Source organism: Oncorhynchus keta, unplaced genomic scaffold (assembly GCF_023373465.1).
Source record: "Oncorhynchus keta strain PuntledgeMale-10-30-2019 unplaced genomic scaffold, Oket_V2 Un_scaffold_30379_pilon_pilon, whole genome shotgun sequence".
In the NCBI taxonomy this organism is placed as follows: Eukaryota; Metazoa; Chordata; class Actinopteri; order Salmoniformes; family Salmonidae; genus Oncorhynchus; species Oncorhynchus keta.
Window position 1 is genome coordinate 46,571 of NW_026290910.1, and position 116,932 is coordinate 163,502.

The 116,932-nt window shown below is 43.9% G+C and overlaps 1 protein-coding gene across 4 annotated transcripts; it reads left to right on the forward strand.

The window, feature by feature from the left end:
- The first annotated feature begins 5,704 nt into the window (after window positions 1–5,704).
- Window positions 5,705–90,629, forward strand: LOC118385559 (pro-neuregulin-1, membrane-bound isoform-like). Of its 4 annotated transcripts, XM_035772787.2 has the most exons (8): window positions 5,705–7,183; window positions 58,195–58,333; window positions 62,459–62,517; window positions 76,679–76,781; window positions 77,017–77,143; window positions 82,005–82,102; window positions 85,030–85,230; window positions 86,957–90,629. In XM_035772787.2, the coding sequence occupies exons 1-8, from the start codon at window positions 6,457–6,459 to the stop codon at window positions 87,660–87,662; spliced, it is 2,160 nt and encodes a 719-aa protein (XP_035628680.1). In that variant the 5' UTR covers window positions 5,705–6,456; the 3' UTR covers window positions 87,663–90,629. The 4 variants fall into 4 exon arrangements, with proteins under 4 accessions (XP_035628680.1, XP_035628681.1, XP_035628682.1 ...); XM_035772788.2 differs by lacking the exons at window positions 62,459–62,517; window positions 76,679–76,781 and having other exon boundaries at window positions 5,706–7,183; XM_035772789.2 differs by lacking the exons at window positions 5,705–7,183; window positions 62,459–62,517.
- Window positions 90,630–116,932: the final 26,303 nt, after the last annotated feature.

Below are 116,932 nucleotides of genomic sequence, written 5' to 3' on the forward strand. Positions count from 1 at the left end.
GTGAACAAATTTGTGCAGAACATTTCAGAGAAGTACTATTTTTGTGCATATGAAAGAATATTTTATTTGAGCTCACACTTCACATGTTGCGTTTAAGATTTTTGTTCAGTGTACCTTTGGCCTTTGATCAAGTTCAGAAACAGCATTTTAATGTTTATTACTTTCTGATCAACAGCGGATTATTAAAACATTTGTTGCCCGTAACATTGTTGGATACGTCGACCAAACATTGCTGTACCCAATCATTTATACATACCCTAGATGACTGACAGGGGGTGCTGTTTTGAAGACACCACGCCTCCATCTTGGCCCTCCTCCACATTGTAAAAAAATATTTAGGAAACTATTTGAAGGCATTAATTAATGTCTACATTTGTTTTTGCCACGTCTATTCTATTACAGACACCTTAATGCACACTTTAACATTATATTATGTAAACTAAACATACAAATAATAAATAAATAAACATTTTTCTTAAAGTATCATTTTTTGAAAGTACTAATATTACACCCCCACTACAACTAAATACTTAAATACATGTAATTAAGTCCTTGAAACATTTAAATGAAGTATTGTAGAATTCTATTCATTCCTATGGAGGACCGCTTTCTGAGGAGGGCCAATATGGCTGACTGGGGGCTTTAAAGCGTCTCATTGGCCAAAACATAGCATCAGCAATCCAGGGTTTACAGCATATACAGTACACCATTGGTTGTACCTTAATAAGTGTAGTATCTGGCAATCCAAGCACATTTGGCAACACCCGTTTGGCTTCACCATTAGACGTTGACTAGGTTTAGGGTAACGTGACTCCATTTAATTCATTGATTTAAACTTACTGCAACTGCTGCCAGTCTGTTCTTGGGATTCAGTATGTCAAAGTCATTTCCTGGAATTTTCGTCACTTTAGATATTCCTGAAGTTTTACCATGTTCTCAATTTATGTGACTACAGTTCACTACTACCCTTGAAATTGTACTTGTTTGATGTCAGTTAAAAACAAAAGTATCCTCTCTGGCGTCTTTCATCTCGCACGCTTTAATGCTTGTTCAGTGTCACACACATTAGCTTCCCCCTTCCTTCCTCCATCGTAAGATCTGTATCATCTTGAAAGCTATTGAGCCCCTAGACAATTTGTGGTATTAGATGAGGTATCCCTGCCTGCCAAATGAAATGTATTTCATAACAGCACCTGTGATATGATCCCATAGACATCCATTGGTTTGCAGAGCGGTCTCCATACCAAATATCTCTCCATTACTTCAAATCAAATGAAATCAAAAAAATATTTGTCACATACACATGGTTAGCAGATGTTAGTGCGAGTGCAGCGAAATGCTTGTGCTTCTAGTTCCGACAATGCAGTAATAACCAACAAGTAATCTAGCTAACAATTCCAAAACTACTACCTTATAGACACAACTGTAAGGGGATAAAGAATATGTACATAAAGATATATGAATGAGTGATGGTACAGAGCAGCATAGGCAAGATACAGTAGATGGTATCGAGTACAGTATATACATATGAGATGAGTATGTAAACAAAGTGGCATAGTTAAAGTGGCTAGTGATACATGTATTACATTAGGATGCAGTAGATGATATAGAGTACAGTATATACGTATACATATGAGATGAATAATGTAGGGTATGTAAACATTATATTAGGTAGCATTGTTTAAAGTGGCTAGTGATATATTTTACATCATTTCCCATCAATTCCCATTATTAAAGTGGCTGGAGTTGAGTCAGTGTCAGTGTGTTGGCAGCAGCCACTCAATGTCAGTGGTGGCTGTTTAACAGTCTGATGGCCTTGAGATAGAAGATGTTTTTCAGTCTCTCGGTCCCAGCTTTGATGCACCTGTACTGACCTCGCCTTCTGGATGATAGCGGGGTGAACAGGCAGTGGCTCGGGTGGTTGTTGTCCTTGATGATCTTTATGGCCTTCCTGTAACATCGGGTGGTGTAGGTGTCCTGGAGGGCAGGTAGTTTGCACCCGGTGATGCGTTGTGCAGACCTCACTACCCTCTGGAGAGCCTTACGGTTGTGGGCGGAGCAGTTGCCGTACCAGGTGGTGATACAGCCCGACAGGATGCTCTCGATTGTGCATCTGTAGAAGTTTGTGAGTGCTTTTGGTGACAAGCCGAATTTCTTCAGCCTCCTGAGGTTGAAGAGGCGCTGCTGTGCCTTCTTCACGATGCTGTCTGTGTGGGTGGACCAATTCAGTTTGTCTGTGAAGTGTACGCCGAGGAACTTAAAACTTACTACCCTCTCCACTACTGTTCCATCGATGTGGATAGGGGGGTGTTCCCTCTGCTGTTTCCTGAAGTCCACAATCATCTCCTTAGTTTTGTTGACTTTGAGTGAGGTTATTTTCCTGACACCACACTCCGAGGGCCCTCACCTCCTCCCTGTAGGCCGTCTCGTCGTTGTTGGTAATCAAGCCTACCACTGTTGTGTCGTCCGCAAACTTGATGATTGAGTTGGAGGCGTGCGTGGCCACGCAGTCGTGGGTGAACAGGGAGTACAGGAGAGGTCTCAGAACGCACCCTTGTGGGGCCCCAGTGTTGAGGATCAGCGGGTGGAGATGTTGTTGCCTACCCTCACCACCTGGGGGGCGGCCCGTCAGGAAGTCCAGTACCCAGTTGCACAGGGCGGGGTCGAGACCCAGGGTCTCGAGCTTGATGACGAGCTTGGAGGGCACTATGGTGTTAAATGCCGAGCTGTAGTCAATGAACAGCATTCTCACATAGGTATTCCTCTTGTCCAGATGGGTTAGGGCAGTGTGCAGTGTGGCTGAGATTGCATCGTCTGTGGACCTATTTGGGCGGTAAGCAAATTGGAGTGGGTCTAGGGTGTCAGGTAGGGTGGAGGTGATATGGTCCTTGACTAGTCTCTCAAAGCACTTCATGATGACGGAAGAGAGTGCTACGGGGCGGTAGTCGCTTAGCTCAGTTACCTTAGCTTTCTTGGGAACAGGAACAATTGTGGCCCTCTTGAAGCATGTGGGAACAACAGACTGGGATAGGGATTGATTGAATATGTCCGTAAACACACCAGCCAGCTGGTCTGCGCATGCTCTGAGGGCGCGGCTGGGGATGCCGTCTGGGCCTGCAGCCTTGCGAGGGTTGACACGTTTAAATGTTTTCCTCACGTCGGCTGCAGTGAAGGAGAGTCCGCACGTTTTAGTTGCGGGCCGTGTCAGTGGCACTGTATTGTCCTCAAAGCGGGCAAAAAAGTTATTCAGTCTGCCTGGGAGCAAGCCATCCTGGTCCGTGACGGTGCTGGTTTTCTTTTTATAATCCGTGATTGACTGTAGACCCTGCGACATACCTCTTGTGTCTGAGCCGTTGAATTGAGATTCTACTTTGTACCAGCGTTGAACAGACCTCAGCGCGGGAGCTTCTTGTTTTAGTTTCTGTCTGTAGGCAGGGATCAACAAAATGGAGTCGTGGTCAGCTTTTCCGAATGAGGGCGGGGCAGGGCCTTATATGCGTCGCGGAAGTTGGAATAGCAATGATCCAGGGTTTTACCAGCCCTGGTTGCGCAATCGATATGCTGATAAAATTTAGGGAGTCTTGTTTTCAGATTAGCCTTGTTAAAATCCCCAGCTACAATGAATGCAGCCTCCGGATATATGGATTCCAGTTTGCAAAGAGTCAAATAAAGTTCGTTCAGAGCCATCGATGTGTCTGCTTGGGGGGAATATATACGGCTGTGATTATAATCGAAGAGAATTCCCTTGGTAGATAATGCGGTTTACATTTGATTGTGAGGAATTCTAAATCAGGTGAACAGAAGGACTTGAGTTCCTGTATCTTGCAGTGACTCATCATGTATAATTCAAATCACTGGGCCTTTATGCCAATGTGTTTGATCCTAGGCATGAGGTGCTATCAAATAAAGTATACCTCTTTTGATCAAACCTCTGTTTTAAATGGCATAAATGTACTGTAAAGTTTAATATACAGACACCCAGATCCAGAGGATGAGAACAGTCACTTGACAGGAGGCCACTGTACTGACCCAAAGATACCATTACCAGTATTAATTCCTCTTGATGATTGAAAAGAGTCATTTGTGTGTCAACGGGAAGTGTGGCATTGACTGGACCTTTCTGACTGTGGTCCTCCTCCTGGTTAAACTCCCCCTCGCTTGCTCACTCAGACCACAGTCTTTGGTTTGTCCTCCCAGCCTATTTGCACCGGGGGGAAGAGCTTAACAGCTCACCAGGGGGACATCTTTGTCGTGCTGCTCAGGATCGTTAGGATATTGTGCTTAAAACCAGCCATGAAAAAGTGTGGATTTTGTGACCAGTAATAATCCCGGATCCTCTTGCATTGTGGCAGATGGGATTTGAGGGCCAAAGCAAATACGCATGGGCTGTGTGACAAACAAGACGGGGATTTTCTACAGAGGTGTAGTAAATAGTAGTGGAGGCTACTGAGGGGAGCACAGCTCATAATCATTTCTGGAACTGAGAGAAAGGAATGTTGGCAAACCCATGGAAACCATTTGAAACCGTTTCACTGATTCCACTTGCCATTTCCACGAGCCAGTCCTCCCCAATTAAAGTGCCACCAACCTCCTGTGATAAATAGAGCATTCATGTTGCTGTGCATATCTGAGCTATGCTTCTGAATGATGAGAAGTTGAGCTGGTTCTGTGTCCCATGGATTAGCAAGAAATTGTACTCGCTATTACTATTCAGCCCGTCCAATACGGTTTCTTAACTTAAAGTAACATGCATGAAGATATGGCCTTTGAATAACTTGGTGTAGTAATACATGTATGAAGTAAAGTAGTTCCCTAAAGAATAGTATTATGGAAATGAGTTTTACCCATCTGAAGGTAAGGATTCCCTGTGGGAAGAGACTCTTTTAGTGCTAATACATTTTGATTTAAGATTTTAAGACAGATTTAGCTCATTTATGTCCCAATCCCTTTTTTGTTTTGACTGAATTGCCCAAATGTCAGATGTCTAAGCTTTTATTTCCACACAGACACGCTCAAAACATGCATATGTGTCACATTGAATTTTGAGAAAAGAAGAACATCATGCTAGCGCTGAAATTTGCCTCTTTAGTATGAACAATTAAGCATGGTAAACTATGACAAAATTGAATTGTGTTTTGATAATGAGAGACTCCCTATTGGGTTATTTTAATGGAAAGTTCCCTATTTGGTTATTTTAATGGAAAGTTCCCTATTGGGTTATTTTAATGGAAAGTTCCCTATTTGGTTATTTTAATGGAAAGTTCCCTATTTGGTTATTTTAATGGAAAGTTCCCTATTGGGTTATTTTAATGGAAAGTTCCCTATTGGGTTATTTTAATGGAAAGTTCCCTATTGGGTTATTTTAATGGAAAGTTCCCTATTGGGTTATTTTAATGGAAATATTACTTCACTGATTTTTCCTTTAATTGTCATTCACGCCAAATGAAGGACGATATCTGAGAAGAGCCATAAAACAATAGCTCAATCCCCTTGGGGCAGAACATATGTCTATTTCAATGGCTCCCACCCCTTGACAAAAAAAACATACCCATTTTAGTATTAGCATAATCAATGTTCTAGTCTGAGAGGTTGAGAGAGAGAGCGAGGAAGAGAGAGAGGCCTGAGCCGTCTGCTTGCCTGTGATTCGTTGCCATTCCTCATAATTGGATCAAGTACGAACTTGTTTAGCTGTATGCTTTGTATTCAGACTGGGAGCAGCCTGGGACGAGTGAGTGGACATATCAAACAGAGAGAGACCGAGTGAGTGGGAGAGAGAGAAAAAGAGAGAGAGTGGCTAAAGGGGAGAGGAGGGGTGTGGAGAGGAAGAAAACGGGAATATCCTGACTTGGCAATCCTTCCGCATTGTGCGTCTCTCTCTCTCCACTCATGATCTGTTTCTCTGGACCTGCTGAGATGATTCATCCCCTCTCGGCTGCTGCTTGAACACCACAGACAGACAGACAGCATGTCACTCCTGCCACCGCAGTGCCTGCTTGATCTGTCCCAGCCGCTAGAGCCGCATCCTGCCCCTAGCATTTACACAGCAGCTGTCCTCAGTTGAGTGAGCGTCTATTGATTCCACCCAGCAAAATGCACTGAACTCAACTGGATCATGTCTTCTGGGCTACTTTTGTTGTGCATCTAAGCTGAGCAGAATCTGATGCTTCTATTTCGGGACTTGTTTCGTGAATACATTTCCCATGAGAATGCTGAGAGAGTGAACCTGTGAAGATATCTTTCTCCCTGTCACGCAAGTCTTATCGGTTTATTTACCAGACGTTATAAAGGTAAACCCCGCACGGCTCTGAAAAGCATCCTCCTTCTTCATCTCCCACTCAACCCCCACCATGGCGATCTGATAATGGACAACACACTTTACAGTACCCGCCGCAGCCAGCTGCTGTGTGCTTTGAGTTGAGTCCAGAGATCATTCTGTCTAAGAGAGAGAGAGGGAGGATGGCGGAGAGTGTGGAGGCGGAGGACTCCTCCGCCGGGCTGGTTGTCCCTCTCGGATCAGCGTCCCTTACCCACTCCTGCACCGATCCTAGACGAGCCTCCGAGGAGGCGCTGGAGGGGGCTGCGGCAGGTGGAGAGTGCGGGGAAGAGGGCACCGAGGGAGGCGGGGACAATTGCGATGGCGGTCGAGCCGGGCCCCTGGGATTATTGGGCTTGGCAGGGACCTGCTGTGTGTGCATAGAGATGGAACAGGTGCGCAGTTGCCTGCGCTCTGAGAAGATCTGCATCCTCCCCATCCTGGCCTGCCTGCTCAGCCTGGCCCTCTGCACCGCCGGCCTCAAGTGGGTCTTTGTGGACAAAATCTTTGAGTATGAGCCGCCCACCCACCTGGACCCTGATCGCATGGAACAAAACCCCTTCATCATCATTTCTGACCCCACACGGGATCTGCCAGTGTCATTTCCATACCCCTCCCCTGTCCCCATGCCGACGACCACCACCACAGGACAACCTGAGGTCATAGTAGAGGGGAAACCCACCGGAGGACCCTTTATACCCCAGTCCCCCAGAGTGACTCAGTACAGCCCTACTTCTGCATTGATGTACCCCACAGACCCGCCCACGCAACCTGGACCCCCTAACACCCCAAAACCAGTGAAAAAGGGAACACCAACCCCCCACACCCAAACTACTGTGGAATCTAATGACGTTGTTCTCCCTAAATTCTGTAAGTACGCAACACTTTGTATTTCACCATGTGGTATTTTCATTTCCTCTCAGTTTTAGTTTACGCTCATCTTCAGTAAATATGTTCAGTTATATTAGCCTTGGAAGTTTAGACAAGAAAGGATTCTGAAGTTTAATGTCGGATAAAGACAAACTCACAAATATTCACTAGGGTAAGCATGTTTCTTTTAAGGGAACCAGATATTGTAGTCAGATGAAGGAAATCTACTGTCAGTTGATGTTGAAATCAACCATCAGCATACTGGGTACAGACAGAAAGGAGATATTCATGTGATGCCATTCAGAGAAATAGTTTGCATACAATCCTCCAGTGTACAATACGCAGCCTAAAAAGGCCATTACTTCTACATTTTTTTCCTATTATGCAACTCTATGCGGAGAATGATAATGCCTGTTGCTGAGCACTCTGTCTGAAAGCAGACATGCTGTGACTTGCTCTGTAGCGCAAGTGGCCATGACTAAGCCTCAGAAGAATTTCCAACCTACCTGGGTGTGCGCAAGAAACAAAATCCCAATCGAAACCACCACAGGCTATTAGTACTAAACAACCAACTATAAACTAAAAAACGATCTACTACTGCATAAACATGCCCCTTTACAGTCCCACACACCACATTCGATACAGTTAGTCACAAGCATTTTAATACTATGCTGTCATGTCAATTTCACCAAAACATGTGCTAGCCATGCTAGCACCCCCAATGCTAGCCACCCCCAATGCTAGCCACCCCCAATGCTAGCCATGCATTATTTCCATTTCATATGACAAATCATTAGGTGATGATGCACGACTTCCTAAAACTAAATGGTCCTTCTGTAGCTCAGTTGGTAGAGCATGGCGCTTGTAACGCCAGGGTAGTGGGTTCGATTCCCGGGACCACCCATACGTAGAATGTATGCACACATGACTGTAAGTCGCTTTGGATAAAAGCGTCTGCTAAATGGCATATATTATTATTATATTATATATATTATAAATGCTGTGGTGACGGAGAGACTTCCTCCTGCCAGGCCGATGCTCCATTTCAATGTCAGAGCCTGCTGGAGGCTAATTGATTCCCCCTCCACCTCTGAGCCACAGAGAAATACAATCCCAGTAATGCTATCTACCATGACTTTGAGAGCCGCCAGAGTTAGAACTGCTGGGAAGCTGCTGACTCTACCAGCACTTCTGTCCTCTTGCTGCGTTATTCCCCATTCCCTACGAGATTTCATATGTTTTTCTCACCTGTCCTCATCTTAATTTGACTAGTATTGTCTCAGCAAAATAATCTTGCAGCAACAGGATTTGAACTTTTAGTCCAAAATGTTCTTAGCAACAAAAGTGATCAAATCAAAATCCTACATCTGTATTTGACTCTTGTGGGTTTTTGTGGCTGCCTGCCCTTGATGCATTTCCTCATGCAAATGAGATTTTCAGTGTAATTAATTCACACTTGACAATTGCCTGTTGGAGATGTGATGAGTAGATTATAGATGGACATCTGTTCGAAAGGCAGGATATTTGGTTAATAACGCCTGCACTCTGATAGCTGACGTGTGTGCTTGGTTCAGTGAGCAGAGAGATGGGAAGGTTTCCTTGTGTTTTTGACACACCCCTGATGAAACAAAAGCATTGGCATTGAAATCTGCCAATCATCAGCACAGATGAAAGTTTAATACTGTATGTGCAGCTTCGCTCAGAAACTATGAATGCCTCGCATCGATTGAAGTTTTTCGTAATTCATGCATTGATGACGTTTATAGAATTTATTGGCGTGTTCCACCATAGCAGAGGCACATTTTAGAAATTGAAAGACACAGGCGGTGTGTCTGCATTCATTAGTCAAATTGAGGGCTGCTGTGAGGCAAGACACTCACCCCTTTTTTAAGATGCATGATCAATTTGGGGATTTAAATTGGAAATGTGATCTGCTGCTTTGGTAATCCCAGACCAAATCAATACCCAGAGAGCAGGTCAGCTGTCCAACCAGGAAGTGAACGTGTTAGTGATTTGTCACATTATTTGACATATTGAGCAAATTAGAAATTGTGAAGGAAGCTAACGAATAAGCCCGTATGGATGCCATATCAATCTGTGGAGAGGTGTATCAAAGTTGTGTCCGACATTCCTATGACTGCATGTGCGTATGAGACAGTTGGTGTTGTCGGCGACCTACAACACACCTGTAAATGTTCTGCAAAAAAATTAATATATACAACAATAACTCAATGTTGCAAGTACATGGCATGCTCGGGCTAGTTGACTGTAACATACATTAATACAATTGGTGCACCCTCTTTACTCACCCTCTAATGCGCTTCCTTTTCCCTAATTGGTATTTCCATAATAGTAGTCAAATTTGCATTTCATTACAGTTTGTGTTGAACTGAGAAATGTCGAATTCCATTGTCACAATTCCCTTGCCAATTTGGTTTACCCCACATGAAAAAATATTACAGTTTACTATAGAATATTATAGTACTTACTATACAATTCTGTAATAGACTGTAGTACACTGGGAGACCTCCGGTCGTTCGATCTAAGAAGACGTGTTTGAGAGAGGTCCCCATTTAAACTTTAATTTTACATGCCACTGTTTTTATGTAGATGTATCAGTTGGTTATATTCTTTAAAAAAAAAAGAACTGCTACAACCAACAAATTCTTGAAGGTCCAACCAACTACTCGAATGCCTAAAATGGCTGCCGTGGCCAATCCTGATGCAGAGTTGGAGGCCTTTACTATGACCACACTTGTAGCTGAGCTAGCTAAACAAAGAAGCCTCAAAGAGAATATGGCTTGTCTCCTCATCACTTCACTGGCACCTTTCCAAACTTCCATTGATGCCTTTCGAGAAACGGTCAACACGTTTGGGCGACGCCTCACTACACTAGAAGGTTTCTCCACTGACAACACCTAGCGGATTGCTGAGCTAGAAGCAGCTGTCTCTCATATGAAAACGGCCAACACAGCTCTACTTTCCAAGGTACATTCGTTGGAGAATTATGCCAAAGGGGAATACATCTGGATCATTGGCATCATGGAGGGAATTGAGCCTGGAGTCAATTTGTCTCTGACATGCTGGTGAGTAACAGGACAAACCGCCAGAGCTCGACCGAGAGCACAGATCCCTTACCCCCAAACCCAACTCAGGGGAGCGGCCTAGGGCGATCATAGCCTACTTTTATCATTACCAAAACAAGGAATGGGCAATGTGCTGGGCAAAGGAGCATCAACCAAAATTCTATGGCCAAGATATACGATTCTACCCGGACCTGAGTGCCAATATCATGAAGAAAAGAGCTGAATTCAAGAACCTAAAAACCTGTCTCTACACGAAGGGGATAAAGTTTCAGTTCCTACACCCTGCCCATCTTCATATCTTTTGCAAGGAAGAGACCCTAATTTTTGACACAGTGGCCGAGGCTAAAGCATTCTATGTCCGGAGCGAAGAGTATAGTTGATAGAAGAAGCGACCCAGCTGGCTAGACATGGCGGGAGGTATATGTGAATGGCTACTTTGTTAGCTGGCAATGGACTGATTTTCATGACATCCACTTGGATATTACTTTTCACGTGAAAACAATGTTTATTTTTCTTGTTCCGGGAGAAAACGATTTATTTAATTTTGTTTTATTTGACTGAGATTAATGGCAACGTTAGCTATAATACATCCCAATCAATTTGGCTGGCTAGCGGGAGCTGGCTGGACACACTTGACTGTTTACTATCTGACTAGCTAACGCCACATTTATATTGAAATGTATTTTTACAATGTAACAAGATGCTTAATTACCTCTTGCGACGAGCAAACGATTACGATGAGCGTAATCATAGCCTCAAACGCATTAGCATAACGCAGCGGACATAAATACGCAAAAAATCGCAAATGAAATTAAATAAATATATTCAAACACAAGCTTAGCCTTTTGTTAACAACACTGTCATCTCAGATTTTCAAAATAGGCGTTACAGCCAACGCTAGACAAGCATTTGTGTAAGTTTATCATGGCATAATGCTATGCTAGGCTCTGCTGGCAGCAGGCAACATTTTCACAAAAATAAGAAAAGCAACCAAATTAAATAATTTACCTTTGAAGAACTTCAGATGCTTTCACTCAGGAGACTCCCAGCTAGATAGCAAATGTTACTTTTTTCCAAAAATATTATTTTTGTAGGCGAAAAAGCTCCCGTTTCTTCATCATGCTTGGCTGAGAAATCAACCGGAAAATGCTGCAACTATAACGCCAAACTTTTAAAAAAAATTGCTCCATAATATCGACAGAAACACGACAAACATTGTTTAGGATCCATCCTCAAGGTGTTTTTAACATATATATTCGAAAATATATCCGTCGAGGCAAATGGTTTCTCATAAGAAGCGATTGGAAAAATGGCTACCTCAGTATTTTACGCAAGATTTTCTGCGGGAGACACCATGTGACCACATGCTATATATGGTCCCTTACAGCCATTCTTCAAGGGAAATGCCTGAAAAAGACGTCACAATGCTGTAGACACCTTGGGGAAAACATGGAAAACGTAAGCTCATTCGTAGCTCATTCAAAGCCATATAAGGAGTCATTGGCATGAGGCGGTTTCAAAAAATGCGGCACTTCCTGGTTGGATTTTTATCTCGGTTTCGCCTGTAACATCAGTTATGTGGCACTCACAGACAATATCTTTGCAGTTTTGGAAACGTCAGAGTGTTTTCTTTCCAAAGCTGTCAATTATATGCATAGTCGAGCATCTTGTCGTGACAAAATATCTTGTTTAAAACGGGAACGTTTTTCATCCAAAAATGTAATAGCACCCCCTAATGCATAACTGGAACACCCAGGGAAAACCAGGGAAAACTTTATACTTGGCTGAGAAGATTTCAGACAACAGGGATTTTGGCTGACTTGCTAGCATGCACACCAAAAACCGGAGTGCTCAAGCACTGACTGGGTTGTTTGAATGTGGCGATGGATTTATCTGAGCACTTCTTCTCTACCATTTCTAGTGGCTATCTAGCTGACATATGGAGACCTAGCTAGCTACATCTAGAATCAATTGCACAAAGACCTGTATCCGTGTAAGTAAAATTGGCTAGCTGACTAGTTTAGCTGGCACTAGTAACACATAAATAGCCAACGTGGGTTTGTTATGTTGGCATTAGCTAGTCTGTATAGACTATTTAGTAGTGCTACAATCTCAGGGTTTGACTTGTGTTTATTTCTTATTTGCATTTGCTTTCATGTGACTGTAATGCATTTGTTTGATTGAGTGGGTGTTTGGATATATTTAGCTTTCGCCTCAACCGAGACTCACTGATGTTGGAATATTTTGGCCTGCGTGTTTGTGGAGTGCGTTCCCTCTTTGTGGTCATGCTGTGCCTGAGTATCATATTTTACTGCCTGTAGTCGTGGACAGTGTGACTGTTGGAGCATGGCTCGAAAGTCTTGGCTAACAGAAGTATTTTATTTGGCTATTTTTGTTTATTAAAGCCAATGTGGGATGTAACTGATCGACTATTGAGTGCCACTGTTAAATATTTGAGTTCAAATGATTTAAACCTGGCGTTGTAAATCATTCTGTTAAAATCCGATCTGAATGGGAAAAGGAACTTGAATGGAGAGATCACTGGTGAAGTCTGGAATAGGGCCTTACTTAGTTTTAATGGAAGCTCCTCTTGTGCCCGGCTCAGCCTTATACAGTTTAAGGTAATATGTATGGTGTGACGTGACAGGTGTAAAAGCTTCTTGGTGGATTTGGCCCACATGTTCTGGTCCTTTCCTCATCTGGCAGACTATTGGTTCACTATATTTAAAAGCCTTTCTGAAGCATTTGATTGAAAGTTGCAGCCTAGTGCAGAAATGGCTATTTTTGGAGTAGCAAAAAACAATCCTTCTCTGACCTTTGCCTCCCTGTTAGCCAGCAGAAGGGTTTTAAAGGGTTGAAAATCTATCAGTCCTCCCTTAGCCTCTCTTTGGCTCAAAGATCTGATGCTGTTTCTAAAATGTGAAAAAATGATGTATGCCATTCGAGGGTCAACCACCTAATTGTATTCCACCTGGGACTTGATGATATCCTATTTTGAACAACTCCAAACACTTCCTCCAGATTAGTATTCTTGGCCCCACCCCCACCCCTTGAGGTTACTGCTATATAGGCCTATAAGATCACCTGATTGCTATTACATTTTGGCTTGTATTGAAGTAACATTGTTGTATACTTTTGTTTTGTTTTATAACATGTAACTCAATGACTTTCCCTTTTTAAATGTGTTTGGAGGCATTATGAGTGGGGGGGGAGGGGGGAGGAGGAGGTCAAAGGGGAACAAAAATGGGGGAAATGTACAGTCTCTTTTTGTCTTTAATTCATTGTGAATATAAAATTATATATACAAAAAAAGACTGCAGAATACTATACTACACACTGTAGTATCCCTCGAGCATGTGTTGTACCTACTGTAGAACGTTGTAGTAGACTGTAGAATACTATGTCTGCAAAACCACTACACATGTTTTTAACTATGGTAAATACTATAGTTTCAAATTTACATATACCCTGCCCATTCCCTCTTCCATATGGGTGGCACAAATTAATATAATAATATAATAATATATGCCATTTAGCAGACGCTTTTATCCAAAGCGACTTACAGTCATGTGTGCATACATTCTACGTATGGGTGGTCCCGGGATCGAACCCACTACCCTGGCGTTACAAGCGCCATGCTCTACCAACTGAGCTACAGAAGACCCCCCATATCTTTGACATAGAAGTGGAGGCTTTTTCTGGGATAAGTGAGAAACCTACATTCCAAGTTTGGACCATATTGTGTTCCATACAGGAAAACAGCAGAAGTTCTGAACTATCCGTTCAGACCCCAGTCCTACAGTACCTACAGGTTATGGAAAATGTGCTCTTTTAGTGTTTCTCCAGAAAAAGCCTCCACTTCTATGTCAAAGATACCGTAGTATCACCGTAGTATACTATAGCATTTTTTTCATGTGGGTAGCCGCATTAAGGTGATTTAAGTTCTTCACTCGAGTTCTGTATAATTTAGAGTTCGATATTCCTATTAAATATTACCTTGTCTCAGCAAAACTGGGCTTTGGAGTGTACAGAACAGGGGGGCCTCTGCCTCAGTTTGACAGATAACACACATACACACCCAATGGTCTTTCCCTGTTCTGTTTATAAAGCCATTACTTGGGTAAATAACCCCTTCAGCTATCTTCTCAACACATTCTCTTCAGGAAACAGAGCATTTACAGCAGCACAGTAGAACATTTATTTCAAGCCAAGCTAATGAGCTATTCCTCATAAAGGCCGGAACTCAATAGAGGCAGTAGGTATAGGAAGCCATCTTGTTGTGATAGAGTCATTTACATATATTAATCACAGTGGCTCATAAAAAATACCTGATATAGCACAATGCGCACCTCCATGATCACAATGCTTAGAGATTAACAGGCTTCTATAGTGTTCACCCACGATGTGGACTCAATGTGGGCTAAAATATTGGCCCCATGTAGGCTGCCCGCATTGGGCCAATGAACCTTTCCGTAGATTTGTATAATTTTTTCATTACAATGCATAAATTGTATCACTTTACGCTTGAAAGATATTCAGTGAATGCGTTATATTGTATCAGAAAGACAACCAAGTTGTTGCTATCATACATACAGTATATTTTTTGAAAATAAACTGTTCAGTTTTTCATATGTCACATGCACTTGTTTAAGACTTCCTCATTGGCAAGATTCAAGAGTCAAAAGAATTGGCATCACACAACAGAACACTTAGGGCTTGATTCAATCAGATCCGCTTTAGCCAACATCCGAGTAGTTGTTGTTTTGGCGGTGTCCAAAGTGGAACTGTGTTAGAGCTGTCAAATCCACAAGAGACTCCCGGCATAAAGCAGACATTGCCATTGGCAATGTGGGAGTTACATTAACAGAAATTCCACACAGCCTTGTTTACAAATTCGAACATTGGAATGTGAGATGCAATCTACACCTCAGTTAGGATTATAGAAATCCTCCTTATTTAGTTGAATTATTTTTCATTTTGAGCGTAATTATTTATATTTAGCCTACACTTTCTCGTTTTGAACTTATAACACTTCATGACAATGCTGCTCACCTTAGTTCCACCTCCGACACTGCCAAAATATCCGCTATGGGGGTGTCTGCTATCACAGGTGTCTGCTATCACAGGTTATGCTTGATTTTATTCAATCTATGCCTTAAATTGGCATGACACTTCTCAGTAACGGTTGCACAAAAGGGAGGTGGGAAAAGCCTAATTATTTTAATGAATTGCCGCCTCCTATATTATGTAATAGCTGGGCTTGGTGTGGGCTAGCCCGTGTTGGGCTGGTGTAGACTAGTCTGTGTTGGATTTATGTGGGCTAGCCTGTATTGCGCTCGTGTAGGCTAGCCCATGTTGGGTTCATGTGGGATTGGTGTGGGCTAGCCTGTGTTGGGCTGTTGTAGGCTAGCCAGTGTTGGGCTGATGTGGGCTTGGTGTGGGCTAGCCTTTGCTGTGCTCGCCCGTGTTGGGCCGGTGTGGGCTAGCCCCTGCCCCTCCTTGCCCACAGAATACTCACATGATGCCAAATGGGGTCATGATTGCTGGGCAGTTTGATATACACACTGTCCTTTGGGTTGTTGTATCCCACTGATGCTAAAAGGCATGATTACATTAACATTAATAATACAACATATTGTAATGACAAGAACTGGAAGAGGGAAGGCTGAGAATAAGTGGGTCTAATAAAATGACCACTGTGACATGGGATTTATTTTCCTTCAGTGAACTTTCCTTGACAATGCACCAGGGCATTAATTTGTTTCAACTGAGCTAGTTCATAAGTTGGCATAAGCCTAGCTCTATAACAAGAAAGAAGATTCATAATTTCACTTGAAAATTATTTTGACGGCATTGACATTTTTTACCTAGATCAAGTTTCTCTCGATTTAAAATGTAAAATAACTGTGTTCTCTATGACCCTTTGAAATTCTTGTTTGTCTTGAATTGGAAGTATCCTTCTTCCTTAATCTAGGCTGTGATTTAATTTGACCTTTCCATTGACTTAAAATTAGATATCAATAGTTGAATATTTTCTCTCACATTGTCTTGTAAAGATCAATGATAAACCAGTCAAGGTGACGTAGCTACCACCTGACAGCACCATAAATCAGTACACACATTTTTGCCTTTGTGGTTTCATTTTGCGTAAGTATACAGCTTCACCAAATAATGCAGCATTTCCCAAACTCGGTCCTTGGGAACCCAAGGGATGCACGTTTTGGTTTTTGCTTTAACAGGAGTATGATGATGGTGCCGCAGGGGATGGCTGCCGTTTTACAGCCTCTGAACCAACCGTGCTATTTTGTTTGTTTTTTCATATTGTTTGTAACTCATTTTGTACATAGTGCTGCTGCTACCGTCTCTTATGACCGAAAAGAGCTTCTGGACATCAGAACAGCGATTACTCATCTGGAACTGGATGAGTAATTTTTCTTTAATGAGACGGACGAGAGGGATTTACCCCAGACACCGGAATAGGCCCCCATCCCCGTCATTCGCAGGAGAAATAGACAGATGTTTCACGGAAGGACTTCGGGGTGCCTTGTGAGGATCCAGTGGCTAATCTGCCTTTGCCATCGGTACTATTGACCAATGTACAATCGCTCGATAATGAACTACAAGCACGTATATCCTACCAACGGAACATTAAAAACTGTAATATCTTATGTTTCAACGAGTTGTGGCTGAACGATGACATCAATAACATACAGCTGGTGAGTTATACAGTACACTGTACGGCAGGATAGAACAGCAGCCTCTGGTAAGACACGGGGTGGCGGTCTGTGTATATTTGTGAACAACCGCTGGTGCACGATATCTCAGGAAGTCTCAAGGTTTGCTCGCCTGAGGTGGAGTATCTTATGATAATCTGTAGACCACACTATCTACCTAGAGAGTTTATCTGTATCCTTCGTAGCTGTCTATTTACCACCACAAACCGATGCTGGCACTAAGACGCACTCAATGAGTGCGAGCACATCCAGAGGTGGCGCTCCTAGTGGCCAGGGACTTTAATGCAGGGAAGCTTAAATCCGTTTTACCTCATTTCTATCAACATGTTAAATGTGCAACCAGCGAAAAACAAAGCAGGAAGCACCCTTGACTCTGTCAATAAAAAAGAGGTCAGATGAAGCAGATGCTAAACTACAGGACTGTTTTGGTAGCACAGACTGGAATATGTTCCGGGATTCTTCCGATGGGATTGAGGAGTACACCACATCAGCCACTGACTTCATCAATAAATGCATCGATGATGTTGTCCCACAATGACAGTATGTAATACCCCAACCAGAAGCCATGGATTACAGGCAACATCCAAACTGAGCTAACGGGTAGAGCTGCCTCTTTCAAGAAGTGGGGCTCTCAACCAGAAGCTTATAAGAAGTACCGCTATGCCCTCCAACGAGCCATCAAACAGGCAAAGCATCAACACAGGACAAAGATCGAATCGTACTATAACGGCTCCGATGCTCGTCGGCTGTGGCAAGGCTTGCAAACTATTACAGACTACAAAGGAAAGCACAGTCGAGAGCTGCACAGTGACACGAGACTACCAGACCATCTAAATTACTTCTATGCTTGCTTTGAGGCAAGTAACAATGAAACATGATTTAGAGCATCAGCTGTTCCGGATGAATGTGTGATCACGCTCTCCGCAGCCGATGTGAGTAAGACCTTTAAACAGGTCAACGTTCACAAGGCCGCAGGGACAGACGGATTACCAGGATGTGTACTCCGAGTATGCGCTGACCAACTGGCAAGTGTCCTCACTGACATTTTCAATATCTCCCTGTCTGAGTCTGTAATATGAACATGTTTGAAGCAGACCACCATTGTCCCTGTGCCCAAGAACACTAAGGTAACCTAACTAAATGACGAACGGCCCATAGCACTCACGTCTGTAGCCATGAAGTGCTTTGAAATGCTGGTCATGGCTCAAATCAACACCATTATCTCAGAAACCCTAGACCCACTTCAATTTGCATACCACCCCAACAGATCCACAAATGATGCAATCGCTATTGCGCTCCACACGGCCCTTTCACAATTTGACAAAAGGAACACCTATGTGAGAATGCTATTCATTGACTACAGCTCAGTTTTCAACACCGTAGTGCCCTCAAAGCTCATCACTAAGCTAAGGACCTTGGGCCTAAACACCTCCCTCTGCAACATGATCCTGGACTTCCTGACGGGTTGCACCCAGGTGGTAACGATAGGTAACAACACGTCCGCCACACTGATCATCAACACGGGTCCCCTCATGGCTGCGTGCTCTGTCCCCTCCTCTACTCCCTGTTCACTCATGACTGCATGGCCAGGCACGACTCCAACACCATCATTAAGTTTGCAGATGACACAACAGTGGTAGACCTGATCACCAAAAACGATGAGACCAGAGATCAGAGACCTGATCGTGTGGTGCAAGGACAAACTCTCCCTGAACGTGATCAAAACAAAGGAGATGATTGTGGACTACAGGATAAGGAGGACTGAGAATGTGTCAAGGAAATTTTATAATTCCTATATTTGTTCATTAACCAATTCAATTAAAATCACTCTGTCAGTTTCTAAGAATTTGTAAGATCCTTATTTGCATAAAATAGACAGAGACCAGTCTATTAAAAATGTGTCAATTAGTCAATAGTATTTATTCTCTCTTATTCCTCTTTGCTTACTTCAGACACACACACATGCATTCCTCTCCAACCTAGTTGGAATGGTGTTTATTATGTTTTAATTACTCCTTGTTCATGCTACATAACCTCTTTCTTATGAACTAACATTATAAATCAGATATAGTAAAACAGGGTAGAATTCAATTAGATATAGTTCTAGTTAAATGTATACATTGTTTAACCATTATTCATCAAATCCATAACAGAGCGCCCCTATTCTCCTCAACGGGGCTTTTGTGGAGCAGGTTGAGAGTTTCAAGTTCCTTGGCGTCCACATCACCAACAAACTAACATGTTTCAAGCACACCAAGACAATGATCAAGAGGGCACGACAAAACCTATTCCCCCTCAGGAGACTGAAAAGATTTGGCATGGGTCCTTAGTTCCTCAAAAGGTTTTACAGCTGCACCATTGAGAGCATAGGGTTAGGGTTAGGATTAGGGTTAGGGTTAGTCGGGTTAGTGGGTTAGGGTTAGGGTTAGGGTTAGTCGCTTGGGGTATGTCTCTATCAGTTTTGCACATCGAGAGACTGAAATCTTTTCCCATTCCTCCTTGCAAAACAGCTAGAGCTCAGTGAGGTTGGATGGAGAGCATTTGTGAACAGCAGTTTTCAGTTCTTTCCACAGATTCTCGATTGGATTCAGGTCTGGACTTTGACTTGGCCATTCTAACACCTGGATATGTTTATTTTTGAACCATTCCATTGTAGATTTTGCTTTATGTTTTGGATCATTGTCTTGTTGGAAGACAAATCTCCGTCCCAGTCTCAGGTCTTTTGCAGACCCCATCAGGTTTTCTTCCAGAATGGTCCTGTATTTGGCTCCATCCATCTTCCCATCAATTTTAACCATATTCCCTGTCCCTGCTGAAGAAAAGCAGGCCCAAACCATGATGCTGCCACCACTATGTTTGACAGTGGGGATGGTGTGTTCAGGGTGATGAGCTGTGTTGCTTTTACGCCAAACATAACGTTTTGCAGTGTTGCCAAAAAGTTCAATTTTGGTTTCATCTGATCAGAGCACCTTCTTCCACATGTTTGGTGTGTCTCCCAGGTGGCTTGTGGCAAACTTTAAACAACACTTTTTATGGATATCTTTAAGAAATGGCTTTCTTCTTGCCACTCTTCCATAAAGGCCAGATTTGTTCAATATACGACTGATTGTTGTCCTATGGACAGAGTCTCCCACCTCAGCTGTAGATCTCTGCAGTTCATCCAGAGTGATTATGGGCCTCTTGGCTGCATCTCTGATCAGTCTTCTCCTTGTATGAGTTGAAAGTTTAGAGGGACGGCCAGGTCTTGGTAGATTTGCAGTGGTCTGATACTCCTTCCATTTCAATATTATCGCTTGCACAGTGCTCCTTGGGATGTTTAAAGCTTGGGAAATCTTTTTGTATCGAAATCCGGCTTTAAACTTCTTCACAACAGTATCTCGGACCTGCCTGGTGTGTTCCTTGTTCTTCATGATGCTCTCTGCGCTTTTAACTGACCTCTGAGACTATCACAGTGCAGGTGCTTTTATACGTAGACTTGATTACACACAGGTGGATTGTATTTATCATCATTAGTCATTTAGGTCAACATTGGATCATTCAGAGATCCTCACTGAACTTCTGGAGAGAGTTTGCTGCACTGAAAGTAAAGGGGCTGAATAATTTTGCACGCCCAATTTTTCAGTTTTTGATTTGTTAAAAAAGTTTGAAATATCCAATAAATGTCGTTCCATTTCATGATTGTGTCCCACTTGTTGTTGATTCTTCACAAAAAAATACAGTTTTATATCTTTATGTTTTAAGCCTGAAATGTGGCAAAAGGTCGCAAAGTTCAAGGGGGCCGAATACTTTCGCAAGGCACTGTATTTTGCTGATGGGAGGGCCATCCATTTTTATTTCAGAGAGGTCTGATTTTCTCCATGTAACCCTTATTATAAATAATGTTCACTTAATGGACAGTGTGGCCAACAGCCATCATTACTGTCTCATATGCCAATGTGAACATGTCCCTTCCCACATAGCCCCCTGCACATCCCATACCTTGATACAGTTCTTACATGACTGCTGGACTACTCCACACAATATTGAAGTGTTTTGGCAATCATAAAACAGACAGCTAGGGAATAAATAGACTTACATATTTTACTGTAACCATAAAGTCTCACCGAGCGCCAGTATGAAATGCCCTCTCTGACAAAAAGATGCCAAAATATTGATGCGTTGTCATCCGCTGCAGTGCCACAATAAAGAATAAGACATTAAAATGCCAATAAATGTGGTCGGCCATTAGGAGTAACATTATCAGTGATTATAGTGAGACAGTAAAAACCACTAGCGTAGTCGATTATGGAAACTCCATCAATTACAACATCTCTCTCACATGCTTCCTCCTCTCTCTCTCCCCCTATCAGAGAAGAGCTGAGTGGTTGAATTATTATTATTATTACGCCTTTATTTAACTAGGCAAGTAAGTTAAGAACAAATTCTTATTTAAAATGACAGCATATCCCGGCCAAACCCGGATGATGCTGGGCCAATTGTGCGACGCCCTATGGGACTCCAAATCACGGCTGGATGTGATTCAGCCTGGATTTGAACCAGGGACTGTAGTGACGCATCTTGCACTGAGATGCAGCGCCACCCGCGAGCCTGAATCACTCAGTCTGCTTGTTTGAAACGCAGATTCAAGGTTTATAATTGCGATAAAATTTAAACTATCATTAGATATGCTTGGTAGAACCTGTCGAGAAGTGACGTTTCTCCGGCAATTCTGCCACACCTGTAAGTGGCATTCAATAACAGGCCTCTTCTGTGTAATAGCTCCCTGCTCACCATAATGGTCGGTGTCCTCTTATTTGTCATTACAGGATAGCTGTGTAGACAGAGCAGGACAAACAATCAAGGTTAATATTGTGTGTGACGCCCAGTCTTCCTACTTCTACTGTGCTCTGCTAGGCTCTTTCCCACCTTGTTGATTAGCTCCTCGCTAATTCCCCATACGAGTCGCCTCTGTGCCCACAACACCTGTGGAGCAGACACTGCAATTAAAAAGTCTCCCCGATGCCATTAGTAGCCATCTGAACACTCCTCTGGAGGACACTCTATTTTCTTTGTTTACAGGCTTCCAGTTGGCTCATTCATCCCTCTCCTCTCCCCTGTAACTATTCCCCAGGTCATTACTGGAAATGTGTTCTCAGTTAACTTACCTGGTAAAATAAAATAAAATAAAGTCCTTGAAGTCCTTGTTTTGAAGTGTGGATGCCATTTCCACTGAGTGTACAAAACTAACATTCAGTTGCAACCCCCTTTGCCCTCAGAACAGCCTCAATTTGTCTGGGGGAAGGACTCTACAAGGTGTTGAACTGCGTTCCACAGGGATGCTGGCCCATGTAGAGTCCAATGCTTCCCACAGTTGTGTCAAGTTGGCTGGTAGTGTATCTTTTTTCTGACTAGCTCATTCCATCTCATTGCACAGATGCTCAATTGGATTGAGATCTGGTGACTAGGCAGGCCTCTGCAGTAAAATGAGTTTACTGTCATGCTTGTGGAATCATTCCTGGGCAATCCTAGCCTTGTGGCATGGGGAATTATCCTGTTGGAAAAATCAATTGGCAGATGAATACACTTTATCAAGGAGCCCAGTGTGTGCCATGTAAACACACCCCACATCATCACACCACCACAGCCAGCCTGCAATGTTGACAAGCGACATTACGGATTCTCCATACCCATCAGTGTGGAACCGGGATTCATCAGACCAGGCAATGTTTTACCAATTCTCCAGTGTCCAGTGTTTTGTTCCTTAGCCCACTGCAATCACAGTTTTTGAAGATGTGAATCTCTGCATGCAAAGCATGTACTTCTGTCATACCTTGTCCATAGACTGCTTACAGGGATTTGTAATTTGGGTGAACTATCCCTTTAACCAAGTCATTACACCGGGGTGCTGACTGGAATAGGATTCTCATTATTCTACATGAGGAAATAGCAAGAGCACTTGTTAAATTAGTATGGTTGTGTTTTTACAATTTATCCATATACTTCATTCAAATCAAATAATATCTCATTTTATTGGTCACATATTTAGCAGATGTTATTGCGGGTGTAGCGGAAAGAGTGCAGTAGTATCTAACAATTCACAACAGTAGTATCTAACAATTCACAACAGTAGTATGTAACAATTCACAACAGTAGTATCTAACAATTCACAACAGTAGAATTTAACAATTCACAACAGTAGTATTTAACATTTCACAACAGTAGTATCTAACAATTCACAACAGTAGTATCTAACAATTCACAACAGTAGTATCTAACAATTCACAACAGTAGTATCTAACAATTCACAACAGTAGTATCTAACAATTCACAACAGTAGTATCTAACAATTCACAACAGTAGTATCTAACAATTCACAACAGTACACAGAATCAAAAAGTTCAAAAATGGAAGTAAGAAATATTTAAGTATTAGAATGAGCAATGTCAGAGTGATCTTGACTAAAATACAGCAGAATATAATACAGGATATACATGATTCCGTGAAACAGTATGTTACAGTCCCTGATGTCTCTCTGGAAGGAAATCCTCGCCCTGAGCTCATCTACTTTATTGTCCAGAGACTGGTGATTGGCTAAGAGAAATTGATGATAAAATTATTATGGGGTCTGTGTTGTAGACTTCAGTGCAGCTTTTGACATTATCGATCATAGTCCGCTGCTGGAAAAAATGTATGTGTTATGGCTTTACACCCCCTGCTATAATGTGGACAAAGAGTTACTTTTCTAAAAGAACACAGAGGGTGTTTTAAATGGAAGCCTCTCAAACATAGAAGAGGCTTAGAAGCAGGAATTCCCCATGGTAGCTGTTTAGGCCCCTTGCTTTTTTCAATCTTTACTAACGACATGCTTTGATTAAGGCCACTGTGTCTATGTATGCGGATGACTCAACGCTATACACATCAGCTACTATAGCGACTGAAATGACACTTAACAAAGAGCTGCTGTTAGTTTCAGAATGGGTAGAAAGGAATAAGTTAGTCCTAAATATTTCTAAAACTAAAAGCATTGTATTTGTGACAAATCATTCACCTTTATTTAACCAGGTAAGCTAGTTGAGAACAAGTTCTCATCTACAACTGCGACCTGGCCAAGATAAAGCAATGCAGTGCGACACAAACAACAACACAGAGTTACACATGGAATAAACAAACATACAGTCAATAATACAATAGAAAAATAAGTTGATATACAGCGTGTGAAAATGGCTTTAGGAGGCAATAAATAGGCCATAGTAGCGAAGTAATTCAAATTTAGCAAATTAACACTGGAGTGTTAGATGTGCAGATGATGATGTGCAAGTTGAAATACTGGTGTGCAAATGAGCAAAAAAGTAAATAAAAACAATATGAGGATGAGGTAGGTAGATTGGATGGGCTATTTACAGATGGGCTGTGTACAGGTGCAGCAATCGGTTAGCTGCTCAGATAGCTGATGTTTAAAGTTAGTGAGGGAGATATAAGTCTCCAACTTCAGCAATTTTTGCAATTCATACCCAATCATTGGCAGCAGAGAACTGGAAGGAAAGGCGGCCAAAGTAAGTGTTGGCTTTGGGGATGACCAGTGAGATATACCTCCTGGAGCCCGTGCTACGGGTGGGTGTTGTTATCATGACCAGTGAGCTGAAATAAGGCAGAACTTTACTAGCAAAGACTCATAGATGACCTCGAGCCAGTGGGTCTGGCTACGAATATGTAGCGAGGGCCAGCCGACGAAAGCATACAGGTCGCAGTGGTGGGTGGTATACGGTGCTTTGGTGACAAAATGGATGGCCCTGTGATAGACTGCATCCAGTTTGCTGAGTAGAGTGTTGGAGGTTATTTTGTAAATGACATCGCCGAAGGCAATGGAAGGAGTGTTGTATGGCATTGGCTCATTTGGAGGTTTGTTAGCACAGTGTCCAAAGAAGGGCCAGATGTATACAGAATGGTGTCGTCTGCGTAGAGGTGGATCAGGGAATCACCTGCAGAAAGAGCGACATCGAGGGCCTCCCGGGTGGCGCAGTGGTTAAGGGCGCTGTACTGCAGCGCCAACTGTGCCACCAGTGAATCTGAGAAAAAAAGAAAGAGCGACATCGTTGATATATACAGAGAAAAGAGTTGGCCCGAGAATTGAACCCTGTGGCACCCTCATAGAGACTTCCAGAGGTCTGGACAACAGGCCCTCCGATTTGACACACTGAATTCTATCTGAATAGTAGTTGGTGAACCAGGCGAGGCAGTCTTTGAGAAACCAAGGTGGTGAGTGTGCCGATAAGAATGTGGTGATTTGATAGAGTCGAATGCCTTGGCCAGGTCGACGAAGACGGCTGCACAGTACTGTCTTTTATCGATGGCGGTTATGATATTGTTAAATACGTTGAGCGTGGCTGAGGTACACCCGTGACCAGCTCGGAAACCGGATTGCGCTGAGGAAAAGGTACAGTGGGATTCGAAATGGTCAGTGATCTGTTTATTAACTTGGCTTTCGAATACTTTAGAAAGGCAGGGCAGGATGGATATAGGTCTGTAACAGTTTGGGTCTAGAAGAGGAGGATGACCGCGGCAGCTTTCCAATCTTTAGGGAATTTCGGATGATAAGAAAGATAGATTGAACAGACTGGTAATAGGGGTTGCAACAATGGTGTCGGATAATTTTAGAAAGAGAGGGTCCAGATTGTCTAGCCCCGCTGATTTGTACGGGTCCAGGATTTGCAGCTCTTTCAGAACATCTGCTATCTGGTTTTGGGTGAAGTAGATGCTGGGGAGGCTTGGGCAAGTAGCTGCGGGGGGTGCGGATCTGTTGGCCGGGGTTGGGGTAGCCAGGAGGAAATCATGGCCAGCCGTAGAGAAATGCTTCTTGAAATTCTCGATTATCGTAAATTTATCGATGATGACAGTGTTTCCTAGCCTCAGTGCAGTGGGCAGCTGGGAGGAGGTGCTCTTATTCTCCATGGACTTTACAGAGTCCCAAAACCTTTTGGAGTTAGAGCTACAGGATGCACATTTCTGTTTGAAAAAGCTAACCTTTGCTTTCCTGACTGACTGCGTGTATTGGTTCCTGACTTCCCTGAAAAGTTGCATATCGCGGGGACTATTTGATGCTATTGCAGTCCACCACTGGATGTTTTTGTGCTGGTCAAGCGCAGTCAGGTCTGGAGTGAACCAGGGGCTATATCTGTTCTTAGTTCTACATTTTTTGAATGGGGCACGCTTATTTAAGATGGCGAGGAAATTGCTTTTGATCATAATGGTAGATGTACCCTTCAGTTTTGTGATATTAAAATATGTACCCTTTGAGAACCCTCAAGTTCTTGGTTGTTTGGATTTGAAGTGGGAGGTTTTTGAACAGATACCCTGAATGTTTTGTTTTATTGCTACATGGTCAAGCAGTCCATAAAAAGTTATATCCTAGGTGCACCTATTCAGGGAATGACAACAATCTTTATCTACAGTTTTGTCTTACTTTCTAACAATTTAATATGAACTGTATGCACATTTGTTTTTAATAGATGTTCTACAAATATATTATTAGTCATGTTCCCCCTCCAGTTTCCCCCTTATGCATCACTTACTTGATCAAGTCTGTAGGTGTCCAGAGACACACACGCAAAGAAGTACATTGCTACTGTCTGAATTGCTTTCATCAAACATGGCCTCTTAAATGATGTCCCGTCACTCCATTTCCGCAATCCCCTCATGGTTGTGCCCCGATTACCCTTGTGTTTTTCAAGTGAGAGTAAGTACTTGAAAAGTTCATTAAAATCAAAGCTCATTGAAACAATAGTGTTATAGTTCATATACTGTATTTCTTTTACACTTTGATGAACTTATTAGTGCATCCATCCTTGACTTCCGATTGGCTCATTCAGCCCCCCCCAATGCAAATATTCCCCAGGTCATTGCTATAAATAATAATGTGTTCTCAATCAGCTTACTTGGTCAAATAAGAGTAGATAATAATGATTAAAATGATGAAGAGCTAGGTCAACGACCATAGACCAGTAATTTCCGTGAAATCCTATTACTCTGGATTCTTTGTGAATTACAAATAACTTGAATTGAAAATCCTCTTAACTTTTTAACAGTGACCCTACATTTGGAGAATATAATGAGAGTGTCTCTGTTGCCACATGACCATTTGCTAGTGCCTCCTCAGCCTTGAAGGGATGGAAGAGATGGACAATGGGTGTCAGTCAGACTGAGGACGAGAGGCTCCTGGATGAGAACAATTCCAGTTTAGCAAGGCCCTTAGATCAGGCAGGATTTAAACATAATCCACGTATGGTGAAGAACGATGGGGCTTCCAAGGTTCCCATATCCACAGCATGTGTTCTCAAAATACTCCATTCTTGTCGATGTGCATGTCAATGCAAAGCTTGGAGTTGGAGAGTCCTGGTGCTTCATCGTTATGCAACAAGGGTTAACTGGACAACCTCCTTAGCCAGTGCATGATTCACAGGAATTTATTCAAACAGTCCCACAGGAAACCCAAAAGCAAGCTTAACATGGTCTTCGAAACCAATATATTATTTTGAGTTTACCTGATTCCTCTCATTTTCTACCTACAAGCAGATAGATTTAAAGATGTAAGTGGGCAGTGGAGATGCCCCAGCCATATTGTAAGATTTAACTTCAGCCCTAAGACATGGTTGCGCAGTGAAAATATGGATGACCATTTAAAGGCCCTTAAAGATCTTCCTGAAATAGGCATTTTTTTTAAATACTTTTGAGCCAGGGTTGATTTATCCCTACTGCAAAGTTGGCCAGTGGCATGAATATTTAAAGGAAAATTGATACCTCTCCAATCCTTTGCCTCTTCAAGGCTCAGCTAGTCCCTAATTATCATAAACGTATCTTCAGTGTCCCTCGCTCTCTCAGGGCTTTCGAAGTGACAACACATGCATTGCTTTAAGGATACACGGGAGAGCAAAGCTCTCCACTATCCACTGTTCGTCTTTGACAGTTTCATGTTGGATCTGAGAATGGTCCCATCCCATCTAGGGTGGCACAATCCCATCTAGGGTGGCACAATCCCATCTAGGGTGGCACAATCCCATCTAGGGTGGCACAATCCCATCTAGGGTGGCACAATTCTGGAAACTTTCCCAGTTGAATAACGCCCTTCCTGCTTATTCCTTAATGATTATGTGAATCGTCGAACTGGGATTTCGGGAAAAATGTGGAACTTGGTGAAAATGTTTGTCATCCTTCTCAGCCTTTCGTCTAGACGCAACAGTAAATACAAAACCCCCAAGTAGAGTAACCAGTGAAACTTGCTCCTCTTCCTAATTCCTCCCTATGGAGAGCTGACTCTCCATAGACTCCCATTGGTTTTTCAGCGCCATCCTCTTGTTCCAATCTGTCAAGTCAGGGAGGTCTCAGTATGTCTGAGTAGGAACCAGCACTGCTGGCGATCCCGGGGATAGAATAAATAGAGCAATCAGTTTGGCTGGTCTCACTAATGACTCAACAGCTTGCTGGGAGAAGGAAGGCCCTAAAAATGGTCAAAGATTCCAGCCACCCTAGTCATAGTCTGTTCTCCTTGCTACCGCACAGAAAGCAGTACAGGAGCGCCAAGTCCAGGTCCAAAAGGCTTCTCAACAGCTTGTACCCCCAAGCCATAAGACTCCTGAACAGCTGATCAAATGGCTACCCAGACTATTTGCATTGCCCACCTCCCTTTTATGCTGCTGCTATTCTCTGTTTATTATCTATGCATAGTCACGTTAACTCTGTCTACATGCACATATTACCTCAATTACCTTGACTAACCGGTACCCCCTGTATATAGCCTCGCTATTGTTATTTTACTGCTGCTCTTTAATTAATCATATTTTTTTCTCGTTTTTTACTTATTAACATGTATTTTTCTTAAAACTGCATTGTTGGTTAAGGGCTTGTAAGTTAGCGTTTCACTGTTCTATTTGTCGCATGTGACAAATAAAATTTGATTTGATTTGATCCATCCTTCCTCACTCAACCAGCACATTCGCAGCACATGCAGGGTTTATAGACCAGAGATAAGGTGACCCAACCTAGAATTCCTAACAATCAAATGCCGACCATTTTACCTACCAAGAGAATTCTCGTCAGTTATAGTGACAGCTGTGTGCATTCCCCCTCAAGCGAACACCAAGACGGCCCTCAAGGAACTTCACTGGACTCTTTGTAAACTGGGAACTATATATCCGGAGGCTGCATTCATTGTAACTGGGGATTTTAACAAAGAAAATTTGAGAACAAGGCTGCCTAAATTCTATCAGCATATTGATTGCATGACTCGTAGGGCTAACACTCTCGACCACTGCTACTCTAACTTCCGCGATGCAAACAACGCCCTCCCCCGCCCTCCCGTCGGCAAATCTGACCACAACGCCGTCTTGCTCGTTCCGTCTTATAGGCAGAATCTCAAATAGGATGTATCATTGACGAGAACCATTCAACGCTGGTCTGACCTATCGGAAGCCACGCGTCACGATTTTTTGTATCACAGCCTGGTACAGCAATTGCACTTCCCGCAACCGCAAGGCTCTCCAGAGGGTGGTGCGGTCTGCATAATGCATCACCGGGGGCAAAATACCTGCCCTCCATGACACCTACAGTACCCGATGTCACAGGAAGGCCAAAAATATCATCAAGGACAACAACCACCTGAACCATTGCCTGTTCACACCGCTATCATCCAGAAGGCGAGGTCAGTACAGGTGCATCAAAGCTGGGACTGAAAGATTGAAAAACAGCTTCTATCTCAGGGCCATCAGACTGCTAAACATCTGTTGCCTACATTGAGAACCAATCACTAACTCAGAGAGGCTGCTGCCTACATTGAGAACCAATCACTAACTCAGAGAGGCTGCTGCCTACATTGAGAACCAATCACTGGACATTTTAATAAATAGATCACTAGTCACTTTAAACAATGTCACTTTAAATAATGCCACTTTAATAATGTTTACGTATCTTACATTACTCATATCACATGGACTGTATATACTGTATTTTATACCATCTACTGCACCATGCCTATGCCGCTCGGCCATCGCTCATCCATGTACATATTCTCATTCACCCCTTTAGATTTGTGTGTATTAGGTAGTTGTTGGGGAATTGTTTGATTATTTGTTAGATTTGTGTGTATAAGGTAGTTGTTGGGAATTGTTAGATTTCTTGTTAGATATTACTGCACGGTGGGAACTAGAATCACAAGCATTCCGCTTCACTCGCATTAACATCTGCTAACCATGTGTATGTGACCGATCAAATTTGATTTGTTTCTAAGAGAAAACAAACTAATTTCTTGTCAACAGCTGTGATATAAGGCGCCTCATCTCTGTGCACAAAACCCTGACCTGAAAATTAACAGAAGACACCATGAGAGTAATTAGCTGATCATATGACACTGCTGACTAAAACAGATGCTCCCTATGTCTGGGAGCCCTCGGAACTGTTAACCTATAGCCTGGAGTAGCCTCGCACACACAGGAAGTGGTCGGCGACAATGGGCTTCCTCTCTACTCTTTAACAGATCATTTGGTGTTCAGACCCCCAAGGGATGTGGGTTGAGGATAGGATACTCTGTTTTTTAGGTGTTGTTGCGATGCTTGAGATGGAATAGTTATCACATAACCTCCTAGCTGCTGCTAGCCACACTTGTTTATTTATTCAAACCAGCGTTTTTGACTCTCGGGTCCCAGAAAAATGAACAGGCTATATTAACTCCTGAGCCTGCTAATGTTTTACAATTGAAGTGGGATACATGGTGTTTGTCTCTATAATGCCCAGTTATTAATCACTTACAAAATTGTTCTCTATAAAGCTATGCCGATAATTTTATCAGATAACAATGACATACACTTACCGTTACCTCTTCACATTATACCTGCCACTACCACTAGTGTGAAATATGGCACAGCAGTGTTTTATTACTCACATTGGCATGTGGTGTCAAACACAGTTCATATACTTGTCATACATTTACTATTTCTGAATTAAATCAAACAAACATATAGAGGAACTAATATGGCTGGCTGCTCTGCCCAAAAGGATAGCTCATTTAGCTGGTGAAAGTTGAAGAAAAGTCTGTAAACTCGTAAGTTATTCACTAAAATGTTTTACTCAAACTGTATTCTCCCCTCGTTAATTGGGCCCTCTGAAGAGGAGCCCTTGAAAGTCTTTATCGAATAGGAGGAGACGTCTGCTCAAAACAAAATTGTCCCAGACACGGCATCTCCATGGTGTGTCTATTAGATTATCCATCGGTTCAAGTTGTGGCCCTAGAAGCAGACAGTAAAGCCAACCAAAGGGGATGAGTGGGTTGGTTTTGATTATAACCTGCTCCATTGGTTGGAGATTGGGCTCTTGACGAAACAGATACCAGGTGGTCGGAAGCAGTCTGTCAACAACCATTGGTTGGAGATTGGGCTCTTGACGAAACAGATACCAGGTGGTCGGAAGCAGTCTGTCAACAACCATTGGTTGGAGATTGGGCTCTTGACGAAACAGATACCAGGTGGTCGGAAGCAGTCTGTCAACAACCATTGGTTGGAGATTGGGCTCTTGACGAAACAGATACCAGGTGGTCGGAAGCAGTCTGTCAACAACCATTGGTTGGAGATTGGGCTCTTGACGAAACAGATATCAGGTGGTCGGAAGCAGTCTGTCAACAACCATTGGTTGGAGATTGGGCTCTTAATGAAACAGATACCAGGTGGTCGGAAGCAGTCTGTCAACAACCATTGGTTGGAGATTGGGCTCTTGATGAAACAGATACCAGGTGGTCGGAAGCAGTCTGTCAACAACCATTGGTTGGAGATTGGGCTCTTGACGAAACAGATACCAGGTGGTCGGAAGCAGTCAGTCAACAACCATTGGTTGGAGATTGGGCTCTTGAAGAAACAGATACCAGGTGGTCGGAAGCAGTCTGTCAACAATGAAACAGATACCAGGTGGTCGGAAGCAGTCAGTCAACAACCATTGGTTGGAGATTGGGCTCTTGATGAAACAGATACCAGGTGGTCGGAAGCAGTCTGTCAACAACCATTGGTTGGAGACTGGGCTCTTGACGAAACAGATACCAGGTGGTCGGAAGCAGTCTGTCAACAACCATTGGTTGGAGATTGGGCTCTTGACGAAACAGATACCAGGTGGTCGGAAGCAGTCTGTCAACAACCATTGGTTGGAGATTGGGCTCTTGACGAAACAGATACCAGGTGGTCGGAAGCAGTCTGTCAACAACCATTGGTTGGAGATTGGGCTCTTGACGAAACAGATACCAGGTGGTCGGAAGCAGTCAGTCAACAACCATTGGTTGGAGATTGGGCTCTTGACGAAACAGATACCAGGTGGTCGGAAGCAGTCTGTCAACAACCATTGGTTGGAGATTGGGCTCTTGACGAAACAGATACCAGGTGGTCGGAAGCAGTCAGTCAACAACCATTGGTTGGAGATTGGGCTCTTGATGAAACAGATACCAGGTGGTCGGAAGCAGTCTGTCAACAACCATTGGTTGGAGACTGGGCTCATTGACGAAACAGATACCAGGTGGTCGGAAGCAGTCAGTCAACAACCATTGGTTGGAGATTGGGCTCTTGACGAAACAGATACCAGGTGGTCGGAAGCAGTCTGTCAACAACCATTGGTTGGAGATTGGGCTCTTGACGAAACAGATACCAGGTGGTCGGAAGCAGTCTGTCAACAACCATTGGTTGGAGATTGGGCTCTTGACGAAACAGATACCAGGTGGTCGGAAGCAGTCTGTCAACAACCATTGGTTGGAGATTGGGCTCTTGATGAAACAGATACCAGGTGGTCGGAAGCAGTCAGTCAACAACCATTGGTTGGAGATTGGGCTCTTGACAAAACAGATACCAGGTGGTCGGAAGCAGTCTGTCAACAACCATTGGTTGGAGATTGGGCTCTTGACGAAACAGATACCAGGTGGTCGGAAGCAGTCTGTCAACAACCATTGGTTGGAGATTGGGCTCTTGATGAAACAGATACCAGGTGGTCGGAAGATACCAGTCTGTCAACAACCATTGGTTGGAGATTGGGCTCTTGACGAAACAGATACCAGGTGGTCGGAAGCAGTCAGTCAACAACCATTGGTTGGAGATTGGGCTCATTGGTTGATGAAACAGATACCAGGTGGTCGGAAGCAGTCTGTCAACAACCATTGGTTGGAGATTGGGCTCTTGATGAAACAGATACCACGGAAGAGTCTGTCAACAACCATTGGTTGGAGATTGGGTCAAAACAGATACCAGGTGGTCGGAAGCAGTCAGTCAACAACCATTGGTTGGAGATTGGGCTCTTGATGAAACAGATACCAGGTGGTCGGAAGCAGTCTGTCAACAACCCAGTCAGTCAACAACCATTGGTTGGAGATTGGGCTCTTGATGAAACAGATACCAGGTGGGAAGCAGTCTGTCAACAACCATTGGTTGGAGATTGGGCTCTTGATGAAACAGATACCAGGTGGTCGGAAGCAGTCAGTCAACAACCATTGGTTGGAGATTGGGCTCTTGATGAAACAGATACCAGGTGGTCGGAAGCAGTCTGTCAACAACCATTGGTTGGAGATTGGGCTCTTGATGAAACAGATACCAGGTGGTCGGAAGCAGTCTGTCAACAACCATTGGTTGGAGATTGGGCTCTTGATGAAACAGATACCAGGTGGTCGGAAGCAGTCTGTCAACAACCATTGGTTGGAGATTGGTTGGAAACAGATACCAGGTGGTCGGAAGCAGTCTGTCAACAACCATTGGTTGAGATTGGGCTCTTGATGAAACAGATACCAGGTGGTCGGAAGCAGTCTGTCAACAACCATTGGTTGGAGATTGGGCTCTTGATGAAACAGATACCAGGTGGTCGGAAGCAGTCTGTCAACAACCATTGGTTGGAGATTGGGCTCTTGACTAAACAGATACCAGGTGGTCGGAAGCAGTCTGTCAACAACCATTGGTTGGAGATTGGGCTCTTGATGAAACAGATACCAGGTGGTCGGAAGCAGTCTGTCAACAACCATTGGTTGGAGATTGGGCTCTTGATGAAACAGATACCAGGTGGTCGGAAGCAGTCTGTCAACAACCATTGGTTGGAGATTGGGCTCTTGATGAAACAGATACCAGGTGGTCGGAAGCAGTCTGTCAACAACCATTGGTTGGAGATTGGGCTCTTGATGAAACAGATACCAGGTGGTCGGAAGCAGTCTGTCAACAACCATTGGTTGGAGATTGGGCTCTTGATGAAACAGATACCAGGTGGTCGGAAGCAGTCTGTCAACAACCATTGGTTGGAGATTGGGCTCTTGATGAAACAGATACCAGGTGGTCGGAAGCAGTCTGTCAACAACCATTGGTTGGAGATTGGGCTCTTGATGAAACAGATACCAGGTGGTCGGAAGCAGTCTGTCAACAACCATTGGTTGGAGATTGGGCTCTTGACGAAACAGATACCAGGTGGTCGGAAGCAGTCTGTCAACAACCATTGGTTGGAGATTGGGCTCTTGACGAAACAGATACCAGGTGGTCGGAAGCAGTCTGTCAACAACCATTGGTTGGAGATTGGGCTCTTGATGAAACAGATACCAGGTGGTCGGAAGCAGTCAACAACCATTGGTTGGAGATTCTCTTGATGAAACAGATACCAGGTGGTCGGAAGCAGTCAGTCAACAACCATTGGTTGGAGATTGGGCTCTTGATGAAACAGATACCAGGTGGTCGGAAGCAGTCAGTCAACAACCATTGGTTGGAGATTGGGCTCTTGATGAAACAGATACCAGGTGGTCGGAAGCAGTCTGTCAACAACCATTGGTTGGAGATTGGGCTCTTGATGAAACAGATACCAGGTGGTCGGAAGCAGTCTGTCAACAACCATTGGTTGGAGATTGGGTTGACAAAACAGATACCAGGTGGTCGGAAGGTCTGTCAACCATTGGTTGAGATTGGGCTCTTGATGAAACAGATACCAGGTGGTCGGAAGCAGTCTGTCAACAACCATTGGTTGGAGATTGGGCTCTTGATGAAACAGATACCAGGTGGTCGGAAGCAGTCTGTCAACAACCATTGGTTGGAGATTGGGCTCTTGACGAAACAGATACCAGGTGGTCGGAAGCAGTCAGTCAACAACCATTGGTTGAAACAGAGATTGGGCTCAACAACCTTGAGGTGGTGGGCTCATTGGTTGGAGACGAAACAGATACCAGGTGGTCGGAAGCAGTCAGTCAACAACCCTTGATGAAACAGATACCAGGTTGGAGTCTGTCAACAACCATTGGTTGGAGATTGGGCTCTTGATGAAACAGATACCAGGTGGTCGGAAGCAGTCTGTCAACAACCATTGGTTGGAGATTGGGCTCTTGATGAAACAGATACCAGGTGGTCGGAAGCAGTCAGTCAACAACCATTGGTTGGAGATTGGGCTCTTGTGAAACAGATACCAGGTGGTCGGAAGCAGTCAGTCAACAACCATTGGTTGGAGATTGGGCTCTTGATGAAACAGATACCAGGTGGTCGGAAGCAGTCTGTCAACAACCATTGGTTGGAGATTGGGCTGAAACAGATACCAGGTGGTCGGAAGCAGTCTGTCAACAACCAGATACCATTGGTTGGAGATTGGGCTCTTGATGAAACAGATACCAGGTGGTCGGAAGCAGTCTGTCAACAACCATTGGTTGGAGATTGGGCTCTTGACAGAAACAGATACCAGGTGGTCGGAAGCAGTCTGTCAACAACCATTGGTTGGAGATTGGGCTCTTGACGAAACAGATACCAGGTGGTCGGAAGCAGTCTGTCAACCATTGGTTGGACCATTACCAGGTGGTCGGAAGAGTCTGTCAACAACCATTGGTTGGAGATTGGGCTCTTGATGAAACAGATACCAGGTGGTCGGAAGCAGTCTGTCAACAACCATTGGTTGGAGATTGGGCTCTTGATGAAACAGATACCAGGTGGTCGGAAGCAGTCTGTCAACAACCATGATGAAACAGATACCAGGTGGTCGGAAGCAGGTTGGAGATTGGGCTCTTGATGAAACAGATACCAGGTGGTCGGAAGCAGTCTGTCAACAACCATTGGTTGGAGATTGGGCTCTTGATGAAACAGATACCAGGTGGTCGGAAGCAGTCTGTCAACAACCATTGGTTGGAGATTGGGCTCTTGACGAAACAGATACCAGGTGGTCGGAAGCAGTCTGTCAACAACCATTGGTTGGAGATTGGGCTCTTGATGAAACAGATACCAGGTGGTCGGAAGCAGTCTGTCAACAACCATTGGTTGGAAACAGATACCAGGTGGTGGGCTCAACAACCATTGGTTGGAGATTGGGCTCTTGATGAAACAGATACCAGGTGGTCGGAAGCAGTCTGTCAACAACCATTGGTTGGAGATTGGGCTCTTGATGAAACAGATACCAGGTGGTCGGAAACAGATACCAGTCTGTCAACAACCATTGGTTGGAGATTGGGCTCTTGATGAAACAGATACCAGGTGGTCGGAAGCAGTCTGTCAACAACCATTGGTTGGAGATTGGGCTCTTGACAAAACAGATACCAGGTGGTCGGAAGCAGTCTGTCAACAACCATTGGTTGGAGATTGGGCTCTTGATGAAACAGATACCAGGTGGTCGGAAGCAGTCTGTCAACAACCATTGGTTGGAGATTGGGCTCTTGACGAAACAGATACCAGGTGGTCGGAAGCAGTCTGTCAACAACCATTGGTTGGAGATTGGGCTCTTGATGAAACAGATACCAGGTGGTCGGAAGCAGTCTGTCAACAACCATTGGTTGGAGATTGGGCTCTTGATGAAACAGATACCAGGTGGTCGGAAGCAGTCAGTCAACAACCATTGGTTGGAGATTGGGCTCTTGACAAAACAGATACCAGGTGGTCGGAAGAGTCTGTCAACAACCATTGGTTGGAGATTGGGCTCTTGATGAAACAGATACCAGGTGGTCGGAAGCAGTCTGTCAACAACCATTGGGCTCTTGATGAAACAGATACCAGGTGGTCGGAAGCAGTCTGTCAACAACCATTGGTTGGAGATTGGGCTCTTGACAGAAACAGATACCAGGTGGTCGGAAGCAGTCAGTCAACAACCATTGGTTGGAGATTGGGCTCTTGATGAAACAGATACCAGGTGGTCGGAAGCAGTCTGTCAACAACCATTGGTTGGAGATTGGGCTCTTGATGAAACAGATACCAGGTGGTCGGAAGCAGTCTGTCAACAACCATTGGTTGGAGATTGGGCTCTTGACAAAACAGATACCAGGTGGTCGGAAGCAGTCTGTCAACAACCATTGGTTGGAGATTGGGCTCTTGATGAAACAGATACCAGGTGGTCGGAAGCAGTCAGTCAACAACCATTGGTTGGAGATTGGGCTCTTGATGAAACAGATACCAGGTGGTCGGAAGCAGTCAGTCAACAACCATTGGTTGGAGATTGGGCTCTTGAAACAGTACCAGGTGGTCGGAAGCAGTCTGTCAACAACCATTGGTTGGAGATTGGGCTCTTGATGAAACAGATACCAGGTGGTCGGAAGCAGTCTGTCAACAACCATTGGTTGGAGATTGGGCTCTTGATGAAACAGATACCAGGTGGTCGGAAGCAGTCAGTCAACAACCATTGGTTGGAGATTGGGCTCTTGATGAAACAGATACCAGGTGGTCGGAAGCAGTCTGTCAACAACCATTGGTTGGAGATTGGGCTCTTGATGAAACAGATACCAGGTGGTCGGAAGCAGTCTGTCAACAACCATTGGTTGGAGATTGGGCTCTTGACGAAACAGATACCAGGTGGTCGGAAGCAGTCTGTCAACAACCATTGGTTGGAGATTGGGCTCTTGATGAAACAGATACCAGGTGGTCGGAAGCAGTCTGTCAACAACCATTGGTTGGAGATTGGGCTCTTGATGAAACAGATACCAGGTGGTCGGAAGCAGTCTGTCAACAACCATTGGTTGGAGATTGGGCTCTTGATGAAACAGATACCAGGTGGTCGGAAGCAGTCTGTCAACAACCATTGGTTGGAGATTGGGCTCTTGGAAACAGATACCAGGTGGTCGGAAGCAGTCTGTCAACAACCATTGGTTGGAGATTGGGCTCTTGACGAAACAGATACCAGGTGGTCGGAAGCAGTCTGTCAACAACCATTGGTTGGAGATTGGGCTCTTGAAACAGATACCACGGAAGAGTCTGTCAACAACCATTGGTTGGAGATTGGGCTCTTGATGAAACAGATACCAGGTGGTCGGAAGCAGTCTGTCAACAACCATTGGTTGGAGATTGGGCTCTTGATGAAACAGATACCAGGTGGTCGGAAGCAGTCTGTCAACAACCATTGGTTGGAGATTGGGCTCTTGACGAAACAGATACCAGGTGGTCGGAAGCAGTCTGTCAACAACCATTGGTTGGAGATTGGGCTCTTGATGAAACAGATACCAGGTGGTCGGAAGCAGTCTGTCATTGGTTGGAGATTGGGTCAACAGATACCAGGTGGTCCAGTTGTCAACAACCATTGGTTGGAGATTGGGCTCTTGATGAAACAGATACCAGGTGGTCGGAAGCAGTCTGTCAACAACCATTGGTTGGAGATTGGGCTCTTGATGAAACAGATACCAGGTGGTCGGAAGCAGTCTGTCAACAACCATTGGTTGGAGATTGGGCTCTTGATGAAACAGATACCAGGTGGTCGGAAGCAGTCTGTCAACAACCATTGGTTGGAGATTGGGCTCTTGGAAACAGATACCAGGTGGTCGGAAGCAGTCTGTCAACAACCATTGGTTGGAGATTGGGCTCTTGATGAAACAGATACCAGGTGGTCGGAAGCAGTCTGTCAACAACCATTGGTTGGAGATTGGGCTCTTGACGAAACAGATACCAGGTGGTCGGAAGCAGTCTGTCAACAACCATTGGTTGGAAACAGATACCAGGTTGAAGCAGCTCTTGATTGGGCTCTTGATGAAACAGATACCAGGTGGTCGGAAGCAGTCAGTCAACAACCATTGGTTGGAGATTGGGCTCTTGACAAAACAGATACCAGGTGGTCGGAAGCAGGTCAACAACCATTGGTTGGAGATTGGGCTCTTGATGAAACAGATACCAGGTGTCAAGTCTGTCAACAACCATTGGTTGGAGATTGGGTCAACAACCTCTTGACGAAACAGATACCAGGTGGTCGGAAGCAGTCTGTCAACAACCATTGGTTGGAGATTGGGCTCTTGAAAACAGATACCAGGTGGTCGGAAGCAGTCTGTCAACAACCATTGGTTGGAGATTGGGCTCTTGATGAAACAGATACCAGGTGGTCGGAAGCAGTCTGTCAACAACCATTGGTTGGAGATTGGGCTCTTGACAAAACAGATACCAGGTGGTCGGAAGCAGTCTGTCAACAACCATTGGTTGGAGATTGGGCTCTTGATGAAACAGATACCAGGTGGTCGGAAGCAGTCTGTCAACAACCATTGGTTGGAGATTGGGCTCTTGACGAAACAGATACCAGGTGGTCGGAAGCAGTCAGTCAACAACCATTGGTTGGAGATTGGGCTCTTGATGAAACAGAAACAGATCAACAACCATTGGGTGAAACAGTCGGAAGCAGTCTGTCAACAACCATTGGTTGGAGATTGGGCTCTTGATGAAACAGATACCAGGTGGTCGGAAGCAGTCAGTCAACAACCATTGGTTGGAGATTGGGCTCTTGATGAAACAGATACCAGGTGGTCGGAAGCAGTCAGTCAACAACCATTGGTTGGAGATTGGGCTCTTGAGAAACAGATACCAGGTGGTCGGAAGCAGTCTGTCAACAACCATTGGTTGGAGATTGGGCTCTTGACGAAACAGATACCAGGTGGTCGGAAGCAGTCTGTCAACAACCATTGGTTGGAGATTGGGCTCTTGATGAAACAGATACCAGGTGGTCGGAAGCAGTCTGTCAACAACCATTGGTTGGAGATTGGGCTCTTGATGAAACAGATACCAGGTGGTCGGAAGCAGTCAGTCAACAACCATTGGTTGGAGATTGGGCTCTTGACTAAACAGATACCAGGTGGTCGGAAGCAGTCTGTCAACAACCATTGGTTGGAGATTGGGCTCTTGACGAAACAGATACCAGGTGGTCGGTCAACAAAGTTGGAGTCTTGTCACCACAACCATTGGTTGGAGATTGGGCTCTTGACGAAACAGATACCAGGTGGTCGGAAGCAGTCTGTCAACCAACCATTACCAGGTGGTGGAGTCAACAACCATTGGTTGGAGATTGGGCTCTTGATGAAACAGATACCAGGTGGTCGGAAGCAGTCAGTCAACAACCATTGGTTGGAGATTGGGCTCTTGACTAAACAGATACCAGGTGGTCGGAAGCAGTCTGTCAACAACCATTGGTTGGAGATTGGGCTCTTGATGAAACAGATACCACGGAAGCAGTCTGTCAACAACCATTGGTTGGAGATTGGGCTCTTGACGAAACAGATACCAGGTGGTCGGAAGCAGTCTGTCAACAACCATTGGTTGGAGATTGGGCTCTTGACGAAACAGATACCAGGAAACAGTCTGTCAACAACCATTGGTTGAGATTGGGCTCTTGGAAACAGATACCAGGTGGTCGGAAGCAGTCTGTCAACAACCATTGGTTGGAGATTGGGCTCTTGATGAAACAGATACCAGGTGGTCGGAAGCAGTCTGTCAACAACCATTGGTTGGAGATTGGGCTCTTGACGAAACAGATACCAGGTGGTCGGAAGCAGTCAGTCAACAACCATTGGTTGGAGATTGGGCTCTTGACAAAACAGATACCAGGTGGTCGGAAGTAGTCTGTCAACAACCATTGGTTGGAGATTGGGCTCTTGACGAAACAGATACCAGGTGGTCGGAAGCAGTCAGTCAACAACCATTGGTTGGAGATACCAGGTTGGGCTCAACAACCATTGGTTGATGAAACAGATACCAGGTGGTCGGAAGCAGTCTGTCAACAACCATTGGTTGGAGATTGGGCTCTTGACGAAACAGATACCAGGTGGTCGGAAGCAGTCTGTCAACAACCATTGGTTGGAGATTGGGCTCTTGACAAAACAGATACCACAGATACCAGGTGGTCTTGATGAAACAGATACCAGGTGGTCGGAAGCAGTCTGTCAACAACCATTGGTTGGAGATTGGGGAAACAGATACCAGGTGGTCGGAAGCAGTCAGTCAACAACCATTGGTTGGAGATTGGGCTCTTGACGAAACAGATACCAGGTCGGAAGCAGTCAGTCAACAACCATTGGTTGGGATTGGGCTCTTGACAAAACAGATACCAGGTGGTCGGAAGCAGTCAGTCAACAACCATTGGTTGGAGATTGGGCTCTTGACGAAACAGATACCAGGTGGTCGGAAGCAGTCTGTCAACAACCATTGGGTTGATGAGATTGGGTCAACAACCATTGGTTGATGAAACAGATACCAGGTGGTCGGAAGCAGTCTGTCAACAACCATTGGTTGGAGATTGGGCTCTTGATGAAACAGATACCAGGTGGTCGGAAGCAGTCTGTCAACAACCATTGGTTGGAGATTGGGCTCTTGATGAAACAGATACCAGGTGGTCGGAAGCAGTCTGTCAACAACCATTGGTTGGAGATTGGGCTCTTGATGAAACAGATACCAGGTGGTCGGAAGTATAGTCTGTCAACAACCATTGGTTGGAGATTGGGCTCTTGATGAAACAGATACCAGGTGGTCGGAAGCAGTCAGTCAACAACCATTGGTTGGAGATTGGGCTCTTGATGAAACAGATACCAAACAGATACCAGGAAACAGATACCAGGTGGTCGGAAGCAGTCTGTCAACAACCATTGGTTGGAGATTGGGCTCTTGACGAAACAGATACCAGGTGGTCGGAAGCAGTCTGTCAACAACCATTGGTTGGAGATTGGGCTCTTGATGAAACAGATACCAGGTGGTCGGAAGCAGTCTGTCAACAACCATTGGTTGGAGATTGGGCTCTTGATGAAACAGATACCAGGTGGTCGGAACAGTCAGTCAACAACCATTGGTTGGAGATTGGGCTCTTGACTAAACAGATACCAGGTGGTCGGAAGCAGTCTGTCAACAACCATTGGTTGGAGATTGGGCTCTTGACGAAACAGATACCAGGTGGTCGGAAGCAGTCTGTCAACAACCATTGGTTGGAGATTGGGCTCTTGACGAAACAGATACCAGGTGGTCGGAAGCAGTCTGTCAACAACCATTGGTTGGAGATTGGGCTCTTGACGAAACAGATACCAGGTGGTCGGAAGCAGTCTGTCAACAACCATTGGTTGGAGATTGGGCTCTTGATGACCAAAACAGATACCAGGTGGTCTTGATGAAACAGGAAGCAGTCTGTCAACAACCATTGGTTGGAGATTGGGCTCTTGACTAAACAGATACCAGGTGGTCGGAAGCAGTCTGTCAACAACCATTGGTTGGAGATTGGGCTCTTGAAACAGATACCACAGATACCAGGTGGTCGAAACAGATAAGCAGTCAGTCAACAACCATTGGTTGGAGATTGGGCTCTTGACTAAACAGATACCAGGTGGTCGGAAGCAGTCTGTCAACAACCATTGGTTGGAGATTGGGCTCTTGATGAAACAGATACCAGGTGGTCGGAAGCAGTCTGTCAACAACCATTGGTTGGAGATTGGGCTCTTGATGAAACAGATACCAGGTGGTCGGAAGCAGTCTGTCAACAACCATTGGTTGGAGATTGGGCTCTTGACAAAACAGATACCAGTCTGTCAACAACCATTGGTTGGAGATTGGGCTCTTGACGAAACAGATACCAGGTGGTCGGAAGCAGTCTGTCAACAAACCATTGGTTGGAAGCAGTCTGTCAACAACCATTGGTTGGAGATTGGGCTCTTGACGAAACAGATACCAGGTGGTCGGAAGCAGTCTGTCAACAACCATTGGTTGGAGATTGGGCTCTTGGAAACAGATACCAGGTGGTCGGAAGCAGTCTGTCAACAACCATTGGTTGGAGATTGGGCTCTTGACAGAAACAGATACCAGGTGGTCGGACCAGCAGTCAGTCAACAACCATTGGTTGGAGATTGGGCTCTTGACAAAACAGATACCAGGTGGTCGGAAGCAGTCTGTCAACAACCATTGGGTTGGAAACAGATTGGGCTCAACAACCTTGACTTGATGAAACAGATACCAGGTGGTCGGAAGCAGTCTGTCAACAACCATTGGTTGGAGATTGGGCTCTTGACAAAACAGATACCAGGTGGTCGGAAGCAGTCTGTCAACAACCATTGGTTGGAGATTGGGCTCTTGACGAAACAGATACCAGGTGGTCGGAAGCAGTCTGTCAACAACCATTGGTTGGAGATTGGGCTCTTGACAAAACAGATACCAGGTGGTCGGAAGCAGTCAGTCAACAACCATTGGTTGGAGATTGGGCTCTTGATGAAACAGATACCAGGTGGTCGGAAGCAGTCTGTCAACAACCATTGGTTGGAGATTGGGCTCTTGGAAACAGATACCAGGTGGTCGGAAGCAGTCAGTCAACAACCATTGGTTGGAGATTGGGCTCTTGACGAAACAGATACCAGGTGGTCGGAAGCAGTCAGTCAACAACCATTGGTTGGAGATTGGGCTCTTGACAAAACAGATACCAGGTGGTCGGAAGCAGTCAGTCAACAACCATTGGTTGGAGATTGGGCTCTTGACGAAACAGATACCAGGTGGTCGGAAGCAGTCTGTCAACAACCATTGGTTGGAGATTGGGCTCTTGATGAAACAGATACCAGGTGGTCGGAAGCAGTCTGTCAACAACCATTGGTTGGAGATTGGGCTCTTGACGAAACAGATACCAGGTGGTCGGAAGCAGTCAGTCAACAACCATTGGTTGGAGATTGGGCTCTTGATGAAACAGATACCAGGTGGTCGGAAGCAGTCAGTCAACAACCATTGGTTGGAGATTGGGCTCTTGACGAAACAGATACCAGGTGGTCGGAAGCAGTCTGTCAACAACCATTGGTTGGAGATTGGGCTCTTGTGAAACAGATACCAGGTGGTCGGAAGCAGTCTGTCAACAACCATTGGTTGGAGATTGGGCTCTTGATGAAACAGATACCAGGTGGTCGGAAGCAGTCTGTCAACAACCATTGGTTGGAGATTGGGCTCTTGACGAAACAGATACCAGGTGGTCGGAAGCAGTCAGTCAACAACCATTGGTTGGAGATTGGGCTCTTGACAAAACAGATACCAGGTGGTCGGAAGCAGTCTGTCAACAACCATTGGTTGGAGATTGGGCTCTTGACGAAACAGATACCAGGTGGTCGGAAGCAGTCAGTCAACAACCATTGGTTGGAGATTGGGCTCTTGATGAAACAGATACCAGGTGGTCGGAAGCAGTCTGTCAACAACCATTGGTTGGAGATTGGGCTCTTGACAAAACAGATACCAGGTGGTCGGAAGCAGTCTGTCAACAACCATTGGTTGGAGATTGGGCTCTTGGAAACAGATACCAGGTGGTCGGAAGCAGTCTGTCAACAACCATTGGTTGGAGATTGGGCTCTTGACAAAACAGATACCAGGTGGTCGGAAGCAGTCAGTCAACAACCATTGGTTGGAGATTGGGCTCTTGATGAAACAGATACCAGGTGGTCGGAAGCAGTCTGTCAACAACCATTGGTTGGAGATTGGGCTCTTGACGAAACAGATACCAGGTGGTCGGAAGCAGTCAGTCAACAACCATTGGTTGGAGATTGGGCTCTTGACGAAACAGATACCAGGTGGTCGGAAGCAGTCAGTCAACAACCATTGGTTGGAGATTGGGCTCTTGACGAAACAGATACCAGGTGGTCGGAAGCAGTCAGTCAACAACCATTGGTTGGAGATTGGGCTCTTGACGAAACAGATACCAGGTGGTCGGAAGCAGTCTGTCAACAACCATTGGTTGGAGATTGGGCTCTTGATGAAACAGATACCAGGTGGTCGGAAGCAGTCTGTCAACAACCATTGGTTGGAGATTGGGCTCTTGACGAAACAGATACCAGGTGGTCGGAAGCAGTCTGTCAACAACCATTGGTTGGAGATTGGGCTCTTGACGAAACAGATACCAGGTGGTCGGAAGCAGTCTGTCAACAACCATTGGTTGGAGATTGGGCTCTTGATGAAACAGATACCAGGTGGTCGGAAGCAGTCTGTCAACAACCATTGGTTGGAGATTGGGCTCTTGACGAAACAGATACCAGGTGGTCGGAAGCAGTCTGTCAACAACCATTGGTTGGAGATTGGGCTCTTGACGAAACAGATACCAGGTGGTCGGAAGCAGTCTGTCAACAAACGTTGGAATGGGGAAAGAAACACTTTCAGTTTTTCTCCCTTTCACCATCATTAGTTATGGTGCGAAATGGAAAGCATCGGTGTAGTTTATCTCAAAAAACATATTTTTTTGCTTAATCAGAATGTTGCCCCTAACTGCACAGTTACTAGAAGTGACCGTAATTTACAGTTACATTAACAATGCGATTTAAACACAACGCTTAGTAGTATTTCATTGAAATGGAAGATGCTCCATTTAAAATAATATGAATCTACCCTCCCCATCAAGCCAATGTGGTTACGAGGTGATCTTATATTCCTGCAGTCACTGCACATATGTATGCCATTCAGCAGACGCTTTTATCCCAAGTGACTTACAGTAGTGAGTGCATACTGGTGTGCCCAGTGGGAATCAAACCCATGATCCTGATATTTCTAGCACCATGCTGTACCAGCTGAGCCACACAAGACCACATCAAAATATTGGTTTCGGTGATGTTTAGGTTGTAGAGTAGCATCGATCATCGTCAGTGATGTAGAGGTAAAAAAAATAAGTGGATAAACTATAAACACCAGTGGACGATCGAGATAAGACGATCAATCACCGATATAAACCAAAACATATTACATTTTTGGAACTGTATTGTTTGATTGCATTTTCAGGTAGTTAAAAATGACAGAAAACGCACATCAGGTCATGCCTCCCAAAACAGTTCATTTGGACACTAGAAATGTCCAGAAAAACAGGATGTGGAGATGTTTATATTGAAATGTGTTATCTTTTTAATCACGTTCATGTTCTTATTATCTCATGTAAGCTGTACTGAAATAAAGTTTTCTTTATTGTAAACTGCAAAAGTGCGCAAGTGTTAAATGAACTTAGTTGTTTCTAAAATGTTTGAAAAATTACAGATTCAGGAGAGAACTGGAAGGAAAGGCGGCCAAAGGAAGTGTTGGCTTTGGGTACAACCAGTGCAATATACCTGCTGGAGCGCATGCTACGGGTGGGTGTTGCTATGGTGACCAGTGAGCTGAAATAAGGCAGGGCTTTACCTAGCAAAGATGTATAGATGACCTGGCGGCAGTGGGCTTGGCGACGAATATGTAGTGAGGACCAGCCAGCGAGAGCATACAGGTTGCAGTGGTGGGTGGAATATGGGAATTTAGTGACAAAATGGATGGCACTGTGATAGACTACATCCAGTTTACTGAGTAGAGTGTTGGAGGCTATTTTGTAAATGACATTGCCTTAGTCAAGGATCGGTAGGATAGTCAGTTTTACAAGGGTATGTTTGGCAGCATGAGTGAAGGATGCTTTGTTGCGAAATAGGATGCCGATTCTAGACTTAATTTTGGATTGGAGATGTTGAATGTGAGTCTGGAAGGAGAGTTACAGTCTAACCAGACATCTAGGTATTTGACATATTCTAAGTCTGAACCGTCCAGAGTAGAGATGTTAGTCGCGGGGGCAGGGTGCGGGCAGCAATCGGTTGAAGAGCATGCACTTAGTTTTACTAGCATTTAAAAACAGTTGGAGGCCATGGAAGGAGTGTTGTATGGCATTGAAGCTCATTTGGAGGTTTGTTAGCACAGTGTCTGAAGAAGGGCCAGATGTATAAAGAATGGTGTGGTCTGCATTGAGGTGGATCAGAGAATCACCAGCAGCAAGAGCGACATCATTGATATATACAGAGAAAAGACCCAGCCCGATAATTGAACCCTATGGCGCCCCCATAGATACTGCCAACGGTCCGGACAAAAGGCCCTCCGATTTGGCACACTGAACTCTATCGCAGAAGTAGTTGGTGAACCAGGCGTGAAAAATCCAATTTTATTTGTCACATACACATGGTTAGCAGATGTTAATGCGAGTGTAGTGAAAAGCTTGTGCTTCTAGTTCCGACAATGCAGTAATAACCAACAAGTAATCTAACTAACCATTCCAAAACTACTGTCTTATACACAGTGTAAGGGGATAAAGAATATGTACATAAAGATATATGAATAAGTGATGGTACAGAGCAGCATAGGCAAGATACAGTAGATGGTATCGAGTACAGTATATACATATGAGATGAGTATGTAAACAAAGTGGCATAGTTAAAGTGGCTAGTGATACATGTATTACATAAGGATGCAGTCGATGATATAGAGTACAGTATATACGTATGCATATGAGATGAATAATGTAGGGTATGTAACATTATATTAGGTAGCATTGTTTAAAGTGGCTAGTGATATATTTTACATCATTTCCCATCGATTCCCATTATTAAAGTGGCTGGAGTTGAGTCAGTGTCAGTGTGTTGGCAGCAGCCACTCAATGTTAGTGGTGGCTGTTTAACAGTCTGATGGCCTTGAGATAGAAGCTGTTTTTCAGTCTCTCGTTCCCAGCTTTGATGCACCTGTACTGACCTCGCCTTCTGGATGATAGCGGGGTGAACAGGCAATGGCTCGGGTGGTTGTTGTCCTTGATGATCTTTATGGCCTTCCTGTAATATCGGGTGGTGTAGGTGTCCTGGAGGGCAGGTAGTTTGTCCCCGGTGATGCGTTGTGCAGACCTCACTACCCTCTGGAGAGCCTTACCGTTGTGGGCGGAGCAATTGCCGTACCAGGCGGTGAAACAGCCCGCCAGGATGCTCTTGATTGTGCATCTGTAGAAGTTTGTGAGTGCTTTTGGTGACAAGCCGAATTTCTTCAGCCTCCTGAGGTTGAAGAGGCGCTGCTGCGCCTTCTTCACGATGCTGTCTGTGTGAGTGGACCAATTCAGTTTGTCTGTGATGTGTATGCCGAGGAACTTAAAACTTACTACCCTCTCCACTACTGTTCCATCGATGTGGATAGGGGGGTGTTCCCTCTGCTGTTTCCTGAAGTCCACAATCATCTCCGTAGTTTTGTTGACATTGAGTGTGAGGTTATTTTTCTGACACCACACTCCGAAGGCCCTCACCTCCTCCCTGTAGGCCGTCTCGTCGTTGTTAGTAATAAAGCCTACCACTGTTGTGTCATCCGCAAACTTGATGATTGAGTTGGAGGCGTGCGTGGCCACGCAGTCGTGGGTGAACAGGGAGTACAGGAGAGGGCTCAGAACGCACCCTTGTGGGGCCCCAGTATTGAGGATCAACGGGGTGGAGATGTTGTTGCCTACCCTCACCACCTGGGGGCGGCCCGTCAGGAAGTCCAGTACCCAGTTGCACAGGGCGGGGTCGAGACCCAGGGTCTCGAGCTTGATAACGAGCTTGGAGGGTACTATGGTGTTGAATGCCGAGCTGTAGTCGATGAACAGCATTCTCACATAGGTATTCCTCTTGTCCAGATGGGTTAGGGCAGCGTGCAGTGTGAGATTGCATCGTCTGTGGACCTATTTGGGCGGTAAGCAAATTAGAGTGGGTCTAGGGTGTCAGTTAGGGTGGAGGTGATATGGTCCTTGACTAGTGCTACGGGGCGGTAGTCGTTTAGCTCAGTTACCTTAGCTTTCTTGGGAACAGGAACAATTGTGGCCTTCTTGAAGCATGTGGGAACAGCAGACTGGTATAGGGATTGATTGAATATGTCCGTAAACACACCGGCCAGCCGGTCTGCGCATGCTCTGAGGGCGCGGCTGGGGATGCCGTCTGGGCCTGCAGCCTTGCGAGGGTTAACACGTTTAAATGTTTTACTCACCTCGGCTGCAGTGAAGGAGAGTCCGCATGTTTCCGTTGCAGGCCGTGTCAGTGGCACTGTATTGTCCTCAAAGCGGGCAAAAAAGTTATTTAGTCTGCCTGGGAGCAAGACATCCTGGTCCGTGACTGGGCTGGTTTTCTTCTTGTAGTCCGTGATTGACTGTAGACCCTGCCACATACCTCTTGTGTCTGAGCCGTTGAATTGAGATTCTACTTTGTCTCTATACTGATGCTTAGCTTGTTTGATAGCCTTGCGGAGGGAATAGCTGCACTGTTTGTATTCGGTCATGTTAGCATTCACCTTGCCCTTATTAAAAGCAGTGGTTCGCGCTTTCAGTTTCACGCGAATGCTGCCATCAATCCACGTTTTCTGTTTAGGGAATGTTTTAATCGTTGCTATGGGAACGACATCTTCAACGCACGTTCTAATGAACTCGCACACCGAATCAGCGTATTCGTCAATGTTGTTATCTGACGCAATACGAAGCATATCCCAGTCCACGTGATGGAAGCAGTCTTGGAGTGTGGAATCAGCTTGGTCGGACCAGCGTTGGACAGACCTCAGCGTGGGAGCTACTTGTTTTAGTTTCTGTCTGTAGGCAGGGATCAACAAAATTGAGTCGTGGTCAGCTTTTCCGAAAGGAGGGCGTGGCAGGGCCTTATATGCGTTGCGGAAGTTAGAGTAACAATGATCCAAGGTTTTTCCAGCCCTGGTTGCGCAATCGATATGCTGATACAATTTAGGGAGTCTTGTTTTCAGATTAGCCATGTTAAAGTCCCCAACTACAATGAATGCAGCCTCAGGATGTATGGATCCCAGTTTGCAAAGAGTCAAATAAAGTTCGTTCAGAGCCATCGATGTGTATGCTTGGGGGGGAATATATACGGCTGTGATTATAATCGAAGAGAATTCTCTTGGTAGATAATGCGGTTGACATTTGATTGTGAGGAATTCTAAATCAGGTGAACAGAAGGATTTGAGTTCCTGTATGTTTCTTTGATCACACCACGTCTCGTTAGCCATAAGGCATACGCCCCCGCCCCTCTTCTTGCCAGAAAGATGTTTGTTTCTGTCGGCGCGATGCGTCGAGAAACCCGCTGGCTGCACCGCCTCCGATAGCGTCTCTCCAGTGAGCCATGTTTCCGTGAAGCAAAGAAAGTTACAGTCTCTGATGTCCCTCTGGAATGCTACCGTTGCTCGGATTTCATCAACCTTGTTGTCAAGAGACTGGACATTAGCAAGAAGAATGCTAGGGAGTGGTGCACGGTGTGCCTGTCTCCGGAGTCTGACCAGAAGACCGCCTCGTTTCCCTCTTTTCCGGAGTCGTTTTTTTTTGGGGGTCGCTGCATGGGATCCATTCCGTTGTCCTGTTTGTAAGGTAGAACACAGGATCCGCGTCGCGAAAAACATATTCTTGGTCGTACTGATGGTGAGTTGACGCTCATCTTATATTCAGTTGTTCTTCTCGACTGTATGTAATGAAACCTAAGATGACCTGGGGTACTAATGTAAGAAATAACACGTAAAAAAACAAAAAACTGCATAGTTCCCTAGGAACGCGAAGCGAGGCGGCCATCTCTGTCGGCGCCGGAAGTACTCTGTTATGTTATCCAGAGCGTTGGTGCCTGCAACTGTGCTCTGAGATTGTCGTAAATTCAGAGTGCACACCGGACGCTCTGGCAGATTAGTAGGGTTGATCCGAACATTCTGACCTCACAACTGCAGTCAAGCACCTGAGCTAACTGGCTAGCTTGCAAGCTACTTCTAGACACGTAATGGGAGAACACCCCACTCTGACCATTTTACTTGCCCTAGCAGAGCTGGTCAGGCTGTTTTCATGTTATCCAGAGCGTTGGTGACTAACTGTGCTGCTGGAAACGATTTAATTGCGTTTTTTTGTCCAAATTTACTGACACCGGCCATATTTAACAGGGGTTTCAGGAATCGTCAATTCGTCAGTTATTCTGCAATCTCTGGCACACTCAGAAGAGAGTGCTTTGAAATCGGAGTAGATGGCCAGATTGAATTTCTGTACATATTTTGTTCAGACATGGAGCTAGCTAGCTCTGCAGGTAGCTAACCAACCAGGTTCAGTGTTAGCTAGCTAACATTAGGCTATAGCTAGCCAAGCAAATAGCTCTGAGTAACGAATAATAAGATCACAAGGTTCTTACTGTGGAATGCAGTGTTATTTGCGATACATGATGGGACCCATCTCGTTCAACAAGTTGATTTAAGTTTGCTAAAAGCTCCTGGAAACACTGGATAATCATCAACTCTTAGAAGAATGTTCTATGGACAGATGAGTCAAAAGTATAACCTTTTGGATGACATGGGTCCCATTTATAACTGGCGGAATCCAAACACTACAGTCGTGGCCAAAGGTTTTGATAATGACACTAATATAATGATAATAATTAAATAATGATAATGAAATATTAATTTTCACAAAGTCTGCTGCCTCAGTGTTTTTAGATATTTTAGTCAGATTTTACTACGGAATACTGAAGTATAATTACAAGCATTTCAGAAATGTCAAAGGCTATAATTGGCGATTACATGAAGTTGATGCAAAGAGTAAATATTTGCAGTGTTGACCCTTCTATTTCAAGACCTCTGCAATCTGCCCTGACAGGTTGTCAATTAACTTCTGGGCCACATCCTGACTGATGGCAGCCCATTCTTGCATAGTCAGAATTTGTGTGGTTTTGTTTGTCCATCCGCCTCTTGAGGATTGACCACAAGTTCTCAATGGGATTAAGGTCTGGGGAGTTTCCTGGCCATGGACCCAAAATATTGATGTTTTGTTCCCCAAGACCCTTAGTTATCACCTTTGCCTTATGGCAAGGTGCTCCATCATGCTGGAAAAGGCATTGTTCATCACCAAACTGTTCCTGGATGGTTGGGAGAAGTTGCTCTCAGAGGATGTGTTGGTACCATTCTTTATTCATGGCTGTGTTCTTAGGCAAAATTGTGAGTGAGCCCACTCCCTTGCCTGAGAAGCAACCCCACACATGAATGATCTCAGGATGCTCTACTCTTGGCATGACACAGGACTGATGGTAGCTCTCACCTTGTCTTCTCCGGACAAGCTTTTTTCCAGGTGCCCCAAACAATCGGAAAGGGGATTCATCAGGGAAAATGACTTTACCCCAGTCCTCAGCAGTGCAATCCCTGTACCTTTTGGAGAATATCAGTCTGTCCCTGGTGTTTTTCGTGGAGAGAAGTGGCTTGTTTGCTGCTCTTCATGACACCAGGCCATCCTCCAAAAGTCTTTGCCTCACTGTTTGTGCAGTTGCACTCACACCTGCCTGCTGCCATTCCTGAGAAAGCACTGTACTGGTGGTGCCCCGATTCTGCAGCTGAATCAACTTTAGGAGACGGTCCTGGCGCTTGCTGGACTTTCTTGGGTGTCCTGATGCCCTCTTCGAAACAATTGAACCGCTCTCCTTGAAGTTCTTGATGATCCGATAAATGGTTGATTTAGGTGCAATCTTGCTGGCAGCAATATCCTTGCCTGTGAAGCCCTTTTTGTGCAAAGCAATGATGACGGCACGTGTTTCCTTGCAGGTAACCATGGTTGACAGAGGAAGAACAATGATTCCAAGCACCACCCTCCTTTTGAAGCTTCCAGTCTGTTATTCAAACTCAGTCAGCATGACAGAGTGATCTCCAGCCCGGTCCTCGTCAACACTCACACCTGTGTTAACAAGAGAATCTCTGACATGATGTCAACTGGTCCTTTTGTGCCAGGGCTGAAATGCAGTGGAAATGTTTTTGGGGGATCAGTTAATTTGCATGGCACAGAAGGACATTGATTAATTAATTGCAATTCATCTGATCACTCGTCATAACATTCTGGAGTGTATGCAAATTGCCATCATACAAACTGAGGCAGCAGACTTTGTGAAAATAAATATTTGTGCCATTCTCAAAACTTTTGGCCACGACTGTACATTCCACAGTAAGAACCTGAAACGGAGAACAATATGGTATTCGTGAGAAGTGTGGTATTAGTTTGTAGACCAAGCGGTTGGACACTACAGACGTTTTCATGAGTAGACTGATGTTCGAGATGTCTTCTGGTCTGACAAACAGATGTGGAGGGCCTACATCGGTGGATGCGGTGGATTGAGGGGACACATACAAAGTGATTTTTGTAGCAGGTTAGGAGAGGATTTTCCCTTAACCCATTTCATAACCTTAATCTCAGTCTCTTTACCTGCTATGTTAATTATCCAAACTTGCTGAGTAAGTTCTACTAACCTGCTACGAAAAATGTCCTCATGTCTGGTATCTCGCAAGTCCACTGTCAGCGGTGTCTCTCTCTACTTGCCACTTGCCTGCGTTGGTCTGGACTGAGCTAGTTTGTTTCACAGCCATGGGGATATGAATCATCTGACAGCCCAGGCTACACATACACGCACACAGAGAGGCACACTTGGCCTGCTAGCCATCCGTCCTCATCAGAAGAACACAAAGCCCTACAAGGGAGAGAGTGACCTTGCTGCCCAAACAGAGACAGGTTTGTGTGTATTTGTCCTGTGTTTGTGTGTGTGTGCATGTGTTCCACCTAAAGGACTCCCTTGAAATAAACCATAATTGACGTGAACATTGTCGTGAGTACCGATGATTCAGGCAGTGACTTTCAAGGCCATTTTATACAGGACACTCAACAAAGCCTCATTAAAAGTTTGACTGTAGTTTTGTGCACTCGGTTTCCCATAATGGCCAGTCACACTATTATTAAACATAAAATAAATAAACATAATTTATGACTGTCCCTAATGGAACCCTATTCCCTAATATAGTGCACTACTTTTGACCAAAGCTGTGGTAAAAAGTAGTGCATTATGTAGGGAATAGTGTGCTATTTGGGTCGCAATTTTAAGCACCCCTTACTCTGCTTGATTAATGATCCTAGTTGTTAGCCCAAAACTGCTCTAAACTCTCTGCTAGCCATTTGTTGAAACGTCTGTCTGGCATTGGGAGGAAGAACTGGCGCTATGTTAAACATGTATGTCCTAACAAAAGTTGCAGAGAAGATTTAGCTAATTAATTCACGTCATTAAAGTAACTGCACAGTGTTCCCAGATATAAGTGGATATCAAATCAAATCACCTTTTATTTGTCACATGTGCCAAATAGAACAGGTGAAATGCTTACTTACAAGCCCATAACCAACAATGCAGTTTTAAGAAAAATAAGTGTTAAGTTAAAAATTAGAGCAGCAGTAAAATAACAGTAGCAAGGCTATTTACAGGGAGCACAGCTTAGTCAAGTTAAAGTGAAGAGTTAAAGTGACTATGCATAGATAATAAACAGAGAATAGCAGCAGTGTAAAAGGGGGGAGACAATGCAAGTAGTCTGGGTAGCCATTTGATTAGCTGTTTGGGAGTCTTATGGCTTCGGGGTAGAAGCTGTTTAGAAGCCTCTTGGACCTAGACTTGGTGGTCCGGTACTGCTTGCCGTGCGGTAGCAGAGAGAACTGTCTATGACTAGGATGGCTGGAGTCTTTGACCATTTTTAGGGCCTTCCTCTGACACTGCCTGGTATAGAGGTCCTCGATGCTAGGAAGTGGGGCCCAGTGATGTACTGGGCCATGCACACTACCCTCTGTGGTGCCTTGCGGTCGGAGGCCGAGCAGTTCCCATACCAGGCAGTGATGCAGCCAGTCAGTGATGCACTCGATTGTGTAGCTGTAGAACGTTTTGAGGATATGAGGACCCATGGCAAATATTTTCAGTCTCCTGAGGGGGAATAGGCTTTGTTTTGCCCTCTTCTAGACTGTCTTGGTGTGTTTGGACCATGATAGTTTGTTGGTGATGTTGACACCAAGGAACTTGATGCTCTCAACCTGCTCCACTACATCCCCGTTGATAAGAATGGGGGCGTGCTCTGTCCTCCTTTTCCTGTAGTCCACAATCATCTCCTTTGTCTTGATCAAGTTGGGGGATAGGTTGTTGTCCTGGCACCACACGGCCAGGTCTCTGACCTCCTCCCTACAGGCTGTCTCATCGTTGTGGGTGATCAGGCCTACTACTGTTGTGTCGTCTGCAAACTTAATGATGGTGTTGGAGTCATGCCTGGCCTTGCAGTCATGAGTGAACAGGGAGTAAAAACTGAGCACGCACCCCTGAGGGGCCCCAGTGTTGAGGATCAGCATGGCAGATGTGTTGTTACCTACTCTTACCACCAGGGGCGTGCCGTCAGGAAGTCCAGGATCCAGTTGCAGAGGGAGGTGTTTAGTCACAGGGTCCTTAGCTTATTGATGAGCTTTAAGGGCACTATGGTGTTGAACGCTGAGCTGTTGTCAATGAATAGAATTCTATTCAGGCATTTGGAAATTGCTCCCAAGGATGAAACAGACTTCTGGAGGTCTACAAAAGAAAATCTGAGGTCTTGGCTGATTTCTTTTGATTTTCCCATGATGTCATGATGATGGCCTTGAAATACATCCACATCCACAGGTACACCTCCAATTGACTCAAATTATGTCAATTAGCCTATCAGAAGTTTCTGAAGCTATGACATAATTTTCTGAAATTTTCCAAGCTGTTTAAACGCACAGTCAACTTAGTGCCTGTAAAAGTCTGACCCACTGGAATTGTGATACAGTTAATTATAAGTGAAATACTCTGTATCAATAACTTGTCATGCACAATGTAGATGTCCTACCCAACTTGACAAAACTATAGTTTGTTAACAAGACATTTGTGGAGTGGTTGAAAAACTAGTTTTAATGACTCCAACCTAAGTGTATGTAAACTTCTGACTTCAACTGTACATATAGTGTATATGCGTGAACTGTTTTGACTGGGAAGCATAGGGTAAGCTGCAATGGACTGTTGGGTCGGCAAAAATCCACCACCAGCCCATGCAGGAGAAGGACGAGACACTCCATCAAGCAGTGTCTCCGCTCCCCAGTTTTGGGTTTCTTATTCACCACACACATTTTTTGTTATTGATTGAACTGTATCTTTCTTTTCCATCAAACCCGGTGGGTAAAAAAAAGGTGCAGCTTGAGCTCTGCAGCATTGTTAAATATAACCCTCATGACCCTCTCTCTCGCTTCTCTCATTATAATATATGCCATTTAGCAGACGCTTTTATCCAAAGCGACTTACAGTCATGTGTGCATACATTCTACGTATGGGTGGTCCCGGGAATCGAACCCACTACCCTGGCGTTACAAGCACCATGCTCTACCAACTGAGCTACAGAAGGACCACCTCATTCAGCCTCTGCTGTAAAACTAACAATATTTCAAACCATATTTCTCCCTGTTTTGATACTGGATTAAGAACTAGACTGTACAAGGAAGTAAGGTGTGTCGTGACTGATTTGGTACCGATCGCTTACCAGTTCTAATGCATACAGTATGTGCTGATGTATTTCAGATAACAATGCTGACTTTTGCTGATTGAATCAATGTTAGTGATAGGGTTTGTATCAATAGCTGGTTGACATTTTGAAAGGTCCCAAACAAAAGCTGAAAACGTCAGTAATGGCAATCAGATGTGTTTCTTTTTTCCTCACTGGGCAATTACCCTTATCTAGCAGAGCAATCGTAGGTAGGCCAGTTGACAGTCTTTTAGTTGCAGTGCTGAAAAGGCTCAACATTTCTAATATTTAAACTGCCCTACAATTTAGCACCTGGAAGTTGGTGGATTTGAAAAAGTAATGAAGGCTGTCTGAGGGTCATATCGTTGGAATGGTTTGTATTCATGATTAGTTGAGTGTGTCATTACTTAAACTTGTCCCTTATTTAAGCCCTAGTGTAATTGCATTGGCGTCTGCGAGGAGAGATTGTTCCCCATATATTAGCTACAGTCTATCTGTATGCAGAGGGGAGCTTACATTCGTTTTTTAGAATGAAGAGTAGGATGCAGACTTTTGATTGATTTAACGGTGGCATAGCAAGTAATTTGATTTGTGGGAGATAAGCAATCTGTTGCATTGTCAATTATTCAACCAGTGTTGGCTGTTTACTGGGAAACAACAGTATGGCCCCTAGAGATTGAATTGCATTTAGTCAAAAGGTAATGTCTCTCAGTACAAAATGTAACCTGATGGTGTCTGTGACCTATGAAATCATTGCGTCATCTCAACAACAATCTATGAGTTAACTCGATTGTCTGTCAAGAAGGAGACACGAGCACGGCACTACGTCGGAATCGTCAATGAGGCCTAAACCAGTCACATTGGCATTAAAAAAGGAGTAAAGTATGCAACAATGCTCACCTCGTCCGGCTGGAATTAGCCAGGACCAACATGTGGTTGTAAGCCAAAATGATGTATGTGAAAGTATATTCCACTGTCAAACCGACTAGAGCGTCCATCCATGCCAGGAAGTAGATTTTTTTTGCTAGATAACTCATTCAACCCCCTAGTCATCGAGCTCTGGCATCTTTTCGGCCGGAAGTTGCATCCATTGTATTTTCGATGCGCAAAGTCTTCTGATGCCAGAAGTGACATCCGGATGAGATAGAGATAGAGGGTTAGGGGGGTAAATGCTTATTTAAAATGTTTATGGGCTTTCACACAGTGCAGACTGGGGAGGACAGGCTGTGGGGAGAGGCTGTAGAGACCTCCAGCCGACAGAGTGCTTAGAGCTCCAGCCTATTGATTCACTGGACGGCACTGGCCTGAGCTGCTCCAATGGGCAGAAAAGGGGAAACGCGTCTCCACGTCTTGAGACTTTTCAGAAACATCACTGCTCCAAAGCTGGTTCATTGAAGATAAGATAACCGTTCTGAATTGACTTTAGGTTTGAAGTCATTATTTAGACAACAAGGAGTTGTAAATGTTTTATTCATATTTGAGTTATAGCACTGCTTCATCATTGTTTCAGGTCTTCTCTCACACAATTGAGCTCTGGAATGGTACATTTATATTTGAGTTGTTGAAATGATCGCTCTACCGCAAGAGGTGTCTTTTATTTCTTGTAAATATATATGTACATCTTTATGTTGTAAAGGCGTATGTGCGATAAAGCATTTTATTGATATATTTACTGTCAAGGATAGCAGTAATCAATAAGCAAATCCTTGCTTTGTGGGTTCGGGTTTACTATATCTCTTGCCATTAATTTTGCGTTGTAACAAAGGGCACGGGTATAAATCATGGATGTACACTGAGCGTACAGAGAGGCCACAGTAGCTTTCTCTAAGCACTAGCGTTCAGCTGAACACTCCCCAGGGGTCTACTGGGATGACTGGATCCATTTCCTGCATTTCCTGCTAATCCCTCGTATCTTCCTGCAGCTGCCACCAGCACCACTGCTGTGGTGAAGACCTCCAGCCACATGACGCGCTGTAGTGACAACCAGAAAAACTACTGCGTAAACGGAGGGGAGTGCTTCACCCTGGACATCACCCCTGGCAGGTCCAAGTTCCTCTGCAGGTAGGACATGATGAAACACAACACCATCCACACCACACACTGTACTATACTATGCAGACTATGTTTGACTTTATGCTTAATACAATTCCTGATGGCTTAAAGCTGCTGTTTCTAAATATTTAATTGTGCTCCATGATGTATCATTATAGAATTTGCCGGTGCCGACTTCAGCACACTACTTTGCTATTTTGTACATGTCAAGAAGTAGCACATGCTGATACAGTAGATGCAGTCATAACATTTACCATCAATCATGTTTGAAGTAATGATCTTTTAGAATGCGGTATGTCTAGCCCCATTTATGCCCGCTAAATTAGGCCCCAGAGCTTTTTAGGCCCAAACTGTGCCTAGTTTAGAGGAAAGTGCAAAGTATTTTTTACAGTAAAGGTGTCGGCTGAATGTTTTTGGAGTAAATCATGAAACAATCCAAAGACCTGAGCAGAGATTAAAGTGACATCATGGCGGTGTACATATGTACTGCCTCTGCACTTTAAAATTTATTTTTGGGAGGATGGGGAGGAGCCGTAGGGGAGGATGTTCTAATGGACGCTTTGCATGACACTAACTGGGCTAAGCAACAGGGAGAGCATGGAGAGCAGAGCAGGTGGAGGTCCCTATCCACATGCTCCTTTGCCCCCCTACATTATTAATGCCGGCTCCTTTCATCGCAACAGCCCAACCTCTGCACTCCATTTAAGAAAAACGAACCCCAAATCTGGGGCTATGTTGCATTTGAGATTTTCTTTCTGTATTCTTCCCCATTTCATTGTTCACTTTGTAACCTTAGAGCAGGGTCATGTTCATTAGGCACCAAATGTAACTAAATAGTCTGTAATAGGGAGGGACTACCTGGACTTGTCCAATAATAAACGGTCATTTTAGTTTGTTGTTGTGAAACGTTTTAAATTGTTTTCCGTCACATGCCCTACTGAACATGACTCTGTGCTGACATTGTGCTGATGTCAGGATCAGCCGTGTTCTTACAGTAGGACATTTATTTATGCTCCAGCATCGCAGTCTTGTTGTCAAGAGTGTTCAGCCCTGATCCAAGCGATAGAGCCGATGAGAGACTAAGGCAGGACGGGGCTTGATGTGCTTTCCCAGTGCCCCCTGTGGCTTGAACCTCTGTGACTCAGTCTCTGAGAGTTTGAGTACTCAGCTCAAGGCACATGAGTAGCGAACCATCCCGAGCAGCAAACAAGCTGGCATGCTCTTTACACGCTTCGTATGAGAAGCAACAGCATACATCGCTGACATCTATATTTGACAAGATAATCACCTCTCTGCTGTCCTGTCCACATTCTCCATCATTGTCATTCATATAAAATCCATCTGAGGTAAAATCATGTATTATCCAGACCAATTGACCACTAAGGCATTTAAGTAAACTGTGGTCTGTATAGCAAAGTGGATTGACCCTTTAGAAACATTCCGAGGTTGTAAACTCTTCCTAATTATCTACAGCATCTCCCAATTTGTATATTACATCATTACATCTGTGGTTAGAACATCCAGTAGTTTTCAAAAGACATGGTGAGGTGGTGATAGCTCATGGTATTATTGCTTCCATTGCAGCAGCAAGAAAGATCACTGCAGCTCCTCCCACTTTGTGCCTGAGACAAGGCTTGACATTGCCAAGGATACACTTTGGGTCTGGGCCATCCAATACATACATAAGACAGACTCTTACCGTCCACCGACAGATTGAGTTTCGTATTAAATACTTCAGTGACTAAGCGCAAAAATGCTGCTGTCTCCGGGATATTTTGTTTCCTTTCAGTAAATGATGCAGCATGCCGTCACTGGAAGGGAGGGGAGAAAAATAACCTCTCGGTCTCCCTCAGAAATAACTCTATCTACAAAAATAACCTGTCTGCCAGGGGTCCCTGTGGAGCCCGATTCGCTGAAGCCTGAACAGTCGGAGCACGGATTCTGTAACAGGCACACAGTGTGGAAGGGTCAGAACATCATGGAAGCAACACTTTCCATCCTGACCCCCTCCTCAATTTATTTATAGAAAATGATATGTTTTATTTGATATAATATGTATTTAACTAGTCATATTTCAATTTAAATATTCATAGCCAATACGAATGTCTTTCTTTAGCGGTTATTTGAAACGGCAGTACATTCGAATTACGTCCTACTGTACTTTACCTGACAATGGTCACTGACCTCTGGGTAAACCAGCATACATACCAGCAACACCTACACCTATCAGTTTCCTGCTATTTTCCATCCCACTCCCACGTTCCCCTCTCTCTATCCCCCTTTTCTTTCTCTGCCTCTGAGAGAATGGGCTTGCCCAGCAGACCCTGTCAGAACTGAATCACAGCTGGACTGGCTTGTTGGATTCTTTCTGCATCTCACTCCACAATCTCTTCCTTAGCAAGACATTACTCAGCCTCCTGCTTTGTCATCAGACACCAGATGATCTGCCAGTCTTCGCCCCTAACCCTCACGTTAAATCCCGCTTCAGTACACAAACAACTTACAAATGAAGAATCATCAAAAAAGGCAGATTTTAAAAAACTGAGCATTGGTCAGTTCCAAAGTTCCAATCACTGTCTCTCCCAGAGCCAGACGGCCAATACATCCAGACAATTTGGTGTGTGTGTGTGTGTGTGTGTGTGTGTGTGTGTGTGTGTGTGTGTGTGTGTGTGTGTGTGTGTGTGTGTGTGTGTGTGTGTGTGTGTGTGTGTGCGTGTGTGTGTGTGTGTGTGTGTGTTTATGGAGTGGAGTAGAACGGCATACAAATTACTAATAGACACACATACACACTCATCCTGACTCGATTTCCTTTCTTGATGGATCAAAAGAGGTTGATAATCAGACAATTATTCAGGCATGGAGTCCACAGCTAAGGCGTCTCGCTAGTGGGACAACTTCCGGTGACACTGGAGGGCGCACAATTCAAATAAATCATCGTAAAAAATGATGGATATGAAACATTTAGGTACATACAAGTGTGTATTGGTTGAAAGCTTAAATTCTTGTTAATCTAACTGCACTGTCCGATTTACAGTAGGCATTACAGTGAAAGCCCTGCGATTGTTTGAGCACGGCGCCCCACATCAAAATATTTTTCCACCGCCACAGGTTTCACAAATTCACAAATAGCGATTAAATATTCACTTACTTTTTGAAACTCTTCCTCTGATTTGTCATCCAAAGTGTCCCAGCTACAACATGTAGTGCCGTTTTGTTAGATAAAATCCTTCTTTATTTCCCAAAAAGTCATTTTAGTTGGCGACATCAATTTGAGTAATCCACTCGTTCAACATGCAGAGATAGGAATCTGAAAATCTACCCCTAGACTTTGTTTCAACAAGTCAAAGTACATTTCTATTGACTCCTCAGATAGCCTAAAATGTAATCAAACTATACAGTTTCATACGGAAAGAAGTATGTTCAATAGGAAACTTAGTACAGGGACACAGTCTTGGAAATGTGGGTATGCACGCAAGATGAAGACAGAACCCACCTGCTAAAATCAAACTGATATTTCTCATTCATTTTGGAACAAGCCTGAAACCTTGAACATAGACTGCTGACACCCTGTGGAAGCCATAGAAATTGCATCCTGGGAGCTAGAATTCATTATGCCCATGTACTTTCCATTGTAAGAGCATGGGCTCTCAAAAAAAACTAAAATCCAATTGGTTGTTCTTTGGATCTTCTCCTACCATATATATTGTGTTATAATCTCCTACATTATTTTAACATTTCTACAAACTTCAACGTGTTTTCTTTACAACGGTACCAATTATATGCATATCCTTGCTTCAGGGCCTGAACAACAGGCAGTTTACTTGGGACACGTCAGTCAGGTGGAAATTTAGAAAAAAAGGACCCTAGCCCAAAGAAGTTTTAATTAAATCTCCCTGGAATCAGAATGCATGAGCCAAACATTTGCTGAATTTCGAGGGCCTGTTGAAGAAGACATTGATTGAGACTTTTCTCTCAAGTACATATGTTTTCGCAAACAGAACTGGCAATGGTTGCAAGACATATCAGTCTCCTTGACAACACCAGCGATGCACGTGAGTCTTCTGTAGATCTGGTGTAAACTCATCTTCTCTTCTTCCTTGTCTTCTGTTTGTGACTTTTTTGTTTCCCTCTCAGGTGTCCAAATGAATTTACTGGTGATCGCTGTCAAAACTACGTAATGGCCAGCTTCTACAGTACGTCTATTTTCTCTCTCTGTCTGTGCTTGTGATTGGAGCATGCTCAATCAGCGCTACTTCCTGTTGCTTCATTTTCTTAATGTTGTATGTATCCCATAACGGTAGCGAACACACTTTTGTACATTGCGATGTTCCATACATTTGACCTTAATTTAGACCCCCAAAAACATAATACTTCCAGGTCAACTGTAATATGAATAACATTGTAAGGCACAATTTCTCCCCTTTCCAGCAAAATCAATGACGAGACCTTGATGAAGCCCATCTCTGCATGATCGTCTTTAAAAAAATGGTGGGTGGGGAAGCAAACGCTACTGCGTCATAGTGAAAGGGGAGATATGTCGTATGGGGAATAGGCATTTTTCACCGGCCGAACTTATTAACTCTAAAATGTAAATATACCATAAAGAGTTTATATAATGTGTCATTACATACCTATGTAAAGGTTTGTGTCGATTTTGATGTCCATTCTTTTGGCCTTGTTTTGTAGAGTTGGATGAAATTTAAAGCAGTTCATTATAGTTTCCTGATATTGTGTTCGTTATGTCATGATTGAATGGAACAATAATAGAAGAAAGATGGGGAAATGAACACTCAAATGTATGAATATTCAACTTTCCAAACTTGAACCTTCAAATAGGAGGCAGGGGACAGTGTTGTTTGCTGTACTAAAAAAGCTCTATATCACTACTTACTGCCTTTGAAAGGAAACAACCTAAGCCTGCAATGTATTTTATAACCTGAAGAGCAATAACACTTCTGGGAGGTGGGTGGGGGTCATTGTGGATTATGGAGGCACTGTAAAAACCGGAACAGAGACCTCTTTGATGTCATGGAAAGGCAAGAGAGTGAGAGAGGCAGCCGCCCAGGCAACGGCCCCAGTGCACTTTATCACTGTGACTTACTCACTCACCTTACTGTCCAATTACCATAGGTTACCTGGCAACAGTTGCGGTGCGTGGGTAAAATCACTGAGGAAGCCAAGCCAAGCCAGTTAAAAAGCCATATTACAGCCTGTGTTTTGATCATTTAGTTGTTTGCTCTATAAAGGGTGATTTATACTTCGTCTATTGACATGTCTGTAGACAGTTGGCGCAGTGACATCATGAACATTCTATTGTCGTCCGACATCAAACTTGTCGTTGACATTATGAAAAAGTATAAACACAAAAACGACAGGCTGCACGACATCAGCACCCTGGTGGTCCAAAATAGCATAACTGGTGTATTTTAACACCAATAAACCCTTCCATTTAAAAATGTATTTAGTATATGTCAATCTAGCAAACCAGGCAACTAAAGCAACTCTCTTGTTAGCTAGCTAACTAACGTTAGTTCAAATAATGACCATATCATAGCTGACAACATCTTAACTTTAGAACATTTTTATTGATTATTACAGGAAAAAAAACTCACAAAAATATAATTATTTACAAGTTAATGGTGAGCAAATTAAATAAAATAGCTTCCTTTGTGATGAAATAAAAGTAGGGCATTCTACATGAGGATTTTAAAACTTGAGCATTGTCTCGTTGCTGACTTAGTCAGGTAAACATGACAACGGACGCAGCGACAGGGTCAAAGTTTAACTTTTTTTCATCTGCCTGCAACAAGGAAACGGACAGTCGCAGCGACGGTCTACAGACATTCAACAGGAGTATAAATGAAATATAATTGGAACCAGCAACACTTGTCACATTCCAGTTGTCTAGAGACATGTCGATAGCCAAAGTATTAGCAAGCTTTAACCCATTCGTTCATACACCACCATGATATACAATGATGCTGAGACAACAAAAAGACAACAGTCACATATAGGCCTGTAACAGTGACCGTATTACCATCAGCCTATCACTTGTTTTTTTTATTTATTTTATTTCACCTTTATTTAACCAGGTAGGCTAGTTGAGAACAAGTTCTCATTTGCAACTGCGACCTGGCCAAGATAAAGCATAGCAGTGTGAACAGACAACACAGAGTTACACATGGAGTAAACAATTAGCAAGTCAATAACACAGTAGAAAAAAATGGGCAGTCTATATACAATGTGTGCAAAAGGCATGAGGAGGTAGGCGAATAATACAATTTTGCAGATTAACACTGGAGTGATAAATGATCAGATGGGCATGTACAGGTAGAGATATTGGTGTGCAAAAGAGCAGAAAAGTAAATAAATAAAAACAGTATAAAAACAGTATGGGAATGAGGTAGGTGAAAAAGGGTGAGCTATTTACCTATAGACTATGTACAGCTGCAGCGATCGGTTAGCTGCTCGGATAGCTGATGTTTGAAGTTGGTGAGGGAGATAAAAGTCTCCAACTTCAGCGATTTTGCAATTCGTTCCAGTCACAGGCAGCAGAGTACTGGAACGAAAGGCGGCCAAATGAGGTGTTGGCTTTAGGGATGATCAGTGAGATACACCTGCTGGAGCGCGTGCTACGGATGGGTGTTGCCATCGTGACCAGTGAACTGAGATAAGGCGGAGCTTTACCTAGCATGGACTTGTAGATGACCTGGAGCCAGTGGGTCTGGCGACGAATATGTAGTGAGGGCCAGCCGACTAGAGCATACAAGTCGCAGTGGTGGGTGGTATAAGGTGCTTTAGTGACAAAACGGATGGCACTGTGATAGACTGCATCCAGTTTGCTGAGTAGAGTGTTGGAAGCCATTTTGTAGATGACATCGCCGAAGTCGAGGATCGGTAGGATAGTCAGTTTTACTAGGGTAAGCTTGGCAGCGTGAGTGAAGGAGGCTTTGTTGCGGAATAGAAAGCCGACTCTGGATTTGATTTTTGACTTGTGAATGATATATTATCACTTGTGTATGATGCCCAGTGTAAGGCAAGACATAATGACTTTTTTCTAATTTTCTAATCACAGTCGCACACCTCGTGTTTGTATAACAACTAAAGTGGACAAAATTACTTCTTAAGATTAAGCACATTAATCTGCTTTACAAGGGGTGTAGAGCCTAACTGGCATACATAAGCAGGGCGTGAGTTTCAAGTTTGGGGAAGATGAATTTCTCCATAAAAATGACCCTTCATAATACAAGCACTACATGCATAATTGCATTTGAGGTCATTTATGATAATGGATGCGCGCAGTTGCCTCCCCGGTGTGTCTGTCTTCACTTGTAGCCTGTGAGAAAGCCCAGATCACATGATGGAGAGCCATGTGAGTGAGAGGTGCTTCATAGCATGCAGCACTCAGGGAGAAGGGAATTATAATTATTATATTCAGCCCAAAGGCAAAACGGACACTGATTTTTTTAGGGGGCATTACAGCCACACAAAAGGATGCCGCTGGGAAATTCGAGGCATTATCAAGTGCTTGTCAAATTGTGAACGAGAAACTGATGAAGTCTATACAGCACAAAACAAGGCAGAGCTCATGCCTTTCATGCAACTTTTTTCAAATAATAATTTGTCTCATTATGCAGCCTTTGAATGTATTAAAAATCAAAATATATAGCCCAACAATTGTAGAATAACTAAAGTTACGTTAATAACTCTAAATTATTATTCTGACTTATTTTACCTTTATTTAACTAAGCAAGTCAGTTCTTATTTACAATGACGGCCTACCCGGGATGACGCTGGGACATTGTGCACCGCCCTGTGGGACTCCCCATCACAGACATGGTTATCTGAAATGACAGTTTTTCTTAGGAAGTGATCTGATTGGTGTGAAGCCAAAACCAAACTAGCCACACTTGGGGACATTTTGCTGCACCAGGACAACCCCCAGTTGAGCTTAGCTGAAGGGAAGCCAAGTGTTTGCTGGCATCAGTCAATCAAATGCTACAACGGCAACATCTTGTACTCTTTTGTTACCGACAGGAATCAGATACTTTGGCTACAAATCAAATCAAATTTTATTGATCACATACACATATTTAGCAGATGTTATTGCAGGTGTAGCAAAAATGCTTGTGTTCTTAGCTCCAACAGTGCAGTGGTATCTAACAATTCACAACAATACACAGAAATCTAAAAGTAAAAGAATGGAATTTAAATATTAAGATGAACAATGTCAGAGTGGCATTGACTAAAATACATTAGAATACGGTATATACAGTTGGGTTAGGTAAGTCTGATGTTAACATACACTTAGGTTGGAGTCATTAAAACTCATTTTTCAACCACTCAACAAATTTCTTGCTAACAAACTATAGTATTGGCAAGTCAGTTAGGACATCTACTTTGTGCATGACACAAGTCATTTGTCCAACAATTGTTTTCACTTATAAGTACCTGTATCACAATTCCAGTAGGTCAGAAGTTTCCATACACTAAGTTGACTGTGCCTTAAAACAGCTTGGAAAATTCCAGTGAAAATTCCAATTGTCATGGCTTTAGAAGCTTCTGATAGGCTATTTTACATCATTTGAGTCAATTAGAGGTGTACTTGTGGATGTATTTCAATGCTTACCTTCCAACTCTGTGCCTCTTTGCTTGACATCATGGGAAAATCAAAAGAAATCAGCCAAGACCTCAGAAAAAACATTGTAGACCTCCACAAGTCTGGTTCATCCTTGGAGGTAAACGCCTGAAGGTACCACGTTCATCTTTACAAACAATAGTACGCAAGTATAAACACCATGGGACCACGCAGCCGTCATACCGCTCAGGAAGAAGACGCGTTCTGTCTCCTAGAGATGAACGTACTTTGGTGCGAAAAGTGCAAATCAATTCCAGAACAACAGAATGTCAACAGAATAACAACAATTCCAGCTCAGCAAGGAAGAAGCCACTTTTCCAAAACCGCCATAAAAAAGCCACACTACAGTTTGCAACTTCAAATGGGTACAAAGATCATACTTTTTGGAGGAATGTCATCTTGTCTGATGAAACAAAAATAGAACTGTTTGGCCATAATGACCATCGTTATGTTTGGAGGAAAAATGGGGAGGCTTGCAAGCCGAAGAACACCGAAGAACAACAACCGTGAAGCATGGGGGTGGCAGCATAATGTTGTGGGGGTGGCAGCATAATGTTGTGGGGGTGCTTTGCTGCAGGAGGGACTTGTGCACTTCACAAAATAGATGGCATCATTAGGTAGGAAAATTATGTGGATATATTGAAGCAACATCTCAAGACATCAGTCAGGAAGTTAAAGCTTGGTCGCAAATGGGTCTTCCAAATGGACAATGACCCCAAGCATACTTCCAAAGTTGTGGCAAAATGGCTCAAGGACAAAGTCAAGGTATTGGAGTGGCCATCACAAAGCCTTGACCTCAATCCTATAGAACATTTGTGGGCAGATCTGAATAAGTGTGTGCGAGCAAGGAGGCCTACAAACCTGACTCAGTTACACCAGCTCTGTCAGGAGGAATGTGTCAAAATTCACCCAACGTATTGTGGGAAGCTTGTGGAAGGATACCTGAAATGTTTGACCCAAGTTAAACAATTTAAAGGCAATGCTACCAAATACTATTTGAGTGTATGTAAACTTCTGACCCCACTGGGAATGTGATGAAAGAAATAAAAGCTGAAATAAATCATTATCTCTAGCATTATTCTGTCATTTCACATTCTTAATATAAAGTGGTGATCCTAACTGACCTAAGACAGGGAATTTCTACTTTAAAAACTGAGTTTAAATATATTTGGCTAAGGTATATGTAAACTCTGAATTCAACTGTAAATATGAAATGAGTAAAAAATGATGTAAACATTATTAAAGTGACTAGTGTTCCATTATTAAAGTGACCAGTGATTGCATGTTGATGTACAGTACATACAGTAGGGCAGCAGCCTCTAAGGTGCCGGGTTGAGTAACCGGGTGGTAGCCGGATAGCGATGGCTATATAACATTATGATGGCCTTGAGATAGAAACAGCTTTGATGCACCTGTACTGATCTCGCCTTTAGGATGATAGTGGGGTGAACAGGCCGTGATGTAGATGTTCTGAAAGACAGGCAGTCAAATCAAATTAAATTTGATTTGTCACATGCTCCGACCTTACAGTGAAATGCTTACTTACAATGAAGTTTGAAAATGTTAAATAATAATAATAATAGTAACAAATAATTAAAGAGCAGCAGTAAAATAACAATAGCGAGGCTATATACAGGGGGTACCAGTACAGAGTCAATGTGCGGGGCCACCAGTTAGTCGAGGTAATTGAGGTAACATGTGCATGTAGGTAGAGTTATTAAAGTGACTGCATAGATAATAACAGAGAGTTGCAACAGTGTAAAAGATGGGGGGGGGGGGGCAATGCAAATAGTCTGGGTAGCCATTTGATTAGATGTTCAGGAGGCTTATGGCTTGGGGCTAGAAGCTGTTTAGAAGCCTCTTGTACCTAGACATGGCACTCCGGTACCAGTGACTGGAGTCTTGGACCATTTTTAGGGCCTTCCTCTGACCGCCTGGTATAGAGGTCCTGGATGGCAGGAAGCTTGGCCCCAGTGATGTACTGGGCCATACACACTACCTACCCTCTGTAGTGCCTTGCGGTCAGAGGCCGAGCAGTTGCCATACCATGCAGTGATGCAACCAGTCAGGATGCTCTCGATGGTGCAGATGTAGAACCTTTTTGTCACATCTACTCCTGCCACACCCCCTAGTGGTCATCCAGTATATGCTTTACCTGCAGCTATTCACTCCAGTACACTCTTTCTCTCTCTACCCCTCCCTTTCTATTTGTGTGTGATGGTGTGGTTGGAGACATGTGTGCTGGAGTCAAAGCAGATCTCTATCAGCTGCAACTCGTTCCATAAATCAAGACCTCTACAAATACCCATTCCTGCCAATTCCACTCTGCCAGATCGTAATCTCTGCTCAGTCAGTATCAGTCTAGCCTTTTGTTTATTCTCAAGATCCTGTTGCTCTGCTTTGCTCGTTTCCCTGCCTTACACCATTTTTGTCCCCTCCTTGTAGTTACTGCTCTGTCTCTTGTCTCCTGTTCCACATCTCACCACCAACCACCTTGCTCTGGATATCACTCACCACCATTACCTTGGATTCCCCTCAGGACCTGTTCCCCTGTTCTACTCAGCCAACTCTACAATCCTGTTTTTTGCAACTCATCTGAGCTACCCCGGTTCTGCACTCCCCATTTCTCTGTGATCAATAAACCTATTTGTGCATTCATCCCGGCTACCTCTTCTGAGTCCGCTCTTGGGTTCCCCCCCTTCGCTCATCGTAACACTTTTGAGGATCTGAGGACCCATGCCACATTTTCAATCTCCTGAGGGGGAATAGGTTTTGTCGTGCCCTCTTGACCACTTTCTTGGTGTGCTTGGACCATGTGAGTTTGTTGGTGATGTGGACACCAAAGAACTTGAAGCTCTCAACCTGCTCCACTACAGCCCCATCGATGAGAATGGGGGTGTGCTCGGTCCTCCTTTTCCTGTAGTCTACAATTATCTCCTTTGTCTTGATTGATTATTTTTTATTTGTATTTTACCTTTATTTAACGAGGCAAGTCAGTTAAGAACAAAATCTTATTTTCAATGACGGCCTAGGAACAGTGGGTTAACTGCCTGCTCAGGGGCAGAACGACAGATTTGTACCTTGTCAGCTCGGGGATTTGAACTTGCAACCTTTCGGCTGCTAGTGCAACACTCTAACCACTAAGCTACCCTGCCACCCCGTTGAGGGAGAGGTTGTTGTCCTGGCACCACACAGCCAGGTCTTTGACCTCCTCCCCATAGGCTGTCTCATCGTTGTCGGTGATCAGGCCTATCATTGTTGGTGTTGTGCCTGGGCGTGCAGTCATAAGTGAACAGGGAGCACAGACTGAGCACACACCCCTGAGGGCCCCCATGTTGAGAATGCAGTGTGCCCGGCCCACCACAGAAGTCACTAGAGCGCGATGGGACAAGAGCATCCCTGCTGGCCAAACCCCCTGAAGTCCACGATCAGCTCCTTCATTTTGTTGACGTTGAGTTTATTTTCCTGACACCACACTCCGAGGGCCCTCACCTCCTCCCTGTAGGCTGTCTCGACGTTGGTAATCAGGCCTACCACTGCTGTGTTGTCTGCAAAACTTTTTTACCACTTTTTCTCCCCAATTTCATGGTTTCCAATTGCTAGTTACAGTCTTGTCTCATCGCTGCAACTCCTGTACGGACTCAGGAAAGGTGAAGATCGAGATCCGTGTGTCCCTGCTTCTTGACACAATGCCCACTTAACCCGGAAGCCAGCCGCACCAATGGGTCGGAAGAAACACTGTACACCTGGCGACTGTGTCAGCACACATTGCGCCCGGTCCGCCACAGGAGTTGCTAGTGCGCGATTGGACAAGGACATCCCTGCAGGCCAAACCCTCCCCTAACCCGGGCGACACTGGGCCAATTGTGCGCCGCCCCATCTCCCAGTCTCAGCCGGCTCTGACAGAGCCTGGACTCGAACCCAGAATCTCTAGTGGCACAGCTAGCACTGCGATGCAATGGCTTAGACCACTGTGCCACTCGGGAGGCCCTGACGTCCGCAAACTTCATGATTGAGTTGGAGGCGTGCATGGCCACGCAGTGATGGGTGAACAAGGAGAATAGGAGGGGGATGAGCACGCGTCCTTTTGGGGCCCATGTGTTGAGGATCAGCGTAGTGGAGGTTCAGTTTCCTACCTTCACCAGTTGCACAGGGAAGGGTTCAGACCCAGGGCTCCAAGCTTAATGAGGGTGCTATGGTGTTGAAGGCTGAGCTATAGTCAATGAACAGCATTCTTATACTGCGACAGAGAGGCGCTGTTTCCCTCGCTCAGATGATTTCTCTGGTGAAATTCAGCCACTTGCAAATTGATGGAAAATTATGAAAACACAGAGAGAGACTGAAGATACATTATTTGATCATTTCAAATGTTTATTGAGTATCCATGAATACATGTCATTGTCTGGCAAAACAGCAGCAATAAAACCATGCATTTCATCTACGAGATGGAACAAAAAAAGATGCCTATTGAGATGTAATCAGAGTGTGGAGGAAGCAAAGGAACAGAGTGAGTTGAATTTTGCTTCTCCCTGAGATGACAGCGAGTGAATTTGAGGAGCTAATCAAAGGAATGCTGCTGTCGCTATCTATTCCTCTAATCATCGTGGCCCACTACTCCTCCTCCTAGTTGGCATAGCCGTGGGTAGTAGGGATGCTGAGGATGATGCAGCACCCCCTGAAAAAACACAACCCCAAGAAATATAAATGTAAATTATTGTACTATTTAGAAAATATAAGTGCACTAGGACTTTACTTTATTAGCGGACCAAAAATTCTCAGCACACCCCACCCCCAAACCTCTTCCCGTGGCCAGTTGGAGGCCTTTATCGAGCCAGGGAAAAATACCGTGTCCGTGAAACCAACCCTGGAGCTGCAAGGAGGGCACGCTGCCAGCAATGTAACAAGAGACACTCACTGCTACGGAGGAGGAGGGATGCTGTAGATGAGGAGGAGCTACGGATGCCGTGTGTGCATAGTATAGGCCGAGAAAGGATGGATGCAGCCCTATCCTTGACAATCAGGAAATATTATCCAAAGGGGGGACAGCCAATGTCTCTGTATGGCTGTTGCCAAAATAGTCATATATTTTCATGCTTGCTGAGGTCGGAGGGGTCGGAGGGGACAGACATGAAGACGGCTCCGACAGCAGTTCAGAAGAGCTGAGAGCACAATCATTTACCCCTCGCTGACAAACGGACCTCCTGACAAGGGCTGCTGTGGGTCGAGGGTACGCTACTCAAAATGGAGGTATATGTTAGGGTCTGTTCAGAGTAGTATTCAGGAAGGAGTCCTTTTCTTCTGATGTGACTAGTCCTTGTTTGACCCAGCGAGAGTAGTTGAAGATGTTGTTGATATTGATAGTACTCTGTACTCTCCTGAGGCGTCACAGTTGCCCGTGACCAAGTAGGGAAAGTTGCAAACACTTTGAAACTCAGTCAGCTGTCATGTTACACACGGTGAAAGCAGGACTTTGATATTTGTTAACAATGAGATGAGTCATAGAATTTGACCAAGAACAGAGCGGTTGTTATTGTTGTCACTAACCATATTTTGAGTAGAGAACATGGATAGGGTACTTGGTAATGCAAGAAAAGTGATGTTTGCATGTGCATGCCACTGCACTGAGAAAGTTCCTCTCATGGTAGCGATTATTAGATGGATACATTTTAATGCATTTTTGATTAACTCATGTATTCGATGGGTTTAGGTGTCTGATCACTTTTCCTAATTGTGGTAACATCATCTTAGTTACTTAGTTAGCTGTTAGACTATAATAGAGTGGATATTCTAGAAGAGGGTTTCCCAAACTTGGTCCTGGGGCCTCCCATGGGTGCATGTTTTGTTCAGCTGTGTAGTGCTAGGGCGAACAACAAAACATGCACCTATGGGAGGCCCCAGGACCAAGTTTGGGAAACCCTCTTCTAGAATAATTATATAATTATTCTATAAGGTGAAATAGTCAGTTATAATGCATTATTCTATTCTCTGTAGAAACATTTTGTGAGCATTATAGTTCTGAATAACACCTCATCTGAAAAATACCTCTCTTTTCTTTTTGTCACGTGTCTGCATTGGCAGAACATCTTGGGATTGAATTTATGGGTATGGATAGTTCCTTTCTCTTTAGTTTGCAGACGTAGGACTAGAAGCTTGAGCCTGCCCCCCTCATCTCCAGTCAGTTTCCTTGTGCCAATGAAGGGATCATCCAGCCATAACATACCATATTTGTTACAGAATAATAAACATACATTCACGCTATATACAGTGGTGAAAAAAGTATTTAGTCAGCCACCAATTGTGCAAGTTCTCCCACTTAAAAAGATGGGAGAGGCCTGTAATTTATCATCATAGGTACACTTCAACTATGACAGACAAAATGAGAAAAAAGGAGGATTTTTAAAGTAGGATTTTTAATTTATTTATTTGCAAATTATGGTGGAAAATAAGTATTTGGTCACCGACAAACAAGATACAAGATATCTGGCTCTCACAGACCTGTAACTTCTTCTTTAAGAGGCTCCTCTGTCCTCCACTCGTTACCTGTATTAATGGCACCTGTTTGAACTTGTTATCAGTATAAAAGACACCTGTCCACAACCTCAAACAGTCACACTCCAAACTCCACTATGGCCAAGACCAAAGAGCTGTCAAATAACACCAGAAACAAAATTGTAGACCTGCACCAGGCTGGGAAGACTGAATCTGCAATAGGTAAGCAGCTTGGTTTGAAGAAATCAACTGTGGGGGCAATTATTAGGGAATGGAAGACATACAAGACCACTGATAATCTCCCTCGATGTGGGGCTCTACGCAATATCTCACCCCGTGGGGTAAAAATTATCACAAGAACGGAGAGCAAAAATCGCAGAACCACACGGGGGGACCTAGTGAATGACCTACAGAGAGCTGGGACCAAAGTAACAAAGCCTACCATCAGTAACACACTACGCCGCCAGGGACTCAAATCCTGCAGTGCCAGACGTGTCCCCTTGCTTAAGCCAATACATGTCCAGGCCCGTCTGAAGTTTGCTAGAGAGCATTTGGATGATCCAGAAGAAGATTGGGAGAATGTCATATGGTCAGATGAAACAAAAATATAACTTTTGGTGAAAACTCAACTCGTCGTGTTTGGAGGACAAAGAATGCTGAGTTGCATCCAAAGAACACCATACCTACTGTGAAGCATGGGGGTGGAAACATCATGCTTTGGGGCTGTTTTTCTGCAAAGGGACGAGGACGACTGATCCGTGTAAAGGAAAGAATGAATGGGGCCATGTATCGTGAGATTTTGAGTGAAAACCTCCTTCCATCAGCAAGGGCATTGAAGATGAAAGACCACCGCATGACAATGATCCCAAACACACCACCCGGGCAACGAAGGAGTGGCTTCGTAAGAAGCATTTCAAGGTCCTGGAGTGGCCTAGCCAGTCTCCAGATCTCAACCCCATAGAAAATCTTTGGAGGGAGTTGAAAGTCCGTGTTGCCCAGCAACAGCCCCAAAACATCACTGCTCTAGAGGTGATCTGCATGGAGGAATGGGCCAAAATACCAGCAACAGTGTGTGATAAACCTTGTGAAGACTTACAGAAAACGTTTGACCTCTGTCATTGCCAACAAAGGGTGTATAACAAAGTATTGAGATAAACGTTTGTTATTGACCAAATACTTATTTTCCACAATAATTTGCAAATAAATTCATAAAAAATCCTACAATGTGATTTTCTGTCATCTCATTGTGTCTGTCATAGTTGAAGTGTACCTATGATGAAAATTACAGCCCTCTCTCATCTTTTTAAGTGGGAGAACTTGCACAATTGGTGGCTGACTAAATACTATTCTGCCCTACTGTATGTAGCTCAAATATGCTGCCCATCTATCAAGCCTTGATGCTGTTATTCTGGCAGCATGCCCAAAAATGGCAATGTGATTAATGTCATATAGTTCCACTCAAATTCGAAGCCACATGGTGTAGCCAGCATCTACAATGCTTAGTAATGACACCTATTATACATTTCTCGAAAACCTCAATGTGTTTGTGCATAGTCAAATTAACCTGCACACATACAAACAAACGACGAGCAGGTCCTCAAAATACCAACACACATTAGGTTCTAAAATGTCCATATACTCACATTAGACTCATTCAAACGTTTGAGCTACAGTAGACTATCTCTTGTTGTTGTGTCAGACACACATTAGATAGTGTAGGTACCCAGAGAGACTGCAGTGTGTTTATGCTGTGTGTTCAGATCCCTTCAGCTCTTGCTTTTTCCTTTTCCTTGCATCTCCCCTGATCCCTCCTCTGTTCCAACCAGTATTTAGCATGTCATGCCAACTATGCTGACAGCGTCCTCCCTCGCGACCCATTCATTTCATCTCCTTCTTTCCTGTCGTCCTATTTCCTACTGTACCGTGTGGATGTACTGTATGTGTCCAGCAGTGTCCCCTTTGTTTTCCTGTCATCTCATGCTTCCTCCCCTTGTCTCATCAGTGGTGTCAGTTTTTGCTGTAGGTCTTTTAAGGGATCTTGATGTTCACTCTGAACAATTTACCAAATAATTGTTCTTCATTTTAAAAAAGTGATTGTTTCTAGCATCATTTGTTCACAGGACACATAATACTGAACCATTTTTCAAAAATGGAGTAGAAACAAACTAGGTGTGATTACTGAACAGTTTATATAATTACTCACTTCACTTGATCCCCTAATCTGGTGACTTGTAACCTCTAAATATTTTGAAACATAATTATTCCATAATTCCTGGGTCCTGTGAACAAACAATGTTGCACTGTTTGCAGTATTACAATATTAACATTACACAAAGGAGTGATTTGAATTGTCTTGATGAATAACAATATCTTATATACAGTATGCATCTGTTGTATTAGGAACACCTGGTCTGGTTAGAATGCATTGTGGAAAATACATTTTCTGTGGTTTGCCTAGTCGTGATTACTGAGCCCGACCTTGAACTAACACTTCCTCGCTTTCCGACTGGATTCAGCAGAACTGCCTCCTCAGATCAATGTATTCGATTTCCTCTGTCTCGGTCGACAGCCACTATACAATGTTATATCTGGGCCACGTTCAGTAGACAAACATTGTTTAACATTGCAGAAAGAAATGCCATGAATAATGCCAACGTGATTCCTCTAAAACGTTTTGCCCCGGTTTGTTTGTTTCTGTGAATGTATAACCCTAATACATAACCTAAAACACGTTTATTTGTTTCTGTGAATGTATAACCCTAATACATAACCTAAAACACGTTTCTTTGTTTCTGTGAATGTATAACCCTAATACATAACCTAAAACACGTTTATTTGTTTCTGTGAATGTATAACCCTAATACATAACCTAAAACACGTTTCTTTGTTTCTGTGAATGTATAACCCTAATACATAACCTAAAACACGTTTCTTTGTTTCTGTGAATGTATAAGCCCTAATACAGAACCTAAAACACGTTTCTTTGTTTCTGTGAATGTATAACCCTAATACATAACCTAAAACACGTTTCTTTGTTTCTGTGAATGTAAAAAGCCCTAATACATAACCTAAAACACGTTTCTTTGTTTCTGTGAATGTATAGCCCTAATACAGAACCTAAAACACATTTGTTCGTTTCCCTTGGGATTTCCAATTCGAGTTTGGTTTGTGTAACAGTAAGGCCTGCATGTTGTGGAGTTTTAAGAATGCGTTGTCCTCTTTTCCAGAAGCTGAGGAGCTGTATCAGAAACGTGTATTAACAATAACAGGAATCTGCATTGCACTCCTAGTGGTTGGAATCATGTGTGTGGTTGCCTACTGCAAAACAAAGTAATTCACGTCACATTTTTATGCTAAACTCAAAATCATTATTTACTAGTATCCTTATTATGTAATTTGTAGTTTTCTCTGAGGTAATAGCCTGCACATTTGAACATTTAAATATTTGTTTCGGTCGATCACAACCTCTGATGTCAACCTTTGACAAAATCTGTCATCCCTCTGGTTTTTGGATTGGCTAAATGGCTGGTCAGTCTCACAATGCAGTTTGTCTTTACGTGCACAGAAAGCAGAGGAAAAAGCTCCATGGTCTTCTGAGGCAGAGCCTACGAAATGAGAGAAACACCATGGCAAGTATGGCTAATGGACCTCCGATGTATAACCCTTCACTAGAAAACGTCCAGTTTGTCAATGTAAGTCACTCACGTAGCTAGCTTACATCTTATAATGGTGACTAAGCAACTCTCTCGCTATCTTTCAAATATTCATTGATTTCAGAAAGTATTCACAGCCCAAGACTTTTTCCACATTTTGTTGTGTTACAAATTGGGATTAAAATGGATGTAATTGTCTTTTCTTGTCAATGAGTTATACAAAACACTCTGTCAAAGTCGAAGAAAACCCAGACAGGAAGACCACGTCATTGACTCAACCCACTCAAGTCACGCACCCCTCCTAGGGACGGCATGGAAGAGCACCAGTAAGCCATTGACTCAACCCCTGTAATAGGGTTAGAGGCAGAGAATCCCAGTGGAGAGAGGGGAACCGGCCAGGCAGAGACAGCAAGGGTGGTCTGTTGCTCCAGTGCCTTTCCGTTCACCTTCACACTCTTGGGCCAGAATACGCTCAATCATAGGACCTACTGAAGAGATGAGACTTCAATAAAGACTTAAAGGTAGAGACCGAGTCTGCATCTCTCACATTGGTAGGCAGACCATTCCATTAAAATGGAGGTCTATAGGAGAAAGCCCAGCCTCCAGCTGTTTGCTTAGAAATTCTAGGGACAATTAGTAGACCTGCGTCTTGTGACTGTAGCGTACGTGTAGGTATGTACGTCAGGACCAAATCAGAAAGATAGGTAGGAGCAAGCCCATGTAATGCTTTGTAGTTTAGCAGTAAAACCTTGAAATCAGCCCTTGCCTTAACAGGAAACCAGTGTAGGGAGGCTAGCACTGGAGTAATATGATCAAATATTTTGGTTCTAGTGAGGATTCTAGCAGCCGTATTTAGCACTAACTGGAGTTTATTTAGTCCTTTAGTCTTGATATGTTTGTCAAAAAAGAGATCAGGGTTCAATGTAACGCCGAGGTCCTTCACAGTTTTATTTGAGACAACTGTACAACCATCAAGATTAATTGTCAGATTCAACAGAAGATCTCTTTGTTTTTTGGGACCTAAAACTAGCATCTCTGTTTTGTCCGAGTTTAAAAGTATAAAGTTTGCAGCCATCCACTTCCTTATGTCTGAAACACAGGCTTCTAGGGAGGGCAATTTTGGGGCTTCACCATGTTTCATTGAAATGTACAGCTGTGTGTCATCCGCATAGCAGTGAAAGTTAACATTATTTTTTCGAATGACATCCCCAAGAGGTAAAATATATAGTGAGAACAATAGTGGTCCTAAAACGGAACCTTGAGGAACACAGACATTTACAGTTGATTTCTCAGAGGACAAACCATTCACAGAGACAAACTGATATCTTTCCGACAGATAAGATCTAAACCAGGCCATAACTTTTCCATGTAGACCAATTTGGGTTTCCACTCTCTCCAAAAGAATGTGTGTGATCGATGGTATCAAAAGCAGCACTAAGGTCTAGGAGCACGAGGACAGATGCAGAGCCTCGGTCTGACGCCATTAAAAGGTAATGTATCACCTTCACAAGTGCAGTCTCAGTGCTATGATCGGGTCTAAAACCAGACTGAAGCATTTCGTATACATTGTTTGTCTTCAGGAAGGCAGTGAGTTGCTGCGCAACAGCTTTTTCAAAAAATTTGGAGAGGAATGGAAGTTTCGATATCGGCGAATAGTTTTTCAAATATTTTCCTGGTCAAGGTTTGGCTTTTTCAAGAGAGGCTTTAATACTGCCACTTTTCGTGAGTTTGGTACACATCTGGTGGATAGAGAGTCGTTTATTATGTTCAACATAGGAGGGCCAAGCACAGGAAGCAGCTCTTTCAGTAGTTTAGTTGGAATAGGGTCCAGTATGCAGCTTGAAGGTTTAGAGGCCATGATTATTTTCATCATTGTGTCAAGAGATATAGTACTAAAACACTTGAGTGTCTCCCTTGATCCTAGGTCCTGGCAGAGTTGTTGCAGACTCAAGACAACTGAGCGTTGTCTTGATTTAAAGAGGAGTCCGTCATTTGCTTTTTAATAATCATGATCTTTTCTTCAAAGAAGTTCATGAATGTATTACTGCTGAAGTGAAAGCCATCCTCTCTTGGGGAATGCTGCTTTTTAGTTAGCTTTGCGACAGTATCAAAAATACATTTGGGATTGTTCTTATTTTCCTCGATAAAGTTGGAAAAATAGGATGATCGAGCAGCAGTGAGCGCTCTTCGGAAACTTCCAGTTTGGTGTGGCGCCATTTCCGTTCCAATTTTCTGTAGCTTGCTTCAGAGTTCGGGTATTTTCTGTATACCAGGGAGCTAGTTTCTTATAACAAAGGTTTTTAGTTTTTAGGGGTGCGACTGCAACTAGGGTATTGCGCAAGTTAAATTGAGTTCCTCATTCGGTGGTTAATTGATTTTTGTCCTCTGACGTCCGTGGGTAGGTGGTTAACTTCTTGCGACTAGGGAGTCTGGAAGGGCATCAAAGAATCTGTGGGGTGTCTGAGAATTTATATCACGACTTTTGATGATCCTTGTTTGGGGTCTGAGCAGATTATTTGCTGTGATTGCAAACGTAATAAAATAGTGGTCCGATAGTCCAGGATTATGAGGAAAAACATTAAGATCCACAACATTTATTCCATGGGACAAAACTAAGTCCAGAGTATGACTGTGGCAGTGAGTAGGTCCGGAGACATTTTGAGTTGATGATGACTCCGAAAGCCATTTGGAGTGGGTCTGTGGACTTTTCCATGTGAATATTAAAGTCGCCAAAAATTAGAATATTATGTGCTATGACTACAAGGTCCGATAGGAATTCAGGGAACTCAGTGAGGAACGCTGTATATGCCCCAGGAGGCTTCTTAGCTGTACCTATAAAAAGTGTTTGAGTAGGCTGCATAGATTTCATGACCAGAAGCTCAATTTTTTTGTAAATTGAAATATGCTATCGTAAAGCAACACCTCCACCTTTGCGGGATGTGCGGGGGATATGGTCACTAGTGTATCCAGGAGGTGAGGCCTCAATTAACACAGTATATGCATCAGGCTTAAGCCATGTTTTAGTCAAGCCAATCACATCAAGATTATGATCAGTGATTAGTTAATTGACTATAACTGCCTTTGAAGTGAGGGATCTAACATTAAGTAGCCCTATTTTGAGATGTGAGGTATCACAATCTCTTTCAATAATGGCAGGAATGGAGGAGGTCTTTATTCTAGTGAGATTACTAAGGCGAACACCGCCATGTTTAGTTTTGCCCAACCTAGGTCGAGGCACAGATAGGGTCTCAATGGGGATAGCTGAGCTGACTACAGTGACTGTGCTAGTGGCAGACTCCACTAAGCTGGCAGGCTGGCTAACAGCCTGCTGCCTGGCCTGCACCCTATTTCATTGTGGAGCTAGGGGAGTTAGAGCCCTGTCTATGTTGGTAGATAAAATGAGAGCACCCCTCCAGCTAGGATGGAGTCTGTCACTCCTCAACAGGCCAGGCTTGGTCCTGTTTGTGGGTGAGTCCCAGAAAGAGGGCCGATTATCTACAAATTCTATCTTTTGGGAGGGGCAGAAAACAGTTTTCGACCAGCGATTGAGTTGTGGGACTGCTGTAGAGCTCATCACTCCCCCTAACTGGGAGGGGGCCAGAGACAATTACTCGATGCCGACACATCTTTCTAGCTGATTTACACGCTGATGCTTGGTGACCTTTGACTGTTTCATCCTAACATTGTTGGTGCCGACGTGGATAACAATATCCCTCTACTCTCTACACTCGCCAGTTTTATCTTTAACCAGCACATCTTCAGATTAGCCTTAATGTCAGTAGCCCTGCCCCCTGGTAAACAGTGTATGATCGCTGGATGATTTGTTTTAAGTCTACAACTGCGGGTAATGGAGTCGCCAATGACTATGGTTTTCAATTTGTCAGAGCTGTGGATAACAATATTTGCACACCTGGATTGTACAATATTGGTACATTATTATTATTTTAAATTCTACATGCTCTGTCAAGTTGGTTGTTGATTATGTCTAGACGGCCATTTTCAAGTCTTGTCATAGATTTAAGTCAAAATTGTAACTAGGCCACTCAGGAACATTCAATGTCATCTTGGTAAGCAACTCCAGTGTACATTTGGCCTTGTGTTTTAGGTTATTGTCCTGCTGAAAGGTGAATTTATCTCCCAGTGTCTGTTGAAAAGCAGACTGAACCAGGTTTTCCACTAGAATTGTGCCTGTGCTTAGCCCTATTCCGTTTAGTTTTATCCTTAAAAAACTCCCTAGTCCTTGTCGATGACAAGCATACCCATAACATGATGCAGTGGTAGTCAATTATGTTTTGTGTTGGATTTTCCCCAAACGCGTTGTATTCAGGACATAAAGTTAATTTCTTTGCCACATTTATTGCAGTTTAACTTTAGTGCCTTATTGCAAACAGGATGCATGTTTTGGAATATTTTTTATTATGTACAGGCTTCCTTTTCATCCTGTCATTTAGGTTAGTATTTTGGAGTAACTATAATAATATAATATAATGTTGTTGATCCATCCTCAGTTTTCTCCCATCACAGCCATTAAACTCTGTAACTGTTTTAAAGTGACCACTGGCCTCATGGTGAAATCCCTGAGAGGTTTCCTTCCTTTTCGTAAAAAAATATTCAACATTGACATTATGGGCTGTTGTGTGTGTTTAGGCCAGTGACACAATCTCAATTTATTCCATTTTAAATTCAGGCTATAAAACAACAAAATGTGGAAAAAGTCAAAAAGGGTTTGAATACTTTGTTGATAAGGCACTGTATATATTTTTGTTGACTTGTTTCAGAGTACAGGCACGTTTCATAATGTGAACGTGATTTCATGGCCTTTACTATTGACGCTTCTTTTGGTTGTTTTCCGTTTCCCTTCTTATAGCAATTTGTGTCTAAAAATGCATTGCCCACACAGCATCTACTCGTGAAGGAAACGGAAATGCCTTTCTCCACGAGCCAGTACACATCATCAGTGCATCAATCGACAACGGTCACCCACACCTCCAGTCAAAGGTAACCCAATCCTACACGACAGCTTTCCTTTTTCCTTTCCTTCCTCTCCTCCCATCTGTGAAAGTCGTTCGCTTTTAAAAAGAGATGAAGCAATAGCGCTTGAAATTGAATAAAGAGAGTGTGTCTACAGATACGCCGTATTCTGACCTTGATGTGTGAAATGCTTGATGTGTGAATGCTTGATGTGTGAATGCTTGATGTGTGAAATGCTTGATGTGTGAATGCTTGATGTGTGAATGCTTGATGTGTGAATGCTTGATGTGTGAAATGCTTGATGTGTGAAATGCTTGATGTGTGAAATGCTTGATGTGTGAAATGCTTGATGTGTGAAATGCTTGATGTGTGAATGCTTGATGTGTGAAATGCTTGATGTGTGAAATGCTTGATGTGTGAAATGCTTGATGTGTGAATGCTTGATGTGTGAAATGCTTGATGTGTGAATGCTTGATGTGTGAAATGCTTGATGTGTAAATGCTTGATGTGTGAAATGCTTGATGTGTGAATGCTTGATGTGTGAATGCTTGATGTGTGAAATGCTTGATGTGTGAAATGCTTGATGTGTGAAATGCTTGATGTGTGAAATGCTTGATGTGTGAAATGCTTGATGTGTGAAATGCTTGATGTGTGAATGCTTGATGTGTGAAATGCTTGATGTGTGAATGCTTGATGTGTGAATGCTTGATGTGATATCAACAGAGACGTATATTTTCTGGTTGATTTAAATATTGACTGGCTTTCATCAAGCTGCCCACTCTGGGAAAAAAATCTAACTGTAACCAGTGCCTGTAACCTGGATCAGGCTGTCAGTCAACCTACCAGGGTAGTTACAAACAGCATAGGAATTAAATCATCAACACGTATTGACCACATCTTTACTAATGCTGCAGAGATTTGCTCCAAAGCAGTATCCAGATCCATCGGATGGAGTGATCACAATATAGTAGCCATATCTAGGAAAACCAAAGTTCCAAAGGCTGGGCCTAATATACTGTATAAGGGTTGATAAAATATGTTTTTTAGTGATTCATATGTTGATGGTGTAAAGAATATTTGCTGGTCTGTGGTGTGTAATGAGGAGCAACAGGCACTTGTCATCTCCGCTGCTGGTCTGCTCCCTGCCTGTGTGTAATGAGGAGCCCGTCTGGTGCAACCAGACGCTGCTGGTCTGTGCTACAAGTGTGTAATGAGGACGGCACCTCAACCAGGCTCTGATCAGGCTGCACTGGTCTGTGGCCTGTGCCTCCCTACCACTGAGGAGCAGTTCCCGCTCAGCCCAGTCAAAACGCTGGCCCCCAATGGTCTGTGGTGTGTAATGAGGAGCAACCAAGTGGCTGTTCCACTGGTTGTCATGCACCAATTTGTAGATGCACTTAAATGTAATGTAAATGTGTAATGAGGAGCAATTTGTGTAATGAGAGAACAACCCAGGCTGCTGGTCTGTGGTGTGTAATGAGGAGCAACCAGACGCTGCTGGTCTGTGGTGTGTAATGAGGAGCAACCAGACGCTGCTGGTCTGTGGTGTGTAATGAGGAGCAACCAGACGCTGCTTGTCTGTGGTGTGTAATGAGGAGCAACCAGACCAGAGCAACCAGACGCTGCTGGTCTGTGGTGAGTAATGAGGAGCAACCAGACGCTGCTGGTCTGTGGTGTGTAATGAGGAGCAACCAGACGCTGCTGGTCTGTGGTGTGTAATGAGGAGCAACCAGACGCTGCTGGTCTGTGGTGTGTAATGAGGAGCAACCAGACGCTGCTGGTCTGTGGTGTGTAATGAGGAGCAACCAGACGCTGCTGGTCTGTGGTGTGTAATGAGGAGCAACCAGACACTGCTGGTCTGTGGTGTGTAATGAGGAGCAACCAGACGCTGCTGGTCTGTGATGTGTAATGAGGAGCAACCAGACGCTGCTGGTCTGTGGTGTGTAATGAGGAGCAACCAGACGCTGCTGGTCTGTGGTGTGTAATGAGGAGCAACCAGACGCTGCTGGTCTGTGGTGTGTAATGAGGAGCAACCAGACGCTGCTGGTCTGTGGTGTGTAATGAGGAGCAACCAGACGCTGCTGGTCTGTGGTGTGTAATGAGGAGCAACCAGACGCTGCTGGTCTGTGATGTGTAATGAGGAGCAACCAGATGCTGCTGGTCTGTGGTGTGTAATGAGGAGCAACCAGACGCTGCACCTGACACATTTATGAAACTACTTATTCCAGTTACTAATAAGCTGCACACATTAAGGAAATGACAGTAAAAACGGTTAAATCCCCTTGAATTGATGAGGAATTGAAAAATGGTATGGTTGAGGGGGATGAGGCAAAAGGTATGGCAATTAAGTCTGGCAGCCCAACTGACTGGCAAACGTACTTGTGACGAAACTAAATAAAAATGAAAAGAAACTACACCATGAAACAATATAAAGAATGATAGTATAAAGCTTTGTGGCACCTTAAATTACATTTTGGGGAAAAAAGCCAGCTCTGCTCCTTCATTTATTGAATCAGATGGCTCATTCATCACAAAGCCCACTGATACTACTTTAAGTGCTATTTTAATCCCTTAAATACTTTTGTGGTTTTGTTCTAGCCTGCTTGGAGTGTAAGAACGTCAGTTTTAGCAGATTTGGGACTATTCTATTGGTCCATTAAGCCGGGCAAGCTCAATCAAGCCCAGCTGAAGTATTTGAAATTATTTCTAAAAGTATTTGAACCCAGGTTTGCAATAGACATGTTTTAACGTGTTTACAGCTCACATCAGTGTCTGAAGCAGCCAGTGTTATGCACCATTTAAGAGAAGCAATTAATTCCCCTCTTCTGTCTACCCTCTTCATTCTCCTCTGTCTACCCTCTTCATTCTCCTCTGTCTACCCTCTTCATTCTCCTCTGTCTACCCTCTTCATTCTCCTCTGTCTACCCTCTTCATTCTCCTCTGTCTCCCCTCAGCTGGAGCAACTGCCGAAGCGAGAGTGCCTTCTCTCACAGCTGCTCTGTCTTGGTGATGTCATCAATGGAGAACAGCCGGCACGCCACGCCTATCCACCGGGGTCGTTTGGACGCCACGGGCGGCGCCAGAGACCCGAGTGTCTACCTAAAGAACACCCGAGACACGCCAGACTCCTCCAGGGACTCGCCGTTCAGAGACAGGTAGGAGAAAGATGCCCTAATGTAGCTAATGATGCTACATGCTGCTTTACACACAATAACCTCCCTTCAGCCCATACAACTAATTGAGGGTTTGTGACTACTGATAGGTCATTAAGAAGTGGCAGACACGGAGTTAAATAGAGATATCCATTTAAGAATAAGGTATATTTTAGAGCTTATATGTGATATCATGTTTAGGGAATAACATTCATTTTATATATCATGGCACTTTGTTTGTAAATATACAGTAAACCAAGATTTAATCCAAGATTTGTGGTATTTCCATTGCCATGCTATCATTTTCTTTCTTCTGAATGAAATAGTTATTTTTTAATTATTAAAGGTTTCCTATGAGCTGTCCTATTGTAACGATGTGCACTGAGAGTCTGGAAGCAAGTTCAGGGAGTGTTTTATTAAATAAACACAACATAATGTAAAACAAGAAACTAATGTGCCTGCCTGCGGCTATGGAATCCTGACCTGTTCACCGGACGTGCTACCTGTCCCAGAACTGCTGTTTTCAACTCTCTAGAGACAACAGAAGTAGTAGAGATACTCTTAATGATCGGCTATGAAAAGCCAACTGAAATTTACTCCTGAGGTGCTGACTTGCTGCACCCTCGACAACTACTGTGATTATTATTATTTGACCATGCTGGTTATTTATGAACATTTGAACATCTTGGCCATGTTCTGTTATAATCTCCACCCGGCACAGCCAGAAGAGGACTGGCCACCCCACATAGCCTGGTTTCTCTCTAGGTTTCTTCCTAGGTTCTGGCCTTTCTAGGGAGTTTTTCCTAGCCACCGTGCTTCTACACATGCATTGCTTGCTGTGTGGGGTTTTAGGCTGGGTTTCTGTACAGCACTTTGAGATATCAGCTGATGTACGAAGGGCTTTATAAATACATTTGATTTGATTTTGATTTGAACCACGAACAATGCACAGACAGGAAACAGAAACAACACCTGGGGAGGGAACCAAAGGGAGTGAAATATGCAGGGAAGATAATCAGGAAGGTGATGAAGTCCAGCTGAGTCTGATGTGCAGGTGCGAGTAACGCTGGTGACAGGTGTGCGCCATAATGAGCAGCCTGGTGACTTAGAGGCCGGAGATGACACATGACACCTATATTTAGACTTCACAAACAGTCCCTCTGAGATCAAACCTAATGGACAATGATGACTTCATAAATCCTCATTAGTAAACCAATGTGGTGCTGATGAGCGCAGGTGTAACCGTGTTGTCAGTCGAGCTGTGCAGCAAAGGTCACAGGCCACACTGAGTCAGAGAGAACCCATCTGTGCACATAACTCTAAGGACTGGCTGGGGCAGACGGAGACAAATGCTCCAGTGCTCTTCACATCTGTGTCTCTGTCCTCCCCACACATACTAAGAGAAAGGCCTATACAGTTCTATACCTGCTTGATGAAATGGATCGGGAATGAATGTGTATCCTGAACAAGAGTAGAGGAATGTAAAAAATAAAGTATTTGAGTGGAGACTGGTGAATTGCACTGCACTTCAGTAAAGGAGCCTTCGCTCGTCGGATGTGCACTTGAGGATTTGACTGTACCTATAGGGAACAAAATGTAATGCTATGGATTTAGTTATTTTAGCTAAAAAGCATGTGTCCCTAATAAGTGGTGTCCATGCATATAGTTGTGTGTTCTCACTTTTATGTTCCTAATCGATAGTGGCTTCTCTTTTGGTCCTGTCTGTCAGGTATGCATCAGCAATGACGACCCCAACACGCCTGTCTCCTGTGGAGTTGCTCTCTCCCGTGACCCCGCCCTCCCCTCCTTCTGAGATCTCGTCCCCACAGTCCAGCCTGGCCACCTCAGTCCCCTCGGTGGCAGTCAGCCCCACTGGCGAAGAGGAGGACCGCCTGCTGTTCACCACCACGCTGTGGCCCCGTGACAAGCCGCCGCGCCCCGACCATCACCACAGCCAGTCCAAAAGGAACTGTGCCCACTACAACTATGGCCATAAGGCCCACAGCCCCCCGCCCAGCCCGCTGAGGATTGTCGAGAACGACAGCTACGAGACAACGCAGGAGTGCGAGGCGATCGCCGCCACGGTTGTGGTACCAACCGTTCCCCCGCAAAGCCTCCCTAAAAAACTCACAAACAACAACAAAGGCCGCTGTGCCAATAGCACAAAGCCCAATGGCCACACGGCGGGCCACAAAACGGAGTCCAACGACCGAGTCAGCAGTACGGCGAGGAGCAGCTCGGAGAGCGACACGGAGGAGGACTATCGCATGGGAGAGGACACGCCCTTCCTGAGTTTACAGGATTACATGGCTGCAGGTGTGGAGCCACTCACAGACAGCTACAGAACTTACCCAGCACGCCGACTCTCCCCACAGGATGACCTGCAAGCCAGGTTATCCAGCATCATCGCCAACCAAGATCCAATTGCTGTATGATGTCAAAAAAGTAAATATCGCTTAGAAAAATACTTCAAATACTTCAAAAATAAATAATAGTCACTACTAAACTTTTATTTTCTATAAATTAAATATTTGCACAAAAAAAGAAAGAAAGACAACGTTTATTTTAGTGAAGTAGTGAATAAAGTATTTTATAAATAAATAGAAATGTGTACAAACATGCTCATGTCATGAAAGAAAGTGCCATATACACTACTATATACCAATGGTTCAGAGTATTTCAATGGAGAAAAATATTAATGGTGCCTTTAATTTCCATTTGATGTGCTTAAGGGAACTGCATCATGACTCTGGTCCATATATTCATAATTTTCTTCTCGCTGTTGGCGTTTCAACCTGACCCTTAAAACAAAATAATCCACCAGCACTATGCATTACCTATAATGACCTGTATGAACTACTCACTGTAAGCTCAATACAATGTTATTCTACTGAATCTGCGGTGTTGCTTATGTGTTCAAGTGCATGTCATTTCTCCCCATTTACATGAATGCAGTCATAGTCTACGTACAGAGGTGCACACAACAAAGTATTTAGTGTTCACCTAACACAGCACCAAAATATTATACACTATTTCAAGATTTCCACACTCACTTTTGGTTGACTCAAATGGTAAAATAAAATTGTATTCATATTTTTTTATGCTTTTCTTGGCCTGTTAGCCAATAACAAATGAATTACCAAGTCAATCACCTGGGAAGAATATTGAATGTGTAATCTGATTAACATGATTAAATATTTGTATGAAAATAACAAGATTCAACAACTGAGACACAAACTGAACAAAGGTGGGTCAAAATCAAAAGTAACAGTCAGTATCTGGTGTGGCCACCAGCTGCATTAAGTACTGCAGTGCATCTCCTCCTCATGGACTGCACCAGATTTGTCAGTTCTTGCTGTGAAATGTTACCCCACTCTTCCACCAAGGCACCTGCAAGTTCCCGGACATTTCTAGGGGGGAATACCCTAAGCCCTCACCCTCCGATCCAACAGGTCCCAAACGTGCTCAATGGGATTGAGGAGGGACATGTCAGGGTGAGCCTGCAGGAAGGGTACCACATGAGGGAGGAGGATGTCTTCCCTGTAATTCACAGCGTTGATATTGCCTGCAATGACAACAAGCTCAGTCCGATGATGCCGTGACACACCACCCCAGACCATGTCGGATCCTGCCCCTCCAAATCGATCACGCTCCAGTGTACAGGCTTCCTTTGACGATAAACGCAAATATGACCACCCCCCCTGGTGAGACAAAACTGCTACTCGTCAGTAAAGAGCACTTTTTGCCAGTCCGGTCTGGTCCAGCGATGGTGGGTTTGTGCCCATAGGCGACGTTGTTGCCGGTGATGTCTGGTGAGGACCTGCCTTACAACAGGCCTGCAAGCTCTCAGTCCAGCCTCTCTCAGCCGATTGTGGACAGTCTGAGCACTGATGGAGAGATTGTGCATTCCTGGTGTAACTTGGGCAGTTGTTGTTGCCATCCTGTACTTGTCCCGCAGGTGTGATGTTCGAATGTACCGACCCTGTGCAGGTGTTGTTACACATGGTGTGGTAGCAGAATCAGAATTAGTTAGGTAACATTGATAAATAACATGTTTTATTTATATAATAATGCTTATGTGAGATATTTGTCATTAGAATGTTTTCTTTTGGATAATACTGTTGGCAGTTTGCAGTTATCGCTTCTCTGCTAGGGCTTAGTCACTAGGGGCCCAGAGAGGAGAGATCAGGCTTGTCTTCTTATGGGAAAGTGTCTGTAACTATTACACGTCCCCTCTGAGGTTGCCCTTATCTTGATTTAGTATATGACCTCTTGTCCAGGAGGGAGTGTGTTTGATATGGGAGTATCTACAGATGACAATTGATATATGCCATTGGATGAGGTAATGTTTTGGTACTAAGTGGTACCAAGAACGAGCTAAGAACTTAGTCTAAGAGGGCAAACTGAATGATAATTTATAGCCAATGCTGTCTGGCTATGGGATACTCCTCTCTAAAGTAAAATCTTGCTTTGTGTAATGTTCCTAAGATATGTTATTTGTCATGTGAGTTTAGATGGGTGTGTCTTTGCTATAAAGGATCTCAGTTGCCATCCTGTCATCCTGTCTCCCTGTAGCACTGTCCTTAGGCGTCTCACAGTACGGACATTGCAATTTATTGCCCTGGCCACATCTGCAGTCCTCATGCCTCCTTGTAGCATACCTAAGGCATGTTCACACAGATGAGCAGGGACCCTGGGCATGTTTCTTTTTGTGTTTTTCAGAGTCAGTAGAAAGGTCTCTTTATAGTGTCAGCTGTAAGCTGTTAGTGTCTTAACGACCGTTCCACAGGTGCATGTTCATTAATTGTTTATGGTTCATTGAACAAGCATGGGAAACAGTGTTTAAACCCTTTACAATGAAGATCTGTGAAGTTATTCGGATTTTTACGAATTATCTTTGAAAGACAGGGTCCTGAAAAAGGGACATTTATTTTTTGCTGAGTTTAGAAGAATTAATCAAATAAAATAAAAATAATTGGGTAAATTGGGTAAACGGTTAGTATCTTGGGACATTTACTGAATGCACTATGTACATCCTTGCCATTATTCTGTGTATTGCGTTCTATATAATAGATGTATTTAGTAATCTCTGGTTAAGCAATACTCTGTACGATGCTCTCACTATAGCCACATCTCATGACTTGCAAGTCCAAATTGTAGAGATATGTACTGAATGAATGATTGAATATATGACTCAGTCTTTCAACAACACATCTGTGGGTAGTGCATTCTGGGGATCAATGATAAAAGCGAAAGCTTTTTCATTTGTTTCAATTGTGTTTTAGTATGCTAGTCAATTTCTGCATTTTTGTCCTCCTAAACATTTTGGATAATGTAAACATTTTGGATGTTACATTATCCTATCTGTTATTTTGTGTGAATACAGAATACATTTGTTTTCAGCTGTCCGACTTATCTCTGTGTAATATCATCAACATTAACATATTTTATTATATAATATGTATGTTATATTCCAAGGATACATTTAGGAGTCATGCTAGACAGGAACCACATGAGGTATGGGTTGAATGAGTATTCATGGCCTGCCGAAGACTGTCACCAATAATGTATCACTATAATGAATAGGTAACTAGACAGATTTTCTTTACTACATGATCACATCACCTGTGAAGATTCATTATTTCCAAATGGTAATTTCCTCATAATAATCGACAGTTCAATCTGCTTGTCGCCAGCATTAGCATGACACTATGTTATGAAGGCTTTCCCCCCCTAAATTATAAGTTTGTAATGATGATGGCCCAATCTGAAATGTATCAACAGATATATATTTATTTATATTATTTATTTAGTGTTTATTTATTTTGTGGTCCTTATTATTATTATTTTTTACAGATGACATATTTTAATCAGCGTTTTATATATTTCTGTCACGACTTCGGCCGAAGTTGGTCCCTCTCCTTCTTCAGGCGGTGTTCGGCGGTTGACGTCACCGGCTTTCTAGACACCACCGATCCATGTTTCATGTTAGTTTTGTCTTGATTATTTACACACCTGGTTTCCATTCCATTAATTATGTTCATTATTTAACCCTCTGATTTCCTTCTCTGTTTTGTGCGTTATTGTTTGTCATGTGGGTTCTCGTTGTTCATGCTTTAGTTTATTGTACATGTTCCTTGTTGGAATCTTAACATTTATTGAGTAAATCTTGGATTATTACTCAGAACTGTGTCCTGCGCCTGACTCTGCATTTATTCAATTTGATCAACGGCCTCACAGAGTAATGCACCAATATTATGGAGTCAGCAGGTACAGCCAGCCCTCCTCTCCCAATGGAGGAGCGTGTTCAGCAGCAGGCGACCATGTTACAGAGTCTCGGTACAGCTATGGATCGCATGCTGCAAACCATGGACCGATGGGAGAGAGAGGGTTTTCCACTCCCCCCTTCAGCACACTCCCAGCTTCCACAACAACCGACCCAGAGATCTACACTTCCTACATCATTAGAATAAAGTGGGATTCGACTCTCACTCCCAGGAGCATATGATGGTACGGCTCCCGGGTGCCAGGGTTTCCTTCTCCAGCTGGAGCTCTACCTGGCAGCTGTTCAGCCAGCCCCTTCAGCACGCGAGAGAGTGAGCGCCCTCATCTCTTGTCTGACTGGAAAAGCACTAGTCTGGGCCAACACTATCTGGAGCTAAGAAGGACTGACGTTGGACAATTACGAAGATCACGCCCGGTTTTCGATCATCCAACGGAGGGGAGAGCAGCGGGGGAACGCTTGTTCCATTTAAGACAAGGGATGAGGAGCGCACAAGAGTTCGCTCTGGACTTTAGAACTCTAGCCGCCTGCACAGGATGGAATGAGCATGCCCTGATCGACCACTACAGGTGTAGTTTACGCGAGGACGTTCGCAGGGAGTTGGTCGGTGCTGGGGAGGTTCTCCAGGTAATCGAGGTGGCAGCGGAGCACTGGTGAATCATCTCAGGTGATTAGGAACACACCTCACCCAGAGCTCCCTGTTGCACACGTGGTTGAATGTTGCCTTTCCTGAGTTGTCCCAGCTTTCCCAGCATAAGGCGCTAGTAGATTCAGGTGCAGCTGGGAACTTTATTGACCGTACCTTTGCACTTAGTTTCGGGAATCCTATTGTTCCTGTTGATGTTCTCTTCCCTGTACATGCCTTAGATAGTCGTCCATTGGGGTCAGGGCTAATCAGGGAGGTCACAGCTCCACTACGTATGATAATTCAGGAGAAACATGAGGAGATAATTAGCCTCTTTTTGATCGACTCTCCTGCGTTTCCTGTTGTGTTGGACCTTCCCTGGTTGGCCTCGCATGATCCTATTATTTTGTGGCAACAGAGGGCTCTCAAGGGAAGGTCTCGTCAGTGTTCAGGGAGGTGTGTAGGTGTTTCCTTAGGTGCCACCACGGTGGAGAGTCCAAACCAGGTATCCACCATGCACATTCCTCCTGAATATGCCAATTTGGCACTCACCTTCTGTAAAAAGAAGGCGACTCAATTACCACCCCATCGACCGGGGGATTGTGCGATAAATCTCCTGGTAGGCGATGCACTCCCCAGGAGTCACGTGTATCCTCTGTCACAGGAGGAGACGGTGGCTATGGAAACATATGTCACCGAATCTCTGGGACAGGGACACATTCGGCCTTCCATTTCACCTGTCTCCTCGAGTTCCTTTTTTGTGAAGAAGAAGGATGGAGGTTTGCACCCGTGTATTGACTATCAAGGTTTGAATCAGATCACTATAAAATACAGTTACCCACTACCTCTTGTCGTGTCTTTACTATCATTAAACTGAAGACATCGTTTTTATCAAAGATTCTCTGTAATTAGTTACTCGATTAAACTGAATAATCATGTAACTATAATGAAGTTGGGGCACCAAGGAAAGTATTCAGATTACAAAGTTATAATTTCCCAATATAACCTTTCAGATATTTTCATATCTGATCAATAGTCTTCTGATTAATGATTTATTTATTTTACCTCACGTTAGTCTCATTCCAAACTTCATAAATTGTTGGTTATCTGCACGAACCCAGTCTTCACTATGAGTCATCCCATACATCAATTGTCTTAAATCATTTATTTATTACTAACTAAGTAATTCACAGAAATGCATAAACAAACCGTAAATATGGTTACATGAAATGATAGAATGTGCCCTAGTGGGCTGAACCGGCATGGCGGCTTGTTTGACAAACGGGGAGTGGGGGTTTTTACCAAGAAGTCACGACAGAGTTAATAATTATAACAATTGAAATGCTAATCCTTACACATGAACGCTCACTCATTTGGGAACAATTGAAATCAATATATATATATATTTACGCTCAGTGTGTCATCTTGATCGCTGGTGAAAAATCATTATTTTGTAGAATTGTCCATCTCTCTCTCTGTCTTGGTTAGAGGGGATAGTTCAAAGTGGCATTCGTTATAGAATGGATGTTTCGGCGGTTGTCGTTCTTTGCGTTCAATGATACCGGATTCCTAGCTGCAGACTAGTAATCAATATCAAAGACTTGTTCTTATTCTGTCGGTATCGATAGTCTAAGAGTTTAACGACGTGGTATGGTTGAAAGATCCAGCAATGGTCTGCAACCTTTCGTCCCCCTCCTAATGGAGAAAAACATGGTCTGCTGATAATTTCTCAAAGTTGTTTTTTTATTCGGAATGGCAGAAAGGGCTGTCCCAGGATGTCTGAACCTAACTGGGCTCAGGAGCGGTCCTCTGATTTAGTTCAAATCAAAAGGGAATTGTATTTTTCTTCATTAAACTGTGCACAATCATATTACACCATTATACAAATAGTATCATCCTCATTCATCTTATACAACAATTAGATGTAAACCTCATATCTGAGGCTATTATGTAAACAGCGTTATGGTAATGTGGCCACACTGTCTCTCTTGAGCTTCCCAAGTTGTGACAAACGGACCAGTTTGTAGCTGGATTCGTCACCGATCTTTTACACTTTCTCCGGAACATGAAACTTGTTCGTACCTCAAGTTCTGTGAGGTGGAGGGATTTCCTTTGTCTCCATGAAAAACTACTCTCTATAACTGTGTGTCCATGGGGCAGGGTCTTCCTTAGGAATTTATGACCTCACTCTGCCCACAGCAGTCTGGTTGTAGAAGCAGAGAGCGGGGGATGGTGCTCGCTGTACTCAAAGAGGGCAACGTCATCGCACTCTCATAGCCAGTATGAGTCATTACACGGGGCTGCTTCTTCACAAAATTGGACCTCAGGAGCAGTTACAACCTGGTGCATATTAACCTCTTACTCCTACCCAACACGCAGGCATCCCATCCGGACATCTGGAAATGCAAATGCGCTACGCTAAATGCTAATAGCACTCGTTAAAACTCAAACGTTCATTAAAATACACATGCAGGGTACTGAATGAAAGCTACACTCGTTGTGAATCCAGGCAACAAGTCAGATTTTTAAAATGCTTTTCGGCGAAAGCATGAGAAGCTATTATCTGATAGCATGTAACACCCCAAAAGACCCGCAGGGGACGTAAACAAAATAATTAGCATAGTCGGCGCTACACAAAACGCACAAATAAAATATAAAACATTCATTACCTTTGACCATCTTCTTTGTTGGCACTCCTAGATGTCCCATAAACATCACTATTGGGTCTTTTTTCGATTAAATCGGTCCATATATAGCCTAGATATCGATCTATGAAGACTGTGTGATCAAGGAAAAAAATAGCGTTTTATAACGTAACGTCATTTTTTAAAATTAAAAAAGTCGACGATAAACTTTCACAAAACACTTCGAAATACTTTTGTAATGCAACTTTAGGTATTAGTAAACGTTAATAATCGATCAAATTGATCACGAGGCGATGTATATTCTATAGCTGTACGTCTGGAAATAATGTCTGGGTAAATCTCAACCAAAATATCCTGTCGGAGACCGGAAGAAATGCGCTGCCTTGCGTCTGTTTGACCAAGAAACAAATCGTAGGCAAATGACAAGACTGTTGACATCGTGTGGAAGCTGTAGGTATTACAGCAACCTCGGCCCCATTTAATGTGGTTCACATTCAACAATGGGTTCTAGTGGCGCATGGATATATTTCCGCATTTTCAGTGATCAGATTTTCCTGCGCTTTTCGATGAAACGCACGTTCTGTTATAGTCACAGCCATGATTTAACCAGTTTTATAAACGTCTGAGTGTTTTCTATCCACACATATCATATGCATATACTCTATTCCTGGCATGAGTAGCAGGGCGCTGAAATGTTGGGCGATTTTTAACAGAATGTTCAAAAAAGTAGGGGTAGGAGTAACAGGTTAAGGGAGGAGATGAGTGGAAGACGGCATTTAGCACTACTTCTGGGCACTATGAATATCTCGTCATGCCGTACGGGTTAATGAATGCTCCATCAGTCTTCCAATCCTTTGTAGACAAGATTTTCAGGGACCTGCACGGGCAGGGTGTAGTGGTGTATATTGATGAGTTTCTGATATACACTGCTATACACGCCGAGCATGTGTCTCTGGTGCGCATGGGTGCTTGGTCGACTGTTGGAAATTGGCCGAATCTTACCACGGTAAAGGAGGTGCAGCGGTTTTTAGGGTTTGTCAACTACTACCTCAGGTTTATCCTGGGTTTCGGTCAGGTAGTGGCTCCCATTATCTCCTTGCTGAAGGGGGACCGGTGTGACTGCAGTGGTCAAGGCTCTGTTTACCTCGGCTCCCGTGTTGGCTCATCCTGATCCCTCTTTAGCTGTGCTTTCTCAGCCACCTAAACTCCGCCCCTGCGCTTTCTTTTCGAAGAGGCTCAGCCCGGCGGAGCGAAACTATGATGTAGGGGACCGGGAGCTGTTAGCTGTTGTTAGGGCTCTGAAAGCGTGGAGACATTGGCTTGAGGGGGTTAGACACCCTTTCCTAATTTGGACTGACCACCGCAATCTGGAGTACATTTGGGCAGCTAGGAGACTGAACCCTCGCCAAGCGAGGTGGGCCATGTTTTTCACCCGCTTTGTTTTCACTCTGTCCTACAGACCAGATTCCCAGAACATTGAGGCAGACGCACTGTCCATGATTTATGACACGGAGGAGCAGTCCGCAGAGCATACTCCCATAATTCCTGCTTCTTGCCTGGTGGCACCGGTGGTATGGGAGGTATGGGAGGTGGACGCGGACATCGAGCGGGCGTCACGTACAGAGCCCACTCCGCCACAGTGTCCAGTTTGGCGTCTTTACGTTCCGTTGGATGTCCGTGATCGTTTGATCTGTTGGGCCCACACACGTCACCCTCCTCGGGTCATCCTCCTCGGGTCATCTATCGGTCGGACAGTGCGCTGTCTTGCTGGGAAGTACTGGTGGCCCACTTTAGTTAAGGACGTGAGGGTTTGTGTTTCCTCCTGCTCGGTGTGCGCACAGTGTAAGGCACCTAGACACCTGCCCAGAGGGAAATTGCAGCCTCTTCCCGTTCCACAACGACCGTGGTCACACCTATCGGTGGATTTCGTGACGCATCTTCCCCGTCACGGGGTAATTCCACGATCCTAGTCATTGTGGATGGGTTTTCTAATTCCTGCCGTCTCCTTCCTTTGCTCGGTCTCCCTACGGCTCTAAAAACTGCGGAGGCCCTGTTCACCCACGTATTCCGACACTACGGGGTGCCTGAGGATATAGTTTCTGATTGGGGTCCCCAATTAACATCTAAAGTCAGTAGGGCATTTATGGAGCGCCTGGGGGTCTCGGTTAGCCTCAGCTCAGGTTTTCACCCTGAGAGTAATGGGCAGGTAGAGAGAATTAACCAGGTTGTGGGTAGGTTTCTGCGGTCCTATTGCCAGGACCGGCCGGGGGAGTGGTCGGTTTTCATCCCCTGGGCGGAGATGGCCCAAAATTCTCTTTGCCACTCTTCCACTAACCTATCTCCTTTCCAGTGTGTGCTAGGTTATCAGTCGGTCCTGGTACCTTGGCATCAGAGCCAGATCGAGGCTCCTGCAGTGGATGAATGGTTTCGACACCCGGAGGCGACATGGGACGCTACTCATGTGCGTTTACAACGGGCCATCAGGCGACAGAAGGCGAGTGCCGACCGCTACCGCAGTGAGGCAGATCGGGTCTGGCTCTCGACCCGAAACTTGCCCTGCCGGAAGCTGGATCCGCGGTTTGTGGGGCCATTTAAAGTCCTGAGGAGATTGGACGAGGTTTGATATAGGTTACAACTTCCCTGATTATCGTATTAACCCCTCGTTCCATGTGTCTCTCTTCAGGCCGGTGGTGGCTGGTCCGCTCCAGCAGTCTGAGGTGCGGGAGGTTCCTCCGCCCCGGCGTATACTGTGCGAGCCATCATGGACTCAAGACGTCGGGCGAGAGGCCTTCAGCACCTCGTGGAGTGGGAGGGGTATGGTCCGGAGGAGAGATGCTGGGTGCCGGTGGAGGACATCCTAGATCCATCATTACTGCAGGAATTTCATCGCCTCCATCCGCATCGCCCTGCGCCTCGTCCTCCGGGTCGCCCCCAAGGCCGGTGTCGGTGCATTGCTGCATCCACGCTTAAAGGGGGGGTACTGTCATGACTTCGGCCGAAGTTGGTCCCTCTCCTTCTTCAGGCGGTGTTCGGCGGTCGACGTCACCGGCTTTCTAGACACCACTGATCCATGTTTCATGTTTGTTTTGTTTTGATTATTTGCACACCTGGTTTCCATTCCATTAATTATGTTCATTATTTAACCCTCTGATTTCCTTCTCTGTTTTGTGCGTTATTGTTTGTCATGTGGGTTCTCGTTGTTCATGCTTTATTTTATTGTACATGTTTCTTGTTGGAATCTTAACATTTATTGAGTAAATCTTGGATTATTACTCAGAACTGTGTCCAGCGCCTGACTCTGCATTTATTCCATTTTACCAACATCCTCACAATTTCGTTGGTATATATTTGAAAAGTGTGGAAACGTTATATTTTCTTTCTCTGTCCCGATTTATATATGTTGTCTTCAATATGGGGTCAAACATCTGTTTGCCTTTAAGCATTGATACCGCTATTTTATTCAACATAAATTAATTCAAATAAAAAATGCACACATACTTTGAGTGTACATACACACTGATGATTAGCTGTGTGGCTAGAAACCAGGACGAAATTTCCGTCAATCACATCTTGATATATCCCTTGATGAACTGCTTTCAATTTATGTAAACACCATGAAAATCTTAAGTACTTTTTAAACATAAAATATTAAACCAATGTTTTGTGTTTGAGGACCACTACCTCAAAGCCTTTGTCTCTGTAATGGTTGGAGTGGACCAAAGTGCAGCGTGGAAAGTGTTCATGGTTTTAACCTCTCTGGGATAGGCGGGATGCTTGCGTCTCACTTGGCTAATAGCCAGGGAAAATGCAGAGCGCCAAATTCAAATAAAATACTATAAAAATCAAACATTCATTAAATCACACATGTAAGATACCAAATTAAAGCTACACTCGTTGTGAATCCAGCCAACATGTCAGATTTCCAAAAGGCTTTTTGGCAAAAGCATAAGAAGCTATTATCTGATGATAGCACAACAGTAAACAAAGAGTGAGTAGCATATTTCAACCCTGCAGGCGCGACACAAAACGCAGAAATAAAATATAAATCATGCCTTACCTTTGACGAGCTTCTTTTGTTGGCATTCCAATATGTCCCATAAGCATTACACAAGGTCCTTTTGTTCAATTAATTCCATCGATATATATCCAAAATGTCCATTTATTTGGCACGTTTGATCCAGAAAAACACAGCTTCCAATTTGCGCAACGTCACTACAAAATATCTCAAAAGTTACCTGTAAACTTTGCCAAAACATTTCAAACTACTTTAGGTAGTTTTATTAAACGTTTATAATCGATCAAATTGAAGATGGGACTATCTGTGTTCAGTACAGGAAGACGCCTCTCTCAGAAAGTACACTTCAAGTGACACTCATTCAAGATGGCCGTACTTCTTCATTACACAAAGGAATAACCTCAACCAATTTCTAAAGACTGTGGACATCCAGTGGAAGTGGTAGGAACTGGAAACAAGTCCCTTAGAAATCTGGTTCCCTAATGAAAAATAGTCAGTGACCCCCAAAAAAATCTGAATGGTTTGTCCTCTGGGTTTTGCCTGCTACATTAGTTCTGTTATACTCACAGACGTGATTCAAACAGGTTTAGAAACTTCAAAGAGTTTTCTATCCAAATCTATTCTATTCTGGGGATGAGTAGCAGGAAGTTGAATTTGGGCACGCTATTTATCCAAAAGTGAAAATGCTGCCCCCTATCCCGAAGAACTTTTAATTTTCAAAAACACTCAAACAAAATAACTAACGTGAAAACGAAAGCGAACAGTTCTGTCAGGCAAAAAAAAAAGGAAACAAGATCCCAAAAAACCCAAAAGGACAACCTATATGTGATCCCCAATCAGAGACAACGATAGACAGCTGCCTCTGATTGGGAATGACACACTGGCCAAAAACAAAGAAAAGAAAAACAGACTTTCCCATCTGAGTATCACCCTGGCCTAACCAAAAATAGAGGGGGCTACTGTCAGGGCGTGGATCATCACTGGAGGCTTCGTGCCATGGATCATCACTGGAGGCTTCGTGCCATGGATCATCACTGGAGGCTTCGTGCCATGGATTATCACTGGAGGTGTCGTGCCATGGATCATCACTGGAGGCGTCGTGCCATGGATCATCACTGCAGGCTCCGGGCCATGGATCATCACTGGAGGCTTCGGGCTACTGAGTCTGCCGATAAGAATATGGTGATTGACAGAGTCGAAAGCCTTGGCAAGGTCGATGAAGATGATATCGTTTAGTACCTTGAGCGTGGCTGAGGTGCACCCGTGACCGGCTCGGAAACCAGATTGCACAGCGGAGAAGGTACGGTGGGATTCAAGATGGTCAGTGACCTGTTTGTTGACTTGGTTTTCGAAGACCTTAGATAGGCAGGGCAGGATGGATATAGGTCTGTAACAGTTTGGGTCCAGGGTGTCTCCCCATTTGAAGAGGGGGATGACTGCGGCAGCTTTCAATCTTTAGGGATCTCAGACGATATGAAAGAGAGGTTGAACAGGCTGGTAATAGGGGTTGCGACAATGGCGGCGGATAGTTTCAGAAATAGAGGGTCCAGATTGTCAAGCCCAGCTGATTTGTACAGTTCCAGGTTTTGCAGCTACATGCTTGGGCAAGTAGCTGCGGGGGGGGGGTGGGGGGCGGAGCTGTTGGCCGAGGTTGGAGTAGCCAGGCGGAAGGCTTGGCCAGCCGTTGAGTAATGCTTGTTGAAGTTTTCGATAATCATGGATTTATCGGTGGTGACCGGGTTACCTAGCCTCAGTGCAGTGGGCAGCTGGGAGGAGGTGCTCTTGTTCTCCATGGACTTCACAGTGTCCCAGAACTTTTGGAGTTGGAGCTACAGGATGCAAATTTCTGCCTGAAGAAGCTGGCCTTAGCTTTCCTGACTGACTGCATGTATTGGTTCCTGACTTCCCTGAACAGTTGCATATCGCGGGGACTATTCGATGATCCCACAAAACCCAAAAGGAAAATGACAACTTTTATGTGATCCCCAATCAGAGACAACGATAGACAGCTGCCTCTGATTGGGAACCACACACGGCCAAAAACAAAGAAATAGAAAACATAGACCTTCCCACCGAGTCTCACCCTGACCTAACCAATCATAGAGAATAAAAACGATCTCTAAGGTCAGGGCCTCTGTCTTAAATATTTTCCAAAACCAGTGGCTTAAAGTACTTAAGTATTTTAAAAATATGTTTACTTAAGTATTTTGGAGTATTTTTACTTTTAATACACTATATTCCGCAAGAAAATAATGTACTTTTCACTCCACACATTTTCAATGACAACCAAAAGTACTCGTTACATTTTTTTATTTTTTATTTTATTTTAAATGTAACCTTTATTTAACTTAGCAATTCAGTTAAGAACAAAATCTTATTTACAATGACGGCCTACTGGGAAACAGTGGGTTAACTGCCTTGTTCAGAGGCAGAACAACAGATGTTTACCTTGTCAGCTCGAGGATTCGATCCAACAACCTTTCAGTTACTGGCCCAATGTTTTTCCTATTTTGTTGCATTACAACCTGGAATTTAAAAGGAATTTTATTTGGATTTCATGTAATGGACATACACAAAATTGTCCCAAAAAAATACTTTTTCAAAATATTCTAAAATGGAAAAAATGGAAAAGTGCTGCATGCATATGTATTCACCCCATTTGCTATGAAGCCCCTAAATAAGATCTGTTGTAACCAATTACCTTCGGAAGTCACATAATTAGTTAAATAAAGTGCACCTGTGTGCAAAGTGTCACAAGATCTGTCACATGATCTCAGTATATATACACCTGTTCTGAAAGACCCCAGAGTCTGCAACACCACAAAGCAAGGGGCATCACCAAGCAAGTGGCACCATGAAGACCAAGGAGTTCTCCAAACAGGTCAGGGAAGTAGTTGTGGAGAAGATATCAGAAACTTTGAACAACCCACGGAGAACCACAACAAACCTTCCAAGAGAGGGCTGCCCACCAGCACTCATGGACCAGGCAAGGAGGGCATTAATCAGAGGCAACAAAGAGACCAAAGATAACCCACATAACCCACAAGATACCCCAATCTCCAGTGTGTGTTATCTGTCCATAGGACCACTTTAAGCCGTACACTCCACAGAGCTGGGCTTTACGGAAGAGTGGCCAGAAACAAGCAATTGCTTAAAGAAAAAAATTAGCATAAACATTTGGTGTTTGCCAAAAAGCATGTGGGAGACTCCCCAAACATATGGAAGAAGGTACTCTGGTCAAAGGAGATTAGAATTGAGATTTTTGGCCATCAAGGAAAACACTATGTCTGGCGCAAATCCAACACCTCTCATCATCCTCATCACCTCTCATTTTTCATCGGCAGGGACTGAGAAACTTGTCAGAATTGAAGGATGGCGCTGAATACAGGTAACCTGTTTCAGTCTCCCAGAGATTTGAGACTGGGATGGAGGTTCACCTTTCAGCAGGACAATGACCCTAACCCATACTGCTAAAGCAACACTCCAGTGGTTTATTTAAGGAGAAATATTTAAATGTCTTGGAATGGCCTAGTCTAAGCCCAGACCTCAATCAATTTGAGAATCTGGGGTATGACTTAAAAACTTCTTAGGGCTGAGATCCCGTTAACGGGATCGATATGACAACAGCCAGGGAAAGTGCAGGGCGCCAAATTCAAACAACAGAAACAAAACAATTCCTCAACCATAATTCCTCAACCATACAAGTATTTTATACCATTTTAAAGGTAATCTTGTTGTTAATTCCACCACAGTGTCAGATTTCAAATAGGCTTTACAGCAAAAACACCATAAACTATTATGTTAGGTCAGAGCCAAGTCACAGAAAACCAAAGCCATTTTTCCAGCTAAAGAGTGGAGTCACAAAAATCAGAAATAGAGATTGAATTAATCACTAACTTTTGATGATCTTCATTAGATGACACTCATAGGACTTCATGTTACACAACACATGTATGTTTTGTTCGATAAAGTTCATATTTATACACAAAAAATCTCAGCATACATTGGTGCGTTATGTTCAGTAGTTCCAAAAACATCCGGTGATTTTGCAGAGAGCCACATCAATTTACAGAAATACTAATTATAAATACAAGTGTTGCACATGAAACTTTAGATAAACAGCCGTGTTTAGCACTAACTGAAGTTTATTTAGTGCTTTATCCGGGTAGCCGGAAAGTAGAGCGTTGCAGTAGTCTAACCTAGAAGTGACAAAAGCATGGATACATTTTTCTGCATCATTTTTGGACAAAAAGTTTCTGATTTTTGCAATGTTACGTAGATGGAAAAAAGCTGTCCTTGAAATGGCCTTGATATGATCTTCAAAAGAGAGATCAGGGTCCAGAGTAACGCCGAGGTCCTTCACAGTTTTATTTGAGACGACTGTACAACCATTAAGATTAATTGTCAGATTCAACAGAAGATCTCTTTGTTTCTTGGGACCAAGAACAAGCATCTTTGTTTTGTCCGAGTTTAAAAGTAGAAAGTTTGCAGCCATCCACTGTCTGTCTGAAACACATGCTTCTAGCAAGGGCAATTTTGGGGCTTCACCATGTTTCATAGAAATGTACAGCTGTGTGTCATCCGCATAACAGTGAAAGTTAACATTATGTTTTCGAATAACATCCCCAAGAGGTAAAATGTATAGTGAAAACAATAGTGGTCCTAAAACGGAACCTTGAGGAACACCGAAATGTACAGTTGATTTGTCAGAGGACAAACCATTCACAGAGACAAACTGATATCTTTCCGACAGATAAGATCTAAACCAGGCCATAACTTTTCCATGTAGACCAATTTGGGTTTCCAATCTCTCCAAAAGAATGTGTGTGATCGATGGTATCAAAAGCAGCACTAAGGTCTAGGAGCACGAGGACAGATGCAGAGCCTCGGTCTGACGCCATTAAAAGGTAATGTATCACCTTCACAAGTGCCGTCTCAGTGCAATGATGGGGTCTAAAACCAGACTGAAGCATTTCGTATACATTGTTTGTCTTCAGGAAGGCAGTAAGTTGCTGTGCAACAGCCTTTTCTAAAATTTTTGAGAGGAATGGAAAATTCGATATAGGCCGATAGTTTTTATATTTTCTGGGTCAAGGTTTGGCTTTTTCAAGAGAGGCTTTATTACTGCCACTTTTAGTGAGTTTGGTACACATCCGGTGGATAGAGAGCCGTTTATTATGTTCAACATAGGAGGGCCAAGCACAGGAAGCAGCTCTTTCAGTAGTTTAGTTGGAATAGGGTCCAGTATGCAGCTTGAAGGTTTAGAGGTCATGATTATTTTCATCATTGTGTCAAGAGATATAGTACTAAAACACTTGAGCATCTCTCTTGATCCTAGGTCCTGGGAGAGTTGTGCAGACTCAGGACAACTGAGCTTTGAAGGAATATGCAGATTTAAAGAGGAGTCCGTAATTTGCTTTCTAATAATCATAATCTTTTCCTCAAAGAAGTTCATGAATTTATCACTGCTAAAGTGAAAGTCATCCTCTCTTGGGGAATGCTGCTTTTTAGTTAGCTTTGCGACAGTATCAAAAATGAATTTCGGATTGTTCTTATTTTCCTCAATTAAGTTAGAAAAATAGGATGATCGAGCAGCAGTAAGGGCTCTTCATTACTGCACGGTACTGTCTTTCCAAGCTAGTCGGAAGACTTCCAGTTTGGTGTGGCGCCATTTCCGTTCCAATTTTCTGGAAGCTTGCTTCAGAGCTCGGGTATTTTCTATGTACCAGGGAGCTAGTTTATTATGAGAAATGTTTTTAGTTTTTAGGGGTGCAACGGCATCTAGGGTATTGCGCAAGGTTAAATTGAGTTCCTCAGTTAGGTGGTTAACTGATTTTTGTCCTCTGGCGTCCTTGGGTAGACAGAGGGAATCTGGAAGGACATCAAGGAATCTTTGTGTTGTCTGTGAATTTATAGCACGGCTTTTGATGTTCCTTTGTTGGGGTCTGAGCAGATTATTTGTTGCAATTGCAAACGTAATAAAATAGTGGTCCGATAGTCCAGGATTATGAGGAAAAACATTAAGATCCACAACATTTATTCCATGGGAGAAAACTAGGTCCAGAGTATGACTGTGACAGTGAGTAGGCCCAGAAACAGGGTCCAGAGACATGTTGGACAAAACCCACTGAGTCGATGATGGCTCCGAAAGCCTTTTGGAGTGGGTCTGTGGACTTTTCCACGTGAATATTAGTCACCAAAAATTTGAATATTATCTGCTATGACTACAAAGTCCGATAGGAATTCAGGGAACTCAATGAGGAACGCTGTATATGGCCCAGGAGGCTTGTAAACAGTAGCTATAGAGAGTGATTGAGTAGGCTGCATAGATTTCATGACTAGAAGCTCAAAAGACGAAAACGTCATTTTTTTTTGTAAATTGAAATTTGCCATCGTAAATGTTAGCAACACCTCCGCCCGCGGGATGCACGGTGGATATGGTCACTAGTGTAGCCAGGAGGTGAGGCCTCATTTAACACAGTAAATTCATCAGGCTTAAGCCATGTTTCAGTCAGGCCAATCACATCAAGATTATGATCAGTGATTAGTTCATTGACTATAATTGCCTTTGAAGTAAGGGATCTAACATTAAGTAGCCCTATTTTGAGATGTGAGGTATCACGATCTCTTTCAATCATGACAGGAATGGAGGTGGTCTTTATCCTAGTGAGATTGTTAAGGCGAACACCGCCATATTTAGTTTTGCCCAACCTAGGTCGAGGCACAGACACGGTCTCAATGGTGATAGCTGAGCTGACTACACTGACTGTGCTAGTGGCAGACTCCACTATGCTGGCAGGCTGGCATTTTTATGGAATGGTCTGGCTACCCATGTGAGAGACGCAGACTCGGTCTCAACCTTTAAGTCTTTATTGAAGACTCATCTCTTCAGTAGGTCATATGATTGAGTGTAGTCTGGCCCAGGAGTGTGAAGGTGAATGGAAAGGAAGGTGAACGGAAGCGGTTTCAACTGCTCTGCCTGCAGCTATGGAACCCTGACCTGTTCACCGGATGTGCTACCTGTCCCAGACCTGCTGTTTTCAACTCTCTAGAGACAGCAGGAGCGGTAGAGATACTCTGAATAATCGGCTATGAAAAGCCAACTGACATTTACTCCTGAGGTGCTGACCTGATGCACCCTTGACAACCACTGTGATTATTATTATTTGACCCTGCTGGTCATTTATGAACATTTGAACATCTTGGCCATGTTCTGTTATAATCTCAACCCAGCACAGCCAGAAGAGAACTGACCACCCCTCATAGCCTGCTTCATCTCAAGGTTTCTTCATAGGTTCTGGCCTTTCTAGGGAGTTTTTCCTAGCCACCGTGCTTCTACACCTGCATTGCTTGCTGTTTGGGGTTTTAGGCTGGGTTTCTGTACAGCACTTTGTGACAACAGCTGATGTAAGAAGGGCTTTATTAATACATTTGATTTATTGATATTTTTATCAATTTTAGTATTTGTGCTGTTGAATGAAAGACATGTTTCTTACTTAATCCTAGTTTAGATATAGTGAAATAGTTTTTCCCCACTTACAGAAGAGGGAACTCAACAATATTTAATCCTTACACAACTTGAGAAAGACATGGCATGTCATTATTGTCTGTGCCAAGAGCCAGAGAAGGATGCAACAGTCCTGTCAATCGTCCTTGTGCTTCCAGCTATTTCTAAAAGTAAGTCATGCATTCCTGGCCAGGTAAAGTCATATTTGATAGTACTGCTGCATTAAGGACAGAATATACAGTCATTTTCAATGGCATGGTTAGATGGCTGGGAGTTTGGGGGTCATCGCTCATTCTCCTTTTGTAATGTTTTTCTGTTGTATGAATATTGATCTAATTGGAGGGGTGGCCAACTCCAATAGGCTTACACAGGCAAGACAATTATGATATTTTTTTCACTAATTGCTCTTTTTACCAATCACAACAGATCTTTTCCAGACCTGATCTGATTGCTCAAAAGAGAAATTAGTTGAAAAAAAGATCAGAATTGCGCTGCTTGTGTAAAAGCAGCCTTAGAGAACTATAGGAGTACATGGGATGAGGTAGAGGCAGAAAGCTGTGGCTAGCGATCACTTGTTGATAAACAAACAATCCAACTTTACTCGGTGTGGCGGCGTTTCGGCATGGCTGTGCTGTGACTGGGTCAGAGATGGTAGGAGATAGTGATGGCAAGATCAGTTGTGAGGGGAGCATGGAGGTGAGGAGGAGCATAAAGTGATTCTGAAGTTGAGGGAGGAAGGGGGAGTTGGGGGCGATGAGTCCGATAAAGTTGACGGCTGTGATAAAATAGTTGATTGGGGAAGTTGTCAAAGTGTTAAGATGGGAGCTTGTTGGTGTTCTGTAAGGACATGGCGCAGAGGGAAAACGCTCTCAAGGTGCAAGGTAGTGTCGAGCAGCTAGACTGATCAAGCAGAGAAGCAGTGGATTCATTAAAGGGGTGATAACAGGAGTGCCTGTGAGTGTTAGCACTAAAGAGGTAAGCGACAACTTGAGAGGAGGCGTTCTAAGTCAAATCAAATCAAAGTTGATTTGTCACGTGAGCCGAATACAACAGGTCTAACCAATAGTGCACAAAAGGTATTAGGTGAAAAATAGGTAAGTAAAGAAATAAAGGCTATATACAGTAAAAAATACAGGCTATATACAGTAGCGAGGCTATAAAAGTAGTGAGGCTACATACAGATACCGGTTCGTCAGGCTGATTGAGGTGGTATGTACATGTAGATATGGTTAAAGTGACTATGCATATATGATGAACAGAGAGTAGCAGTAGCGTAAAAGAGGGGTTGGCGGGTGGTGTGTGGCAGAAAACAATGCAGATAGCCTAGTTAGCCAATGTACGGGAGTACTGATTGGTCGGCCCAATTGAGGTAGTATGTACATAAATGTATAGTTAAAGTGACTGTGCATATATGATAAACAGAGAGTAGCATCAGCGTAAAAGAGGGGTTGTGGGGGGGGGGGCTCCCATTGCAAATAGTCCGGGTAGCCATTTGATTACCTGTTCAGGAGTCTTATGGCTTGGGGGTAAAAACTGTTGAGAAGCCTTTTTGTCCTAGACTTGGCACTCCGGTACCGCTTGCCATGCAGTTTATGACTGGGTTGGCTGGGATATTTGACCATTTTTAGGGCCTTCCTCTGACACCGCCTGGTGTAGAGGTCCTGGATGGCAGGCAGCTTAGCCACAGTGATGTACTGGACCGTTCACACTACCCTCTGTAGTCCTTGCAGTCAGAGACCGAGCAATTGCCGTACCAGGCAGTGATGCAACCAGTCAGAATGCCCTCAATGTTGCAGCTGTAGAACCTTTTGAGGATCTCAGGACCTATGCCAAATATTTTTAGTTTACTGAGGGGGAATAGGCTTTGTCGTGCCCTCTTCACGACTGTCTTGGTGTTCATGGACCATTCTAGTTTGTTGTTGATGTGGACACCAAGGAACTTGAAGCTCTCAACCTGCTCTACTACAGCCCTGTCGATAAGAATGGGGGCATGTGTAACGGATGTGAAACGGCTAGCTTAGTTAGCAGTGCGCGCAAAATAGCGTTTCAATCAGTGACGTCACTTGCTCTGAGACCTTGAAGTAGTAGTTCCCCTTGCTCTGCAAGGGCCGCGGCTTTTGTGGAGCGATGGGTAACGATGCTTCGGTGGGTGACGGTTGTTGATGTGTGCAGAGGGTCCCTAGTTGGCGCCCGGGTATGGGCGAGGGGACGGTCTAAAGTTATACTGTTACGCATGCACGGACCTCCTTTTCCTGTAGTCCACAATCATCTCCTTAGTCTTGGTTACATTGAGGGATAGGTTGTTATTCTGGCACCACCCGGTGGCACCACTCTGACCTCCTCCCTTTTAGGCTGTCTTGTCGTTGTCGGTGATCAGGCCTACCACTGTTGTGTCATCTGCAAACTTAATGATGCTGTTGGGGCCGTGCCTGGCCATGCAGTTGTGGGTGAACAGGGAGTAAAGGAGGGGACTGAGCACGCACCCCTGGGGAGCCAGGATCCAGTTGCAGTGGGAGGTGTTTAGTCCCAGGATCCTTATTGAGCTTATTGATGAGCTTTGAGGGTACTATGGTGTTGAACGCTGAGCTGTAGTCAATGAATAGCATTCTCACATAAGTGTCCCTATTGTCCAGGTGGGAAAGGGCAATGTGGAGTGCAATAGAGATTGCATCATCGGTGGATCTCTTTGGGCGGTATGCAAATTGGAGTGGGTCTAGGGTTTCTGGGATAATGATGTTGATGTGAGCCATGACCAACCTTTCAAAGCACTTCATGGCTTCGGTCGTGAGTGCTACAGGTCTGTAGTCATTTAGGCAGGTTGCCTTTGTGTTCTTGGGCACAGGGACTATAGTGGTCTGCTTGAAACATGTTGGTATTACAGACTCAATCAGGGACATGTTGAAAATGTCAGTGAAGACACCTGCCAGTTGGTCAGAACATGCTCGCAGCACACGTCCTGGTAATCCGTCTGTCCCCGCAGCATTGTGTAAGTTGACTTGTTTAAAGGTCTTACGTTGGCTACGGAGAGGGTGATCATACAGACGTCCGGAACAGCTGATTCTCTCATGCATGTTTCAGTGTTATTTGCCTCAAAGCAAGCATAGAAGTAGTTTAGCTTGTCTGGTATGCTCATGTCACTGGGCAGCTCTCGGCTGTGCTTCCCTTTGTAGTCTGTAATAGTTTGCAAGCCCTGCCACATCCAATGAGCATCATAGCTGGTGTAGTGCGATTTGATCTTAGTCCTCTATTGACGCTTTGCCTATTTGATGGTTCGTCGGAGGACATTTCTAATAAGCTCTCAGGTTAGAGTCCCGCTCCTTGAAAGCGGCAGCTCTAGCCTTTATCTCAATGCGGATGTTGCCTGTAATCCATGGCTGCTCGTTGGAGTTTGTACGTATGGTCGCTGCGAGGACGATATCATCGATGCACTTATTGATGAAGCCAATGACTGATGTGGTGTACTCCTCAATGCCATCGGAGGAATTCAAAACAGTCCTCTAGATTAGCATCTGCTTAATCTTTATTTTTGTTTTTTAAGCAGGAATCAGGAGGATATAAAAATGGTCAGATTTGCCAAATGGAGGGTGAGGGAGAGCTTTGTATGCGTCTCTCTGTGTGTGTAAATGTGGTCCAGAGTTTTTTCCCCCTCTGGTTGCACATTTAACATGCTGATAGAAATGTGATAAAACGGATTTAAGTTTCCCTGCATTAAAGAACCCGGCCACTAGGAGCGCAGCATCTGGTTTGCTTATGGCAGAATACAGCTCATTGAGTGCGATCTAAGCGCCAGCAGCAGTCAGTGGTGGTATGCAGACAGTTACGAAAAATACAGATAATGTCATCGTTCAGCCAGGACTCCGTGAAGCATAAGATAGCATAAGACAGTTTTGAATGTCCCTTTGGTATTTTGGGCGGCAGAGTAGCCTAGTGGTTAGAGTGTTGGACTAGTAACCGGAAGGTTGCAAGTTCAAACCCCCGAGCTGACAAGGTACAAATCTGTCGTTCTGCCTCTGAACAGGCAGTTAACCCACTGTTCCTAGGCCTTCATTGAAAATAAGAATTTGTTCTTAACTGACTTGCCTAGTTAAATAAAGGTAAAATAAAAATGTTAATCTTCCACGTAGGTCAGAGATTTTGTTTTCCAAAGATTGCACGTTTGCTAGCAGAATGGAAGGAAATTGTGGTTTATTCGATCGCCTACAAATTCTCAGAAGGCAGCCTGCACTCTGGCCCACTTCTCTTCTCTTCTCCACCTTCTCTTCATGCAAATGATGGGGATCTGGGCCTGTTTCTGCAAAAGCAGTATATCGTTCACGTCGGGCTCGTTAAACTCGTTAAAAGAATAAAAGGATTCTGCCAGTCTGTGGTGACTAATCGCAGTTCTGATACCCAGAAGTTATTTTCGGTCATAAGCAGCAACAGTATATAAAAAATAAGTTACAAAAAACGCAAAGAAACAAAAAAATAAAATAAAATTGGTTAGGAATACGTAAAACATCAGCCTTGTTCTCTGGCGCCATCTTGTTATTGGAGTTGGGGCGAGGTAAGGTCGGCGCAACAGATGAGAGTAAGAGCCAGTTGGAGACAAAGCAGATTAACAGCACAGCCCCTCTCACAGCATAGCATGAACACATATACAGTACGTTTGGACACAAGCGGGCAGGTGATGAAAAGTAAATGGCCATAAACACACACCTGAATCCAGTGGACTTTTTAAAATGTATTTTATTTTACCTTGATTTAACTAGATAGGCTAGTTGAGAACAAGTTCTCATTTGCAACTGCGACCTGGCCAAGATAAAGCAAAGCATTGCGACACATAAAACAACACAGAGTTACAACAAACATACAGTCAATAAGGAAGGTAAGGCAGTAAATAGGCCATGGTGGATTTGGGTGAAGGAGAAATGGGGGGCTTGGACGAGTTGCTGTGGGGGGTGGAGGCTGTTGATCGGGGTAGGGGTAGCCAGGTGGAAAGCATGGCCAGCCGTAGAAAATTGCTTATTGAAATTCTCAATTATAGTGGATTTATCGGAGGTGACAGTGTTTCCTAGTCTCAGTTTAGTGGGCAGCTGGGAGGAGGTGCTCTTATTCTCCATTTTTTAGTTTGTGCTACAGGATGCACATTTCTGCTTGAAAGAGCTAGCCTTAGCTTTGCTCACTGCCTGTGTATATTGGTTCCTGACTTCTCTGAAAGGTTGCATATCACGGGGGCTTTTCGATGCTAATGCAGAACGCCACAGGATGTTTTTGTGCTGGTCAATGGCAGTCAGGTCTGGAGAGAACCAAGGGCTATATCTATTCCTGGTTCGATATTTTTTTAATTGGGCATGCTTTTTTAAGATGGTGAGGAAGGCACTTTTAAAGAATAACCAGGCATCCTCTACTGACGGAATGAGGTTAATATCCTTCCAGAATACCCGGATCAGGTCGATTAGAAAGCCCTGCTCGCTGAAGTGTTTTAGGGGGCGTTTAAAAGTGATGAGGTGTGGTCGTTTGACTGCAGACCCATTATGGATGCAGGCAATGAGGCAGTGAGCGCTGAGATCTTGGTTGAAAACAGCAGAGGTGTATTTGGAGGTCAAGTTGGTTAGGATGATATCTATGAGGGTGCCCGTGTTTACGGATTTGGGGTTGTACCTGGTGGGTTCATTGATAATTTGTGTGAGATTGAGGGCATCAAGCTTAGATTGTAGGGCGGCCAGGATGTTAAGCATTTCCCAGTTTAGGTCACCTAGCAGCACGAGCTCTGAAGATAGATGGGGGGCAATCAATTCACATATGCTGTCCAGGGTACAGCTGGGGGCAGAGGGTGGTCTATAGCAAGTGGCAATGGTGAGACTTGTTTCTGGAAAGGTGGATTATTAAAAGTAGAAGCTCAAATTGTAAGACAGGACTCTGAAAGCTATCTCTGCAGTAGATTGCAAAACCGCCCTTTGGCAGTTCTATCTTGTTGGAAAATGTTATAGTTAGGGATGGACATTTCAGGGTTTTTAGTGATCTTCATGAGCCAGGATTCAGACAAGGCTAGGACATCCGGGTTGGCAGAGTGTGCTAAAGCAGTGAAATAAACAAACTTAGGGAGGAGGCTTTTAATGTTAACATGCATGAAACCAAGGCTTGTACTGTTACAAAAGTCAATAAATGAGAGCACCTGGGGAGTAGGAGTGGAGCTAGGCACTGCAGGGCCTGGATTAACCTCTACATCACCAGAGGAACAGAGTAGGATAAGGGTACGACTAAAGACTATCAGAACTGGTCGTCTAGTACATTCGGAACAGAGAGTAAAAGGAGCAGGTTTCTGGGCACGATAGAATAGATTCAAGGCGGAATGTACAGACAAAGGTAAGGTAGGATGTGAGTACATTGGAGGTAAACCTAGTCATTGAGTAATGATGAGAGAGATATTGTCACTAGAGATGTTTACACCAGGTGATGTCATCGCATATGTGGGAGGTGGAACTAAATGGTTGGCTAAGACATATTGAGCAGGACTAGAGGCTCTACAGTGAAATAAGGCAATAATCACTAACCAGGACTGTAATGGACAAGGCATATTGATATTAGGGAGAGGCATGCATAGCCGGGTGATCATAGGGGTCCAGTGAGTGGTTGGGCTGGCTGGAGACACAGCGATTCAGACAGCTAGCAGGCTGGGGCTAGCAAGCTAGCAGAAGCGCCTTAGAGGGACATCTTGATGGAGGAAAGTCTGTTTTAGCCTCCGCATGCGGTGACGTCGATAAACCAGTCGTGAAGGATCGGCGGGGTTCCATGCCCCGTACCGGCAGTAGAAGGGGTCCGGGTATTGTAGCCCAGGAGTGGCTGATGGGCTAGCCGGGAGAATGGGCCTAGCATGGGCTAGCTCCAGGTTAATTGGTGCTTGCTTTGGGACAGACGTTAGCCAGGAGTAGACACTCGGATAGCAGTTAGCTAGCTGCGATGATCCAGGTGAAAAGGTTCAGAGCTTGCGGTAGGAATCTGGGGATATAGAGAGGAAATAGGTCCATTGTGCTCAGGTTTGAGTGGCGTTGTACAAACTGGCGAGAGCTTTCCGAGCTAAAGGTTAGCTGATGACCTCTAACAGTGGTTAGCTGACTACTAGCTAGTAGCTAGTGAGCTGGCTAGCTTCTGATGGGGGATTCCGGTTCCGAGGTAAATAAAAATACTTTAGAGAAAACAGATCCACACATTGGGTGAGGCGGGTTGCCGGAGAGTATTTTGAAGTTGAGGTTTAGAAAAAAATCCAAAAGATATGCGAAGACAAAGATATAAAACGTATGGGACACGATAAGACTAAGGTCAAAGACGTCAGACTTCTACGCCATCTTGGATCCATCTTGGACTTCTCAGTGTCTTTCCGGTATCTTTATTCACTCATTTTTTCTGTCTCATATAGGCTGTGTTTTATGTGTGAAGGGCACTTTGAAATATACCTTTTGTAATTATACTTGAATGACAATTTGTACAGTATCTAAACTCTAAAAGAAAGCCCTCTCACTGCCAACTGCGTTTATTTTCAGCAAACTTAACATGTGAAAATATTTGTATGAGTATAACTAGATTCAACAACTGAGACATAAACTGAAGAAGTTCCACAGACATGTGACTAACAGAAATAGAATAATGTGTCCCTGAACAAAGGGGGGGAGCGGGGGGGTCAACATCTAAAGTTACAGTCAGTATCTGGTGTGGCCACCAGTTGCCTAAGTACTGCCGTGGTCCTTCTGTAGCTCAGTTGGTAGAGCATGGCGCTTGTAACGCCAGGGTAGTGGGTTCGATCCCCGGGACCACCCATACGTAGAATGTATGCACACATGACTGTAAGTCGCTTTGGATAAAAGCGTCTGCTAAATGGCATATATTTATTATTATTACTGCAGTGCATCTCCTCCTCATGGACTGCACCAGATTTGCCAGTTCTTGCTGGCACTCTTTCACCAAGGCACCTTCTGGAGGGAATGGCCCTAGGCCTCAGCCTCCGATCCAACAGGTCTCAGACCTGCTCAATGGGATTGAGATCCAGGCTCTTCGCTGACCATCGCAGAACACTGAAATTCCTGTCTTGCAAGAAATCACGCACAGAACGAGCAGTATGGCTGGTGGCATTGTCATGCTGGAGGGTCATGTCAGAATGAGCATGCAGGAAGAGTACCACATGAAGGAGAAGGATGTCTTCCCTGTAATGCACAGTGTTGAGATTGCCTGCAATGACAACAAGCTCAGTCCGATGATGCTGCCCAGACCATGACGGACCCTCCACCTCCAAATCCATCCCGCTCCAGAGTACAGGCCTCAGTGTAACACTCATTCCGTCGACGATAAAAGCAAATCCGACCATCACTCCTGGTGAGACAAAACCGCAAAACAGTTTTCATAACTGTGACCTTAATTCCCTACCGTCTGTAAGCTGTTAGCCTGTTGCGTTGAGTAATCCCGCATCCGGGAGCGTAATTATAGCCTCATGCTCATTACCGTAACACAACATTAACTATTCATGAAAATCACAAATGAAATGAAAGAAATATATTGGCTCACAAGCTTAGCCTTTTGTTAACAACACTGTCATCTCAGAATTTCAAAATATGCTTTTCAACCATAGCTACACAAGCATATGTGTAAGAGTATTGATAGCTAGCATAGCATTAAGCCTAGCATTCAGCAGGCAACATTTTCACAAAATCAAGAAAAGCATTCAAATAAAATAATTTACCTTTGATGAACTTCAGATGTTTTCAATGAGGAGACTCTCAGATAGCAAATGTTCAGTTTTTCCAAAAAGATTATTTGTGTAGGAGAAATCGCTCCGTTTTGTTCATCACGTTTGGCTAAGAAACCCCCCCCCCGAAAATTCAGTCATTACAACACCAAACTTTTTTCCAAATTAACTCCATAATATCGACAGAAACATGGCAAACGTTGTTTAGAATCAATCCTCAAGGTGTTTTTCACATATCTATTCGATGATAAGTCATTCGTGGCAGTTTGGTTTCTCCTCTGAAGGTAAAATACACGCAGCTGGAGATTACGCAATAATTGCAACGGAGGACACCAAGCAGGGCACCTGGTAAATGTAGTCTCTTATGGTCAATCTTCCAATGATATGCCTACAAATACGTCACAATGCTGCAGACACCTTGGGGAAACGACAGAAAGTGTAGCTTCATTCCTTGCCCATTCACAGCCATATAAGGAGACATTGGAACAAAGCGCATTCAAAATCTGGGGCATTTCCTGTTTGAAATTTCATCTTGGTTTCGCCTGTAGCATCAGTTCTGTGGCACTCACAGATAATATCTTTGCAGATTTGGAAACGTCAGAGTGTTTTCTTTCCAAAGCTGTTAATTATATGCATAGTCGAGCATCGTTTCGTGACAAAAAATCTTGTTTAAAACGGGAATGTTTTTTTATCCAAAAATTAAAAGAGAGCCCCCTATATCGAAGAAGTTAGTGTCTTATAGACCATTCCACAGGTGCATGTTCATTAATTGTTAATGGTTCATTGAACAAGCATGTGAAACTGTTTAAACCCTTTACAATGAAGATCAGTGAATGTCCAGGGTCCTGAAAAAAGTTTATATTTGTACATTGTAAAACTGGATGGATATCAGTTTGGCATTAAGATGATTCTTTCAACTTACTTTTTTCACATGCATCTATTTATATAAACTCAAACATACATCTTTATACTCTATGTGTGTGGTAGAATATACATCTTTATACTCTATGTGTGTGGTAGAATATGCCTCCTCAAATGTTTGTTTCTTCTCAATGTGAAGGACAGTTGTTGGTATAACAAGGAGATTCCCCTTCAGTCCATTTCCAGTATGCAGTTTTGTTTGGGGTATTGGAACACCACTTCTGGAGAACAGAAAGCAAGTGTGTTGACTGAAAAACAGATCTACTTCAGTATCTTGCACAATAGTGTCTCTGAGTCACTGGCTGCAGCCCAAATGGCACCTTAATACATTTACAGTGCACTACTTTTGTAGGGCTCAGGTCAGAAGTAGTTTACTATATAAAGCATAGGCTGCCATTTTGGGACGCAGGCAATGACTAGAGAAACATGAAGCTCATCCTTGTTTTGACCCTATGCTGTTCTTTAGAAAAATATAATTCAGAGTCATTGAACACAAACTCATCAGTCCAGGTCTGTGGTCTGCCTGTTGGGACTGTGAGCAGCACAAACAAAAATAATTTCCGTGGCCGTAATAAACAAAGCCTGGGGATCCACAGTTGAAGTATGTTGTCACGTTCTGACCTTAGTTCCTTTGTTATGTCTTTGTTTTAGTATGGTCAGTGCGTGAGTTGGGGTGAGCAGTCTATGTTCTTTTTTCTATAATTTGGGATTTCGGTGTTTGGCCTGGTATGGTTCTCAATCAGAGGCAGCTGTCAATCGTTGTCCCTGATTGAGAACCATACTTAGGTAGCCTGGTTGTCCCTGATTGAGAACCATACTTAGGTAGCCTGTTTTCTATTGTGTTTTGTGTTTTCACCTTTGAGGTGTGGGTGATTATTTTCTGTTCAGTGTTTTTTCAGCACCATACAGGACTGTTCGTTTGTAGTTTTATTTTGTTCAGTGTTCATTACGTTATTAAAAATATGAACACTTACCACGCTGCGAATTGGTCCT

Coding starts and splice junctions, on each gene's coding strand:
- LOC118385559 (XM_035772787.2), top strand. CDS start 6,457: ATGGCGGAGAGTGTGGAGGCGGAGGACTCCTCCGCCGGGCTGGTTGTC. Junction 7,184..58,194: donor CGTTGTTCTCCCTAAATTCT/GTAAGTACGCAA, acceptor ATCTTCCTGCAG/CTGCCACCAGCACCACTGCT. Junction 62,518..76,678: donor CGTAATGGCCAGCTTCTACA/GTACGTCTATTT, acceptor CCTCTTTTCCAG/AAGCTGAGGAGCTGTATCAG.